We start from the raw sequence: 142,611 nt of genomic DNA, 5'->3' as shown, positions 1-142,611 counted from the left end.
GACCCCAAATTTAATCGTTTGGTGCCTAAAAAACCAAGGCATTTCTACAGAAGGAAGCATGAGAAGAAACAATGGCTAAAGTCGGCACTGCAGATTGCACTAAGTGGACAGAAGGCTCCACACATCTGTTCTTTTTCTCTCTCTTCCCTTGGAATAAAATCAATAGGTTTTGTTTTTCCCTTGAAGCTGGCTGGATTTCATTACAATATTCCTGTGAGGTAGCATATATCTGAGATCTATAGTTTCCTTCTATCAAGCCTAAGCTGAGTTATACCAGTTGGTAGTAACGGAGCTCTTCTCCTGGCCTTAAGGTTTCACATTTGTTTACAAAGGAAGCTGCAGAAGTATTATTTTATTTTAATTTTTACATTTGATTTTGATTTCTCTAAAGACAGAACCAGACTCAAAAATTAAACCATAGCTCCAGCATGATCTTTGAAGTCATTGTGACACTGATGCTCTCAAGATTTTGAGAAGGATACTTGAATTTTCATATTTTGACTCATTTAATGCTGATGGAGATATCTGAGAAATTTCTAATCTTTTAGAAAACTTCAACAGGATTTCCCAACAGTACTGCATGAGAAGCTGCCCCTCATCTTTCTTCCCTAATTTTATCACAACCATAAACATCCCATGCTATTAAAGCAGAGGCTTGAGAAACCAGACTTCTGCTTGTTGCTCAGGACCCTACACATCCTCAGGGTAACTTCCTCGCAGGACACGGAGTTAAGGAATGCTAAGGGAAGTAAACACAATCCAGGTGACTGCTCAGACCAAAGCACAGCTCACACGAGTGCCAGTAAGGCACCGGTTAACTGCACTCAAGACAGATCCTCATGCCCTTGGGCAAACCACCTGGCTTCTGCATTCCTGCATGTTCCCATCTGGAGAAAGGCAACAGCAACGCCGCACAAACAGAGCGAAGGATGCTGTGAAATAAACATTTTGAGATCTCACATGAAACTCAACCTACCAGAACTGTGATTACTAAATACGGCATTTATGAAAGGTTAAGGCTAGAGAAACTGGGTTCTGTTAACTCCTGATTTCTCAGGACAGATTTTAGGGAAACTCATGTTATGAAACTCAAGTGGCTCTCCTGAAAACAAACATTTCTATGGGTTTCAATCTGGTGCAAGCAGGAGTGTTCTGGCTTTACTGTGTCTACCCTATATTTTGGCTGTTTGCAGAACTCATCACAAATACACCTTGACAGTGTTTTTCTCAGCCTATTTGCTCCTCCCTCCTTGGAGATCTAGCAATGAAGCATCATGATTTGTGGGGCAATTGGTTCCTTGATTGTAGAATTATCATTTCTCTAACCAAGTTTGCAAAGTACCCAGATGCTTTTTTGAAAACAGTAGAATAATGCTGCATTTTAATTACCTGATTCATTAGAGAAAAGAACAAACCTGGTAAGGTATACTGAATCAGTATATAGAAAATAATAATTATCAAATCAGATTATTGATGTTTTTCAAGTTTTTATGTCTCTTCATAAGCATGCCATACAAATTAACGCAGTGCTGTACAAAGAACTTAAGTAATGAACACTTCACATGAACAGCAGTAAAGCTGAAAAGCTTCAGTCACCAAAAATGCACAGACTGGAGCCTTTCAGCATAAGTAGGAGAAAGTTTTTTCAGTTTTACTTTATTTTTCCTTTTTTTGTCCCTCTATTCTTTATTTTAGGATGTTCCATCTAATCATCCACTTCTAGAATAACTCCGAGTTCAGATTCCTAACTCCACCTCACACACCAATATATTTCAGTTTTAGTTTCCAGTGAGAGAACCAGTGTCATCCCTAAAGACAGATACAGAGATACTGGGCCAAAACTCTCAAAGCAACTTGACCACAGAAAATTACAGACTCTGTTCCACTGTGAAAATCTGTGCCTTGGTCTGAATAGTCACAGCACCAAGAGTTGCCTAAGGCATTGAAAAGACAGTCCCAGGTGAAAAGGTGATAGCAAGAAAGCTGAATGAATCTTTGTACTGATGTTCAATACAGATACCTACAGCTAGTCTGCAAGCAGAATGAATTTGGGGCAGCAGCACAGATGAAAACAGCACAATGATATGAGGATTAACTGATGATCCCCACAGGTATCACATGGGAAATTGCCAGGCCATTAACTTTGGTATGAAATCCAGGTCATGAACAAGCCTTACTGCAAGAACGAGAGAATAAGTGACATAACTGGTGATCCTGACCAAGAGAAATAAATGTTTGACGTCAGGAATGTTGGAGCTCCCTACAGACTCAGAATAGGGTCTGTGATGTGTCTCCTGCTGCTTCATAATCCATAAATGATCTGGAAATGCTGTGGGTAGGTGGCTGATGATACAAAGACAGTGGGTGTTAAAATAGTAAATTTAACTCAAAGTCCATGGATAAAAAATAATGGATGAGGAAAAAGCCATTCTTGCCATACTTTAAATCCTCTATTACCAGTAATGAAAGAAATCTTGGAGAAGTAGATCATTCTCCAAAAAGACCAGCACAGTGTCAGCTGTCAGCATTTGGGGGAAACTATCCTGTTAAGAATTTTTAGAAGAATGAGAACAAAGCCAAAAATGGTATTATTCCTCTGAATAAACCCACAGTATGCCCATCTCTTCAACACTGAGCACAGTTCTAGTAATTGTGAAATACAGAGCCGTAGAAAGGGCAAGAAGCACCGTGTACCAAAGCTGCACATGAGGTGTTAGAAAGCCTTAGCACAAGGAAAACTTAAGCAAGCCAGAGTCTTTCAACCTGGAAAACAAGGATAATAACAATTAAGTTCTAGACAAACTGTTACAGCACAGAAAAGGTAAACAGCAATGATTATTTTAAAGTGTTCTTAACAGAAAGAATAGGGCACCAACTCAAACTGGCAGGCAGCAAGCGGGTTCAAAAGCAAACAAAAGGAAGTTCATTTTCACACAATGCCTAATGATGTTGTGGAACTCATTGCCACGGGATGTTATGGCAGCCAAATATACAAGTGGGTTTGAAAAAAAACCCGATTAGACAATTTTATGGAAAAAGGTCCATCAAGGAATATCAAAAACAATGATACAGCTGCAGCCTCCAGCTCAGGAAGGTGTCTAAACCAGAAACCACTGGAAGCTGGGAGGGTTTACCAAAGGAAGTATCACTCTATACTCGTCCTGTTTTCCATACACAAGTTATTAGCCATTATCAAGAGGCAGGATATGGAGCTAGACAGACCTTTGCTGTGACTCTAAGCATTTTGTATTTGACTAATACTGATGCAAATATAAACACACACCTCGCCATCGTCAGGGATAATTCCATAAGAAGCTGCTGCAGTTAAAAGGTGCACGCTCAGGAGAGTAACATCATAAAGGATAGCTTTTTGCTTGTTTGTTTTTGAGGAGGATTAGAACCAGATTTTGTATTTAATTTGATATGTTCTGTGTTTTCCAGAGAGGAGTTGCAGTGTTAACCCCCTTTTTATTCTCTAATTACAGCAAAAGAGGCAAGCTCCAATGGAGAAGCAGCTCCAAAATGTCAGCTGTTAGGCCTAATTTCTCAGTGGCCCAAATCCCCCCCAAAAAAGTTTCAAGTGGAGACAATAATATTATGTATTATGCCCCACTTTGCCCCAATAAAGGAGTCTTCCCCATTCCTCACTCAGCATCCAGCACTTTGAGATGAATAACATTAATAATTTGGGTCTCAAACCTGTCCTTAGCCATGCCAAGGAACCTGCAATTTTCAAATGGGACAGAACCATGGCTAAACAACACACCTGAGGGTCAGCAAAACTCCCATGTTCATTTGCACATATTTGTCCCTGACTTGTTCCCCTAAAGACTGCAGAACTCAGTTACAACAATCCTCTCCAAATGGGAGTTTTCATGAGTCAGAGACAAGCCAGAACAGTTCTGCTTTTCACTGTTAATCCATACTGGGATAATTAAAACCAGCATATCCAGGTTTGACACCAAACTGTCAATAACTGGAAGAGCTGGGTAATTCCTCATTTGAAAGTCACATCATTTATTTAGGTATCTCATTCCAAGACCCAAGTAGGCAAGTTCAGAGCTTTATCCTTTAGACCCTTACCTTCATTCTGCCACCAATTCTAAATGTGTCAAAAAAACCTACTTTTATACCTAGTTCTGTATCTTGATGGAGATTCTGTTGCCTTCCCGTAGAAATCCTTCCACAGGCCAAAGGCATGAGACTCCTTAGGTCAAGCACTCAGTTTGTTACTCACTTGTTAATGCAGCACAAACAGGGTCTATGGCCTGGAAGTAGCACTACAAAAGATGATAATAATAACAATAGTAGCTTAAGTAAAACCAATAAACGATCTTTTGCTCCCCTTAAGAAAATTTGTTTATTCACCCCCTCACAAAGGAGGTTGCCTTGTTTATCTGCCCGGAGAGCTCAGACATTCCTTGCATGTGCAGCACAGATGGTCACCACTCCACAAAAGGCAGAAAGGCTCACAGTGGATGTGTCTGGTTTCTGGATATACAGAAACCTGGTCAGAGCTTCTGCTCCAGCAGGGCTGCTATGCATCCAAAATCCCAAACAAATACAGCAAGCCATCAATATCCTTTGAACAACATCCCTTAGTGGAAAAGGAGACCATCCAGAGAAAATGAGCTGCGCAGTGACCTTGGTTGTGAGTCCTAATTAATTAGTGTACACAGATTGTTGTAAGATTCCAAGGTGGGAAGTACTAAGGAAGCAGAAGTATTATTTATTAAAGCTCGAGGCAGTGTTGTTTCTTTATCCTCAGATATTCTTCACGTCTGTTTTTGCATTCATGGTCATTGCTACTTCAAATTATTTCAGCTGTCTTGGTCTTTTCTTTACCAAATGGAATAGCTCCAGGCAGAGGATATGCAGTATCTAGTAGCTCAGATACTGGGTTGCCTCATTGCAGTTATTTATCTTATTCTTTTCTAATTTATTTACTGTTCTGATCCCAGTCCTGCTCTTCCTTTAATTTTATAGCCAGATACCAAACGTGACTGCTCTTCATGGATAGAAATTACTCTGACAGTGAATGCCATTAATATTTTTACCACCTCACTAAATACACTTCTACAGCATGTGGAAGGGGTCTGCAAGGTCTGTTTTAACAAACTGGGTATAAAAATCATTGCTAATTCTCCTGAAAACTGAAAGACAGAGCAGTTTGGCGGTAACCATTTTAGTTCCCAAGGTGGGCAATACAAACTGTAATCAAAGAATAAATTTGAGGGAACTAAAAATCAACTGAAAGAAGCAGAGCAGAAAGTTAATTTTGTAACACTCTATGTTATAATGTGACACAAACTGTACATAAGCTTTTGTCCTCCTTTAGGAAATTACTGAGTGCAGAACTGTGTTCTATGTCATACATGAAAAAAAAAAATTGCTAAACTTGTTTCTGCTTTTGGAGGAGCCATTCTAGCTGTCAGTACTTAAAATATATCCCTCTTTTTCTTCAAAAACATAGGGTACAAATCTCTGCTTTTTTTCCTCAGCTTAGTAAAAACATAAATAAACCAGGAAATTAAAGAGAAAAAAAAAAAAAAGAGAAAGCTACCTTTTCCACATCTTGTTGTGCCTAAATAGAACATGTTGTACCAGCATGTCCAATTTCTCAATAAAATGTATCGGGACACTTCAAAAGCTGACCATAATCAGGAGAGTTAAGTGAGGAATGTCAGCTTGGATGGGGGATTGTGCTGCTTTTGTTATACATTAGTTAAGCATGCAGGTTTGTGGGTTTTTACTTTATCTTGGATTTTTCTGTAGTGTAATTGAACTCTGTTACCTTTTTTTCAGTTTCCTAAGTCTTCCACTAAGTGCTGGTGTGGATTTGAGTTTAAGGATATTGTAGACAGATCCAGAGGAGATTGAAGTCCACAGCAAAGGCCTCTGCAGAGTCTGGCTAGTCCTCCACTGCGGAAACTTAAGTCTTCCTCTAGCTTTTTAATCCCCCTGGGATCAGGCCTCAGACATGTGCAGAAATAAGGATTCAAAACCATGAATTAGCTATGGATCCACAGGCAAACCTCACACTTACATCAGCAAAACCAGGTTTCACAGAAGAGTGTCTTTGATTGTAGAGGGATCATTCACTTTATATTAATTTTATGCATTAAATTCACAGCTTTTACAGGATTACATCCTTAACAGTAATTCCAGGTTTGGGGTGTCCTGTCAGCTGTGTCTGGCCCCTCCCCATCTTGGACTGCTGTCATATTCACCAAAGCACAATTTATTTTCTTCAGTTACCTCATCACACTTGAGTCTTCATATAGATACTACAGCAATAAAACCATCATTTTTGCAGTGGGATGCTTGAACTCCTCAGACAGTGGTATCTCCATGTAACCAAACATGATAAACAAATAGTCAACAAATGCACTTCAGTAGATTTTAATACCCTGAAACAGCCCATGTTTCTATAAAAAACATGAGTTTAGGCTTCATGTGTCAAATTCTGCATCAACACCCCTTTTATAATCACAGCTCCGACAGGAAAAACCACCCCAAACCCCATTTACAAACCAGACTCCTCACCCACTGCAGACACACGGGTGGGTGTTTCACATCACAGTATCACAATTTCCATCACATCTTCACAAGAGAACGCTGCCTGGATCTGGAGGAAGAGATCTGCAAGCAAGGACCATTTTAACCCTCCCTCTGGGGTTTTTAACCCTCCCTCTGGGGTGATGTGGGGAGCAGCAGCACCTCACTGAGGGGAAGAGACCTGCTGAGGGGAGACCCACCATGGTGGGAACCGAGCTGAGGGAGAGAGACTTTCTTCACATGGCGGGAACCCACTTAGGAGGAATCCACTGCTGAGGGAGACACTGTCCAAGTTGAGAGACCTGCTGAGGGGGAATCTACTGTGGGAGAGACATGAGGAGACTCACCATGGGATAGACTTGATGAGGAGGAGACCTGCTAAGGGCAGAGACACTCTAAGGGGAGATCCACAATGGCAGGAACCCAGTGAGAGCGTATCCACGGTGTGGGAGACACTCTCTGAGGAGGAATCTACTGTGGGAAAGACACAATACGGGGAGATTCACCATGGGATAAACTTGATGAGGAGGAGACCTGCTTAGACTCACTCTTCCCTTACAGTTCCACAATGGCAGAAACCCACTGAGAGCATATCCACGGTGTGGGAGACACTCTCTGAGGGGAGAGACCCGCCATGGCGGGAACCCCCTGAGCAGGAATCCACTGTGAGGGAGACACAGTCAGTATTGAGAGACCCACTGAGGGCAGACCCACCATGAGATAGACTCGCTGAGGGAAGAGATGCACTGAGGGAAACTCACAATGGGGGGAACACACTGAGGTGGAGACACTTTCTGAGGGGAGAGACCTGCTGAGGGAAAACCCGCCATGGCTGGAACCCTCTGAGGGACAACCCACAGTAGGGAAGATACTCTTTGAGGGGAGAGACCCACTATGGTGGGAAACCCACTGGGAGTATATCTACAGTAGGACAGACACTCTCTGAGAGGAAAGACCTGCTGAGGGGTGAGATCTGCCATGTGGCTCTTTCTGAGGAAAGAAGCCTAATGAGGGGATAGACCCACTGAGGGGTTACCCACCAAGGCAGGAACTCACTAAAGGAAAATCCACTGGGAGGGAGAAATCACTTTCTTGGATGACAGACACGCTAAGTTCTCTTCCACCATGTGGTGAACTTGCTGAGGAGAGACCTACTGAGAGAACTTCTGAGAGAAGCCTTGCTGGGGGAAGACACCCTCTAAGAGGAGAGACACCCTGCAGAGAGATCTGTTGAAGTAAGAGACCAGGTAACGGGACAAACCCGCTGAGGGAATACCCACTATGGGGGGACCACCCGTTCAGGGCAGAGACCCTCTGAGAGGATGGCAGAGACCCTCTGAGAGGATACCAGCTTGCCCACGGTGGGGCAGACCCGCTGAGGTGGAGCTGGACATCACCGATGCCTCAGCTCTGCACTCCGATGCCACCCGGAGGAGCCACTGCAGCAGGGCGGGCTGGCGGCTTGGGGGCAGTTTGGGGTGTTTGTGGTTGTTTGTTTGAGGGGGTCTCTGTTCCCTCGCGGGGCACGGCAGAGGGCAGGGGCGACACCCCGCTCCAGGGACACGATAACCCATTCCCAGCCCAGGGCCCACTTGGGCCCACTAAACACCCGCCATGGGCCCAGCGCCCCGGGGAGGCGCGGCGCGAGCAGCAGCGCCGCCTGCCGGGCAGGGCGGGCCCGTCACTGCCCCGGGTCCCTCCTGGCCCGTCTGTGCCCGCTCAGCCCCGGTTCTTCCCCCGGTTCTTCCCCCGCTCCGCCCGCCCGGCTCCGTCTGTCTGCAGCGCGGCCGCAGCTGCCGCCACAGATACGGTGTCGGCGGGCTGGGAGAGAGCGCGGAAACACCTGTTTCCAACATGGGGAAGGTGGGGAGGGAGAGCGAGCGGCGCTGCCTGGCCCCGCCGCGGGCTCCCTCCCCTCAAACCCGGCCCGTACAACCCGCGGGATCGCCTTTCAGAAAGATCGCGTTCCGTTTTTGAACACGTTCGGCTGAACAACGCGTCTCGACCCTCTCTCCTCGCGTGTTGTTTTTTTTATTCCACTGTGTCCGGGGTGGGGGGCACGCTGGGGCTGGGGCGGTGGCGGCACCGACGGATCTGGGGCTTCCGACAGCCCCGGGGCCACCGACCCACCCCGGGGCTCCGAGCCACCGGCCCGTGCGGGGTCTGGGGTCGCGGCTGCGGGCCCGGGAGCGGGGCCGGGAGCGGGTGCGTGCGGGGGCTCCATGATTTCATCGTCGGCTGGCGGGGACCTGCCAAGAGCTGTTATGCCTCACTGCGATGTGTAGCTTTTTCCTGCCATTTTTTTTTTTTTTTTTTTTTTTTTTCATAATAAAAGAGGGAGTGAAGCGGGACCTTTTTTTTTTTAAGGAAAAAAAAAAAAAAAAGCCAAATGGATCAGAGAAGGGGGAGTGTAGCGGGGGGAGGGAAGCAATAGCCAAAGGGGATGCCAGTGAGGTGTGGCTTGCATTTAAATATCCAATATGTCAATGTAAGGGGAGTGTGTACGTATATAAAGTGCAGTTCGCATCCGACGGCGGGACACTGGATCCAGCGATGGGAGGCGCGGGCGGCGCGGGGCCGGGCCGGGGCCGGCAGCGCGGGGCCGGGCGGCCGCAGCCCGCGCTCTGAGCGGCCGCTCTGCCCGCGCCCCCGGGGCCGCTCCGCTCCGCGCCCATGGCCGAGGTGGGCGGCTTCCTGGGCGCGCTGGACCCCGACCTGCACGGCTTCCCCCCCGCGCTGGGCGCCGGGCTGCCCCTCGCCGACTCCCCCGGCTTCCTCAACGAGCGCCTGGGGCAGATCGAGGGGCGGCTGCAGCGGGGCTCCCCCACCGACTTCGCTCACCTCAAGGGCATCCTGCGGCGGCGGCAGCTCTACTGCCGCACCGGCTTCCACCTGGAGATCTTCCCCAACGGCACGGTGCAGGGCACCCGGCAGGACCACAGCCGCTTCGGTAAGGGGCCGGGGGGGTGCCCGGCCGGGCCGGGAGCAGGTGCCCCGCGCGCACAACTAATTACCCCGCTAATATAAATCATCCCGGGATGGATATAATTGGCCTCCTAAACAAATGCGCTCACTCCGCAGCAATGCGGGAGTTTTTATTTCCAATTTCCTACTCTCCCGGCGCTCAGCCTTTCTGCAGGTGCACTAAAACGTGCCTTCGCAAGGGGGGAAAAAAGAAAAAGTGAAAAAAAAATTAAATAAAGAAATAAAAGAGGACGGTGACCAGCTTTAGCTGTGCCTCTGAAGTTAGTGGTGAGGGAGGCAAAACAGAGACGTTCCTCGTTGGAATTTCTTGGAAATTCCTAGGTTGGAAAAAAGAAATTCCTCACTTTTTTTTAGTAGTTTCTTTTCTTTTCTTTTCTTTTTTCTTTTTCTTTTTCTTTTTTTTTTTTTTTTTTTTTTTTTAACTCCTCCTTCTTTCTGGCGTCTGCAGATATTTGTGAGCTGCTTTCTTTTAATTGCGTGACTTTGATTAGAAGAGCGTCTCCCCAACGCGGGCAGGGATCTGTTGGCTGGAGGGGTGTCAGGAGCTGGGTTTGGGAAGGTTCTTGGAAAGGAAAGGGGAAAACTGAAGAGGGAAAAACACTTAGGGGACCCAGAAAAGAAAGAAGATGGAACAATAGGCAGAGCACCGTGGATTTACCTTGCTGCCCGGGATACAGCTGGAAGACTTGCAGTGCCTGTATCAGTGGCACACGAGAGGCAGTGACCTCTAATGAGACTGTATGTAATCTTCAAAAAATGCATCCCAAGCCACAGGCGAAAGAGTACAGTCAGTTTGAGCACAGTCAGAGAAATTGCCGCTACTCCAGCATCATCTAGTGCAGGTGTCTGTATAAGCTATCAACAAGTCCCCTGCCAGTGATCTCAGCTATGGTGTCAACAGGTTGCAAGATGTGCTCTCGAGACTTTTTATAGTTTTCAAGTGATTTAACTCCTCGGTGAAAGGAATTCTTTTTTTTGCCTTTACTTGTTCGCAGCCAGTCGGTTCTGATACTCTGGGAAGTGCTGCCGCTGCTATTGTTGGAGGTGTAAGGCAGGTTTTTTGGAACAATTGGGGAAGCTTATCTTTCCATAAACACCAGGTGTGTGCATGGCATGTCCCTGCCTAAATCAACAAGAAAGTCATAACCCGCGGGTCAGAGTCAGGTACTAATATGCTCATGGGGCAAGTGTTCTTTAATTACCTCCTGAAAACACCCATCTTTTAACCTTTCATGCTGCAATACGCAGTGGGTTTCCACGTTCAAAGAGTTGAAAGCAAACCCATTGCATCTGGTTGGTTTTAGTTCAAGCTGCCACGTAGTGTTTCTGGTCTATCTGTTCTTTTTCCTTACCTTTGTAGAACTAATCAGCCAGTTTCAAATGGCAGCATTTGTCTCAAGTCCATTTTTTTATAAAGATTGAGTCAAACAAGTATATTTTTAAACTTGGAAAAAACATGTTAGACATGCTAAAACTTTTCATGGGTTTTGCACACTGAAGCTTAAGTCACACAGTGCTTTCAATAAATCGAAACATTGGCATTCCCTAAGTGTTTTAGCAGTCCTCATCCAGCTCCGTAAACTAGACCAGACTTCAGATATTATAGTTTTCTGCTTCAGGGTTTTCCCAGAGGCGGCGTAAAATAAATAGTTATTTGTTGTAATTGCAAGACAAAGCCCCAAAGGATTAGACTGGAATCCTTGCATTCAGATCAAGTTGGACTAAGCCTTGCTTCAGCAGAGACTCAAAGCAATAATGTATTGGCACACAGTATTCACCATCTGCGTTCAGTAGCCATGAATATTTAAATTCCAATGTTACTGGTATGGTTTGTATTAGGATGTCATGTATCAATGCATTCCTAAATTTTGCATGCAACAGTCAGAAAGGAGTAACTTATAACAGGAATAGGCAGCTTGAGCGATTCTGGGGACTCCAAAGATGTGGTGAGGGATGCAGAGGTAGATGATGGGCTCAGGGAAGCACTTTAAAGCTGCCTTAAATCTTGAGGCCTCTGGAGAAATACTTAGAAGTCCAGGATCAAGCCCATGTGGCTGGAAGGTGCTCACTGGTACCATGAGCAGATAATTAAGGTGCTCCGTGGATGGCTGCAGTGCCACAGCCCAGGCACGTGTCCAGCTGCAGGTGGGGTGTAGGGTAGAACCAGATTTGGCATCTCTGTCTCTTGATTTGGAAGGGATTCAGGAATAGACGGGCAGTATCTGCACCCTCCCATGCACAGCCATCCCAAAAGCTACCAGATGTGCAAGACATCCACATCTACCAGAGAGGAAAACAGCCAAAGCCCTGCTGATGCAGAACAGAGTCCCAAGGTCCCAACAGTGAGGGTTAAAAGAAGAGATTCTTTTGTACCACAGCAATTGGGGGTGTGACTGTAGGACACAGGGGAGGTATTGGCATCATCTACCCACACTGCCTGAGCAATCACAGGAACTACTGCTACTCATCTGTCAAGGACTGGAGCCTTCCTAAATCACACCTGTCTTCTGGAATGTGATATTTTATACTTGTAAAAACACAGATTCTTGAAAGAACAATGGAGTGCAGCTATTTTTCCTACAAGAGCTTTAATGCAAAATGTGGAAAAGCCCTCTAAGTTTGCTGGAAGAAATCTCATTCTCATATTACAAAAGTGCCCAAATTCACTCTCTGAACTGGTAGCTTTGGCAAGGTCACCCCCAAAAGAATAAAGTGTTTTCCAAAATGTATCTCTCTCTCTGCATCTGCTCAGAACCTTCCTCTACAAAGAAATTAAGGACAATCAAAATCTGGAGGGGGTCTGGACTGACATTAGCACCCCTAAGACAATCCTTCTCAGAATGAAACTGGGAGAAATTTGCCAGGAAAATCCCTGCCAGGAGGAACTGCGCCTTTTCTGCCTCACATCTCTTTTACAGCAGCATTAAACAAATGAACCCAATGGTGCTACTCACTGCAGTGGAGGAGAAAAAGAGGCCTTGAGGTTGCACTGCAGACAAAGGCAGAAAACAAAGCTCTTCTGGGGTACAAACCTGCTCATGGATCTGTTACAGACTCTTAGAGGAGCTGCTGAGACCTCCAGAGAAAGTTTGGCTGTAATTGTGACATTCAGCCCATAGTGCACCTGTTGCTGAACAGTTGTCGAGGTTTTTAGCCGAAGCTTTAAGTTTGTAGCCATTAATACAACATCTGATGTTTCTGTACCTCGGCTCCTGAATACAGTCATGTAAGAGGAGACAGGTGCAGGGGGCTGAATTGTTCTTTGAGGGATGGTTTAGAGTAAGGCGAGAGTGTGTGGGTCCGGCCATGGCAAAGCTCAGGAGATTATCCAGTGCTTTGGTGGTAAATGAATCCAGTCAGAGTCTTAGTCAAATCTCTCCAAGTCTTATCTGGAAAGACTCAAGGAACAAAGAGAATGAATAATCAAAGTGAGGAAAAAAAAAAAAGGCGAGTCCTAGGGGAGAGAAAAAAAGAAAGGAAAAGAAAAAACAAAAGCATGTTCTACCACAAAAACACACCGCTACAATTGGAAAGAGAATTCTTGAGCTGGCCCCAGTGGCCACTCCCTGTGCTGCTGGAGATCAGATGTACGAAGCTGCAATTTTGTCTAGAATTGGAGTGAGTTAAGGACAGGATGGATATCCGCCCACATATTTTCAGCCTTCACTCTGTCTCCTGACTTTTGTGAGCTCAAGTTACATTCTTAATGCTCTTTCAACGTAGTCATCCTCCATGCATGTCTCCAAGTGCCACTCAGAGATCAGAAAAGGGGAATACTACAAGGGATGTTGTCAGAAGAGATTGTCATGGGCACACCTTGGAAGAAATTTCATTTGCAGAACCCGTATCTACCCAACCTGCAGCAGCTGAGGGATGTCTCAGTCCTGCTCAGAGAGGGAAGACACTGATGCTGCTCCTGGCTTGGTCCTTCCTAGGTCTTTGGAGACCTGGATTCATGTGCTTCATACAGAGCATGCGTGTGGGCATATTCAAGAAAAGATCTGAGTTCCCCAGCCTTAGACATCCTTCAGAGTCTCAACAGAACCAGCAATATTTTCCTGCTTCCCAGAAGTGACAGGAGACAAAAATAGTGCTGATGCTGTGGGCTGTGTCTATACCTCCATGAAGGTCCATCTACCATTCTCCAGTTACCTGATATGTTTCACTTGAATATTCCCTTGTCTCCACGCTGGGAAAGACTCCCCCATTCCTGGATGTATCTCTGTACTCCTGCTTTAGTTTTTACACTCCCTGTAGTTGTCCATCTTCCCTCACTCCCTCCTTTTCAGAGTGGCTCTGGTAATTTCTGGTCTGTGGAGGGGAAAAAGCATTCAGCAGTTCAGTAACTCCCTTGTGTCAGAACTGGTGGGTAGTGAAGGGAGGAAACCACCCCTCATCCTGCACCTCTCTCCTCCCTGTTCGGGATTCTTTTCAGCTAAAAACCCACAACAATTACCGAGAAGAGTAGAGCCAGAGTCTGTGTCTGTCTGGCTTGAAAAGTCTGCCTTCTCTGCCTGTTTCTGATATTTCTGCAGGCAGGATGTGTCCCTGGGCCAGGATGTGTAGCTGGGCATATTTCAGCCTGTAAAATGTCTGCTCTGTAGCCTGTCACACTATAAAATGTGTTTTGTGGTCTTTGCTTCCCTGTTTGTCTCCAGGCCTTGCTGCTCCTAAATCCGTATTTCATGTCCCCTAGCACCCACTGGTTTCAGGAAGGGCTGGATTAGATGCCCAGGCCCCAGAGTAGGCAAGGGAAAAGGAGGACAGAAGGTCTGATGGAAGGCAGGAATTCCTGCAGCCTGCTTAGCTGCCAGCACCTGATCATGAATGTGCACTGCACGAAGTGGGTCAGGGGTATCCATCCCTGTCTGGGCTGTCCTATATTTAGGGAGTGCTGTGGTGTCATCTGAGAGTTGTCACATCCATGCCTCGGGCTGTGGGGTGACCCAGAGCTGTGGCTGCCACTGAAGTCAGCTGGCTCAGGTGGCAGCTTGTCACGCAGTGGCTCTAAACCAAGGCAATGCTTTAGGAGGAGCTCTGGGAGGTAACCTGATCAGAGCATCAATTGCCCAGGGCTGGAGGGATATTAGGGAGCTATATCAGGAGAGCTGGAGCCACGCTAAAGGTTAGAGCAGCTTTCCCCTCCAGTCAATGGAGGCATGAGGAAAACCCTCTTCCTTCTGCCTCCCAGCTAATTAATCCTTCACTGGACACTGGCAAAACTGCCTGTGACCTCTATATAGGTAGTGTGTGAAATCCATAAGGGCACAGTCCCACTGCTGCCTTCGGGAAGTGTTCCTGGGAAGTTCGAATGTCCCCACCACTTGTGGTGTTGGGTAGGGGCCGTTTGTTTTTAAGTGCTTCACCAAAGATTCTCCTGTTACAAGTCTTTTCCCCCACTGAAACAGCTGTGGCTGTGGGGGTGCAGCAGCCAGACCCTGCTGTTTCTTTCCAGAGGAAATGAGGCTGCCCCTCATTTTTAAAGTATCTGACACCATCATAGCAGGCTGCAGCCCGTGGGTAAAACATTTGCTCTTTTAGAGCTGGGGATGGCTGGGACATGCTGCTGGACTGGGAAGAGGCTGGCAAGGGGCTGGGACAGACAGCAGGACACAGGGGCAGGAGGGGGTTCTGGCAGTAGCAGTTACAGGGGGTGATGGAGAGAGGACTGGCAGTGCCATGGCTCCAAAGGCTGCAGAGGAAGATGCATTTTTACCTGTGTGCTCTGAAGCTGGAATTTTTCTCTATGGCTTGTATATACATTTTGGGTTGGCAAGTGTGCTACTGGAGTGCCAGGATGAAGATGGTCCTCACAGACATCTCTTCTAGTGCTTTTCAGTTCTTTTTACTGACTTTAAAACCTGTGGGACAATCATCTTATTCCAGAAGACAAAATCACACTCCTTTTGGTGAAGAATAAAACCCAGCATGGTAACAGCCTTCTGACATTGCTAGTGGCCAGGCACAAGTTTCTACATCTGTGTTCTTGGTGATAATTATGAAAAAAGTCCAAACTCAAACCAACAAAACCTTGCAAAGCTTTTCTCATTAGCAAAGATAATCCCTCTTGGGCAACTCAAATTCACAATGCTGGGGAGAAGCCCAGGCTGGAAATTAGAAGATTGCACGCAGATGGGACTATAGAGTTAAAAACCCTATTGTTACTGGGAATGGCTGGTTTGTTTTCATTGCTGGAGCCTGATGGGTTGTTTTTTTCCTCTGTATGATTTGCAGTTCTTTTCTTTTTTAGGGATTTTGGAGTTTATTAGCCTGGCAGTGGGGCTGGTGAGCATCCGTGGGGTGGACTCCGGACTCTACCTCGGCATGAATGAGAGAGGCGAGCTCTATGGGTCGGTAAGTTCAGGCTGGGCTGATTCCACCCTGTCCCACAGCCAGCACTGCAGCCTGTGCCCTCAGCTGTGTCACTTGCTGCTCTGTCACAGGCTCCCCATGTCCTTGGGGTGACACTGAGCTCCATCCTACCCTTGATGCCACTGCTGTTTGAACATAAATTGTATATAGGAAATTGAGGGAGGATTCACTCCCAGTCCCCAGACATCACACTGAGGTTGTGCCTTTCAGAAATGGCCAGGTAAAGGTAGGGGAACAATCAGCATAAAGCCAGGGACTGTTTATGTGTTTTCACAGCCTGAGTGACACATCAGTTTTATTCTCCTTGTGGTCAGGTCTGCACCTATCTGCAGGTCCTGTCTTTGTATTATGGCTCTTTAACCAGCAGAAGCTGAAATTATGGCCTGACTGTTATTGTAAAATTCCCTGTAACTCCTTTTAGGAGTTTAGGGCTGCTGCTTGTGATTTCCTAGAAGTGCCCTTTTCAGGCTAAAATTCTCCATGTTTTGACTAAAAACCCCAAGTGTAAACTCGTTAAGTGTTACGACTTACAGTCAAAATGCCAGGTCTTAACAGCTGGGCAGAGGTGCTTCCTACAGGTTAATTTAACTCAATTCCTATTTAATTAGCTCAATTAAGGGCGGATCACAGTAAAAATAAAATGAAATAAAATAAACCGGTTTTAAGCCAAAGCAGAAGGCAGCACTTCCTCTTACCATCAGATAAGCCTCAGTGTACAAGTTAAAACTCATGTACTCTGCATACACAGAAACTGTTAGAAAACCTTTGATTGGCAAACGGTTTAGCTCATTTTAGCTCATTTTTCCTTGTCCCATTTCCACCTGAGACTGCCACAAACCCTTCCACTATCTAAAACACAGTTACTGATGTTTATATGAGATAGTTGCCCAGAGAAGCTGTGGCTGTCCCATTGCTGCAAGTGTCCAAAGCCAGGTTGGATGAGGCTTGGAGTAATGTGGGATAAGGGAGGGTTTCTCTGCCAGGGCAGGGATGAGCTTTAAGGTCCCTTCCAACCCAAACCACTCCGTGATTCTCTGATGATCAAATACTGCATGCACCAATAACTTCTTTTCCCACCTCATTTCTGCAACAGCTTCTACCCTGCACAGCAGTTAAATGCAGAGACGGTGCTTAAATTAAAAATATGCAAAACATAAAAAAGAAAAATCAGCAGGATTCCATAAAACACAAAATCTCCTGAAGCACATGTCAGAAAGCAGGGCTGGAGCAGCGCCTCTCCTGTCAAACTCTAAGGCTTCTCAGCAGCTCCTGGAGTTGCAGCTTTCACTTGTGCCTGCTGGAGAACATGAGCCCATGTATCCCTCCCTCTTTGCCTTCAAACCCTGCAGCTCTGATTGTGAGTCAAGTTTCATGATGGGTTAATTAAATTCTAGAGCCCCTGTTCATGTTACAACACAGAAACAAAAACAGGGTAACATTTTACAGCACTGAATCTGGAAACAGAATTGACCTGAAGACAGTTGTGGGAGCTGTCCCTGCCCATGGCAGGGGGTTGTAATGAGGTGATCTTTAAGGTTGTTTCCAACCCAAACCATTCTGGGATCCTGTGCACCAGGCAGGAGGCTGCAGGGACACACTCAAGAGGCTGCTCCAAACTGTGCCGGCGTCACGAGCCAGGTCCCCAAATAACCCTGGAGTTTTAAAATCTGGGACACGTGGGTTGTACAATGATGGCTTTTGGAACTCAAAAGCCACTACAGTATTCTTAATTAAAGGTCCATAAAACAGCGCCCGACAACAGCATTAGCATTACAATGGTATTTTGGGAGATCACAGTGCAGCGGTATTTTTAAATTTTCAGCAAGTTTATTATTTCCCTCTGTGCCAATTTTGCCTGATGCCTGTGTTGATGCAGCCAGAGCCAGCCATCCCCACAGCGACACGTGGAGTCCCCTCGGGACAGAGAGCTGTTCCTCCTGTCCCTGTTGACCTCGTGCCAACATCTCTGTGAAGCTTCCCAAGGATCTCAGAAATGCCACTAATACTTAGGGCAGCAATAGTTGTGGGCAGCACCTTGCCTGCTGCCTGTGTGGTGTCAGGTTCAGTGGGGACATCCCAGGGCTTGGAAGGGAATAAATCAGACCCTGCAGAGTCACCCCAGACTCGCCAAACATTTTCCACAAACACTGTACTCCAAACTGCCCAGTGCAGCACGGGGGAATGGGGGCAAGGCAACAGCCAGAGTTCAGCCAGTCATCAGGTTCCAACCTATTCCAAGTAGGTGGCATCCGAGAGGAGGGAAAAAACCCAGCCTGTATTTATTGACAGACCTGGGAAGAGAAGCCTGCGGTTCCCTGGGTCTCAGGTGGCCAAGGCTGTGGCCTAGGACTTCTGGAGGGCTCACAACTCACCTCAGGCTTTACTTAATTAGCAGCAAAACATTGAAAACAGGTTCTGAGCACAGGTGAGCTCCTGGATTGTGTTACAAAACACATCTACTGCAGGCAGTAACATTTACTGAGCACTCCGTGTGCCTCAGAGGGGACACATTCCCTGCCCGGATAGTTTACAGTGGAGGGACAGTGGCTGTAATATTAGAGCACTCTACATTTGCAGACTGCCCTTCAGCCTAAAGGGCTCCCAGTCACCCTGGCAGTACCTTTGTGGGATGGAATGGGCTTGCTGGACCCTCTGTGACAGCACAGCAGGGCTGGCAAAGCCACTTGTGTCCTCCTGGGGCAGAGGGACAGCTTTGCTCCCCACTGCAGCCAGGCACATCCCTGTAGCTGGCACGTGGGGATGGGAGGGAGAGGGAAGGAGCACTGGACACTAATGAAAAGTCCATCATCAAACAGCCACTGCCAAGAGCCCCCAGCTGTCAGGGCTGGGTGGGAAGGTTGGCTGTGGCTGTGGTGACACCAGTGCCATCTGTCCCCCCATGCCAGCATGGGATGCACCAGCTGCACACCCTCATCACATCACCTATCACCACCCTAAATCTTTCCTGGGGTGTGACATCCCACGTCCCTCTGGGTCTCATTACATCCTCCCATCAGAGCTCACTGGCACTCCAGGAGGTGAAACCCAGAGCAATGCTTTCATTCCCATCTCAGTGCATCCAACTGAACTTCCAAAGCAGTGCTTGCTCCTGTTTTCCTCTTTACACCCTTCAGATGTGCTGCCTCTTCTCTCACCCAAAAGAGGGGATTTGGGATGTGTGGTACCTTGGAGGGGGCTGCTGCAGGGGGACTGTCCCTGCCTGGTGGCACCAACACCCCAGCAGGCTCAAACTCACACCTGGACAGGTTTGGAGCTTTGCTGTGTGCCTGTCTGATTTATTCATGGAGCAGCGTTGCAACATCCACACTCACCTTCTCCTGCTTTGGTCTCCTTCCTCCTCCAACTCCAGAGATCCTTGAGTCTTGAGCTGTGCCCTTTATCCACCTCTCATCCAGGGAAAGCATCCCCACAATCCTCATCCTCAGGGGGGAGCCAGGAGAAGGAGGCTGGGAAAACACTAGAAAATCAAAGTAAGGAAAGGCTGACAGTGTTTATTCTGTTCTAAATGTTTGACACGAGCCTCTCTCTGTTCCCCTGGCAGAAGAAGCTGACCCGGGAGTGCGTTTTCCGCGAGCAGTTTGAGGAGAACTGGTACAACACGTACGCCTCGACGCTGTACAAGCACCCCGACTCCGAGCGCCAGTACTACGTGGCCCTCAACAAGGACGGCTCCCCCCGAGAGGGGTACAGGACTAAGAGACACCAGAAATTCACCCACTTCTTACCCCGGCCTGTGGACCCTGCCAAAATCCCTGCCATGTACAGAGACCTCTTCCACTACAGGTGATGGTTCCTGCAGTGTCGGTGTACATACTCGGGCTCCCAAGCTTTTTCCCCAGAGCACTCTATTAATAGTCATTCCATCATTCCTGTAAGAGTAGATGACCTAGGGAAGCACTTACATTGAATTCAGACACTGCTGTTCCTCCTTGTTTCCAGTGTATATCAAACCTGGGTTATTTATGGGGTGGGGGTAGGGGAAGGGAGGGAACCCTACATTTAATCTTCCATTTTCGTTCACTTTCGTTACCCGGTTGCTACAAGAGAGGCTGAATATTCAATGTTATGGTTGCTTAAAGGAACGAGCAGGTGAGCAAACCTGATCACTGGGGAAAAGAAAGCCCCCAGAAAAACGAAAAATGAAGAGAAGAAAAGAAAACAAAGACCACAGAACTGCTGCAGATGCTGCTGCTGAGCTGGGATAGAGCTCCCTGCTAAGGAAAAGCCTTTGAGTGGTGCCCTGCTTAAGCAGCCCGGGAGTTTGCTACATGGATGATGCTCCATGGACTGGTCCTGATTTGTGGGGTTCTTCCTGCTGTTGGGGTGGGAATGGGTTGAGGAACATTATTCAGATGTAAGCATGGATACTGTGCATAAGGACAAAACTATTTATAAAATGTATATGATATTTATTTTATATATTTATTTATTTCAAAATAATTTTATTTTTAATGAGAGATGCTATGACCGGATTTTCATCAGGAAGAATAAGGTCCTACTGAAACAGGAAAAAAAAAATGAGTTTTAAGAGCTTATCGGCAATAAAATTGTCTTTATATTGTAGATTTCTTGCTAGCCCTTTTTTTTTGGCACTCTTCAACAACTAACCCAGTATTTCCCCAGCAAATATGAACAATAAATCCATCTCTAAAAGGGCTTTGTGCAGTAAAGATCAATTACCTCAGCCCCAAACTCCTGCAGGAAGATGACATCAAATCACAGGTCTGGGAAGCACCAGCTCGGTCTCCCTGGGGCGTGAGGCATCCCTGTGGATTTACTGTTCTTCCCAAAACCAAGAGGACAAACATTTGGAGCATCTGCTGTGTTTTGGATAGACCCATCAGTCCTGCAATGAAACCAGCACATCTTGCACGAGATTTACCTGCAGCACCATGAAAAAATCTGTGGAGAAATAAAAAGCAACAACAGCAATTCTAAACCCCCCTCACTTACAGGCAATTACTGTGGGTGAGGATCATCCCTGCAGGCAATGCTTGGATGTTCATGGCTGTGTGGCATTTTCCTCTGCAGAAGCTGCCTGGTCCCACAGTCCTCTCACCTTTCTTCTGCTTTCAGCTGAGCTCAGCAAACCTGATGACGTTTGGCAGCCTTGAGCCAGCCCCATATTCCCAGCTGGTGCCCAACAGTGCCAGGGAGCCACAGCCCGCCTCCAGTCAGGGCAGGGACACTCCTAGGAGAGCCCTGGCTGTGCCAGCACAGGCCCATAAGTGACACTTGTCCCACATATCTGCCATTGCTGCCTGCTTGGGATGTCACAGACCTGCAGGGGAAGCTTCCAGCAATGATGCCAGTCCATGTTTTATCCCCTGTGATCAGCAGAGAGGGATTTCAGCACACAGTGGGAGCAGGAGTGTGTGGTTGCAGAGGCACTGGCACTTTGCAGCACGAGGAGAGGCTGACAGCAAACAGGAGTGTGCAAAAACCTGAACAACGACAGCTGTGATGGCTCTGGGCTTTCCTTATCACAACTGCTTCGTCCACAGCGGTGTTTCTTGACCTCCTCCTTGCAAAACAGTCGTGGTAAAACCTCAGCTCCTTCATCTTCAGCCTGTGAATTCCCAGGACATTTTCACTGATCTAGAGATGATCCACACCAGCTTCTTCATGAGCTTCATCCCTAATGGAGCAGCAACCCCAGAGCCCAGTTCTGCTCCTGACTGTTTCTCGCCTTCTCTGCCGCCTCCTGTGTCCCTGCCACGTCCCTCCGCTGTCCCAGCAGGTCCAGCAGCCACCAGACGACAGGCTGGGCTTGGCAGTGAGGAGATTACAGGAGCTTTACCTTCAATGATCCAGACATGAAGGAATTTAACCCTATGTTTGAAATAAAAAGAATTTATTTAGCTTCTTCCTCTGAGTCACTGCCGAAACATCTCATCCCCGGCCGCTGTCGGGAGCTCCATCCCTCACAGGACACGTCCTCAGGTGCACTTTTGACCTTCCCCTGCATGAAGGGGAAATCCCTCAGCCCTGGAGCCTCACTCTGCCCCTGGGATGATCCTGCTCCTTCCAGCCAGGGCTTTCCATTGTGCTTGAAGATAAATCTGGTGGTTAAGATCCTGCTCCTCTTCAAAATAAAGGTCAAAACCTGATCTCAGCAATGCCAAGTACATTTTTTACCAACTCCAAAGGGAGATGATTTGGCCCATGGGGGCAACACTGGACTTGTTCTTCTGATACCCAACTCAAAGAGCTGCTGCAGCAGAGCCTCCTGCCACAAAGGGACACACAGGTACCAGGGATGCTGTAAAACACATTTTCAGGATCTTGGTTTAAAAAACTCATACTTGCAAAAAGCAAAATCAACAAAGAATTTACTGGAAACCACTTGGTCAAGGCAGGTGTCCTGTGCTGTGTGGGGCATTCATCAAATGGGGAATTCAGCTCTGCTAAATCCCACCCAAATGGTTCTTTCACAGGAATTTACTTTGTTTGGTTCTGCTTCAACAAAGCAGCTGAAGATGTGAGTGACCTGAGTGAGCTGGGAGCTGAACAGCAGCAGAGGGAAGCACCACAGACATGGGGTGCATTGGCACAGGAGTGGGCTGTGGGTTTGTGTGGACACTCACCTCTCCACCCCATCCCATCCCCATGGTCCAGCTGTTACCCCACCTGAAGATGCCAACTGCTCCTTCAGCTTGGAGGTGTTACAGGAAAGTTTGAGAGGAAAATACGTTTGGGTTGTTTCAAGCTAACAGACTCTTCCAAGTGAGCAAAAGGACTGACCTGTGGTCTCAGCTCATGTAGATTCCATGGGATTCAAAGTCAAAACAGCCAACTGGAAAACTTCTCTCAAAGGGGAGGCAAAGGCTGGTGCAGGGGGTGGCTGTGATCCCCAGAAACCCCCTGTGCCCCTGACCCCAGAGCTGTTCTACACACAGAACTGGCTCTGGAAACACCACAGCAAACGGGACAAAAGGCTTCAACCCTTCTCCTGCCCGAGAGGGGAGGGCTTGTCCTGTGGGAAACATTATCCTGGGACAGCTGTGCAGAGCAGGAGGGAGGAGGCTCCAGCAAAGAGGTGGGAAAGTGCTGGAGTCTCACTGTGGAGGGTGCAGAAACAGGGGGGAGCTGCCTGGGAGAGGCCAACCTGGAGCCAAGCACAGCAGTGCCTTTCCCCTGGGCTTTGGCTCATCACCCAGGGCACAGGGATGGATTGGATGGGTTGTCTGGAGATTGACATACAGGTGGCAACATCCACACACCCTCAGGGACATCCTCATGGAGACCCTGCTGCCTGCAGGGAGCTCTCCTGGGTGGAATGTGTGGCTTGTGGTTCCTTTCCCCAAGGGGGAGGAGGAGAGGAGGCCCCAACGACTCACCTCCTGTGGAGAGAGCGATGGAGAGCCCAAAACTGCAGAGGGAATCCAGAAACTCTGAAGAAATCCAGAAACTGGTGGAAGGCAATGAAGGTGTCCTGGTGTTGTCCCACCTGGCTGGACATCCAGAGAGTTGTGCTGCCACTGCCAGACTGAGATGTTCCCAGAGGGGCACCCAGGGATGGAGCATTCTTGAAGGAGAAGGGCTGAAGCTCATGTCCATGTGGAGACAAAGACATCTGCATCCCTTGGGACAGCACTGATTACTGCTTTTTCCAAAACAATTGCCCCAGAGCTGTTGAATCGTCATCATAGAGAACACCAAGGGTGTCACCTCCTACCTGTGCTGGGCTTGAGCAGGAGCCCTGGGAAAGTGAATTCCAAGGATTCTCTGGCTCTTCCCTCACTGTGCCAGGAGGTGTCTGGCACTGAGATGCCCCTGAGCAGGGCAGGTGACCACACCAGACATGGCCAGGGACTGTGTCCCCCTCTGCTGCTGCTCATGGGCACAGGCAGGAACCCAGGGAAATGAACAACACTCTGTGCAACTGAATCCCCAAAGCAGCTGTTGTGGCTGGACCAGGCTTTGAGCAGTGCCTCAGGTATCAGTTACTGTCTCATTCTCAGTTTTTGTGCACGCCAGAGGCCGGGTGGTTTGAGATCAGACCTTGGAAGTGTCTGAGCACAGACCCAAGGGGTGACCCCACCTTCCCTGAGCCCCTGCCCTTCTCCAGGGCAGTGTCCCCACTCAGGCCACAGCCCCTTCCCAACACTCTCTCTGCTCCAGTGACCCCCAGGCCATCTCCTCCCTGGGGAAAGCAGGAACAGGAGCTGTGGCTGCATGAAAGAGTCACAGGATAAACTCACCCCACCCATCCCAGCCACACACTGCGGGGCAGGAGCTTCTCCAGACCCTCCTCAGCAGCTTTCCCAGAGCCACATGTGGAATTCTGCTGGTGCTCTACCCCAGGCCTCATCCCCAGGGTGGGTTCCACAGCACGGAGGGTGCAAAGGGGGTTATTTGACACCTGAGCAGGTCTGGGAAGTTCAGACACCACGTGAGTTCTGGTGCTCGTGCTGCAGCACCAGCATTTTTCCAGACTCCTCCAGCTGGGAACGTTTAGGACATTTGGCTTTCCATAAACATTGAAAATCTATCCAACTTCAAAACTCTTTTTTTGCTTGAACTGATGAATTTAGCTTTATTTACTGTGTGCAGAGTGGTTCTGCTTTTAAGATAAAGGCAAAAGCTGCTCAGGCTGGGCACAGCTGACACAGCAACAGGGCTGGTCAGTGTTTGGACACCCCAGCACAACATTCTGGACATGGGACTTATCCCAGGACACTCCCCAGCCCATCACAGCCACATCCAGTCTGAGTTCCCAGTGCCCTCCATCAGTGCTTAGCAAAGTTAAAAGTCACAGGGATATTTAAAACCATGCTGCCCACAGGGCCCTTTAGAGTACAACTCCAATTTTTTCACCTCAGACTCCATTTCCACCTTCCTGAGCTCTACCAAGAGGGGCTGTGCCCCCGAGCACTGCCAGGGAACGAGCAGAGGGCACCTTTAAACACAACTGTTACACTTTTCTTTGCATAGGAAAGAGGGTGTTTGCCCAACAGGTGGGATTTAATGACTAAGGAAAGGGAGAAGTACAACTACGAGGTTAAAATATGGCAGCACCTTGTTCTGATTTGACTGAGTAGAACTTCACCTCACTTTTAACCATCTCACTACTGGACAACTCATTTCATTTTTAACAGACAGACTGGCAGAAGCTGCTGTGAATAAAGTAATTTGACAATCTGCACCGCAGCTGTTTTCCTGAAATGAAACCAATGGCTACATCCACTAAAGTCACTGTAGAAAGCAGTAAGAGCTTCAACTCACAGCACAGTTCCCAAAGACATTCCCAGGCTGAGTCCCTGGGGACTGAACGCAGGACTGTGAATGTAGCACAAGGCACGTTGATGTATTTTGGTCACTTTATTAAATGAGATATTAAATAGTTTAAGTTTCAACTACTAAAACAGCACTTTGAATGGTGAAAACACAGATAGTATATCGTCATACTTGAATGCTTCTTCTCTTTTAAAAACACATTTCCAGTCCTTATATATATTACAAAACAGCCTTATAGGAAGAGGGGACACCTTTTCTATAGTACTTAAGATATTTAATACAGAACTGAAAAGCCATCTAATAGAAACAAAGGCAAGTCTTCACAGCTGTATGATTTCAGCAGCCAAAGCTGGTTGATGGACTGAAACATTACTATACAACTGGGACAAAACATATACAATATCACGATACTAAGCAAAAACGCTTTACATCCAAAGGAATAAACAGGTTACAAAATGTGGATAATTTAGCAGGCAAAACTGTATTACAAGCAACATTTTTATTTGTCGTCTTAAGCCATTTTTATCTAGTTAAAACATCTAAAACAAATATAAAAAATGAGCCTTTTATTATCTTACCGATGTATGTTCTGTCTTTAAGTACTGGTTAAAGCCTGATGTTATACTCAAAGCACATTGTTATGCAGCTAAAATGTCGAGTGAGAAACGTAAGCAAAGTGGTCCAAGGTTTTACTTCAATGCTTATCTCGGATTCCTTCTTGTGCATTAGTCTTCTGTTATCCATAGGTTTGTCCAGGATGAAATAAAATGTGCCTTTCAATGTTGCCTAAAACTTCCACATTTAAGTCTTTGAGTTACTGTAAAACTCCACTTAACATTTCCAGGTTTGGTAGAACGTACTTCTCTTATTCACAACACGTAGGAATATCGGTGAGAGTTGCCCAGAGTACATTTGCCTTCAAATGTTTATCTCAACATCTCACTTTTTGTCTCTTCTAGTGCCAACACGTCTGTCTTTGCTCCCTCCCCCAGATCAGAGTTAATTGCAGAGCTGGCAGAGCACTAGAACACACTGAGGGTCTTTTGTGGTATCTTGTCATCAAAGAATCCAAGACAGCAACTTGTCAGCTGGGTTTGCAGCAGCCCAACCAACCTCTGTCCTCGTCACAAACCGAGTGTCAGCCACACACTGAAACACCATGGAACAGCTGCATGTTTAGATGCAAAACTTGTCCATTCGGGGCAAGAACTCAAACTCCTGCAAGAAACTTCCCACAAACCAAAATGATTTTAGTTCATGCCAGCATCAGAAGAGTCCAGCACAATCTGGAGTGATCACCTCCTTCCATCTCCAGAGCCCTGTGTTGTCCACACACCACTGCCTCCATCTTCCTGCCACTTACTTGTGCCCCCATATTATCAGTGAGGTTTTTTTTGGGGGGGGTAAGAATCAACCAAACTCTATGCAAAGAAAAGCCCTATTTGTATTTAATTAGAACTTCACAAGCACAACAAGTGTGGGCAAAGAGTGATAATGGTGTAGAATAAATCTGAAATTTATCTCTGACCTACATTAAAAAAAACCCCAAAACAGAACAAAAACAAAACAAAATCAAGCTCTTTGTGTCCTAACCCATGTTTTCACACAACTCAAGGGAGGAGTGCACAACCACATCTCTATCAGTAAAGTCATTTCACGCTTCTGGCAGCTCTAGAAGTTGCTACAGCACTTTCTCTGTATCAGTTTTCAATCAGCAGTGGTTGTGCCACGTTAAAAGGAGTCAGTTCTCTGACAGGTGCTCTCACCCTGGCCACCATCACCACTTTCCCCCCAGAGACAGGAATTGAATTGTGTTGGCCCGTCCCCCATCGCCGGCAATGGGAGGAGACAGTAACAGTAGCACCAGCATGAGGGAGTTACCAGAAATGTGCTTTGTGCTGGACTCCACAGCGAGAGAAAAGCATCTCCCACATCATCAGCTGTTATTCCATCACACACGACTGAAAATAACAAATGGCAGCAGACTGGGGAAGGCCCAGTCGTGTTTAAGGCTGGATGCACAGTTCCCTGTGCCTCAGAAGGTTCAGAGCAGTAGTAGTTACCAATATTGCACTCAGTTCTGTTTCAGAGAGTATTTTCAACTCCTGTTCCATTCAGCACGGATGACCCACGAAGGAAACTAGACTATTTCTGTTACAATGTTCCCACTAATAGAAAGAAATGGGTAAGCAGAAAAGTATTCCATAATTTGAGGAATCAACTCTAATCAAGAACTCAGCTGTTTACAATTCACATATGTCAGACTGAACATACAGACCTGCAGTCCTTCCTGAGCTTCCCGAGGCTTTGCAGCCAGGAAAAGCAAACGTAGGAGTTTAGACAGGAAACCTGCGGAGATGCTACTGTAACGGGAGGACTTGTTTTCACTGAAAACAACTTGTTATCTCCTGTACTCAACATATGTAAGAAGATTCTAGGCAACATCACTGACAACAGGGAAAACATCGTGTCCTATTTAAACAAAGCTGAAACACTAATATGGAACATGGTATTTAAGGGGAGCAACCAAACTATTCTTTTTCATTTTATTTTTTTTTTTACAGTTGAGTTCTGTTAGGCCATTGATTCCTAAAAAAATAAAAGTTCTTTCTCTGATTTTAACAATCCTTTAGGCTTTTAGTGCAAAATCACATTGATTTCCCTTGGGAAGGCCCTGGATTTTTGCCTCTCATTGGGGGTGGTGCTCGTTGTAAAGGTGGTGGCTGCATCCCACCAGACACTGACTGATACATTCCTCTCACATCTATGGCTGGGTAGTTGGAAGGATTCATGATTAAATTTGGAGGCTTTGGCATCATGAGGTGGCTCATGGCTGCTTGCTGGTAGGACATCTGCTGCTGCTGCTGCTGGTTGTACTGGTGCTGGAGCCGCCTGTTCATCAGGATCCTCTGGACACAACCGATTAACTGTGGAGGGAAAGCAGAGCTGAGCCTGAGTGCACCACCCGTCCCCCTGCCCCCAGGATCAGGTTCAGAGCTCAAATCAATTTGTTAGGGACAGCGTGGCTGGGGGAAAAAGCCCCATTGTTATCACCATCCCTAATGTGATGGCATTCGGCAGCCCCATTACTGCAGAAACCATTTAGTAACAGCCTTTAGGGCTCAGCTCTCAGGAAGACTTGGCTATTGTGTTGCAGGCAGCGTTTAGGTGAGTTGCCATGGCAACATGTACTCTACTGTGAAATTACTGCCAGGTATAAGTTACATCATCATTTGTCAGGTACCATTCATCTTCCCTTTGAAAGTCCCGCCTGTGGCCTGTCAGTGTTTGTTTGCCTGAGAGAAAAACTCTTCCCTCTGACATCATCTGGGCAACTTTCAGATTCTGCAAAGTAATTTTAAGCTAAAACAACATTACCAACACTTTCTAAGATGTGTTTCTAAGTGGCTGGCTGAGCTCTGGGAATCAGATTTCTCTTTATGCCTCGTGACCTTGCAGCAAAGCACTTCAGCTCAAAAACCTGGCGAGTGGCTTTTCATGAACTTCTCCCATCACTGAGGCCAAGCAATGAACTCCAGCACACTGCTGACCATTCTGTGAAGGATATTCATGTGCCTGAAGATACACCTGTAGTTCAGAAGTGAACACACACAGGATCCTCACTCAAACACTGACAGTAGATAAATAAATGTAAGATATTTTACCATCTGCTGCTTCCCGAGGACGTCGTTGTAAATGGCTTCTCGGCGCTTCACGTCCAGCTCCTGGCTCGCCTGTCTGTTCAGGGCCAGGGCCTGCACCTGGCTCTCCGTCAGGGTTAAGTTTTCTTTCCACTGAAAAGCAAAAAAACCCAAAACCTTCTTGGCCCTGGTCGTCTGAACAAAAGCCTGACAGTGACTGAGGTCCCGTGTCATGTTTGCACTTACGCCAAGGGTTAAACCAGCCCAACTTCCAGTCAGTGCAAAACTGCCTCACCAGAGCCAGAACCTGGAGTTATTACTTCTTCTAACTGGCAATTAACACTCCACAAAATACAAGAACTACTTGCCTGTAACTGCTATTCTGATTTCTAGAAAATCCAGCATTTTCAGAGCACGGCAAATACAGATCTAAACTGCCACTCCTGTAAGGCTCTGTGCCAGCTCAACACCACCAAGGGTTACTGCAGGGATAAAGGTCACTCCCAACTGGAAATGATGCTCATTAACAATGCAATTCATTAGCTGGATGACCATTTGCAGTAGCAATATCTTTGTTTGATAATGATTAATGTTTTCCACCCCTGATGCAAGCCCAGGGTTATCCATGGCACTCACTATGGCTGAAATGATGTCTTCAAGGGGCTGGATTCTTGCTGCAGCCACACTGTTGGTTGCTTCCACCACCTTCTCTCTTCCTTGATTAATGAGGTCCTGAGAAAACACCACAACCATCAGGTATAAAGCACAGAAACAACAAACACATTTCTTCCCCAACCTTCTTAATCTTTCTCTTGTACATACCTAGACTTCCATTACCTTTCTGCTCTCAATTTGCACAAGTCAATGAGTCTAAGCTGCCACCCATCTGAATTTCAGCACAGAGCAGTGGAACAACATGTATAAACCTGGCAATTTGTAGACAGCATTTGTAAAAACCTAGTTTTGTATCCACAGGTTTTCAGACCTTTAGCATGAGAATGCTAAAAACCCAGGTAAATTTTCTACCATACAGACTTGAAGATGTTACACTTTCAAAAGTGGTAATTAAAGTCTGCAAAGAATGCAGTTGATGCTCCAGAATCCTGACAAATCTGCCCAGGTATAGGTTTATATACATGCAATTAAACTCCAACAAAGCTACATGCAAAAATTCCCCCCAAACCTCCAAATTATTAAAATTATAAAGATATTTCAGACTGACATTATCCACAATTTGTGTCAGAAAACCCCTGCAGCAACACAGGCTTGTTGTGCTCCTTACCTCCAGCTGTTGGTTACTCATTGCTGACAGAGCACCCAAATTGTAAGGAATATATGTCTGAGAGCTGAAATTTGTGGGCATGGTGGTGGCCCCTGTTGGCATGTTGAAACGCATGGTGATGCCCTGGAAAACACAAAGTCACTAATTCTGAAAATTCTGTAATAAACACAGAGCCAAAGCAGCCCCTAGAGAGAGGCACAGGCTCTGAATATTGATCATGGAGGTTTCCAAAGCTCAGCTCAGAACCCCATTTCAGTCACACAGGAAGCCAAGTTCCAGTCTTGAATGATCTCTGAGTTTAGCTTGTCAATATTTGATATATAAATGACCACGGCTTATCAGTACAGCTTAGGTTGGTAAAGATACATTTTTAATACTGAAAACCCACTACTTAATGTTGAGTTTGACCAGCCTGTAATGAAATTCTGAAGGAGTCAAATGCACAATTTATTAGCAGGAATGTAAAGCTCATTGACCATTTGGATTTCTCATAGAGCAACTTCAGATTTTACTCTTTATCTCCGTATTTCTTTTCCCTCCAAACCTTTTCATCAGTTCATTCAAGGTGATAATTTATACACCCACTTTTTGTACTTTTAGTGAAAGGCTTTTGAGGGTGCCTGAACCACTGAAAGTCAAAAGGTAATTTTGGGTAACACCAACAAATCTGAAAGAGAATTTCAACCTTGGTGGCACCTCATTAACTTCCCTTATGACCCTCCAAGGGTAAAGGCACAGCTTTTGTTTCAGCAACACAAAGAGCTTTGGTGCCCCCACACACCCAGTTAGGGGGATAAAAGGGGAGTGTTTTCTACAATAAAGTAATTTCCTTTGCATGCACAAGGAGCTCTGTGTCTCTTTGTTCCCTCACTGCTACCCACTATTTTTCCTATGTCAAAATTCACTTTATATGTTCATTTCTTGGTCTCTGACAAAATTTAATTACCCCAAGACAAACTGAAAAGGTAATTGGGACTCTACACCTGGAAAGGCTATTTTCATGTGCATAATTAAACAGCTTTACCTTCTTTTCTGCTTCATATTCTGCCCAGGCTGCCTTCCTCTCTTCTTCAGTGAGTTCCTCTTCCTCCTTGTGGTCCAGGAGAGAATCATGCTCGTGGTACCCAACGATGTATTCCTTGTTGATCTGGAGCAGCTCTGCCAGGATCGTGTCCTGCTCAAAGGAGGAGACAAAGGAGGAGATAAAGGAGGAGTCACTCAGCAGCTCCCAGCACTCAACAGCACAATGAAACTTAGAAATCATAAAAAAAGCACAATTTTCCTCAGAAGGAGAGGAATGGTTTAACAATCTGTTGCAGAGATGACAGTCCAGTCACTTAACAAACCACAGGAATGCACTCAGATTCCACAACAATAAATGCACCTAAAAAGAATGGAATGTGCTCAGTGGCTTTTCCTTGGCTTAGGCTGGACAAAAGACAGGACCCATCAATCAATCTGCATTTATTATACATAAACAGCATCTCTACAGCTTTCAAACACTCAGCAGTACTTTGGGTCCAACATCTCCAATTTTTTTAAGTCAAACCTTTTTGTCTGAAAGTCAAGGTGATGCTGCAAAAGATGAGGGGGAAGATCCCTACAGGACTATGAAAAGCTGCTCCTGCTGCACCTTTTCTAAGGTCATTATAGAAGAGGGTTTTTACATGACTTGTGTGGCTGATGAGCTTCATGAATTAAGGAAGTTCCAACACACCTCAGCATTCAGGCTAAAATTCCTAATATAAAAACCTCATTGAGCCACTCCTGAGAGGAATTACAGTCCAGGAGTTCTCTGAGCCCCTCCAGCCCCTCCAAGTCCTGCCCTCATTGTGCCAGGGTTTGCACAAGCAGGAATTCAGCCTGTCCTACCCTGGTATTTTATAATCTCAGCAGAACAATGACTGAAAAAAAGTAGCCACAAACAAACAAAAAGATTTTTGCAGCCACTCTGGGAACTGCAGGTGGAACTCCTGACCAGGAGTTCTGTCACAGCAGGTACACAAAGCTGTTTGTTTCTGTGTGTTTGAAAAGTAAATCACATTAACCAATTATCAGTGAGCTGCTCTTTGTCCCACCCTTCTCCTGTCTGGTGTGAATCATTGTTTCCATCACCAGCTCCTCCCAGGATATCCCAGGGGGGCTCTGCAGCACTGCTGGGCACAGGGAACAGAGGAGGGGTTTGGGAGGGAAGCAGAGACACCCCAGAGATGAGGGTGACACAAAGCCAGAGGAGGTGGCTGGATGTGGAGCCACCCAGGATGTGTCACTGGCTGTGGGGGCCCCTGGAGGTGCAGGAACTGCCCTGGGAGCACAGAACCACAGAATCACCACCAGGGTGGAAGAGACCTTCAGGAACATCCAACCCCAGCCCCAACATCTCAACTAAACCATGACACTGAGTGCCACATCCAGTCTTTGTTTAAACACATCCAGGGATGGTGACTCCACCACCTCCCCGGGCAGACCATTCCAGTACTTTATCACCCTTTCTGTAAAAAACTTTTTCCTGATATCCAACCTGTATTTCCCTTGGAACAGCTTGATGCTGTGTCCTCTCATTCTGTCAGTGCTGCCTGGAGAAAGAGACCAACCCCAGCTGAGCACAGCCACCTTTCAGGGGGTTGTGGAGAGTGATAAGGTCACCTCTGAGTCTCCTTTTCTCCAGGATAAACAACCCCACCTCCCTCAGCCATTCCTCACAGGGTTTGTGTTCCCAGCCCCTCACCAGCCTCGTTCCCTCTTCTGGATGTGCTCAAGTGTCTCAATGTCCATCCTAAACTGAGGGCCCAGAACTGCAAACACCAGTCAAACTGAAATCATCCAGCCTCCCTCAGCCAGCACAGCCCTCCAAATGTGCTTTAATTTATCTCCAACTGGGGGTTTGCTTTCCTTTGTCTGAATTTTGTTTTGTGTTGACTTTAATGATAGGAGTTGGAAAAATGGGGATGTAGAATAAACTCACATTTAGTTCAATCTTAAAATAAAAAAATAATAATAAATCCACCTTACGCATAAAAAAATCAGAATACTTATTTCTTTATATTTGTTTCACTTGTTGATAGAGTAATGATTATCAGTTGGTTTGTAAGCTTTAGGACAAAATCCTGGTGATGAATGAGACTGAAAAAGGGGTTTGAATTCTAAAATAGACATTTGTCTTTTTAAATCCTGATGAAAATTAAATGCTATGGAGAGATCAGTGTATTAGAAAGGAAATCTTCCATGAAGGAATGCAAGTTATGTTGTAATTCACAGGTTTTTCTCAACCAGCTGAACATTTAATACTCAAGTTAAAAATAAAAATATTAAATAAGAAGCAAATTCTTCTAATCCTAAGATCAAAATTCACAAAGTTGTCCCTGAGTGTGGAACCAGAGTAAACCACATGTCTCTGTCCTGAGGTGGTATAAAATACTGATATATCATATCCAGCTGAATCTGAACTATGATTTTCATCTGTTTTTCCAATCTGCACTACATGACCTCAGCTGAGCGAAGTTTTCATCTCACATAAATAAAAAAGTGACTTCAAGTGTAATTCCCTGAATGAGGAACGGGGAATGAGCCCAGGGCCAATTCTGAGGGACATCCAGTGCCCCAACACTGCCTTTGTCCAGCTCATGGACTGTACTTAACTCTTCTGTAAATTAAAATGTCCTTATTTCTATTAGGACAATATTTCTATTATTTCTCACTTAAACACAACAAAGGTGACCAAGTGATCATTCAGACTTCACACACCTTTTCTGGACTGAAATTCCAAAGCAGCCCTTTGCAGCTGGGCAGGGATAGGGGATGAATGAAATCAAACAGTGGAAGTTAAGAGCAAATAATTCATGTGAACTACATGGATATTACAAATATTCTGTTAACCCCAAGTATCTGCAGAGCTGAAGACCAGAAGCTGTTTTTGAGGGGTGAGGGCAGAGCCTGGAGCTCTGGACTTGGGGCACTTTTCTCCTGAGAATCTCCACACCTCGAGGTCTTGTTAGACCACAGAGGGCAGAAAATTGCTGCTCCAATTAAAACTGGACATGAAACTTGGAGAAACTTCCAGGAAAACAACAGACTGCACATCTGCACTGTGATTTTTATAGAAAATAAAAGCATTCAACAGCTTCTCCCCCCCCTCAACAGCACTTTCGAAGAAAACTGGTCCTGGACTCAAAGTTGGATTGTTGTAAAGCCAAAATTCTCAAGGATCTAATTTAAGACCAAGCAGGGTTTGTTTCTTCACTTACTGACTTTTAAAACAATACAGAATGAATTCTTTTATCCCATATAAAGCACAAGATTAAAATATTTGTTTTTTTCTTAGGAAGTTAAAAAGGAATTAATTCCAGGAAGTTAAAAAGGAGTTAGAAGAAGCCCAACACTCAGCTCTGAATTATTCCTCCTCAACCCACATGAATCCTGCCTGAAGGATTCCTGAAGACTCTGGGATGTCACTGGAGCCAGGCAGGTTTCTGAGCAGAAAACCAATTTTCCCCACAGGTTTTTCCACATCCATGCTCAAATGGTTGGAGAAAAGAAGAAACACATTTCCCCTAATTCCTGTTCTCAATTCCCTCCAGTTCTAAAAGGTGCATTTTCAAACCTCCTTGGCCCCAGGTTCTGAGGACTCTGCTCTCCCAAAGCCAGGCTGGATCTCCCCTTGCCCTCTAAAATAATGTTAAAAGCAGAAAAAGTGGTATTTTTACCCTGCCCTCATGTAACAGGATCTTAAAAAGAATTCTGTCCTCTAAATGCTGTGTAATTCCTTGGTGTTACAATAAAATGTGTTTTTACCAACAGATTTTTTAAACAACTTTTAAAAAATGCTGTGTGCTGTTAAATTAATAGTTAAGGAGATTTATAACCAAGCTGAATCATGCAGCTTTGCTAAAATTGCACTGAAATAAGGAATAGTTAAGTGAGTTCATGGCTGAGGAACCTTGCACAGATGAATTTACTCCATGATTTACAGCCTTTTCACAGCCAACACACAAAAAGGAATTAGGAATTTGCACACAACGTGTACCGAGATGCACATCTTCAAAAGGACAAAATACCATCTGCTAAAACCACAAAAAAATCCCAAAATAATTTCAGTCCCCAGATTTGCTCTAATTACAGGCAGGAAATGGTTAAAAGATCATATTCAACTCGACTTACACAAACCTTACACTGATGATGGGATTAATATGGAACTTAATATGTAAAACTGAGTGAGGGAGCAAGTTTTGAGTTTATAAACACATTCATCAACTGATTTATTTTTGTAATAGAAAACCAGAAACCTTCAAAATACAATTATTGCCTTGGATTGATCAATGTTACAAGTAAACAGATCTGGTTGCTTCACAAGTTTCTGAGCTATTTTTATACTTTTTTAAATAAGTAGCAGCCATCAGCAAATGGTCATGCATTGGCTCTGTGTCTGTGGAGGCACAAATGCACAAAGATTGAAATAAGAATGTAAAAAAGGATAAAATACTATTAATTATATATTACCCAGACACTGCAGAGTGACCAAACCACAGAAATTTAACCATTTAATGAACTACTGGCCAGTCCTCGATGTGTTCCTGCCAAATGCCAACAAGCAGAGAATTGCACAACAGCTAAAGGATGAATTAAATCTTTAGCAGCCCACAAACACAGAGACTATAAATGAAATATAAACCCACAGCCTGATCTGAAATATAAACTGACTTGGGAAAAAAGAATAAAATCATGGAAGCAGTTATTCTTTCCCCTAAAGCTTACTCTTACCTAAGTGCAAGTTTACTCTAAGTGCAACTCTTGCCTCATCTCTACCATATCTCTACTAATGGTTCCCACAGGAAGTTAAACAGGGAACTAAAACCCAAAAAGTCCTGGCAAAGGAAAGCATGAATTGACTCTTACCTCCAGTGCCACCTCACAGATGTGTTCCCACAAACTCAGGTTGTGCTGGGTATCACCAACACCCACTCAGATGCAAATTTGCATTTTTTTATGGTTTAATGCAGTAAAACTTCTGTTCATTCAAAATGCCTGCAAAAGTGTCTTTTAAAAGTTGGGTCTTTTAATGAGTATCTTTCTCTCATAGTGGCAGTTACACTGAGAGGAAAGTCCTCACCCAGCTGATTATAGGATTTGTTGTATTAATTATGGATTTTATTGTGTTTCCTCTGCTCCAAGTGGCCAGCACTGCTCTCCACTAAAAACCTGCAACATGTTTGACCAGATCAGGGTTGTTTCTACAGCACAAAGCTCCCCACTCACTTTTGGCAGCATGGGGGTGTCCCTCTTCTTCTTCTTCTCAGAGTTGGGGTCGTCCAGCAGGTCTGGCTCGAAGGTGTAGAGCTCGGTGAGCTCGTTCATGGTGAAATGTCGCTCCACCTGCTGCTGGTCCACCACCCTGAAGGACAGCGACTGCTTCGTCACCTGCCGGTCATAGATCTTGTCCTCCATGGTTCCCTGGGCACAGACACAGGCACTGCTCACTCACAGGGGTACTGACAAGTGTGAAAAAGCCAAAATAACAACCCAAAACAACCCAGCGATTCTGTCTGCCTTGTTTGCATTGATGCCTTAAGTTTCAGCTTTCGTATTTTCCAGATTCTGCACTGCATTAGTCTGTAACTCTGAACATCATATAAAGTGTCAGCCAGTTCTCCTCACAGCTCAGTCGCACAAAACAATCCTTTTCCACCCCAGAACCAAGGACACCACTGCAGCTTCAGGCCCAAAAGTGCAAACAACAGTGAATTGACGGAGGATGGGACCTCATTACCTGAAGCTGTAATTGGACAATTAACCCCAATATGGAAATGGACCAAAAACTTATAAAAGTGTGAAAACTCATCATCCATCTTGGGTGTAGCCACAGCCAGGCTCTTGTACTGCCCAAGGTGGATCCTTTGAAGGCCTTTTTATTAAATCCCTGCTTTATTCCTTTAACACTGGCTGGCCTCTGTTCCAGGTCAGCCTCTCCAGGCTTCACCATGACCAAGTTTCTACCACTTTCAAGCCCTTTGTTTGCTGAGCAATAAAAGAAAAAACCTGCTGGAAGCAGCACAGCAGGAATTGTGCATGGGACAGATGTCATGTAGCTGTTGACTAGAGGAAGAAAACTGGTCTTTTAGTGGTGTTTTTAAGAGATCCAGTTTTGCTTCAATTCCCCAAAGTAGGATTATGACCAAAAAAATGGCAATTTTCACAGCATGTACCTTATTTTGCTGCTTTGAGCAGCCTGTAAAAAGGAAAACAGATACCATATCACTGTGGTGGAGGGGAGAGGGAAAGAGAGGCAGTCAAGTCTAATTCACCACAGCTGTGTACAAAAAAATTAGATCTTTGATGAAAAAAAAGGAAAATTACTTATTTTTTTGGAAAAAAAAAAAAAAAAAAGAGATGACTGAGAAGGACAGAACAGCACAGCCTGTTCTGAACAGCATAATTTAAAAAGGATATCAACAGTTCAAAAGTGCACTACAAAAATAAACTGAAGCCTGAAGAAAACCCCATTTCTGACAGTAACGTGTCCCAGACAAGGATCTGCTTCAGGATGGAAAGAGTGACTGGATCAAGGGTTAAGGGCTACTGGGAAAGGTCTGCAGGCTCCTCTGTCACACCTGAGGAAGCAGAAGCTGAAGCAAAGCACTTCCTACCAGAAATATTGGCCTTACATAAAGCACAGATCAGTGCCCACCCCAGTTATTACCCATCTTTAACATCTGTAGGGTGTGATAGGAGTTTTCAGGCCAGGACTGGATACCTTTTTATAAAAATAAACTTGTCTCCTGTGGTTTCATTGCAGTTGGACCATCAGGGTCTGCAGGAGGAGCTGCTCTGGGCAGGGCTATTCCCTAAAAACACCACCAGGGACTGCTCCAGTCAGAGCTTTTACAGGTGTGCAAATTAAAAAGGCTGAGACTCTGTTCTGAATCACTGCTGGAATTCCAGAATTTGGGTTACACCAAGTGTCACACAAAGGGGACTTTACAGGAGATAATGTGTCATTGATTTTACCACTCTTTCCTTCATGAGCTGCTTTTCCATGGCCAAATTCTGCTCCAGATCTGAGCTGGAATATGCCTGGATCAACTTGACTCACTACAGACTCCAACACCAGCCCAAACTGGTCCAGTCCCCACAGCCCCAGCTCCCAAATTTGATTGCAGGAGAAATGAGCACAGAAACTGAAGCCAGAAATGTACCTGAGCCAAAAACCTGTAGACAAACACAGGCTTGTTCTGCCCGAAGCGATAAACCCTGAAGATGCTCTGGATGTCATAGGAGGGATTCCAAGAGGCATCAAAGATGATGACTCTGTTAGCAGCCACCAGGTTTATTCCCAGGGAACCTGCTTTAGTGGAGATGATAAACAAGCGGCCTCTGGAACAGAGAAAAGTTGCAAAATTTGAGTATTTTGGAAAATTGCTGTTGTTCCCGTGTTGCTGGGTTACTGTGGAGTTCTTCACACACTGAAATAACTCTAAAACGTCATTAAAATAATGTATTAAGCATAAAACAGATGTAGATTTTACAAGAACAACACTTTTAGCAAAACATACACTCCCAAAAATACACATCAAGGCCTTTTGAAAATTAGCTGTTAACAAAAACTGGCAGGGAAGAAAAAACTTTGGGGTTGGCATTTTCAAGCTCTAATGAAATTTGTTATATCAAATTAAACCATAATTTTAAACAGGCAGATTCCATGCCATTGAAACTCTTTCCTGGCCTGCAAACTTTCAGGGTAACTCTCCAATGACACTGTCTCTTTGATATATCTGGGCTTTTTGAGATTCAAAAAAATCTCACTCAGGTTTACCTTGGAACCAGTTCTTGACAGACACCTGACAGAATAAAGTATTTTAAAATATTAACACTGGATTAGTTCACAACTTAAATTCTTTTCCCCTTCACATTATAAATGACTGAACCATGATTACATACTTCAGTTTTTAAACAAATCTAGGAAGGTGAAGCTCCTTAACTTCATCCAAATATAAGTTTGTCCCTCTCTATCTAAATGAGACTTGAAAGTCCCATTTTGGAGGAGCAGTGGAAGGCTGGGAGCCAATTCTGGAGGGAGATAAAAGAGTTAATTTGCTCCTGAGTGGCCCAGAGACTGCAACCCCCTGGCCACACACACATTTCCTAGGTGTCTCTGTATCCTTTAAGTAACTGCAATAAAGACACAGTCTCTGATTTAAAGGACAATGAAAAGAGCAAGGAAACACTGCTGAGTATAATGGGATTAATCTGAAGTCAGTAACACATTGCTGAACATTTTCTCTGTGAGTTCTGATCACCATTTGCCTGGTCCTGATAAAAGCAACAATAAATAGGGAACAAAAGAAAGAAAAAGGAGAAAATAAAGCATATATATATATATATCTCAGAGAGATCTCACCTCACATTAGTTTCATCATTAAACTCCTCAGCCCATTTCTTTCTGGACTGAGCTGTGGTTGAGCCATCCAAGCGATAATAATCAATATTTCTGAACCATTTGCCTTCACCTGTAAATGCAACAGCCAAGTTAGGAAAATGCTGATGGTGTAAATAACCAGACTGGTAACCAACTGGAATTTAAAGACAGAAATTTATTATCAAAAAAACAGTTCTGAGTTTAAATTTAAATTTAATTATTTGAAAATAACTTCAGCTTTTTTGGGGGAAATCCTCTTATTTTTCACTCTTTCTAGCTGTATTTATAAATTTGCAGAGCCAAAGTTAATTTTAGAAGCCCCAAAGATGTTACATCTCATCTTTAGGTGCTGAAGCACTAATTGCACTTTTCCAATTGATCCAGGTAGGTTCAGGTTACAGCACCAGTGTCAGTCAGTCTCCCACACAACCAGCACTGACAAGTCAATGCTCCAAAGGAGATTTCAAAGGTCAAACTCATTTTGGAACTGAAATCCAGCAAAATCTCTGGGTTTAATTACTCTTTGAGTTACAGCAACTTCTTGTCAGATTGGGGGAAAAAATAACTACAGGTGATGGAGGATTTTCTTCTCTCCCCAGTTCACAGTCACTTTCCATCTTCTCTGGCCATCAGGGTGTATGTACACAAAATTAATATCCCTGAGCCATCAATCATAAAGAAAACAATGTTTTGGGGAGCAGCACTGCCCAGTCCAATCCATTGTGAGAGGCAGATTGGTGAGTTCTGTTGGGAAAGGTGAATCTTGCCATGATCTAATTTTGCTGGCCAGAATTATCACACATGAAAAATCTCTTTAAAAATCTCAAAATAAAGGCACAACTCCTCAAAAAGAGACTTTGTAATGTCTGAGGTGACAAAATTCAGAATGAGAAGTAACAGGCAAGGAGCAATAAATCTGTGAGACACAGATACTGGAGATCTCCAGCCACCATCACTGAGCCACTTTTCTCTTATCTCTAAGTGCAAACACATGGAAGAGTTGGATGAGATTGGAAAGGAAAGGCAGACTTGGAGGAGTTCTTCAATCCTCATGTCCTGGGAAAGAAACTCTGAGTAAGGAGGAACAGCATCCTCAGGAGCTCTGGGAACATCCCAGTGAGGAATTCCAAGCCATTTGAGCATCACTAGGATAACACTTAACTCAATACTTGCTCCCTTATAAAGTCCATAAGCCGATTTGCTGCTGTGGATATAAGACCTAAATTCACATTTTCCATGTTTTAATGCTGGTTTAAAGCAGCCTCATTTTCTTTCACTCTCTCTCACCCAGGAGGAAGGATCAGGATTTGCCACACTCCAGAATTTAACATCATTTTTGTGCAGAATTTACCAAAATGCCTTCTCTGAGATATGAACATTTAATCTGCTTAGGCTACAAGTGTGGATGGTAGAGAGTGAAATCAGAGAGTCCATAAAGGGACAGCAGAGACCTCCTGCAGGGGAGCCCAATAACCCTGCCAGCCTCAGAACAGTCCAGAGCATGCAATATCCTAATGAAAACCCTGATTCCAAACCTGGGCACTGAACAGAGACTTGTGAGAGAGTTCTGAGCACTGCAGTTGTTGGAGGAGATGCTCACCTTTGTAGATAGAAGGCTTATCTCTCTCAGATTTCTCCCTGTTAGCCAGCTCCAGGAAATCTTCTATCAAATCCAGAGATATTAGGGACTGGCTGAACACTAGGCTGAAAAAAGAAACAGGGAAACACAGAATTCATCTCTGGAGTTATTTTGATTATTGCACTGCTTCAGTTTTGTTCCCTCTGAGACAACCTCTGAGACAAAGGGAGCAAGACTTCAGTGCAGCACATGCAGTTGTGGGAAGATCCCTGACAAAAATGAGTGTACCACACTTGTCTGCTTCAGAAAATAGCCCCAGCAGAATGAAGGATGGATAGGGAATACAGTCCGACTAAAATATTCCTAAAGCCTTTAACAACATGTGCAGAACTTACACTTTGTCTCCCAGCTCCTCTGCCATTCGCAGAATTTCGAAGAGCAGCACCATTTTCCCAGAATGTTCCAACACCTCAGCATCTGCATCAGTGACAAAATCTTTGTACCAGTCTGGAGCTGGGCTGCCAGGATTGGAAGAGGATGTAGCTTTGCCTAATAAAAAATAAAAAAATAAAATCAAAGATGAGAACATGGTCTTCATTTAAATGCTTTGAATGTCTGAATTACAGAATTGTTGCCTCATTATTAGACTTAACTGGTATGGGAAGAGTTAAAGAGGCAAAGAAAAACCAGCTTTTGCACTATCAGCAGTTACAAGAGTTAAATATTTAAGGGATGCAGAGAAAGAAACTCACCCTGCCTTTAATGTAGTTCCTTTAACACATTTAATCTCTGGGTGTAAATGTTTTACACACACACCCTCCACCCCTCGCACATTTACAAGATGTTGCCATTGGGATGGAGGCAAAAAAAAAAAAGATTTCTCACCTGAACTGTCCCAAAAAATTTAAATTACTTAGGGAAAGAGATTAGACACACATGAAATAGCAGAATCAGAAAATTGTCTCTGTGATACCAAATACAAGACAAAAATTTGATTTTTACAGGGAAAAAAACCCCAAAATTAAGTGTGCAGCTGTAAGAAGTTTGAATAACAGTTTTAAAAAGGTCTTGTATTCCTACTGCACTGGATCTGCTTGCTCAGCATCCAATTCAAATTCCAGATGCAACAAATTATGACAGATATATTTCCTAATCTTTCCATTAATCTTCCAAGTTATATAATTTTATACTTCTGAATTAAAAAATTTCACTGTGCAGCTTCCCTGGCTCAAAATCCCTGGGTTCTAAGTTGATGCCTCTTGTTTTTCCAGGATAAATATATAATTAGAAGTAGCAGGAGCTGTAACTTAAGGAATTTGCCATTGTGCCATAGAGCAGAATTTGTGAATTCCAGCCCTCTCAAATTGCCTTTTGCAAAGTGGAGTTGCCTCCTGTTTTCATCACTCTGTGTTATCCTCACCTTCATCTGACTTTGTTGATGCAGGGTTGTTTGTAAGATCTTCTACAGTTCCTTCCCCACCTCCACGAGATCTTGAATTCCAGACTTTAATGACTTCAACATCATTATCACTGCCACTTCCACTTGAGCTGCACTCTTTCTTCACCTTTTTCCCCTTGGATTTTTTTTTCCTAAAAAGCAACATTATACACACCATTATTTTTTTCTTTTAAATCCTACTGAAAGAAAACACATTCTAACAGACACATAAAACACAAAATAAACATTCATTTTCTAGAAATCATTTCAGTTCTACAAAGGAAACAACAGCAACAAATTAAATAAAAAATCAATTACTTTGTATACTCATCAGAACTTAAGCTCATGGAAGTTTCATCAGTATCTGAAGCTATGAAGTCATCCATGCTGTCTTCATCAAAATAGCCCTCAAAAGAGAAAAAACAGAAATTATTAACTGTGTTCACCCAGAAGCTTTTATTAAACCTTTAGCCATCTGCTTACTCTTCATTTTAACAATGGTAAGTTCTACAAAGGCCTGGCCTTACAAAATGTTTTAAGAATGACAACATACCCAGCAAGAAAAATATGACAAAACCAGCAGCAAAATGACCCCACAGCAACAAAGATTTCCATTAATTTGACGAAACTTTACCTAGAGTTTGGCAGAGCTTATTTGGAAAGTTCTCAAGTGAGAGTATTTTGATATATCTAATTTACCTTATTTTCTTTGCTAATATAGTCCAGCTGCAAACACCAAGGGTGAGTCCAGATTCTGCTCAACATCTGGAAATCCTGGAATAGTTTAGCTCCAGCTTTGCCTCTTCCACCTTCATTGCCACCACCTACACCTGACAATAAAGTTCACGTTTTAGAGTGAGCCCTGAAGTGAGTTTTGCCACACTCTGCTCCCCTTTGAAGAGCCCAGCAGTGCAGATCTGAGTGTTCTCTCCAGCTGCACATCATACTGCAACATCTCTTGTAAAAGGGCTCAAATTACTCACTCACAGCCATTCTTTCTCCTAGTTAAAGTTGTCAAAATTAGATTTTCTCCTTTTTCTTGATAATGAGAAACATGATTATATTTTTGACATAAAAGCACACTGCTCCCCAGTACAGGAATGTACACAAAATCCTCTTAAAAAGACAGACGTGTCTATTTAGGTTTTGTAAAAGCAGCCCAAGGTGGCAAACACAAAATAACATTTGCATTTAGGTCTCAATGAATCTAACTAATCTGAGCTACCTGTAATGCTGCAATATTCGACTACAAAAAAAATCTAAAAAAACCCAACATAGGACAATGCTTAGAAAATTGATTTTCACCTACCAACTGTGGCAAAATGCCCCTTTATTAAATGCCATCAGAGCTGCAGGCACATACCTGTCAAATGATCCAGGTAATACTGGTACAGCTTGCACTGGATCGGGGTCATACGCACCTCGAGCACGTACTCGTATTTGGGGGGCAGGAACTTGGTTAAGGCTGTGTAATCCTTCCTCTGCAATTTTACAAACAGTGCTTCAGTCACAGAAACATGGCAACGGCTCCCTGAGAGCTCCAGGACTTGTGGCATCTCAAAGGACAAAGCACCGTGGGATCAGTGCTGGTGATTCTGGTGTTTTCCAGCCCCAAAGGAGGAAAATCAGCCCAGGAAATACAATTCACTGCAGGCCCTGCAGCAGGAACCCACCTGCCCCACTTCTCAGGCCAAAGACTATGACCTGCTAAGCCCATGCCCAGTTCCAAGTCCTGGCAAAGTTCACTGCAACTCCAGGACCTGCTCCAGGAACTACTTTTGGGGTTTTTCTTAGAATACTAAAACCAGATTTTACTTCTGGTTTGGATTTTTTTTTTTGACTCTGACACTACTCTGTTTCTCCACTCACCAACGACCACAAGAGAGAGTTGCTTTCTATGGACAGGATCTGCTCTGTACAGGGTGGGAGAAAATCCATGTGGGCTCCATCCAAAGATTTTTTTTCATTTAAGGTCTATAAAGTAACAAGTTCTTCATCCTTTTGAACCTGAATAATTTTCCTTCTCTCTTGTCTTCTGTTGTTCTGATTCTCACAGATCAGAAAAAAACTGACAAACTGTGGACCAGCAACTTTCTGTGCAGACTTTAAGGCAGTTCTTAAATGTGCATATGGAATTAAAATGGAATATTTCAGACCAACTAATGTCCTATTCTACCACAAAATGTTCTTGTCTCCCAACAGGAAATAGCTGTATCATTTAATACTTGTATTTTAGAGTACACTGACAATTTGGTGAAAAACTATGAGGTTTTTCTAGTCACAAATAATGCAGAGATCCAACAACCAGTGAAAAATACTTAAGTGAAAAGATTTATGGAGCTCTCAAATCAGACCTTTAAAGGTCTTTGGGTGATTTCATCAGAATGAGACAAAATAATTGCAAGTTAAATGAAGTGCTGAGTTAGGGACAAAGTGTTCTCACCTGAACACAGCCAGCCAACATCTCATAGAGGATGTGAGCACGTTTCTTCATCACCCTGACATCCACCAGAGTGGAGTCTGCACACTGCCCGTTCTGGATGGGATTGATGAACCGATTCCGGAATTCCTTAATTGAGCCGAGCAAATTCTCCTTAATGAAGTTAACCATGCAGTGATCTAGGAGAGACACATCAGGCTTCAGTGGTTCAGAATGGAAAGCACAGGATTAATGCAAATAGAAAATAAATCTGTCACATCTAAATACAGAGAAACCCAGCAGGCAGCTGTGCTGTCTCAAATCCTTCTCTTCTAATCAAACTAAATATATCTTCTGTGGCTGACAGGCAAAATTGTGCTGAAGGAAATAAAAGACAACTACTCACATTCTATAAGATTATTCTGCAGTGGTGTTCCTGTCAGAATTATTCTTCTCCTGGATTTAATAGAATTCATTGCCTTAGAGACAGCAGATGCTTCATTTTTCAATATGTGTCCTTCATCACACACCACAAAGTCAGGACCTGGAAAGAAACAACATTCAATCTCTCCAAAATATTTCATTGCCAAAAAGAACTTGACAGCCTGAAGTATCCAAATTTTGTTCTACCAAAGTTACTTAGGGTTTTTTTTTCAAATTTTTTTTGTGTTTTATGGTGGGATATTTTTAGCACTGATTGGGTTCTCACTCAGCCTTTGCACCAGAATTCAGAGTAGCCACTCTGGTAAAATCAAGGCTGTTGCTTGTAAAGTCTTCAAGGAAAGGATTAAACTCAGCTTTGCAGCATATTCCTGTTAAGATGGTGTATTCCTGCTGCTGCCTGTGAATGGCTGCACCTCCATCTCCCCTGTCAAAACTCAGTGAAACTTCCTTCTCTCCAGCTTTAGGCTGCCATCTACTGACACTTGGGCAATCCCAAAACACCCAAAAACCAGGTAACCTGAATTTTTTCATGAAGGTAAGAATATCCCTAAGGGGACAGAACACAATCAGAAGTCTTAGATTGTTTAAAACACAACCAGATTTGATGTGAATTACAGACAAGTGATTTGCCACCTTGCAGCTGAAAGTCACCCCAGGAATGTCCTCAGCTTTCTTCCAGGAGATAAAATATCAGCCTGGTTTAAGTGAGCTGCATGAGGAATGTCAAAACCACACCACAACACATTCCCACAGCATGCAAAGCAACTCTAATAATAAGATAAATAATACCCAACTTGGCAGAACAGGCTCACTCTTAATTGTTTTCAGACTTAGTGCAATTTCTGGAATTTCTTTCCTTGAAAATGTAGTAAAAGATATTCCAGGATCCAAGTAGTAACTCAGAATAAGTGTTTTACCAGCTCTGGACCTGACCTCAGTTCCAGCACTCTCAACTCTGAAAGCAGCTCATGACAAGTTGCTGCACCTTGGAGAAAAGCCACCAGTTGGGTTCAGCAATTCAGCACTAAAAAGGCCAAATTTGAGGAGCAAAGGAGGATTTGTCAGCGAGGACAGTTTAATCTTCTTTCATTTACTGAGAATATTTTGTCTCAGACTAAACTCAAACTGCCCTGTAAAGAATAAAATCAATTCTAGGGCACTGATCAACAACAGAGCATCAGTTACACCTCTGACTACACACACACACACACCAGTGCCACTCACCTTAATCATGTCATTTTAAGGTGATTTAAAAGTGATTTTAATCTTATACACATGATAGGAATCAAGAAGATATTTGTTTCCAAGCAAAAAACCCAAACAAAACAAACCCCAAACTTTTGAAACAAGTCTAGAGGACAATTATGAAAATCCACAGATGAATTCCAAATGCACTTTGGTTTGTTCAAGCCAATGTATTTCTGAATTCTCCCACCTGCCACAGAAACATTTCCCCAGATTATTTCATGACTTTTGTACCTTCCCAGTTTTGACAGAATGCAAAACACTGAGTGACTACACACAAAGACTTCCTTTAATTTTAATTAACCATCTCTAGCAGTGACAAATCCTTTCTCTAGTCCTCATTTTATTAAAGACTGTGATTCATTCACATGAAGCTAAAAGAAATTAAATTTAAAAAAACACCTCAAAAGCTGCTATTTAGAGTACATGAATGACACTAAAAATATGGAAAAAAAAAAGCCAATCTCAGTACAATTATTCATGGTTAGTTTGGCAGAAATGCAGCACTGATATCCTGAACTAACATCTTGGCCACAGTTCAGCAGAAGGGATTTTCATCAGCTTGTGGGGTTTTTCCCTTGTTCTTCCAAAACACAAATGCAAATCATTACGGAAAGAACATTCCTGAAAATGTGATAAAGGAATGTAAAGCTTAAAGGGACCTCAGGGGATCATTTAGATCATTTTCTCCATCTGAGATAAGGGTTATGAGAAAGGAGGAGACCTGACACAAGTGGGGAACTCCACAGCCTCTCTCTTGCTAAAACACTGTGCAATAATACCCAATTTGCTACAAATATGAATAAATTCTGCCCTTTCCTTTCTCTTAATCATGTCAAAACCAACTGACAACACTCCCTTCATTAATCAGCTCTTAAATGGTGGAAAATTTGTCAGTTTAGTTGGATTTTTCCCAGGCTAAAAAGCCCTACTCATGCAATCCTTCTTCAAAGTCTTTATCTTCTCACCCTTCTTACTGTACTGCACATGTTAATATATTGAAATACATAACATATAGATATATATAGATATGTACACACAGTTCTGTCTCTGAAGTCTTTCTACAATTGCCAATTAAAGAGAAATCTCAAAGTTAAACAGTACCAGAGATTTTGTTAGTAGCAACATGTAAAAAATATAAATAATAAAGTTATTGAAGTGCTTCAAGCAGAGCAGAGCAGTGATCAATAACCAACAGCCCTCCAGCAGTGGCACAAGGCAGCCTGGAAACCCTCCATGTGTATAAAATCCTGCCATTCTTCCACATAACTGAGCTGGTTAATTAATGAAATCACTTCTCCACCCATAAACTTTGGCTAAACTTTCTCTCTCTGCTCCCCTTGACAGTGCAACACAAGCTTCTCCTATATAAAACCTTACCCCAGCAGTATTCACCAGACACATCTCATTAAATTATCCCACAAATCCCAAATTTGGAGATTTTTTGAATGGGAATTGCTCCCAGAAGCCAAAGTTTCCCAATTTCCAGTTCAGTAGAAGCCAGAACTGGTGTTTTCCTGCACTGGAATCTGCAACTGTCCATTCTGACCCAACCAAGAGAGCAAGAAACAAATGAGAATATTGCAATGCACATTGAGCCAATCCAAATTAAAAAATTAATGGGTGACAACACACAGGCACTTCTGTCTTTCTGCAAATAGTTAAAATAGACAAAGGGATGGGGCAACATGAAATGCCCTCAAATTGTGCCAGGAGAGGTTCAGGCTGAACCTCTTTATTCACTGAATAAAGTGAATAAAGTGGTTAAGCATAGAAATAACTGCCCAGGGAGGTGGTGGAGTCATCACTCCTGAAGTGTTCAAACAATGAGTAGACATGGAAGATCCTGGCACAGTTTAATGCCCATGGTCAATCTGCACTCATGGTGAGGTCTTTTCCAACCTTAAAGTTTCCATGGTTGTACAGAAATAATTAAGGAGTTATTTCAAGGTTGATTTTCCCAATGTTGACATAAGTTTGTTAAGTTCAGCTCAGCTCAAACCAGGCATCTGTTCCTCAAGACTGAAAAAATAATTAAGTGCTTTATCTGCATTCCCTTAATTAGCACTTCATTAACACTTGTTTTTTCGCACTTCTAAGGTACATTGTCTACTATTTTCATGTGTAGTTGCCCCCTTAGTGGTAGATTTCCATTAAGGACAAAGCAGTTTGTGGTTGTAACAAATTAACAGATTAAAACAGTCTTGGGTCCCCAACAGACACTTCCAATTACTTTGCAAAGGAAGCAAAGCCAGCAAATAAAAATACTTAATAGGAAAAGTTTCTAGAATATATTCCTTGTATTTGATTTAATAGAAAAGACTGTTAGAAAAATCTATTTAAAAAGTAGATGGGGAAGATTCTGAACAAATTTCTGTAACTCAGCAAAAGCCAACAAAGAAAATCTGATGAATCTTACCAACACAATTTATTTTCTTTGCTCATATACATAAACCTGGAAGCCCAAACTATACAAGCTGTACAAATTTTCACTCACCTGGGTCGACTAAAGCTTTATTAAATATTTCTTTAAGTTTCCTGCTCTTCACATTCCTGCCTTGTGCCAGGTTTCGATACATCTCGTAGCCAATGATCATCACACCTCCCCCATCCTGCCACTGCTGCAGCATGTAGCTCCTCTCCTGAGGCCTTTTCACTGTTGCCAGCTCATAGACCTTCCAAAGGGGAAAAAAACCTCTTTAATTCCTCTTAAAATATTCAATAATGCTCTAATTTTTAATACTTCTGAGGTATTAATGCAAGTAGGTTTTTCATGCAGTTAAAGCACTTTTTTTAGCCTTTAAGTAGTGGAGTTTCCCAATTATGTAAATGATCCAGTTATTTAATGAACAACTCTTTTTAAGGCTCTCACCTCTAGTTTTTCCTCATCTTCTAAACCTTCTTGCCATTTTTCAAACTCATTCAGCCAGTTCAAGGCAGTGTTGAGTGGACACACGACCAGAGCTGTCCGAAAATCCAGTTTGTCACACAGCAAGACTGTGTGGAGGAAACTTACTACCTGCAAGAGAAAAAACCAGGCAGAACATCAAATAAATACCAGGAAAGAAAGATAAATGTTATCTATTCAATTATGCAGTTGTATTACCGAGAACAGTCTTATTTAAATATATTTTTTGGTTGAACAAATAGAATTTTTGGTTAGGTTTTCATACAGATGTAGCTGGAGTTCATACACTCCTTACTTTGTGTTTCATGGCTGCACATCCTTCACATACTGAGATACTTTTAAACTGCTAAAGGATTTCATAGAGAACCCTCCCATTACATTTCACCAATCATTTTCATAAACCAAACATTTCTATCAGGTAGTTTTTAAGCTTTCTCTCAACATTCATCCCAAACATAAAATAAATTCCCAGTCAAGCTTCTTAAAAGTGACCTTCAGCCTCAAAGCACTTTGTCACACTTTTTTCAAGATATTTCAAGGCAAATCCTCTCAGCAGGGCTCTGCAGCAGGTTGTGGCAGTGTTTTCCAAGGATTCACCCTGCAGCCAGCCTGGCTGTGTGCTGAGGATGAAAACACCTTCTCCAGGCTGGGAAAAACCCAAAACCTTTTGGTGTCACTCAGGTTTCTCCTGCCTGTTTTGAGCAGCAGCAAACAGAGGCAGGAGTAGAGGAGAATCAGTGATCCCATGGCTGCTCCAGCTCTCCCTATGGATGTACAACACAAGATTTTTCTGCATCAAATCTTGGTGTCTGGCAATTCTGATTTAATGGAGGAGTTTTAAACTGCATGACTGTGCTTGAACACTGGGCAGCAAAGTGCTTTTAAAAGAAAAAGATTCACTGGTGGTTCTGTGTAAGACAAAACTACCCAGGGAGTCTCAGGACCTCTGTCCTGGCCAGCAAGTCCCCAATTCCCTGATTTCCCTGATCTCTACTGACATCCTGCCCTGCAGTTGGAAAAGTCTGCCAGAAATTATGGCTGGTTTAGCTCTTTTGAGAGCTAAACTACAAATGGTATCACAGAGCACAGCAGTGACTGGCAAATGGACACAGATGGAAAAAACAACCACCTCAGCTTCAAACACCAGCCTTCAAAATAGTTTATATTGATACACGTTTCTAACTACAAATAACTTTCTTTGATTATCAATTACAGCTAAAATTAGTGTCATTGACACATCTGGATCACTATAAAAACACCTTCTGCTGGAAGTATTTCATCAAACTACATGGTGTGTGAAGTGTAGGTGGAAGAAACCCCCTCCACAAGAGTTCTGCAAAGCAATTGCAAATCTCCACTGAAAGGTGTGATTAACTCCCCAAGAAGCACATCACCTCAGCCAGGATGAAGTCTGTAAAAATACACCTTTCAAAGGTGATTTTTGGAGTGTTCTGTAGAATTGCAGACTGTCATAATACTGTGTCTGTCACCCTCATTTCCTTAAATAAAGAAAAATTTTAGATATGCTGGAGCTGGGGTTAAAATCCTGCTGGGCACCAGCACCAACCACAGCTGCAGTTTGGTTTGCCTGAACTGCTCATACTGTGAGTGACCTCAGTTCCTTTGATCATCCTCAGCTCTTTGTCACTCAAAAAATCCCCACAAACCCACCAGCATCTGACTTTACACACAAGGTCTGGCATTAAAAAATAAACCCCACCAAATCTGATAAACTTGTACTTTATCAGCAATAAATTAATTTATAAACACTCAAAAAAATAAACCATTTGAGAGAAAAAAATGAATGAGGACAGAAAAAACCACAACCTGCTTAAGATTATTCCACAGTCTTAGAAACAAGTTCCTGGAGCTTCCCTCCTCCCTGCTGTATTTATTTTCTTGTTCTGAGTTGCAAGAGACTATTTATTGGAAATAAACTTTGTTTCTTACCTGTAATGTTTTCCCCAGGCCCATACAGTGAGCAAGAATGCAGCCAGAGCCAGGAGATGTCTTGGTTTTTTTTACAGATTCACAACAGCAATCCCACATGAACTGAACACCTGAAGAAAATTATTGAAAGTTTTCTGATTAAACATTCATTTTATTAAAGTTCACCCGATAAGAGCACGCTGTGATCACTGAGATCATGTTAACTCTTAGGAAAGCAGTTGTCAGGATAATTATTGATTCATTTCTGCCCCGTGGGCTGTATGTGGGATGGTATTTGTCTTGAACTTGATTAGATTCACAGCTTCATTGAGGATGTGGCAACTGGGTTAGAAAATATTCCTGTGAGGATGCAGATTGCCTGATCTTGGGGACAGGGAGAAGAAAAGACACATTCTGGTTTTGCCAGTCAGGGAGTTTTTATTATTCTAATTCAGTCTGCATAAGGTGCTGTGCCCCTGGAAAGAAAAAAATTCTTTTTTTCTTTAAACTCTTTCCTTACCATCTACTTGGTGTGGCTTCAGTCTGGTCACTATACTCCTGTGAACCTGCACTAATGGTTCTTTGGTTTCTTCATCTTCATCTAAAACCAGCTTGGTTGTAATGGGACATTTCAGAGGTGAAGCATCTTCAATCTCTATCACCTGCAAACAGAAACATGGAATCAGAGGAATATTCTCATGAGGAAAACCCAGTGCTTGAGACACTTCAGATTTACCAGAACTGGAAGTCATAATTTATTTAGCAAAGAGAAACTTTCAATTTTTTATTGCATCACAGCTTATTCTGGCACTGAAGCAGGAGGGAACTGAAACAACTTTCTAAGGCCACAGCAGTCAAATAAAACTTACCAAGGTCAACCTGCAGGAAACTGCAGACAAAACTTGTGGCTTATGTAAATAGTTTTCAAAATATACTCATCAAATTACATTGAGGTTGAAATTTATCATCTTAAACATGACCAGGAATTGAAGTTCACAGAATTTTACAGAGAAATCAGACCATACCTCTCTCAATTTGTCTCTCTCCCGTTCTCTCTCTGCGATACGTTTTCTTCTTTCTTCTTCCTCTTTAAGTGCATTTTGTGTTTCTGTTCTAAGCTTATCATCTTTAATAATTTTCCTGATTTTCTTCCTGCCTTTTCCAGGAGATTTTGAGTCATCATTGTCCTCATTCTCAGAGTTACTCTATTAGAAATTAAATAAAGTACACGTTAGCAAGAAAATCATGGCACAAACCATCAAACCCTTCTTTCCAAGCTCCCAGAAATTCTTACACACACAGGTGGGAGTTCAGCAAATAAAAAAAAAATGCCTTTTTAAAAGTCTGACAAAAGAAGTGCCACCTTAATTGTAATGTATTCTGAGATATCAAAGATAAGCCCAGCTGTGCAAAGGCAGTACTGAAGGAAGGCACTGCTGTAATTTGATAGTAACTAATGATTATTAATAGAACACTTTTTCCTGTCACACTGCTGCTAAATCAGATCAGTCTTTACCTACACCACACAGGAAAAGAAACCCCAACACTACCAAAAGCCTTAATCTACAATTTGTCTCATCTACATTTAGATTAAAAATTCCATTTACTTCAATATCATGCATTTTTATCAAGATCTAGACAGGAAAAGTTTTACTTCAACATAATGTTTTACCTCCACAATGGTGGCATTTTACAAATTGTAGCCTGAACTGACATTGAGAAAAGTAAAAATTTTAATTTTTTACTGTCTTTTGTGCAGAGATACCCTGAGCAGAAGAGACAGGAACTCCCTATTTATCACTTCAAAACATGATACAGCACCTTGTTCTCATTTTCACTCGATGAATCCTCTTGAACCTTTATCCTCCTTCGTTTCTTTTTCTGTTTGTAGCTGCGCTGGTTTTCTTCAGCCTCGGCTTTTTTGGCAGATCTATTCAAAAAGCAAAAAGGCAATATTACTGATTACTCATAATAATCCTCTGCCTCCCTGAAAAACAGTGGTAAAGGGGTACAACATCTTTCATTAATAACAGCAATAGGCACTGCTTTTGTGCAGTTAGAGCTGGCTTCCAAATTTCCTTCTGCTCAGCCCAGTGGACACACAGAGCAATGAGAAAACCCAACAGAATCTCAGACCTATAAAAATATAATTTTATACTGCAATCCACCACTTAACAGTGATGTATTTGGCATTAAAATGCTCACTTTTTTGCTGATTTTTTTTTTGTACTGGCTTATCAAACTGTTGTGTATCCCCTACTGTGGTACAAATTCAAAATTCCCACATTTGCTGCAAAATAAATTAATGTTCTATAACTCCTACAGAAATATCATCAAGGGTTTTAAGAACTGCTCCAAACTGCTTTAACTTTTACCATCTCCCTGCATAAACTGCACTATTAAAACCCCAAATAAAGACAGGGTGAGCACAGTTCAGCTCTCTCCATACCTTGTTCTTGGCCGTTGGTCATCCTCAGACTCACTGACCTCCTCACTCACTGCAGACTCTTGGAACTCGGAGTCATTCGAGTCATCGCTGCTCACTTGGGAAAAAAAAAGCAGCATTTATTTATCACTGCAGGGCCAGCAGCTCCTCACTGCACAACAAACTGCTGAAGAGCAACGAGCACTGCCAAGGTTCATTTCAGACCCAGATTTATAAGAAGCAAGAGAAGAAAAGGTTAAGATTTGAGCACTGGCTGAGTCCTGGATGGTGGATGGCTTATTGTGCCACAAGCCTTGAGGTCCATTTATTTTACAAGGAAATGGAAGAGAGCATTAAATGATGGAAGGGAACAGAATGGAGTTTCAGAAAACAAAAAGATGATTTTTACTTAAACAGAAGCTTTAGTTTCAAATGCTTTACATTTCATTTTATAACCATAAAGAGCCCTTATTTATACACAAAATATAAAATTGCATTGCTACATTTATGGCTTACCATTTCCTCAGGTCATACAGGCTCAAAACTGCCTCAAAAAGCAATTAAAAATACACCTAGAAGAGCAGCATCATCAATACTCTCCTAACCAGTTTGAGGAGCTCTCGCTGGCATTTTTAGGTAATGAAGACACCAAGGTGGCATTTAACACCTTTAATTTCAGCTTGACCTTGAACACAGTTGAAAGTTTAATTGTTTTATGAATGACAAGGCTTAAAACATGAATACATGGGGAAAGGTAACATTAATAACACAGGGCTAAAAAGGGCAAAGTGAAATCAAATATATTGTCCTGTTTGAGGGCAATCAACTTCAAAGGCTTGCACTAAAGAACCCTGAGCTGCCTCTTATTTGCACATTAATTTAAAGGTGATTTACAGTTATTCCTCCTGCATGGAAAACTGTAGGTAGTTTTAATCCTTTAAGGGAGGAAAAACATGAATATGTAAAAAGACAAAAATTAAGAGTTTTCACAGAAGAAAATGCTACATAAATCACATTCTTTTATTCTGTGGAAGACCACAAAAGCTGGCTGGCATTAGTGCAACACAGGGATCAGAGAAGCCCAGAGCACCTTTCCTGGCCAGGAAACACCCAGAGGTTCTTTGTTCCTGCCGGCAACAATGAAGGCCCAGGCCAGGCTCATTTCACAGTGCCCTCTGGTGCTCAGCTCCAGCCTGCTCCACTGCAATTCCAGCATGGACACCTTCCTCAGGCACCACTGCCAGGCCAAGAGAGAAATTACAGAGAGGCCAAGACTGATTTCTCCACATTTAGACATCCTGGCCTTGCCTCTGCTCTTTAGGATGGATTTTCTAAGACTCCGGAGAGAGCTGCACTTCAATCTGACATTTTAATTTTAAATAAAACTATTTATCAAACAAAGATATGGGAATGCCAGATTTCCTACACCATGAAGTTTATACAGGGATTTTAAAATCACAAAGGTTGAGATCTCCATTCTGACAAACTTTGGATTTATTTTACAGAAGCAAGTACTTTTTATGACCAAAAAAAAAAAGAGATGTGGATTATGTACCTTTCCTTCTATTTCTGCGTTTTCCCCCTTCTTTTTTGTCTTTTGGTTTCACCACCTTTTTTTCTTCTCCAGACTCCCCATCACTCACGGTGAGCTTCTGCCTCAGCAGTCTGTGTCTGTATCTGGGCTTCTTGGATGTTTCTTCTTCTTCTGAATCTGACTCAGAATTATCTTCTTCCTTTTCAGACTTCTTGTCTTCCTTTTCCTTCTCTCCTGTCACACAGAAGAGTCAGTACTACATTCATACCAATCACTTTCTTATCTTACACAAACTGGGCAAGAATTAAAATCTGAATTAATTTAGGCTAAATCCTGTGCTTTACCAGGGAATTACAAACAACAACATACCAGTTTCCTCAAATGTTTAGTATTTCCCACTGCCTGAATGCTTGGAATGCCTGTTCCAGTGAGTGTGTTAGCCAAATCTCCCCTCAGCACTTGCAAAACTTACAGTTGTGTAGAGATTAACCCTCATAAACCCCTAGGGCTTCTTAATTGCTTACAAAAACCAGACTGTAACAACAAAATAAACATAGAGAAGACTAAAAAGATGATAATCCTCATGACCACGTACATTGGTCTCTGTGTGGCAACCACACAGCAAAATCAGTAATATTTTTTTTCTGAAGACTTTAACAATCATCATTTTCCCAAGTAACCCTTGAAATCATGACAGGTGCCACAGCACCACTTTTTCCCCAGATGCTTTTTTGGTGCTTACCATTATCTCCTGTGTTTTCAGTTTGCTTTGCAGGTTTCTTTTTCCCTTCCTCTGGCTGCTCGTCTGAAGACGTATCCTCATCAGAGGAAAGATTGGCTTTGATTTCTTCTAAAAGCATTTTCTTGGCAATTCTTTGAAGTAAAACAGAAAACACTATTTATTCCATTGTTCAAGCAAATCTATGAACGACAAGTGTAATCCTACACCATTCAGAACTTCAAAAAAAGGGCTGAAAGCTGAACAAAAAAAAAAAATACACGTGATGAAAAGTCATTGTGGCAAGACAGGATCTATCAGCAAGAATCTCACATTAAATGTGATGTGTTGACTTGCTTTTAGAAAGCAGGTTTGTGTAAAGCTTCTTTAAAAGAGAAGTTTCCTGCTTTACAGCAAATTTGAAATGGTTATAAAATGTACAGATTAAAAGATTTTATTTTATCCATAGTCTAGCTGGATAATCAACCACAAGCACTTGCCTTACCAAAACCTTTATGTGTTTATAACCAAAAAAGTCTGACCAACAACACTACAAGACCTGAATTTCAGATAAAAATCATCATTTTATTTCCTGCTCCACAAACTGTCCACTCAGCTCCCCATGGTTTCACTGCAGAACAAGTTTCCAGCTAATGCACAAGTGACTGTGGAAAAATTATTTCTTTACATGCACTTGCAACATAAAAATCTTGTCTATCTAAAGGCAGGTATGTCAAAAGCACAGGAAAATAGTGGACTTAAAGTATTTGTACTTCCAGGGGAAAAAAATAAATCAAGTCTTCCTCATATAAATATCAGGAATATTAGTGTTTTCATTCTGAGGTCATCCATTTTAAATGAAATATGTATTTTCTAGGTGAAAGCTCATCTGTCTTGCCTTTTGGGAGAATTAATGCATGCTGTGTGTACATAGTTCAGGATGAGGAAGTTCTCACAGCAGGCAAAACAACAGCTCAAAAGAACTGAACCACAACCCAGACCTGGGAATGGCAAAGGAAAAGGGATCTCTCAAGCAAAGCTTCCTATACAACAGAAAACTGAGTTGTTGTTCTATGGAAACAATAAAATAGGCTTTTAACAATCAGTATTTCTTTTTCCAGCCTGCAATGTGTCCCCAAAACAAAATAATTGTTCAAAGGGAATCTTCCCAAGCTATCTTTCCTGACACTCCACACAGTATTTTCTAATTTTTGAGCAGTAATGTAATTTTTAAAAACACTCTCACACTAATTTATATTCTGTTATTATTAAAAGATGGAAGCAAAATAGTTTAATAAACATTTCAGATTGTTCAGTGAGTCAGACCATCCAGCAGCATCCAAAACACACCCTCCCCCTCTGTCTTGAGAAGAAAAAGCTGATTAAAACTTTACCAAGCAGTACCCTTGGAGAACTTCAATTCCACATTTATCAAGAAATCACAGCATGAACCCAAAGAAAACTTACTAAAGTCCACAGATAAGTAACATCCTCTTCCAAATTCTTTTTGCATTAGGTCCTCCCAGAGGATATTTGGAAAAGGGATTTAGGGTTTGGTTGGTTGTTGATTTTTTTTTTAAAACCCAGCATATCATGTGTAACAGCAACAGAAATAAAGAAATATAAGAAATTCAGACTATATTTCTTCCATCTCTTAATGGTTAGAAGTTTTTCTTCAAAATGAAACTGCTTGGAATGTCACAAGTTGGCTTCACTTTAACAGATTTTAACATAAATTATTAACCTTGACTCCTACACCAGAAAATGCAGGGAGCAGTGGTCTGGCTACTCTTCTCGTCTAATAGAAACCCAAAGTTTTAGAAGAGAAAAAAAACCTTAACAACCTGAAAAAAAATTGAAATTGAATCCTGAAAGTCCTGCCTTTGACTTATTTAGGCACGTGCATTAGCAAAGGTAACACAGCTTGTGGATGGCAATACTTACCTCTACACAAGTCACCTTTAAAAGGCTGACTTTGGTTCTTAGCAAAACAAGACCTTCATTTTAATTTGTTCTTTAGTGAAGTATTTATTTTTTTAAGAGGAATAGGAAACAGCAAATGTATCTAACACCTAAAAAGATCAAGCACAAAATCTGCCATCCATAAAGAGAAGATGCTCTCATTTTCCTATTAATCACCTGCATAACCAACAATTGGGTATATTGATACCCAGACTGGGTAAACTGATTAGCTTTTAATTATTTATAATAATATTGATTAAGAAAAGTTATTGCCATGATAGAACATTAGTCCTGTTTTTTATCTAGGATAAAAACTTAACCACTTGCAAACAAATTGAGATGGGACTATTTTTTAGTGAGAAAAGCTGTATTTTCTTCAGTGATTTACTGGTATGAATTTAGGCAAAAAAAAGTGAGACATTAAGATGTTTGAGATTTAAAAGATGCCCATTTTTAATTAACCACACATCTGATAGGAATGATAAGTGTAAGCAACATTACACCCAAAGAGATTAGGCCTTGTAAATTCATGTGACAAATGACTGATGTAACAAATTATATGAATTATTATAAATTGAGTACAGGGCTCTGGAACTTGGGTTTAAATTAAACCACAATAGATGTTGACCAGGATAACATATTTCTATTCTATGATAAAACCCATTTAGAGTCACCAGATTTCTAAGCTAAGAGACTTCACATGGCAGCTTTAATATTTTTAGTATTTGCATTAATAGCAGCAAGAAAAACAAGCTATGATAGTGTGAAAATTCCCTCACTCATATTGTTCCAGAGAAAACCATGGAAATCCAAAGGGATTGTAATATTTATCAGGTCAAGGACATAAAAGATTCTTGGCCATTCAGATGTAACAGTTGAGCACCAGCAATGGATTTAATTAAGAGGCACAGAGAGCCAGGACAGGGTTTCAGGCAGTAAAAAATAGAGTAAAAAATAAAATAATATTTTAAAATCCCTGCACTTTACTCATATTCCTGCACTGATCTGCTGTGACCTTGAGCATGTCATGTTGCCCCCACTCCATCTTATCTAAACTTATGGTGACATTTATATGAAGGGCACACGCATTTATCCAGTGCCCCACAGAATGGGGCTGCAACCTCAAACCAGGACACACAAAACCAACTCCAGAATAAAATAACAGCACATAAGCACATCTTTGTATCAACTGGGATTTAAAGATATTTCCCCTTTGTAAGAACAACACCAGCAGAATACATTTCTAAATAATAAACTGATTAGTATGGATTTTTAAGTCATGGTAAAAGAAAAAGAGTTTTCACAAGAGACAGACTAGAAATTCCCCAGGGGTTGCTTGGTTACACTGCAGGACTACTTTAAAAGCTCCTTCAGACTTTGCAGCAGAGCTGGAGCAGGAGGTGCAGCCTCTCATGATGTGGAGTTAAGCCCCCATGGTAATTTGCACCATTCTTGTTCAAGATTTTTACAGTGCCAATACAATGAGATTGGTCAAAATCTTGGTGAGACTAATTTTTTTTTTTTCTTAAAAAGCCATGATTTTAAATTTTAGTTCATGATTGTGATGTTTTATTACCAATTAGATTACATCAACTCACACTCAGTGTTCATAAATCTCTACTAATTATATGTAGAAATAAACAAAGCCCTTGGGTGGGGGAGGATGTTGGAATGGGGCTAATAAAAGCCACCAGAATTCCAGCTACAGCACTACTGGCTTAAATGGGCCTTCAGGGTACTACTAGAAAATTCAGAACTCTTTAAAATATATTTTAAGAAATTAATATTTGGATGAAATGTCATACATGTCCAAAAAAAGAGTGAAAACTGCCAAACATCTTGTTCTAAATACTGTGCTGTCTTTGGTGGAAGAGGCTGATTTTCAAGCTGTCAGAGTTGGGTTTAAATTAAATGCTTGGACAAGAAAAACGTTTTACAAAAATTTATTGTAACCATCAAATACTTAAAGGCATTCTGCATTAAATACACTATTGACTTCTTAATAAACAGAACTACTGCAAACATATCAAACAGTACCATTTAAAAGATCAGAAGGACCAATAATAGTTACACAACAGAAGATGAAAGCATACAGCACTGTATGTATGGCATAGTATGACCCACTTGGATATTGCATTCTGGCAAAAAAGATGATTTCAAGACTATTAATATTCATATCATGCACATCCCCAGGTATGCAAATAACAGAACATCTAAACTAGAGACTTGCAAACAGGAGTTCCCACACTACAAACACCCAGCAGGTACCAGGTACCCTCTTTGGCCTGGAAGAAAATAGGCAACTTCTCTGAATCAGTAGGTAAACTACTTAAAACACTTTGTGTTGAGGAAACAGAAGAACAGGTTTTTAACTTCTTGAAATTTGTTCCATCTTTTTTACAGTTTTATAGCTCTGATTTTGGTGCCAAGTACAACACATGAGTAAGGTAAAGTCAGACTGCATTACCAGTTAACACGTCTGAAGGTTGACAACACTGTTTATTGACAAAATACCTCCCCATCTCATAAATAGATGTTCAAAAGATCCCCTAAATAAAAAATTAACAAAGAGGCAGCTTCAAAACAAAGTACAGAAACTGATTTTTAAAGCCTGAATTTATATTACTGTTTGTAATCAATTAGCTTAATTAATTTCCCAATACAGCTCAAACTAAATCATGATTGAGTTCTGTCAGAAACGTTTGTGTGATAAATACTGAACTTCTGACAAAAGTGTATTGGTTTAGTTATCAACCAGAAACTCACAAAAACAAAAAAAAAAAAAGAAAAGGGGAGGGGGATTAATTAAAACAGGACTGAAATTAAAGCAGAATTTTAAAAAATCTTGATATACCAAAGTTTACCATGTTCTGCTTATGACCCTGTGCTGTCAAGTCCCTAAAAAAACCATGATTCTTTCAGGAGCTGAATTACTGGGTTAAATTTGATGACTGAAAACACACAAGAGCTAATTCAGCAGCAGCATTTGGATGCCAAACTGAGGTCCGTAAAGGATATAAAACAATGGTTTTAAATTTTTACTTCAGCCACATATCAAAACATACAACTCTGTGAAATGAGGATTCCATATTCTAAACTAGTAAGGCTCAGAAGCAGAAAAAGACTCCACCAGCAACTGGTCCCACACATGCTATATGGCCAAAACAACAACAAAAAAAATCAGTTTCTGAAACACTGTATGAAAATTTGTTGAGCAGCTCTTCAGTCTAACTACAGTAACTTCCAAAAAGAACCTGTGGCTTCATAATTCATGTTGTGCATTTAGGAAATGAAGTTTTTTACATTTCTAGCCAGGCTAATTTTGATAGCTACAATGGTACTGGTAAAATATGACATGTCTTAGCTAACTGTATCTTACAGAGATTCTTTTTTTATTGAATTCCAAACTGAAGCAATACATATAAGCCACAATTCTGAAAATACCTATGCAAAGACTTAAAATATATAATTAGTCTCTTTGATACCAGTTGAGCCTATGCACAGTGCTTGTAGAATCATGGCCTAACTCAGATTAGTCACTTCAGATACTTTTTAGTGGATTAAAAGTCAGTTGAATTAACAGCTGAAAATACCTAATACGGTTTTCCCCACATTTGTGCTTTCTCTTTATTGAGAAAAGGCGTTTCAATTTTAAAAAAAAGAGCATATTAAGTAACAGTAATAACCATATTAATTCTGAAAATATTGCAGCACTGCACATTGCACAGATGCAAACTGTCCCCTTCTATTCCCCACAACTAACTGAAATTCACATTTAGCAGCAGCAGCTTTTGACCTGCCTGCAAGATCCTTGTCACAACCTCCCCAAGAGCACCGGGAGCGCTTCAGTGGGACAGCGCTGCAGTGCTTTTAGAACACCCCCCTAGCCAGCTGTGTCAGCTACCACTTTTAAACATTTGCTTTGCATTCCTGGCTCTGGGGGGCCTCTGTTTTCTGGCCCCGAGTTCACACTTGCGGGAGGCCCGTGAGCGAGTCTTTACCGGGCAGGCAGCCGTGCTTTTTACCACCTGCTTGCTCCTCCGTTGCGCCGGTTTGCGCCCACGCCTAGGGTGTGTTATAATCGTTTTTAAGTCCTTATGGAGGGTATCATACCTATTCTCAGGGTCGTCATCATCATCATCTTCCTCCTCCTCCATTGGGATAGTCCTTGATAGAGCCTCTCCCTCATCTCCTGAAAAAAAAAAGTCCAAGAGAAAAACGATTAATATGTGTAAATTCGACAATAAACAGCACAACACACGAACTGCATTTCCATCAGCAATGCCCATTTAAAAACAGCTTGGTAATACTGCTTTTCTATCAGTTACCTGTCTTGACAAATAAAAATAAATCTAGTTTCATCAGTTTTGCTTGCTACTACACAAAACTTGCAACTCATTCTCAATAACATACTGTGAATTTGGGATTTTACACCAAAACCTAAGAGACTAAACACCCTATTCAGGAATCAGAAATGAGTTTCCCATGAAGTTATTTACTCTGTCAGAAGCTCCACTACTGAGTTTGTGCAAAGTGAAAAGAAGGCACAAACAAATACAGGAACTGCTTCCCAAGCCCATGGGAGGGAAGAGAACACCAATCCTTCCTATTTTTGCTTTCACACTAAGGGTGTGTGTAAAGAGTTGTATTTTGTGAATTCCACATGCAAATATCCAAACTCAGCTGCACTACATGGCACTGTCTCATGTACAAAAGACATCAACAACATGGGACACAGGACTGAGAAGGAACAGCACATCGTGAATCCTGCCCTCGAGCTCCTCTGCACTCTCCTGGCTGGGCTGAGGAATTTGGATTGCTTCCAGCACATTCCCAGGCCTCTCCCCTTCCTCTTCTCTCTTTTTTGTTTTATATGCAAGCCAGACAAATCTGCTAGGTAGTGAAATTAGAGGGAAAGAAACCTCATGATCCTAATGAGCTGACATCCCCTTATTCATAATTTCTGTTTATTTTCTGTGAGGACTGGACTAAAACTAGGCTGAAAGGGGCACACTCCAAGGTGATCACAGAAAGCCTCTCATGTATATAAATAAAAGTATCCAGTTGATTAAACCAGATCCTAAGTCTCATCCAGTGATCAATCTACAAACCTTATTCAGACACAGAACAGACTCCTTTATTTTATTAATTCACCTATTAAACCAAAAGCAAACTGCAGACAAAGGCCACATTCTTCTCCTCTGAAAATACTCTAACACAGGCAGAATTTCAGAGAATCAAACAACAACTAAAGCTGGAAGAGACATCTGGACCTGCTCTACTCCAACTCCATCCTCAGAGCAAAGCTACCTCCAAAGTCAGGTCAGTTACTACAGGGCCTTGGCCAGTCAAGTTTGGAACATTTCAAAGGACAAAGATTCTGAAGTTCAGGAGGGCAACCAGTTCCAAGTTTGTCCATGCTCAGTGTAAGAATACTCCTAGTATGTCTCAGTTTTCCTTGATAAATGCTGTATCCACTGCCTCTCATCCTTGGGGCACACTCCAGCTCAGCCTCCCCTAACACTGCCCATGAGGTGACTTGCAGACAGAAATTCAGACACATTTTTGGCATTCTGTCTCCAGTCTAAACCAAGCCCCTTCTCTCTCAGTCTAACTCTGCTGTCAATCATCCCATATCAGAATCTTGTTCAGTTTGTACCCTGCTATCCATCTCTCCATTGTGACCTGCCAATGAACCAACAGCTCCCAGTGCCTCAAAAACCTTCTGATATATTAAACCCAACTTTCTTCTTTTGGCCATTTCAATACCAACTCCATGAACTGTACATGGGCAATTCCATTTTTAAGGCATTTTTCACAGATGGTCCAGTGGTGCTGAGAACTGTCACTGAGTGCCATCAATAGTCTGTCTATAGGAGTTTCAATGGCTGTGGCAGCAACCACATGCAAAAAACCAACTCATTACTATGCAAACCATGAATTATCTGCCATCTCCCCCAGCAGTGACATCACTGGGGAAAACATAGATAAGGTACCACTCAAGGAAAAGCCCTACAAGTCCCAGTATTATCTGCACAGAGATAAATGTATGAAAACAATAAGCAATGGCAGATTTCTAAGTGGGCTATTCTAAGCCTACATGGCTCTTGTGAGGCATAAAAATAATTTACTTGATTTTTAAATGTGTATTACAGTGCCACAGGTCTCCAATGCACAGAGAGGGGGTGATAAATTTGAGTTCACCACATTATCTACTCATTCCAACCAGCTTCTGCTAAATAGAAGGTGGGCAGGTGAGGCAAGGTCCAGGCTTTGGAAAGCTGGACTGCAAGGCAGTACCTGTTCTAAATACTGCCTGGAGTTTTCCAAACATCATTTTTTCCTCCAGGGAGAAGCTGCACAAACTGAAATCACAGAATCTTACAGTCACAGGATAGTTTGGCTGGAAAGGAACTTTACAACATGTGCTTCCAAATCCGTGTCAGAAAACCCAACAGGCTGCAAACATTGAAATGTGTAATTACCAACTGATGAGTGCTTTTTGCTTCTAGATTATTAAAAGTCACCCAAAATTCCTGTTAGTATTTTAATTTGTGTACATGAGCATCTTTTGCACACCTGATGACTGACAAAATCCTCCATCAGCAGAGAGCATCAAGCTTTCGGTCACCGGCCTGATCTTCTGCTCGTCGCTGCTCCCATCACCCGTGGAGTTCTGATCATCTTCTTCATTTTCTTCCTTATCAGATGAGGAAGAGGAAGTCACAACCACCTTCTTTTTTGCCACTTTCTTTTTTAAGTTGCTCTTTTTATTTTCTTTTACTGATCCTCTTTTAATCTTTTTCTTGGTGTCTTCGTAAGACTCCTCATCAGAAGAGGATGAGTCATTCTGTTCTTTCTTGGAAATTTTCTTTTTGTGGCTAACTTTTTTCTTTTCTTTTGTTTCTGTTTGTTTTTTACGCCTCACGGCATCATCATCAGAACTCTCCTCTTTTTGGGGAGATTTCTCAGTGTCAGAGGATAAATCAATGTGTACTCTTTTAGACACTCTCGCTCTCAATTTTCTCTTCTCAGTAAACACGGGTTCCTTTTTAACTCTGTCGTTTTCAGAAGAATTGCTACTTCCTTTCTCTGCAGATGACTTATCAAGATCAGAAGAGGAATCGTCTTGCTCTTTCTTGAAACCTTTCTTTTTCAATTTCTCAGATTTCTTTGCTTTGCTTTCTGATCCTTTTTTGTTCTTGAGTCTGTCTTTTGAAGACTCCGACTTGTGCTCTTTCTTTGCAGATTTCTCAGTACTCTCAGAAGAAGAATCATCCTGTGCCTTTTTCTTTTTCAAATCCCTCTTTTTCTTAACTTCAGGAGTCTCCTCTTTCTCCAGTGAAGACTTCTCAGCATCAGAAGACTCATCACATTTTCCCTTCGCAGATTTTTCTTTTGAGTCTCTTGTCTTGTCCTTTGCAGCTGACTTCTTACCCGTTTTTTTATCTTTAGAAGAATGATTCATTTCCTTCTCTGGAGAAGACTTCTCAGCATCATCATCTTCAGAAGATTTACCTCTCTTCTTCTTCAGACTTACCTTTCTCTTACTGTTTACTTTTTTCCTCTGCTCTTCTTCAGAGGAATCATAACTATCATCTTTTTGTGAGTATTTTTTCTTCGATTTTTTTGCAGCCTCAATTTTACTCAACATTTTAATCTCCTTTTCCAACTCAGAATCATAGTTTGAAGAATCAGAGTAATTCTGTCGTTTCTTTTTGGCAGCAGCAGCATTTTTACCTGATTTGCCTCTTTTAGCATCTAAATCTGAACCGGAACTGGAACTTTTCCTCTTTCGTTTTCCATTTTCATCCTTTATTGGTTGATTCTTTGGAAAATCCGAAGTCTTCTGATCCTTTGCTGGTGTTTCACTGTTGCTCTCACTGTCTGAGGAGCTGCGACTCATCATCCTTGCTTCTTTAAGGACAGCTGGCAACTCATCAGAGTCTGAGCTGTGATCTAAGTCATATGGCTTTTTGGATTTGGAAACTTTGTTAGGACTGGGACCATCAGCAGCGCTGTCAGAAGAATTCCTTTTATCGTTTTTCCTCCTCGGTTGCTTGGTTGCTTTCTTCTTCTGTTTCTCATTGCTTGTGTCATTGCTGTCCTCTTCTGAGTTGGATGTCAGGGGGCTGATGTCCGTGGGGCGCCTCAGGGGGGTGGTTTTGACTCGTGGTGACCTCCGGAGATCCGAGTCCTCCACGGGCATGGCGTCGTTCTCTGTGGAGGGCTCGCTGCCAGCGCTGTGGTTTTGTTTTACAGAATCACAGCTGGCTGCCCCAGGTTGAGATTCATCAGTGTCTTTAGATGCATCAATGTCTTTAGATGTATCAACGTCTTTATTGTCCTTTTCTAGGCCGTTGTCTTGATCTTCAGGTTTAACTGGGGACTCTGAAAGGGAAACCGGAGTCAATTTTACAATCAGTTCTTTTGTTCCTTTAGCCGACGATTTTAACTTGGTACCACCTTTGGTATCTTTCACAGGAGTGTTCACTTTTGTGTTTGAATTTAGAGTCTCATGATCTGCTGCTGTGTTGCCACTGTCCTGTTCATCTGATGGCATCTGAATCTCCATAGCAGATTCCAGAGTCTCAAAAATATCTTCAGGAACTGAGGAGGGGATGGACACGATATCCATGTCTAACGCCTCTGTACTGTTGGGCTCATACTGCGGTTCTTCATTTCCACCAGACTTTTTCTCTTCCCCAGGAGCTGCCTTGTTATCTGTCTGCTCCACTGAGGGAACACTTTGATCCATGGGCTCATTGTCAGGCTGCTCCGACACAACTTCTTTCTGTGTCTGTGTGGCGTCATCCTCTTTTAATGCCACATGTTCCTTTCCTTCATCTTTGTTCACCTCGTTTTTTTCTGATCTAACCTCAGTTTTTTTCTCTTTGGTATTTTTATCTTTGATTTTAACATTCAATGCTTGAATCTCTAGGTTCAGGCCTTCTTCTAGTGACAGATGAGCTTTTTTCATGTCACTCAGCACAGATTTAAAAGCTTTCAACTGGCACAGCTGCACAGTTGGGCTTATTTCTACATTTTCTGCAGCGTTTTTCAAAAAGCTTACAAAGCTAGAATTCAGATTTGTTGTAGTTTCAATCAGTTTTTTTGTTTTCTTAAGCAAGTCTTTTGGCACCATTAGTGCTTTATAAGAATACGTTAGCGAACCTGAATATGAATTATCTAATTTTTTTTCCTCCCCATTACAATTTGCATTATTTCTCTTTGGAGAAAACTTGACTGTGTGGTCATATATTTTACTTTTCTCATTTTCAACTTTCATCTTTTTTTTGTTTTGTTGAAGTAACTGTTCTAAATTTTCAAAGACACTGTCACACGCAGTGACCAAGTCCAACAAAGGCTCTGGATGGCAAACGTAGCAATGCCACTGGGTGTTTTCATCCAGGATAGTCGAGAGCTCCTTTCGGCCCAGGTTGCGCAAAATGCACTTTTTACAGAAGGCGTTATGGCAAAAGTCACAGCAAATCAAATTTCCACCTTCAGCACACCACCTGCAATGAGATTGAGAAAGGTACAAGTTTTGTCTCTGTGTCAACGAGGTGATATATTATTAAGTTCACATATTTAAAAATTCAGGTGATGAATCTGTTACTTGAAACTCTTACTGAAAGTGTGTCTGAAAAGCTCAATGGAGAGTTTGAAAGCCAGAAAATTCATGTATTAGATTAACACCTCCCCAAGCTGAAATGGTCAGTAATTTTCAAACACAATTTCAGCACTGATTTCTTTAAAGAAGAGCAAAAATTAATTAAATCGTATTTTCCCTGTTTCTTCTGAAAATTTGTGATTTATTTTACAGCAAAATTAATAAACTTCCGTCTTTCTAGCCTTAACTCATATATTACTACTGCAGTACATGAAGACTGAAAATGGTGCTCATAGAAACCACAGACTGCACAATTTTGACTGAATTACACATTTAGATATTTGACATAAGGACAGAGAAGTGCTTTGGTATTTCAAAAGTGGGAGGTGCATCTGGAGAACTTCTCTGGCTCATAAAGTTTAGAATGTCAGATTCTCTCCCCATCTTTAAGGTGTTAGGAAGATGGCACGTTATTTAGTTAAAAATGTGGTATCTTACAAGTGCTTGTTATTACATTTCTTTATAAAATGTTCTCCTGCTCATATACTAAAACAACAAACTTATAAAAACCCTGGGCTTGAGTATTTCTTGGCAACAAATAATTGTTGATCTACCTCTTACGTATTTGTCTTTATTTGTCAATAATGTCACAATTGCAAGGAAAAAGATCCCCAAGCCAGTAGAACTGGGGGTGTTACTTCAGTCTTTGTACCTTCCCATTTTGCACACTCTGCAGTTTTTGTCCACTCTCCCATTTTGCACACACTGTAGTCCTTGTACACTTTCCCATTTTGCACACACTGCAGTCCTTGTACACTTTCCCATTTTGCACACACTGCAGTCTCTGTACACTTTCCCATTTTGCACACACTGCAGTCTCTGTACACTTTCCCATGTTGCACACATGGCAGTCCTTGTACACTTTCCCATTTTGCACACACTGCAGTCTTTGTACACTTTCCCATTTTGCACACACTGCAGTCCTTGTACACTTTCCCATTTTGCACACACTGCAGTCCTTGTAAACTCCCCCATTTTGCACACACTGCAGTCCTTGTACACTTTCCCATTTTGCACACACTGCAGTCCTTGTAAACTCCCCCATTTTGCACACACTGCAGTCCTTGTACACTTTCCCATTTTGCACACACTGCAGTCCTTGTAAACTCCCCCATTTTGCACACACTGCAGTCCTTGTAAACTCCCCCATTTTGCACACACTGCAGTCTTTGTACACTTACCTACACTGTTCATCCATCCCATCTGAATCACGACTGATGTCATCACTCATGTAATACTTGTAGCAAGTCTGTAAAGAAAGAGAGAGGACAAGGAATTCTTTATTAAATCTCAACGGGGCTTCAGCAATTCATTAGATTTCAGCATGCATTAGAAGCAAGCCAGTAAAAGCAGCAGCTGCAAGGTCTTCAGCATTCTAAGCCTTTTACATTTGTTTTAATCTAAAAAAACATCTTCCATGGTCCCAAACCATGACTTATTTAGATGGCTCAAGGTTTGTTTGAAATTTAAACAGGCTTTTGTTTTATGGCTGCATATTTGTGTATTTTAGAACATCAGCTGAATACTTCTCTCCAGTGTGAATGTTTCTTCCATCTATTTCCTAGGTAAATCAACACCACATCCTCCCTGACACAATTAATCCTACATAAATTATGATTTTTCAGCTGGATGCTCCTTATGTTAGCATGTGATGCCATAAGGCTTTAGATAAAACATCTTCAGCATTTATCATGATGTTAACATCCAAGAATTCCATTTCCACGTGCAAACAAAGCATCTTCATTTGAAAATTTGGTAATGGTAAGAAAAAAATACAAATGACTCAGCTAGGAGTACTGATGGCTTCAGTTGCTGGATTGTTGACACCAAATTTTCAAAGTTTGGTGTCATTTTTTCCCCAGCTGTTACTGAAGAATGCTCTCCCAAACCTGCAGCTCTACTTTGAACAGGCATTTATACAATTCAGAATGCAGAAGAGGCTTCATCACCTGAACTGACAATGAAGACGCCTCATTAACAGAAACAGATTTGCACATCTGTTCAACTAAACTATCCAAACAACCAAAATCAATATAAAACCCCAATAAAATCTGATGTTTAGACATTTGATGGAACATTCACAGTCAAAGGAGAACAGCTTCTCAGGTCTGGGACTTTTACCCAAGTAGGAGAGAAAATAAGGGCAGAACTAGGCACAGAAATAAAGGAAGAGCTGGAGATGAGGGGCTTCCATTCCTCCCTCTCACATTCACATAAAGCCCTGTTCAATTAAGTAAAAAAAGAGAAAATCAAGGAAAACAACCCTTGATGTAATTCATGTAGCAGAGCTGCTGTTGATTCATGTCAAGAACTGCTGTTGCTGCTGTTGATCCCAACACCCTGACCAGGTTACAAAAATGACTCAGGTCACTGGTCCCACTGCAGGAACACGGGTGTGCAAGGACAGGAACAAGAGCTGGGACTCCAATGGAGGTGGGAAAAGGTCACCTTGGGAACTGACTCTTGTAAAACACATTTTGTAAAAGAAACAAGCCAGAATGCAGAGAAGAGCCAGCACACCAGCCTAGATGGGCACGGCTGACTCTGTCAGCTGAGTATCTCACAATAACGAGGAATTGGGAAGGAGGAGGATGAAGAGCAGGGAAATGCTCCATGAACATGATAACACAGAACTGTATCTCTATCTTTAGCAGTATCTTTATAAATACAGAACCTCCATCACTACAGAAATATGCAAGAGAGATCTCTACAGCTCTTTGAAAATTAACAGAGGTCTCCTCAGCAGGAGCAGAGACATTTCCTTCCTGCCCTGTCCCACCTCTTCCCTCTGCAGCCAACTCAGGGCCTGAGTGGAGCCACCAGGAAGCCACACAGCTGAAAACTCAGATTTATGGACTAGACCAGCATTGCAAACCTGCCATAAATTAAAACAGTCCAGGAGCTGGCAGAAACAGAGATGGCTTTGAAGCTGCTTTTCTGCTCCTTATTTCAGTGCTGTTTTACATGGAATGCTTTAGCAGGAGATGTAGACTTGAATCTGTTCTTAAAATACATTATGAGTAGGCAGAAATTTCAGACAGATCATTTAACATTAAAAATTCACTAAGATTATACCCTTAAAGCTGTAGAAGTAAATAACAAAGAAACCACCACCAGTTTAACTGGGATAGAAGAAAAAGGGAATATAAATTTTCAAGTATATTTGCCTTTTTTCCCCTTTTAGTTTCCTTAATTGTAACAGCTAATGACTGAAAACTATATTGACTAATGAACAAGAATTACTCCCACAAAAATCCCACCCAAACCAACTAATATGACATTTTGAAACAAAACCAAACAGAACTATTTACCACATACCTTACAAATAAGCACTTTCAGTGTAGGGTGTCTATAGATTGAATCCTTTTGGAAATGGTTCACCTGCTGCCCACAAGCTGTACAGCTCACAATTCCATGGAGTCCTTCTTCTATGGAGAGGATTACAAACCACACATTAATTGCTTTCATCCTTATTAAAGAAATCTGTGTGTACTATTGCATTTGTAACAATATTCTGGCCTGTCAGGTCTTTCATAGGCCTTTGTTTCTGCACCACCCAGCACCAGAAAAATCTTTCTGTAACCATTTGCCATTTTGAGACTGAGTTTTCTCCTGATTTCTATGCTTCACTTGGGGTCAAGATACGATTCTTTCCCTTCGAGAGGTTTAAGTTGGGTTAATTGGTCATCCCATGAAAATACACCTAAATTAGAGTCATCACTGAAATTCTTTCAGAGCAGCTCTGATATTCTGGACAATGTCCCCCATTTTACCTTTGTTCAGCAAATACCACTGCAATTCATGTTTGTATTATGGCATTTCTTTCACACACACAGTTTCAGTTTCTCAAAGAAAAACACAGAAAACTCTTACAGAAAATGCAAACAATCCTTGTAATAGTGACTGAACAACCTTTCCTCACATTTTGCTCCCTTTTCAATGGTGGTTTTTGGTTTTTTTTTTTTTCTGAAACTACAACTTTGCTGTAATCCACTTGTTCTCCCCATGTTGCTGATTGCTCCCATGGTGTGTGCACCACTCTGCTGCTGCACCTACATCTGGTCAAAAAAGCTTCTTTTTTTATGCCAACCCCCCCAATTCACTTCAGAAGGGGTGAACTTGGGCCTGGCAGGCTCACTCCATGTCAGCCTCTTAATTAATACCCTGAGACCTTTTTGTTTTCAACAACAGAAAAAGGAAAATCATTTGTGAAAGTTCTGCACTTCCAAAAGCCCAATTTGGGATCAAGCAGACACAGGTTTGATAAGAGATTACTGAACCTCTCTTTGCTGTCATGCTCAGTGATTAGACCAATAAGGAAATTAACTCAAATAGATGAATTTAATGATTACAATCTGAGTACAGACTCTGTATTTTTTCTACTTTTAATTAAATAATCACCCCAGAATCAGAACCAAGCTCCAACACCAGCATGTTAAGGAACTGAATGAACATTCTGAAGACACAGTACAAGCTCTCAGCAATCTGCTGCTGAGGCACAGCCTCAGATGGCTCAGGGGGCAGTGAAACAGCTGATCCACACTCCTAATTCAGTGAAATTCTGAATACAGGATGTGTTTGCACCCTCCAGCCATTCCTCACTGAATGTCCTGCAGAGCCTGTGGACCTGCAAGCCCCTCCCAGGAGCTCCAAACCAGTTCAAATCCTGAGTTCAAACGCTGCTGTGAGTGTGGATGAGCACACCCAGCCCATCACAGTCCTCAGGAAAGAATCCCACATGCTGCAGCACACAACCCAAGCCTGGCACAGTCCTCTCACTGCTGCAGCACACACTGAGGGGCCCAGCCAACCCAGGGAGAACAGGATCTTCCCTGCCAAGCCCTGAGCCACTTCCCTCTTTTCCACAACCAAGGGAAAGCACCACGGCCTCCTTCCTCAAACCTGCAAGCTGGGACAAGGAAAAGGGAGAACCATGCTATTACTACAAATGAATGATCCAAAAAAATTAAACCCCAACTAATTTGTTAATACTGAGAAACTACTTGGTTAAAAACATTCCTAACTGAATTTGTTAGCAAAAATACAACCACAACCATGCTGCAGACACAAAACTTGAAAACAATGACACAATGCCCTTTACAGTCTTAGATGAGAGCATTTGGTTGCTAGAAAGGCAGGAGTTCTGCTTCTACCACTATTTCTAATACACACAAGATGTGTAATTTCTACTAGAAATGCAAATATTTAATATATATATATATTTGTCAGGCATAGTACATGAATAACCAGTCCAGATACACAAAGGAAGGCCTGCACATTCCCTAGGAAGGGAGATTAAAAAAGCTGGAAGGGGAGGTGATAAAAACTGTTCTGGGGATGCAGACACAGACCACAAAGCTCAAGCACAAGTGTCTTATCTTCTTAACACTGTACCCCTGAAGAGTTCTGTTGGACCATTTATAGAATTTTTATAAGCACAAATGGAAAAAAGCATTCTTATATGAACAGGATTTTATTATTGCGTAAATAAAACAGAACCAACTCCTAAAGTTCATTAGAGAATTTAGAGAAAACTTCAATGCCCAAAATGTCACTGACACCACACGAGCCCAGGTTATGCACAAGCACATTTCCACACAGTCACATTTCACTCCCCTTCACCCACAGAAACAGCACTCAATAAAGTATTTTAGAAGAGGGCAAGGCTCTCAATGTGAAGGATGATGAGTGTGTGCAAGAGCTGTTTGTATGATTACCCTGGCTACTGCTGGAGGTGTGTGAGCTCAGATATTGCCAGTAGGGTTAATAAAAATATCTACCTCCTTATTAGCTATATTAGACATAATCCTCCCTCCTCTCCTTTGGTTTCAGGGGAAAAAAAGAAAGAAATTAATTTCTGCTGATATTATAATCTACCTAACTTCTCAGTTTTAGCAGCAGCTATGGAAAAGCAGCTGACACAATATCTTTTCAAAGGTAATCCTTACAAGGGCCCACTGGTAGGGAATTTCCCACAATTTCAAAGCCAAAACAAAAAAAGTCTTAGATATTGTTTGAGGTTTTAGGATTTTTTTCTTAGCTCACTGGTGGATAATCTGCCCATACATGTCCCTGCTCAAACATGGTTGCTTTCCTGCTGAGTCAGTGAATGTTCCTTTATTGATGGTGTTCCAATTCCTTTAAAAAAGGAATACCTGGAACACCTGATTGCAACCAAGCAACTGCGCCTAATGAAGCATCCTATACCTACTGAAAATAAGGAGTTTAATGGGAACTAATCTTAGCTTTCACTGCTGCATTGCAGGGGCAGCAATGGAGGCTAATTTCTATCAGCTAAAATCCTTAATGAATAAAAAAGCCAGAAGAGTGGAGGTATTTTTAGCATAATTTATCAGAAATATGAACAATTTTTAGATGTACCAAATGTGGTTGTAAGCAACAATTTAAACCCATTTCAATAGATGTTTTAAATTGTATTTACCTCCACGCTTTTTGGGAGCTTCAGGTTTCATTTTAACGGTATTTCTGCTTCTAAATTCAGGCCCTTTAAAATCATCTTTGTCTTCATTCAGCACTGGCTCAGGCTGTACAACCACTGTACCTAGAATAATTTCATTTAGAAATTGGAAACCATTACACATCCAAGTGAAGTGCAAAAGTTCTGATTAATAAAGCCAACAACAAAAAACGAAAAAAAAAAAGTGCAATCTGTTGACTAAAACTCAACAAAGTTTTGAATAAACAGATGTTCACAGGAAAAAAAAAAACCAAACCAAAACCAAAAAACCCAAAACCAACACCACACATTTCAAACTACATCTGTGTTGCAGCTGTAGGACAGAAGGCAAGGACTGAATGGGCTGAGGAGTAAAACTTGCTCTTCCTGCAGTGGGACTGTCACACTGCTGGGGGTGTAGGACAGGAACTTGCTACCAATAAAGGACATCACTTAAATCCCTCAAAATCCTAAGCTTTTCTCTCTTTGCTCCCTTCTATTCAGTTTCCCTCATCTTCATTTTATTTCAGTATGAAATAAAAAGAAAAGCAATAGAATAAAAACCTGCTTTGTCTTTAACAAGATTTAAAATCTGACATTTTCATTTAAACAAAGTTCTAATCACAATTACATGAAGGAAAAAAACCACATCTTTCCTCCTTAAGAGCCCAGTTTTGTTGTGAGGACACTGAAAATCATCTAATATTCTGAAAAAATAATTTTATAGTTACTGCTCTCAGTGCTGCTACTCACACAGTGACAGCAGCAATTTTGTAGTTTTCATAGGTAAGAAATGAAGGAGATTAATCCAACTCACTGCAGCTAAGAGCAGAGGGATGTAGGCCTACAGTATTAACTGCTTCTAAAAGGTGCTTAAAAATAGATCCATTAATGGCTTTTTTCTCCCCCAGAGTTAGTTTTGTGTTTGCTGATCTAATTGCTAATAACCTCAAAGACAGTAAACAGTAAAATAAGACCTCCAAGTGACAGAGCTTGAGACTCCTGCAAAACAACAGAATAAATGATTTCCCCTGTTTTGGGAGGGTTTTATACAGATGTCAGCAGGCATTTGAAATTAAGCCACCAGCACATCCTTGTGCACCCAGAGCTTAAAATCTGCTGGGTACCAAACTTAAAGTGCTCAGGATCCTCTTTTTTTGTGGGCAGAAAACCAACAGGACCTTCAAGAGGCATTTTATTGATACATGTGCATTCTAGTGAATCATTTATGCTGCATCATAATCCTGGCTAATTTGCTGAATTCAGAAACAAACAAACAAATAAAAAAAAAAGACATGACCTACCTTTAGGCAAGCTTTGCATATCTACATCGTTCTCTGAGTTCTCATTTGAAATATCTTCATTTACAGTTTCATCTACAATTTGTTCATCGTCTGACCCAACATATTTTGTTACAACTGTAGGTTTCCTGCACAGACAGAAAAAACTCATGCTCTGACAAACAGTACAAACTGCAATTCAGGTTAAGCTTGGCAGGAAAAACACCACATGAACTGTGAAAAACTATGTTCTTTTAAAATTAATTAAAGACATTACGAGCTGGGATGCTCCAAGTCGTTACCATACAATTGTAGGATAATTTTCTGGTTTGGAACAGGATTTCTCCCCTCCCAGATGGAATAGAAGTATTTATTAATAAATCTTTTTGTTGTAAAATGGAGGTTTGGTGTATTTTTAAGAAAGTCATAATTCCAGGAAAGAAATCTCAATGAAATGTCTGCTCATGAATTTTATCATAATTCCAGGTTTAACAGGCAGCACAAAGAGAACACACAGATATTAGCAAAATTACAAAAAGCATTTTGGCAGAAGAGATGCTTGCAGGAAAATGAAGGAAATGCAGAAAGAAATGAAAAAGCTGACTACTGAACAAAAGGATCAGCTGACAGAATTCCACACAAGCAATTTAAAAATGAATCCATGAAAATGAATGAATTTACTATGTCAGGATGGGGAGAAAACAATACAAAATATGGAGCAAATTTTTCAGCAGCCTGAAGGCAACGCATGAACTACTGCAAGATTGGTTTTGTCAATATAAGGTACAGTATGATAAATGGATGAGTGAAAATCCCTTTAGTGATAAGACAGGAAGCAAAAAACAGGACTAAAAAAAAGTATATAAACAAAAAGTGTTCAGCAGGACACTGAATATCCAAAGGATGAGGGAGAAACTAAAGCCAAATATAAAGCCACATTTTCAAATATGGCATCAGGACAAACACAAAAAGGAGACTGAAGAATATTAATTCCAGCAGGCATGATGAAATAAAGCAACCTGGATTAAAAGGGAAGGGAAAAGAGGTACAGACTTTTAAAGAGCAGTACTGAGGCAGCTGTTCAAAGCTCAACTCCCTGCACAGTTCACTAATATTTAATAAAAATCACAGGGGACAGAATTTGAGTGAGCATCAGCTGAGAGCAGATGAGGAGTTTGACTGGAGTTAAGTCTGCTCTTATTTGGGACACAAATAATTTGTCTCCTGTAGATTCAGGAAGTTGGTAAACAATTCACTCCACACTTTTTAGATCAAAGAGGGAAAAAGGATTAAGCAGAGATACAGCAAATGGCACTTTCAGCACAGGACAACTCAACAGCACAGTCTGATGCTGATTCCAACAATCAACCACATAAAACTTTTTTTCTATATGACCCAAATTACATTTTTGGAAGAATCCTACATGTACAAATAGAAGGACTGAAGGAACTTTTGTATAAACTCCTTTGTACCGAAGATATGGGATAATCCTGTCTTCATAAATAATAATCAAGGTTTAGCATCTTAACCTTTCATCCTGAGAAATGGTTTGAATTTTAAATGTACTATGAGGCATTTGTTTTACCAGCACTTCGTAACTTCATGGATTTATACTGGTGTGGACCAAAAATATTTGACACAGTGCACTCACTTTTCTATAGCCTCCTACCAAATTACCAGAAAGTAATTTATTTGTTTTTATTTTCCAAACCAACCTTTTGGAACGGGATGATCCTAAGGATTTGTTTTTTTCTGAAGAACTACTTCCCTAGAAACAAGAAAAAAAAAATCAAAGTCAACACATTTATATCCAAGGGAACTGTTAAAAACCAATTTCTTGCATTAACTAGAAACAACTCAGAAATCACCAGTGCCCTTATAAAAAATAATTTAAAAAGAGCAAGTAATTTAAATTGGCAATTTCAACAGTTCATTTAAACTGAATGTCTGGAATTTCAGGTCAGAAATCAGCAGCTCACACAGGCCTGGGAATGCTCCTTTTGCTCCATGAAGAAACCATCCCCTTTTCCAAGACACCCTTGCAGAGGGCTGTGGCACTCAGGAGCAGCAGCAGCCTGAACCACAAACTGCCAGCACAACAGTAAAGGCAAACTAAGGCAGGGCACTGGCACTTGTGTTTTCTCTACAATGTTATGATTTGTTTCCAATAGGAGAACAGACAGAAGTAAGAAATACCACACAAAACGTTTCTCAGTTTAACACAGATCCAGTACATCTATTTTTATTTATTTTTAAGAGGAAGCATTTTTGCTTCAAGAACAACTAAGTGCCTACAGCAATCTGAGTAACAGGGTGAAGGGGGATGACATTAATGGGTGTTCTGACAGTATTATTGAAGTATTTCTTGTGAAAGAGTGAACTCAGTCACTGTGCACTAGACAGAAAACTAGAATTCAAAAGCATTTTTATTCCTACCTCATCCCTGTTGTTCTCCATTGAAGCTGGGCTTCCTTTAGGTTCTCTGCTTTTACCTATGGAGAGAAATTAAAGGAGTCCATTGAAATGCAAGGAACATCAGAAGTTTTTTACATTGCACATCACAGCATTGTTTGTGTTTCACCAGCCTGGACAGAGATAACTGTGACTTCCAGAGACAACAGAAAATACATTCCACTGTATGGCATAAATTTTACAGAAATAATTCAGAAATCCCTTTCAGTTCAGCCCTGGGAGCCTTGCTGTTGGTGAAGAAATACTGAAGCACTGCAAGTGCAACTGCATGCAGAAATAATATCATTAATGCATTTGTGCTGATCTCTAAGAATTTATTAGAAGTATTTTCTCTCACACATCTTGACATAAGAAACAAAGTATTAAATCTGGGATCATGGCATCACAGACAAATATCCCATTTGATCCAAGTTCTGATGAGAATTCCTATTTCTCAAGCTTGGGAACTGTGGAATATAAAGACCTGCAACCTACTGGCACCTGCTCCAATCCACCAGTCCTGGAAAAGGAAGGGAAAGTTTGGAGTTCAGTGACTGAAGGATTCTTGTATCAAGTTGCTCCAAAAATTTAGTAACAGTAGGATTTTAACAGGTGCTATTGAGTAGAAAGTATAATTACAGGAGACTTATCAAGATTATTTGTGATTTTAATGGAAGACTACTAGCACTGCAACTTCTTTATCCTTGAACTTCAGTTTCGGGGAAAGCCAAACAATTTAATTCTATACTTTGAAAAAACTGAATCACTTAAGAGAATTCAATGCTGCATATTTGACCTCTGCAGAATTGAGTAAATTGCAGAGAAAATCATCCAGCCATTTCCACATCTGAAGGAGGAAATAACAAAATGGAAGCAGACAATGATTTTGGCCTTTTTAAGTACCTGAAACTTTTTCTCTAGAATATTTACAGGCATTCCCTGTTGTGAGGGAGGGACATGTGATGTGGAAGGAGGGTGACATTTCTGCTGGAGCTTGGATCCTGCCCACCTTCTACTCTTGACCAACTCTGCCCAAGTGATAAACCCATGGAAAATACCAGCTTGGAGAGCTTGGCAGAGCTTCCCCTGCTCTGGCAGCCCCAGGGTGTGCAGGCTCTGCTCTCACACTGGCAGCCTGGTGTGCTGCTCCAAAAGCAGCTGAACGTGCTGCAGTGCCAGTTTCTCCTGGTGCCCACCAAAGGACCAGGAGCTGCAGACATCCCCTCCCAGCTCAGATCTGACCTGGCTGATCCTGCCCAGCCACTCCAGGGCTGTCAGGGAGCAGAGCTTCCCCTGGGATTGCTGCTCCAATCTTGGAACAGGCAGGCTGGCTCTCCTGAGCTCTCTGTGACTCTCCTGCTGGCAGCCATGCGGTGGAAAGGAGGGAGACATTCCAGTTCCAGTGCAGAGGGGATAAAGAACATTATTAAGGCTCTAAAGCAAGTGTTTTAACTGACCTCTGTTTTAACTGACTTCCTGTTTTAACTGACCTCTGTGTGTGGCAGGGACAAAAGTTTAGGGTATGAAGTAATATCAGCTAACACCCAACTGATTTCTAACATCCAGCCTTCCTGGGCCACATTTAACCACCTTCATCATCATCTCCCTGCTCACAACACTCGACCCAGGAGCTCACACATCCTCCAAATGCTGGAACAAAACAAGATCCATTCCTAAATAAATCTGATTTGGCCCCAGTCGCATCCATGACTTCTGTTGGTGTAATGAGCACCCTCTCATTAAAAAAAAAAAAAAAAAAAAAAAAAGAAGCACAGTTGCTACAGACATTTTTGTTATGCACAGAACATTGGGAAGGGAAGGAAATTTGCACAGTAAATTCTGGAATTTCCTAATATTTAAGTGTTTAATCCTGACTCTTCAACTTTAATATGTTCTTTTAGATCTCAAAACCAACACTAAAATATGTCTGCTACAAATTTGCAAGTGTATCCATTTCAAAGACAATCTGTGTGTGCAAGGAACCAAATGTTAATTTTTAACTACAGAGGATACAGGGAGAAGGTTTCTTTTTTCCCCAGTGTGCTCCTCAGCAAAATTTCACTTTGAGATGCATCTACATTTCAGTTTATTTTACTGTTCTGCTGAAGCACCACATGAGTAGTTTCCTTTTCCTGGGCAAACAGTTCAGTTTGATGCTGACACGAGGAGGTGAGTGCCACACACAGCAGATTCTGTCTCTAAACAAAACATTAAAAGATAAAAACTACGCGCCAGAAAACCCATAGAAGGTGTTACTTAAGACAACAGGAGTTTGGAAATAAACTCTGTAATAAAACCAGCACACTCTTCTCCTGCACTCCACCACATCAACACAACTTTTAGCTCAATAAGCAGCAGAGATTGAAAGGTTTTGTCCAAGTTAAACTAAGAAACAAATTTAACCAGTTAAATTTGGAAACAGATTTTATTCAGTACTGACATGAAATAGTTTCACTTTTAATCACTGTCAAAGTGTTTAAACTTCATTACCTATTTCTAACTTAGAAGTAAACATTTCCAGTATTAATTCTGACCTAGTGTAGGACTCTAGCTTTTAAAAAAGTATTCTTCTCTTTTCAAATGTTTCCAGATTATATATAGAAATCTTTTTCAAATTACTATGAAAGCATAATCTCTAGAACTTCTTCCACACCTACAAGGACTGCAAAAGCAGAAAAAACCCCAAAACATTGCATTTATAAATTCAGGAACTCTGAACAAGGAACTCTTAGCACAGCAAATACCTGTGTGTTTGGTATCTCGCATTTCAGAGAAGGGAAATTACCAGAAGATTAAATTTTTTCACCTTTAGAAAGATCTAGAACTGAAATAAATATTGTATCAAAGGCCTATTGTGTATTTATCAAGCTATCACCATTTAAATCACATTAAGACTTGGTATAATTACCCCAGCAAAATGTGATATAATGAAATAACATCAAGTTATTTGACTTTAGAATCACAAATCCATTGAAAATGAATATAAAATGTCTTTTTACCTATACTTTTGTTCTTAGATAATGCTGGAGGAGAGTTTGCGTCCTCAGATTCTTCTGATGAGTGAGCCAAGAAGTCATGGAGTTTCTGTACCAAAGTATTCAACTTGCTTTCACTGTTAAAACACAAGTAAAACTCAGAGTTACTGACACATCTCACTCCAATTCATCAAAGCTTATGTTTAATCTCAATTAATACACAGTCACAAGAGATTTATTTAAACATTTGTCTCTGCATGAGTATATCAGAGGAAATAAAAACCAGGTATTTTTACTAAATACTGAGTGAAATAGTAGGTGCAGCCTTATTGACAAAAAAGCATAAAAAGTTTATTTTAAGTAATTTTCACTGTTTACAGTTATTGACAATATTCAAGGAAGTCAGAGCGGCAATGCTGCTATGACATGAAGACAGCAAAGAATTAATATTCTACTTGTCAGAAGCCAGATAGGTAAGAATGGTAAAATCTTATTTTATTACTAAAAATGTCACCTTTTTGAAACCACTAGAACTAACAGGAGAGTTTCACCTGCAAACTTAGAAACAAACAGGTGCACTGAATATGCCAGTGAAGAGTTCAGTGACTATGACAGGTCCACTGAATATCAAAGTTTGTTGATGCAAAACTTGTATTAAATCTACCATCTACATACATGTTGTGTGGTGGTAATTTTGTCAAGAAAGAACCATGCAGGACCAGATCATTCCTTGATCTGAGTGTTGATGATTAATTCATAAAAAAATAATCCCCTGGCAATTTTCACTAGACACTTTTAGACCCCAGGAAGAGCCCTGAGTCCATTCCCTGATTACAGTGAAAAGCAACATCTCGATTCCAGCCTTGCCTTAACAAGCTGCTCCATTTCATGTTACCCCCACCCCGGCATTTTACATTATTTATATCTCCTAAAACTCCCAAAATTTCCCAGGCCAAGGCTTCTCCAGCTGCCCTGAGCCAGGCCAAGGGTGTTCAGCCCCTGTTCAGAAGGTGCCATGGAGCTGTTTGCTCCCTGCCCTCCTTATCAGCCCTCTGGAATCTGCAGCTGATCTGTCCTGACTCATCACCCCTTATCTGCTGCTGCAGACGCTTTTCCCACTCCTGACCTGCCCCATGCCCAGCAGAAGCGAGCCCAGATGAAGGATAAAGGCTTTCCACCCTTCCCACTGTTTGTTTTCATATTAATTTCAAAATAGTCTTCTAATAGCAAGAAGAAATTATATTTTCTGTGCTTGTTTTATTGGTCGTAAGAACTTTTGAATATTCAACCTGAGCAGTCACCTTTACCATCACTACTGTTTCTCTGAACACATCAATTTATTAACTTCTGACTTTCAATTTGTTATTGCTAAAAAGAAATAAAATATCATTTTATCAGAAAGATGTGCAGGTAAATGTTCTTTTGAGCCATGTGTGAATATCCTCACACCAACACCAGTGACTATTCCAAACAGTGAAAATAACCACATAAAACAGCAATATACCATCCATTTAAAAAAAAAATCATCTGTAATTTCTTTAAATCTCCTGAGGTACTACAAAATTAAACAAAATAGCACTTTTCAATGAAAAGGTTTTCTGCATAAGTGAAGGGCACTTTCCTTTTGAGACTACATATGTACCATCAATCACTGGAGCAAGTCTGAAAGAGCAGAACAAAGCTCTTGAACTCTCAAGAGTACCTTAAAATTTTTCTCTCAATCTGTCCAAAAGTCTTTCCCTCTAATTACTGGACTCATGCTGCTGCACAACTGCCAGTTCCCTAATCTTGGGCTTCCCTTTTTCTCATAGATGGGAGGCACACTTGGAAAACATTACAGAAGATGATAATGGTACACTGCAGTCTTAACAGCTTGCGTGCTCTCCCTTAGAAAGGAGATTTAACGACAATTTACTTGCTTTAAGTGAAAAAAAAAATTAGAGTTGTTCAGAATTATTTGATAATAAAAGCATATAAAGAGATTTTATATCCATTCCAGATGGTCTGAAGAAATAAAGCACATTTAGTAAGGCCACAAGAAAGTACATTTTTGGTAGTAAAAACAACAACAACAAAAAAGCCACACATGTGGAATTCTGCTCATTTGGTTTATAAATAACTTGTTTTGGTAACAGCATTTTAGAAAGAAAATGGGAGCTATAGATAAGTTTAGTATTACTGTTGTCAATACAGAATGAATTCAGAATAGTATGTATGTGTCTTTGTGACTAATTGGAACATTATCTACTACTATGCATTAACTCTTATCCTAAATAACGTAAAATTATCATTTTCAGAGCAAAATGTTTTTGCTGACAACCAATGAAAAAAGATGATATACAAACTAATACTAAAAAGTCTTCTCAATTTGCTTTTTCTCTTGATTATTCGTCATTTTGTACCATAAGCCTTTGTTAAAGAATACTAGGTGTCAAATCTCAGTAAAGGAGTTACACTTACTATACTTCACTAGAGAGAAATGCTAATTCAGGGCAATGCTTTATCTGGTTTTGTACAAAACTGATTTTATGTCGTTCATTTATACTTGAGAATAATAATCTGCTATTTTTGTTTAAATCTTCTACTGCAAAATGCTTATTCTTTACAGTACAGACCCAGTCACTATTAAATTGATCACAACATATAAATGTGTGGTTTTTAACAAACATAGGAGCCTAAAAATGTAGAACCATCTCTGAAGCAAACAGGCTCTTCTACACTGACAGTCCCTATGCTGCTTATTAGTGTTTCCACACTTGAGTTTTCTGAGCAAATGGCTTCCCCACCACTGTGCAGCTATTTCAACCCTGTTCAGCCTAATTAAAACAGGACTAAAAGGGAAGGTGCCCTGCTATTATTGGTTTGGCCATGAACCTGATTTGTGACCTTGGAATGCACCATTCCTTACCTACATTCAGAGCAAGTGCTGTTAAAGCAAACAATAAAAGCCTGGCCCTTACAAGCCATAATAAACACGATAACAAACAAGAACCACGATAACAAACCATCCAGAGTAGGCAAATCACCTATAAATGAGTCCACTAACAATTAGAATAAATAAAGAGCCAGACAGGTTGTGTCCTAATCTAGACATAACACACTTCATCCCAACTGGCTGTTGAGAGCTGTTCCCTGGATATTCTCACCTGTACCAGGTTTGTGTGGCCAGGTTTTGGTAGTGGGGGTGACAAACTCCTGTGCAGAGATGCCAAAAGCTTCTTCCCCCATGTCCAGCTGAGCCAACAGCAGCCTGCTCCAAGAGGGCCACGCTGCCGGCCAAGGCTGAGCCCCTCAGCAGTGCCCGTAGTGCCTCTGGGATTTTGTATTTGGGAAAGGAAAAACCTGCTGCAAAACAGCAGCTGGGAGAGAGGAGCAAGTGTGTGACAGCAACAACCCTGCAGACACTGAGGGCAGAGGGGAATGAGGGGAGGAGGCACATCAGGGTCACAGGAGAGATTCCTTCAGTTTTAGCTTTCATATTCTCCACATTCTGCACTGCATTAGTGTGTAACTCTGATCTTTCATACCAAGTGTCAGCCAGTTCTCCTCACAGCTCAGTCAGACAAAACAATCCTTTTCCAACCCAGAACCAGACACTGCTGCAGCTTCAGGCCCAAAAGTGCAAACAACCGTGAATTGAGGGAGGATGGGACCTCATTACCTGCAGCTGTAATTGGACAATTAACCCCAAAATGGAAATGGACCAAAACTTATAAAAGTGTGAAAACTCATCATCCATCTTGGGTGTAGCCACAGCCAGGCTCTTGAACTGCCCAAGGTGGATCCTTTGAAGGCCTTTTTATTAAATCCCTGCTTTATTCCTTTAACACTGGCTGGCCTCTGTTCCAGGTCAGCCTCTCCAGGCATCAGGGGGACCCCACACCTGCTCAGGGTGATGCCCAAAGGAGGCTGAGAGCCCACGGGAACCCTCTCCTGGGGCAGTCCCCTCCCGAAGCCTGTGGGATGGAGCAGTTTGGGAGGAGCTGCAGCCCATGGGAAGGACCCACATGAGAGAAGTCCAAGGAGAAACATCTACCATGGGAGGGAGCCCACACTGGAGCAGAGGAGGAGAGTGATAAGCTGAACCACAGCCCCCATTCCCACCCCCCTGCACTGCTCACCAGGAGGAGGCAGAGAATCAAGTAAAGTTGAACCTGGGAGAAAGGAAGGGTTGGGGAAAAAGTATTTTAACACTGGGGATTTATTTCTCATTACCCTCCTCTGATTTGATTGGCAATAAATTAAGCTGATTTCCCCAAGCAGAGTCTGTTTTGCCCATGATGGCAATTGCTGGGTGATGTCCCTGTCCTCATCCCAACCTGAACTTTTCACTGTCCTGTCCCTCCCCTGCCCAGCTGAGGAGGGGCAGTGACACAGTGGGGACCTCACCCCCTGTGCCAGCTGATTGTGCTTCCCCAAAGCAAATCACATCACCCTGGACAAATTAAATCTTAACAAACAGTTTTCATTTGGATCCAACTTGCCACACATTCACAAGATTGTATTTCTTCTGAAGGCAGGTGAGGTGATGAAAATTCATAACCAGGGCAGTGGAAGGAGCAGCACTCCCAGGACACATTGGACTGTCCTCTGAAACTGCACTGAAAACCTTCTTTTTGCACTCAGTTTCTATTTGCTTTCTTCAGACATTTTAAAAGTACAAGTGGGGAATATCCCAGTTATTGCCAACATCTGGAACAACAACTTGAAAGCTGCATTTTCTTTAAACAAACACCTACCAACTATCACTCTAAACAAGTGTCCCTCATCTGCATTTCATGTGGCTCCTGAAAGTGGCACAGGAGGCCTTTCCAGCTTTTATCTATCCCAATGTTGACAAATATGCTTTTTTTAACCATATGCCTTCCTTAAGTTCAACACTTGTCTAAGATTTTTCTATGTTTAAACTTTTAAAATAGTTCAAGGCACAAGTTTTTTTAAATTCATGTTTACAGTTGCTTCGAATTAAATCTCAGTCTTTTTTTTTTTCACTTTTGAAACACTACAGAACAACTATTAAGCAGACAAAATTAAACAATCCTTAGGAAAAACAATTAGAGAAAAATAAAAGCAGATGTAGTTTGAAACTGTTGGTCTGTAGACAACTGTCCTGTGCTTCAGACTGTATCTGTGTACTAAGAATAAAAATTCAACACTCTCAATATTTATTTAGGATGGTGGGAGAAGAGGCTACTCCTAAGCCTTGATATAACCAGGCCAGTATTCTGTCACCTGCAAATCTCCATAAAAGTTTTTGCTGATGAGAAGGAAAAGGGTTACAATTAGCCCAATTCAAAGATTTCAGTTACAAGGGTAGAGCCTACATTGTTGTTTCACATAAAATATGTCAATATGTCAACACATGAATGAAATAGTTTAAAGCTGTGGGAAAGAGTGAAAGAGGATAAAACCTCCAGGAGTTGTTTTATTTTCTTATCCCAATTTTAAAAAATGGAGTGAACACACCACAGCTGCCATGTCCTAAGAAACTTACTTCTGTCAGAAAAAATACAAACCCAGAAAATAGAATCAGCCTATCATTATATTACTTGAACAAGTAAAATATGGTTTTAGAACGGCGGGGAAACAGAGCACTTCATCCCAGTGTTTGTTTTTTAACTCAACAATGGTTTTCTGCAGGGAAAAACAACACAACACTGTAAGTCTTAGATGAGATTCGTATTTTAGACCTTATTTATACTGCCCAGCAATACCTGAACACTAAAGCTCTGACTGAAAGGAGATGGAGGCATCCAGCACTTCATCAGAGGTTCTGTACCAAACACTTCCTTAACACACACACTCACTTTTTTACTTTGTTTAGAACTGACTTTTAATCCATGGGGGCTTAATCAAGTGATGCCTGGTACAGTTGAAGACACTCAGTGATGTGGGGGAAGTAATTTTGGAGCTTAAATACAGCATAACAGGTTCAGACAAGTAAACAGAATTATCTTCCTCCAGACACTCAAGGGGAATAAGAAAGCAACAGTTCAAAGTCACTAAGAGACCCTTTATTCTGTTCAAGGAAGATAACACAATTTCTATCTGGTGTGACTTATCACACTTCATTCACTAAAAAAAGTGAAAAAAAAACCAACCTAACTTTGTTTTTAACCTGTTTCTTTAATGGGATCTTGAAAGAACCCAAACAAGCAGCATCATCAGAAACTCACAAGGCAAAAGTAAGACAAACAATCTCATTGTTAGGTTGGTGTCAATGCCACACTGAACTTCAAGGGTCAAACATCCTGCAAGCTGAAAAACACTGAAGCCACCACCTGAAAATCTAAACACAACATTTCCACCTTTACGAGACAAAAACCATGTGAAGTGCACACCTTACCCTGTTGATTCTGGAAAGGAAGCTCAGTCTGGCACACACAACACACAAACCAAGCTGTGTTTAAAATGTTTAAACACACTCTGTGAGAAGGGAAGGACCACAACCAAGAGCATCAGGGACCCCTAACTCTAAAAATGCTTTTATTTCATTTGCCTTCTGCTCCTTGGAGCTGATCACAGGTTCTCCACAAAACCTCAGTACTAACTCTGCTGAGAGCCAAACCTGGCCCTTCAACTCTCCCACAGATTCCCAATCACAGCTGCCACAGCTTTGAGGGCTGTAGCTCATCCCAAGGACAGGTTTTCATTTTACAAGATAAAAGCCATCTCAGTCTCAAATTTATTGCCTATTTTTTAGTTTTGCTCTACGTGACAGAGGCATTTGCCCAACAAAGCCTCTAGGATGAACCTACTAAAACCTACAGTTGGACTGACCCACTCAGATAGAAATTTCTACAACTATGCAGCTTTTGGACTTGCAAATAAACTGCTTCAATGGCACTACAGCTGACATTGGTCAGCAACCTGTGTCATCCAGTTCCTGATTTTTTTCAAGGTTTCACTCCTTTTCTAACAAAAAAAAAAAACCCAAAACAAACCCAACACGAATCAATCCATCGCCCACCCTAAGTGACAACTGCATTTCATCACAGACTATGAAAGCTTTATGTTCCTCCTTTAGTAAATAAATCAGAAGGCTTCACCTCTTTTAAAGTCAACATAAAACCTTCCATTATATTTGCCATGGAATTTCTACAATTTCTTCTTTCTCCTGCTGTCACACCAAGAGAACAACCTGCCACTGACCCATCCATGAACTCATTCATGTTTCCAAATCAGCTGCAGGCAGGGGCTGAGCTCCAGTGACACAAAATGTGATTTCATGAGGGTCAGCACTATCCTTAGGCCTCCCCTTTATAAAAGGCACTTCTGCTAATCCAATTTAAAATGTACTTGGTCACAGGCTGCAGACATTTGTTTTTATGTTGAACACAGCACATCTTAGCATTATTTGGATATTTTCTTTTGGTGAGGCAGAGGCACATAAAAAACACTCTCATTTCTACTCTTCGAGCAGAGGGTACAAGGAGTTAGTCTATGACAGGACTGAGAATTTCAAATTCCCACAAGGTTAAGGTCACCCTGTTGCAGAATTTGTATTAAGTGCCCCTGTGACACACCAAATTGTTTCCTAGAAAAGATACTTTCGGTTAAGCCCTACAAAGACCTTGACATAAAGTTTGCAAAGCCCTAACAGAAAGTATTGTATAAAACCAGAAATGAAAAAGTCTCCGCAGCAAGTTCCTGTCCCAGAGAATTTCATTTAAGTGCTGCAGATGCTGGTTCTGGGCCACACCTGGCACTGAAGATGACACAGTTTTGCTTTTCTGCGGGAAGAGCTGAAGAATCTGCCTGTGCCCATTCCAGAACAGTGTGGAAGACAGAGAACTTTCACTGTCCCTTTAGAGAATACAGGAGATTGGTGTTGACTTACTTCCAATTATATCATTGTGGCATCAAGTAACACACCTCAAACAGCCCTGCAATATCACTCAGAACAAAGACATTCGTCTGGCTCAAAAATGCAGACAATTCCATAAAAACTTTAAAACCAAATGGTCAATATCACAATGCAAGGTGAAAAACCTGGATTAAAATAATAATAATAATTAAAAAAATGAAGACTACTTTGCCAACTTGAAAAAAAACCCAAAAAACAAAAATTGACATTTATTGACTAGCAGATAGTTCAAGTGAGGAAGATCCAAAATTTGTTTTCTTTTCCTATTGCTGTGCTTATTTTGTACAATGTGTAAACTGGTAGGAACAGGTTAGGTCACTATGATAAAGACTCCTCCCTTATATAGGAAAGGACAAGAAAAAAAAATAAAGTAGTTTTTGGGGCAAAAGCCAGTGAGGCATTTTTATAAATATTTACAGAGGCAGCACTTTTTAGAAGTTTCTTAGGAGGTTACTCCAGTTCTCATCATTCTGAATTTCTCATTTGGGACATGGGAGGCTCCCATGGAACTTAATATTAAATAAAAGTATTCTTTTATTTATTCTTTCAACAAAAGTTTAAAACTTCTTCAGGAGCAGACGAGTATTGATTGATGATTTTCCTCTGAAACACTGTAAGTCAATCTTCCAGAAGTGCTGGGAATAGATTTTCCATCCAAAATCAGGTTTTTTTTACACATCTTCCCAAGAATTCTAACAGCAATTCTAACAGCAATTCCTCAGTCCTTTATTCCTGCACACCCCTGCCATGGCCCAAACTGCAGAGAGCAGAAGGTGAAGTGACAGAAATGCAGACAGGCAGCAGCACTTGTGGGAAGTGGGAACGAGAGGACGTCAGGGTGTGTTTTTCTCTTTCATTTCCCTCTCTCCAGCTGCAGCGTTGAGAACTGGAGTGGAGAGAAACCAGGCCCAGCTCCTGCACAGATCCTGGAAGTACAAACTGTTCAGGATGAGCTCCACACGGGATGGGAATTGGAACAAACATTTACTCTGACTGAGAACTGAGCTCGTGGACAGAAGGAAAGTTTGGAGCATCAAAAAAATTGTTATGTCTGTTTAAAAGCAGTTTGTGACAGGGCTGCTTCCCCTGTGGGCAGATCCCACACAAAGGCTGTACATGATCTCAGACCTGCTCTGTCCAGGCTTTTTGATCTTCAGGACCACAAATGATCTGAAATAATTCCAGGTAATCTAAGAATTGCATGGAAAATGTATGAGCTTCTGCATCCTCTTCCTCCAAAGCAGCCCCTTGCTAGTAATGCTAATTTTGGCACTAATAACAACATAAAAATATAAGTACATAAGACTATGAGTACAAACCATGTTACTGACCATGAACAAGTGGTTCAAAAAAAAAAAAAAAAAGACACACAAGATTAGGGACAACAGGGAACAAAATATGACAATCACAATAAAAAGAAAAAGCCAAGTGGTCCAAATGGAAGAGCATTTTTCAGAATATAAAATACTAATGAAGACTGTGCAAATCAACCATAAGTATGAGTAACTTGGATCTTTCTGTTGTACAAAAATCAAGCTCTGTGCTTGATTTTCAAGGGCTGGAGAAGGAAAAGGAGAAAGTCCCTTAATTAGCACTTCAGTCTACACAGCAAAATAATCACTCCAACACAAGAAGTTGTTTAAACTGTCAAAGTACTTTAACAACACAGAGGGGAGAAGGAGGGAGGGAGGGAGAGGGAGAAAGGATGAGAGATGGAAAACACCTGTCTTACAAAACAAGTCAGAAAACACATTTAGCAGAAGGAACCGCTAAGTGCTGGGAACTCATGCACCAAATAATGTGTATTAGCGACGCTCATGACCTACATCAGCGTGTGATCAGCACCAACAATGATAACCATCAAAAACCTCTTCTTTCTACATTCCTAAGTGAAAACCTTAAGACTTTAAAAACAATCAACATAAAAGAGGAGCAAAACCACTTTAACTTCTGTGTAAAATGACACAGTAGTTATCAACTACTCAAAATTAAGGCGGGGAGGTGAAGATACACAAATATGACTGCAGGAAAAAAACTTTACCCGAGGCTCAGCACTAAAGCCAGAGCGATAAGTACTAAAGACATAGCGATAAGCACTAAAGACACAGCGATGAGCACTAAAGACGCAGCGATGCTTCTCCAACACCACCTGAAGATGTGCGCAGAGCATTTCTGGGGGTCAAACCCCACCACCTCAGGCGCGGCGGGTGATGTTCTGCGGGGGCTCAGCACAAAACCGAAAGCACACAAAGACAACTATTTATTAACAGTTTAACATGGCGCCTCTCTCCATAGCCCGACTTTGGCGGGCGTTTGTCAGTTAGCGCCGTTCTGCCCGCACGGCCGGCCGGGGCGGCCCGGGGGGTGGCGGTGGCCGTGCCCTGAGCCGGGCGCGGGTCTGGCGGAGCTTCCCCGCCGCTCTCGCCTCGCACGTGGGGCGGGGGCCGCCCGCGGGGCCTTCCCGCGGCACAGCACGGTATAGCACCGTCCCTCCCGCCCTCCGGCCCGGCCCGGCCCCGCCGCCCCCCGGGCCGAGCGCGGCGCTGCCCTCCCGCCGCCATCCCGCCTTCCTCCCGCCCTCCCTCCCGCCAGGGCTGCGCCGCGCCGGGCCCGGCCCCGCCCCAACCCCGCGCCCAGCCGCCCGGCCCCCGGCCGTACCTCACGGGCTCTGCGGTCATGACTCCGCCGCCGCTGCTCGGAGCGGAGCGGCCGCCCGGGGCCGGGGCCGCGCTCAGGCGCTGGGCGCAGACAAAGCCGCGGCCGCCGCCATCGCCAGCGCCGCCGCCATCTTATCGGAGGGAGCCTGAGGGGACCTGCCTCCTGCCGCCGTCCTCCTCCGCCGCCTCCCATTGGCTCACGGCCGCCCACAGCTATTTTCTGATTGGGCGGCGCCGCGCCGACTGTTGCTAGGGCAGTTTACGTCACGGTCCCAACATCCCCCGCGCTGATTGGCTGGGGCGGGGCTGACGTCACGCTGGCGTCATGGGCCGATGCCCGTGACATCATTTCGTAACAAAGTGCACTGACACCTGTGCCCGGCAGGGGGCCCCAGCGCGCGGCTGCGGCCATGGCGGCGGGAGCCAAGCGCTGACACATCCCGGGGATGGACGGCGGGGACAGGAGCCGGGGTCACACTGGGGACATGTGCCGTGTCACTGCAGGAGAACTGCAGCGTTGGGTGACTCCACAACTTCCATTCAACCACAGCAGGTTAATCACAGCCTCTAGACACGTCACCCCTGCGAGGAGTAACACAAAGGGGATGCACAAACTCATAGTAACAGCACCACAATGATCCCCCTGCTCCATGGGGATCCTCAGAACAACCGTCCTCCTCTGCAGGGATCACCAGAACAACTCTCCTGCTCCATGAGGATCAGCAGAACAACTATCTTCATCTGCAGAGATAATCAGAACAACTCTCCTACTCCATGAGGATCCTCAGAACAATTGTCCTCTGCAGGGATCACCAGAAGAACTCCCCTACTTCATGGAGATCCTCAGAACAACTCTCCTGCTCCACAAGGATCCCTAGAAGAACTCTCTTCCTCTGCAGGGATCCCCAGAACAACTCTCCTGCTCCATGAGTAGAGAAAACCTTCAGCAGAACAACCCTCCCCTCATCCTCTGCAAGGATCACCACAACCACCCTCCTGCCTCGACAGGATCACCAGAGAGATCCTCCTGTTTTGTGGGCATCATCAGAATGACCCTCAAGCCTCTCCAGGGATCACCACCTGTACCTTCCCCCTCCATGGGGGTCACCAGCAGGACCCTCACCCTCTGCAGGAACCAGCCCTGGAACTCCAAGCTCACAAGGAAGTTTTGGAGCAGAGTTTCCCAAGCACAGAGACAGCAGGACAGGGATAAGATAAGCCACACACAGGTTGAAGCTGAGCAGCCCCAAGTAACCCTGCCCGGGGCAGCTTCAGCCCAGCTTGGCTACAACTTTTCCTTTTTAATCAGACAATTCTCTAGATCAGGAAATGCATCATTGACAGCTACACCTAAGAATGCTAAGACAATTTTCCCTGCTGGTGCTAGCAGCTTCTACACTCCTGTCAGAAGTTAGAATGTTGTGAAAGGAGGAGGGTTGGAAGGCAGCCCTCTTCAAGGGAAAGTCGTTGCAGGCTTTTGGGAGAAGACGACTGAACTTGGTAGGGGTTGTGTGTGAGTTTCCATCACCACACAGGACCAAAACAGAAGACCAAAGCCAAGCCCAACATGACACAAAATCTGAATCAGGTGACAAGTATTATCCACTCACTGTGAAGAAAACCAGTTTAGAAAATTAACTTTTCTTATAGAAACTAAAGAAAGAATAAAATGTACCGACTCACCTGGTTTCATAAAGCAACATATGAAACATGAGAAAACACTCAGGCAAATCCCCCCAACACCCATTTCATTCTGTGACAATAGACTCAACAGCACTTTCACACTTCAGCACATCCAAACTTACACATAGTCCAGGGAAATTCTCCAAATTGGTCTAAATACAATTTGCTTTACAATGTAACATTTTTACCCAAGAGCTGCACCCTGTATCTGCTGAATTTAGTAATTTAGTAATAGCAGAGAGCAGATTTTGCAGCAGCTTTCAGAGTTTTACCAAACTCTGGCTCATGTTGGAGACACCTGCCTTCTCATTTGATTTTAGGAGAAAAGAAACCTGAGTGTGAGAGATTCCATTAAAAATTGCAAAAAGCCATTCTAGGTGTTCTGCCACCAGTGAGATGAAGGAAACAGGAAGCATTACCCAGTCTTAGCTCTGCATTAGGATCCCAACTGTGTGATTAAAATAAGAACACAAAACATTCTTTTTCCTCCTCAAGGGATTTAGTCAGCATTACCAACTAATATCCCACTGATTTACAATAACATAGATTTATTACTATTGCTCTGTAATATTTCATTCTTTCACTATTTCCTTGGGGAAGGCATTTGAAAGCAGTTTAAAAACCTAAATTTAATTGCCTCCAGTTCATAACTTCTATCTGAAGCCACACATGAAAAAGGAAACCTATTGTGAGAAAAGGCTGAGATAAAATAAAAATGGAAATGCTTTCCTCTCCCAGCAATTCCTCCAGAAGACAAAACCTGACATTATCATGAGGTTGTAAAAAAAAAAAAAACCAAAAACACAAACAAACAAACAAACAAACAAAAAAAACAAGATTAGAGGAGCACAGAATCTTTTTGCAGACTGAAATCTGTGTACAGGCAGATTCTGAGTGCATCTGCAGGGAGACACAGCTCACATCCACCAGACCTGCACCCAGTTAAGTTTCCCCAGCACACAGGACCCCCTTTTTCCCCTTCTCCAACAGCCTTGGCAGAGTCAGGATTCAGTGCTCAGCTTGCAGAGTCTCATCACACCCATTGTTTCTCTCCATAATGACAGCAATTAGTTTTCTTAAGTACATATTACCCTACTTTTAAGGAACATGGCTGAAAGACATGTATAGCTATCAATTGACAAGAGGATATTTTAATAACTTGATGTGCTCCTGACCTAGAAATACAAACTACATATACATCTCCCATATTATTATCTGATAAAAAGTAGCACAATTAATCCAGACCAACAAAAGGCTATGCTTAAATTAATTTTGTAGGGATGATCAAGATCTGAGCTGTTAATTGGAACAGGTTCTGTGCAATGAAACTCTCTGTTCCTCAGACAAAAAGCATGATGAAGCTGAAAACAGATGATGCTCACTCAAAGGCCTGGGTTTGTTCTTTATGTTGCTGTTGCTTTATTCCCCTTAGGAAAGTCCAAAGGAATGGTGTGGAGTCACTTGAGCAGTGGTTTGTAATTGAGAATTAAACTTGTTCAGCATGGGAAAACAGCAAACACCAAGGTCCAACACAGAATCCAAGCTCCAGTACTTGCTCAAATCCTTTGTGAGAATTATTTCTCACAGCAGATGAAAGCACTTGGAAATTCTAACTTCTTAAATAATCAGATTTCAGTTCAAGTATTTTTCTATTATAGAATGGGTATTTTTTAAATCGAACTACCACAAACCACTGCCAACAGCCCCTGGAGGAACACTACAGATGGTTCTTCTCTCCCAACCAAGTCTGGCTACAAGATGCCACAATTTGGCATCATCTGGTGTCATGGGCAGCACATTCAAACAAGCAGAAGCCATGCACACATCTGATTTTCTTTGGATGTTCCAAATGCTTTGAAGGTTAAGCTGATTTTCTTCAGTACTTCTAAAACTCCAACTTCGATTTGCTGGGAATCAAAAAGTCCCTGCTGTGCTTTCACACATTTTGAGCAGGGCTCAGAACAAACCTTGCTGTACATTTGCTTACCTTCCAGTGCTTGTGACCATAAAAGCATCCACATTTTCCTCCTTAGCCAGCCATCATCTCATCATATCCCCCCTGCCTGCCAGGAGGCTGGACTTGTTCTTACCCTCATGGCTGAATTTTACCCTCATGGCCATCACCAGCAGGGGTTTAATTATTTGCATGAGCACTAAGAACACAGCAGATGCAGAGCTGAGCACATCTTCTACTTCACTGAAAGACTGGGCAGGTTCTGGTCCTGAAGAGCGGGTGTTCACAGAGCAGCTGTAAAAGGCTGGGCTGCAGGAATGACCCACTAGAAACCACTGTCACAGAATCCCAGAATGGTTTGGGTTGGAAAGGATGTGAAAGCTCATCCCTGCCATGGGCAAAGACACCTTCTACTCTCCCAGGCTGCTCCAAGCCCTGTCCAACCTGGCCTTGGACACTTCCAGGGATCCAGGGGCAGCCACAGCTGCTCTGGGCACCCTGTGCCAGGGCCTCATGAAAATCACATTCTGTGCTGAACAGCAGATTGGTTTGAAGGCAGGAACATCCAGTAAATTGTACATAATGCAAACCATTACACAGATTAATCAATTTAAATTTACTATCTTGCCTTGTGCTCGGTGCAGAAAGCTCCCTAAATTATTTCTGTTATTCCAAAATATCTCCTAAATACACCACAGCTCCTTCTCAAAAGCAGAAAAAAGCAGCATTCACTGAGGCCACCCACATTAACAAAACCACCCAGTCCATTTTCAGCTGCAGAATACACCATTTCCTCCCTTTATGGCAAGTGTTCTCTCAAGGTGAGCTTTCAGGGCACTCCTGAGCTATTTAATGATTCACTTTCTAAAGGAGATGTCCTCAGCAATTCCCAGTTTCCCCACAGCAGGTCTGGAATGCTTTGCCTTATCCACCTTTGTTCTGCTGGCCCAGCTATGCTACATTAACCAGTCAGGGAGCTCCCAGTGCCTCTGGCCCAAAGAATCATCCTGGCTATCAATTAGAGCCACCCATTACCTCTCAACTGCTGCACAAGCCAAACCTTGGCAGAATTCATCCTCTCTAAACCTGCCACTGGTCCTTGCAAGCACTCCATCTTCTGCTCCACTACCACACCTGCTCCTCCTCCTTGCACTTCAGTTTCAGCCCAGACAGCAGAAAAACTGTTGGAAAAAAAGGAGCACTATTTTCATCCCAGCATGGAAAAAAAAAAAAAAAGAGCAAAATCCCAAATTCTCAACGTTGTGGCCACCTCAAGTGGAAGGCAAACATGATTCCAGCATCCACCTCCATGAGGTGTCACTGTTTAAACTCAGTCAATATGGAACTGGATGGTCTAAGAAGGACAGAATAAATTGTAACTGAAGAAGTTTATGGGAAGCATTTTACCAGCTGGGCAGGAAAACAAGCCACAAGTACAGCAGTGCTGAGTTGTTCCAGGCAGATCTACAGTGCTAACAAGATTCCACCTCCAGAAACACTGGGAGTTGATCTGTCTAGAGCTCCAGGAATCCAAGATTTTCACTGCACGACAGCTGTCAAAGACAAGCCAGAATCATGTAATCTTTATGCTACCAGTTGGCTACATGAGCAGCTCTCTGGTGCTGACATTCTGGGCTGTAATTCTCCACATAAACACATACAGGTTACTAATCCAGTCTATTCACCCATATTCAGGTTAATCTGTACAGACAAGCTATGATTAACATGTTAAAATAGTGGGAGACAAGAAGTTGGCTTGTTTTATGTCAAAGTTCAAAAGACACAAGAGCACAGATTAAACTAAAAAGGTTTTATTGAAACTTGTCCAAAATCCAGTCAGGCACACAATTTATCTGTTCCACTAAGGCTTATCGTTCTATATGGCATAGAAAAATGCATCTCAACAAGTGGAAACATCAAACAACAAAATTAGTGAAGTTAAGGCACTTGAGATGTGTATTAATTTAGCAAAACTGCATAAGTATAACATTCTCCTTGGAGTGATAGAATCCTTTCAGAGATTCAATTTCAACCATCCAGATTCTGTAACCCTTTGAGAGAGGGGAGAGGCAGAAGCAGGAGACAAAAGTCTCTGACTACAAACCTCTAAGGCCACCAGAGCCCACGGAAGGAAGTGTTACTGGATCAGGCTGCAAAGATTTCCTGTAGTACAAGTGAACTGCACAGCAGTTTTTGCTGAGGCACAATGTCTTCCACTCACAAATTCTTAAGGCAAAGTGTCTTTTTGAGGTGAGAGAACAAAAGGAGAGAGCAAGCAGCACATGCATTCAATTGTAAGGCTATCAAATGTGTCTTGGGTTAATAATGTTTATCTTGGGAGCAGAAATCTCTGCCCAGAGGATAAAAATGTGGAGAAAACAAGTGGAGAATGCAAGAACTTACATAGTGACCACATATCTGGTATCTGTTGGTTTGCCAGGGCTCTAGGCAGTAACCTCAAAGCCAATTAGCAACTTTGAATTCATGTAACACATAGATAGTTACCTTTGTACTTTTGGTTTGTGTTCTTGAGAGTGTGAGCGTTGGACAGTCTAAAAATTACTTTTTTCCAGCTCTGAGTTAAAGTTCACAACTTAAACATTGCAGTTTCAGCATTTGGCAAAGAAAGGTTTAATTAATTAATAACTCCATTCTACATGTTGAAAACTCCCCCTTCACCTGTGAAACAACCTCTTGCATCATACAGCAGTTAAAAACTCTTCTCAAAAATGAGACCCAGCTCTAGGATATGCACATTCCACACTGGAACCAGGAACATGCTCCAGGGGCTGACACAGGCTGAAGGAAAAGATTTCCAGGTACATGGAGCTGTTTCCTCAACCATGAAAAGGCAAGACAGAGAAGCTGCTGTCATCTGCTATGCACAAAGAAGAAATAAGGTGGTAATTCAAGGGGAACAGAAACATGGTAAACAGATTATCCAAGTGAATAGGAAGTACCGTTTCTAGTTAGTCCATGGAAATGCAGTTTCAAGCATTACATTCTGAATTTTGCTAGCAGTAGAGTTGCTTAAGAAGATGTAAAGCTTATGAAAGAGAGATTGCATCTTAACACTCTGTGTCCTTCAGAGCAAATTGCTTGCTGTCTTTAAGGCACTGCATTGTCTTTGGTTCAGTGTTTAACTGTCTCAGTGTAAGCAGAGGTAGCACAAACCACACACGTTGAGCTCCTCATTCCATCACATCCAACTTCAGAGCCACCACCTTCCTGATGTTACAGACCCTGGAATTCTTTAGCTCATTAGGAAACTGCAAAGAGCAAAATAACAAACATTCTTATTAATTCTATAAGAAACAAAAGTATGCAACATTCCACTTAACTTTTATAAATGCCAAGAAAATCAGAGTGAGAAACTGGGCCTGATGCTGCTACAACAAAAGCAGCTGTGAAATCACTTAAAAATGAGTTTCTAAAAACTCAACACCAAAGACAACCACATCTTCCCTACAATAAAGTCAGCAGGAGTGTCTAAGATCATTGCAGAGATCAGAATAAAAGCTGACCAGTTATCAAAAGGAAATAATTTCAGCTGTCTTTTGCCCTTGATAAAAGTCTTCATAAAATAACAAGTTTCATTATTTAGATATTTTTAAATACGAACACATTTCTTATAGAGAGGGCACAGTATCTGTCTATGGGTTTAGCTTTACAAACTGGTCCTTCAACATGCACTTATTGCTTCAAAATGCAATAAAAGCTAGCAAACACACCAAAGGTATCTGTATCAGTCAGACATTTACAGAAGTGGTCAATTAACAGTGTTAGACTCCTTACACAAGCAATCCCCAAATGTAGGCAGCTTTAAAACATCAGGCATCCTCCCTGATTAGGTGATTAATAATGAAGGGATAACAAATAGGGATTAACAATGAAGATGTATGAATATGGGAGAAAAATAGGGGGGAAAATACATTTGTTGGCAGTATAAACTGGCTGAGATATAATTCTGAACACTGAAGTATTTTAGAACGTGCAATGGCATGAAAAGTAGAGTTCCAGATTGAAAAAAATCACGATACCCATGAAACACTCTTATTTCTGCTGACTTTATCACCCAGTATTGCTACTCTGAGCAGCCAGTGGAGCATTCCTAAAGGAGCATTTCCCAAATGAGCCAGCAGAGCTGCAGTGGGGTGGCTGCACCCACAGCCCAGGGGAGCAGGGGCTGCAGCCTGACCTACCTGTAGGGGTAGCCGTGGTATTTGGATCTGAAGACAGACAGCAGCCAGCTGAAGAACAGCACCACCAGGCCAATGCCAGCAATGCACATAACTGCAACAGAGGCACAGGGAGAGGCTGTTGTCACAACAGGACACAAAATAAAGATGCTTGACTCCAGTCAGGAGGCAGCAGAAATCAATTCATTCAGCCCTTTTATAACACGCTGTGCTAAAGGCACGTTATTGGTCCACAGCACTGACACCTCTCCCATTGCTGAGGAACAGAAATAGCAAACAACACCTGTTGTTGTGGGAAAGGAATATTGTTTGCACAAGGTTGTTTTGGGAAAAACTGTTGAAAAGTTTCCCTTGAGAAGAGTCAGCTCTTCTCAAGCTCAGAAAATATGGAGTCCACAGTCTGTGATGGGACAGCTGCCCCTGCAAACACCTCAGTGACTCAGGATTTCAAAGCCTTCTGAAATATCTACAGATTTGTTAATTTAGTATTTCTCAATGACGCAAATAGATCATCAATTTTACACAAATGCTTTGAGAAAAAGGCCTTTCTCCCTCTCACTAGCAAAACACTGCAAAGCCTCTTTATCTGCCAAAAGGGTTTGTCTTGCAGTTTGCTAAGCAGCTCCAAAAACTGTCAAAAATCCAAAATGATTCTCTCAGCTTAGAGGTGGGAGGGAAGTGAATAAAACCCCCCCAGTGCAAAAGCATTTCTGTTAAATGGTGTATCAAACACCTTCACTGAACATGCCTTTGTTCAGGGAGTAAAGTATCAATACTTACTTTTTCTTTTCCCCACGTCCATGTCAGAAGTAGCAGCTTCGTGGAGAAGGACCATTCCTAAAGTAACTCCACCATCTACAAATGCTGTTTAAGGCTAAACCAACAAAGTAGACTCAAAACAACACTCCTAGTCCCCTAAATTCAGCTCCCACACCATACCTGGGGCATTAAAACTCACTGGAAAAATCAAAGACTTCCCAGCCAAACCAGCAACTATGGAGGGAAAAAAAAAGAACAACTGAAAGACTTCATAATGTCAGCTTTTAAGAGTAAATAATTGCAAAGCTTAAAATATAAACTGGAAAATCTTCAGGCAAAATTAAAAACATGCATTTATTATCTCAGCTTGTAAAGTAGCAGCATTCCTTCCCAGGGAGCTTGGTCCACTCCTACTGCTGTTCTCCACTGGAAAATCCCCAAAAGAATTCAGCTTCTGCATTCACTCAGCCAACAGAACAAATAAAACACATGCAGTATTTAAGTATTTAATCCAACAGGCTGTTTTTCAACTGGCAATGTTTCTTTTCTAATTCTTCAAATTAAAAAAAAAATGTAAAATTAAAGACACACAGACAACACAAAAGGCCTGATGTTTGCCAAGAATGAATCCCAGCAAAGCAAAGTAGTGAATCCAGTGGGACAAAAGACAGAATTCCCAAAGATTTCATTGCATTTCACTACAAGTGTCCAGTCTCAAGTCTCCTTTTGAATGGAAAAGTATTTACCATTGTATGCATCAGGACCATCAGGAATCTTTCCATTTCAGACATAGCCCACCTTCAGCACAGAACCCACAGAAACCTCACTAAATTCAGTAATTTGAAATGTCTCCAGCAATGGGTGGGCTGGGTCCATAATGTGATGGATAGCAACAACAACAACAACAAAAAAACCCACAACAATAAAAAGTTTCTACTTTGAATTTGACCAAGTGAATCAAAAGTACAGTAACAGAAAAAGATCAGAAGTTCTATTCCAAGTGCCTGTTTAAAGTTTAAAAAATTAGATACAAAAAAAGGTCCTGAATAAAAAATAAAGGAATGCTGATACAGGTGACAAGACACAGAAGAGAAGCTCCAGCCAGAAGTTACTAAAGTTACAAATGATGGATCAAAATTATTCATTATACAGAACATTGAATTTTAAGGTATTCTTATGGCCCCAAAGAAGCCTTTTTTGTACAAATTAGAAAGATAAAAGCTCTCAATCTGAAAGTTTCCACTTGCCTTTCCTGACAGCAAGGCAAAATTCTGCATCATCAGTACAAACAAATGGTAAGATTATAAGAAGGTAAGCCATGAAATAAAAGATCAGTGATAGAGGAATGAATTCAACAACAAAGCAAGAAATGAGTGACATTGAAAAGAGACGTGCACAGAGGAACAGGGAGCATCCGGAAGAATCTTCTGATTGCACAAAGTTCCACAATTTCAGTGATGTATTTAGTTTGGTGCTTAGACAAGAAGGTGAGAAAGCAGTAAATATTTTTCTATTCAATTTTAAGATCAGAGGCCCAGGTAAAGCACAGTTGTCAGTGCAGAAAGGTTTTACAAGCCTCTGCATCAGGGTTAGGTGGCAATTACAGCCATGACAAAGCACCACAGAAAAGGCAGCAGCATTTGCTGACCAAGAAACTGGCACCAACCACACGCTTCTCCCAGGAAGGATACTGAACAGCAGAACTATGTGTGTTTCTGCCACAAACTGGGCTTGGCTGCTTCCATGGATGTAATTCTGTAAGACACAAAGAGTAATTAAATTTAGAAAAGACTGTAGACAACTTTGACATGATTAACAACAGCTACAGAGCCTGAGACTGGGGGTTACATTGTTTTTTTTTTCAGGAGAGAGCAGAAGTTGGATTATGAATGATTTCAGCTGTTGGGTCACTGATTTTTCACTTCTGGGTGAACAGAAAAATTGGAATTTGTGGAAAAATACCATTTTTAATCCCTATGGGACGCCCTATTATGGTTATGATGTCATATCTAAGTAGAAAAAAAAATTATCCACTTCGTAAAGAAGAATACAGAGGACCTGACCCATCTAACTAGGCACAAAAGGACATTTCACCAAATTAATTCCCTGAGTAAAACTGCAATGATCTCAGAACACTGTAACTACTTCCACCTCATGCAGTTCACCTCACTCTATGTTATGAACTGAGCAGTATATTTCAAATTATGTTAAAGAAATTCTTCCCAAGAAAGAGACTTCATAAATCTGAGGTCACTGGATATTAATTTATCTCAAGAATCTTGAGGAAAGATGGTTTTATATGGAAATCATTAGATGAGTGTATGAGTTAAGAAGACCAGGTTGAAACATAATCGCCAGGCTCAGCAATAGGAATTTTAGCATGTAAGACTCAACCCATAAATACCTTTATTGTGCTGTAAGCAATTTACAACTGTCCAATCCCTTCACCATTGGAGATACAAGATGTGTGCAAGACACACTGATTTGCCTTGCTCACTGCAGGAGAGGTTGGTTCCACTTACAAAGAGAAGCCAGAAGCAGAATTTGCACTCTGATTTGTCTTAGTGTCAGCCTTACTCTCCAGAAATACAATAGAAATGCAGAAAAGGAAGTGAGGGCAACACTCACCACTTGTCCTGTATGGGGATTTTTGTGAGCGTAGGGGGGGCCTCTGATGTGGTTCCACATCTGTCCTGATGTCATTGCTAACACAAAACACTGAAAAGGAAAGAAAAAAAGGCTATTTAATAAGGATTCTCGTTTATTTTTAATTTAACTTGGTATCTTTTCACTCCAGATCAAAATGTACTGGCTTGGAACATAGGCTAAGAATTGTCCCACTTTATCTTTGTACAATGGGCATCCAATCAAGAATTCAATGAACTGAAGGGACTAAGATCACATTATGTTATTAATCTATGAAAAAGCAAAATTAATTTTGCCTCATTTTCCACTACCAGCTTTAAGAATGTTGGAATAGTGAAGCTTTTGAAAACTTGAACTGCTACTAAACTCAGTGTAACAGGGAGAAAAAAGCCATGATTACTCACCAGAGCAGCAAAGGCCCAGCCAGTTTTGTTATAGAGAAAATCCAGGTTGCTGCCCCGCAGGTAGACGAGGCCTCCGATGACAGCCAGCAGCAGCCCCAGCATCAGGGGCCCAGCATAGTTTGGGGGCCTTATCACACGGATCTGAGCACAGGACAGGGAAATTATTTTCTCTCAGTAGCATTATGCATTATACCTGCACTCCTGCTAAAAAAGCCCACAACACATTGAGTGGAAAAAATACGGTACACACATATTTTCTAGGTATTAAATCTGACTTGAGAAGTAAGCAATGCTTCTTCCACCAATATTATAACTTCAGTTTTACACTACTTTACCCTGTTCAATAATTTAGAGATTGTTTTTCTTCCACAGGAACAGAGAGCAAGAAGGAAGGAAATGAGCACAGGGGTGCTCAGGGAAGCTGAGCTGGCCCTGCAGAGCACTGGGGATGCTCAGAGAAGCTGCCCTGACCCTGCACAGCACAGGGGATGCCCAGGGAGGCTACCCTGGGCAGGGGTTGGTGACAGAAGCTGTCCTGGCCCTACATAGCCCAGGGGATGCCCAGGGAAGCTGTCCTGGCCCTGCACAGCCCAGGGGAGGCCCAGGGAAGCTGTCAGCACTCACGTGGACGTCTGTCCTGTCGGCCACCCACCGCGCCAGCTGCTCTGCCGCGAAGCCGCGCACCTGCAGCTCGTAGGTGTCCCCCCGCTTGGGCTTCCCCTTGGCTGGGAAGTTGATGAAGGTGGGGGCAGAATTCATGTTCAGCTGCAGGGAGAGAGTGCACAGAGGATACAGCCTATGAAAGGACTATTTACTAACACAATCCTACACTATTTCTGGCTTGCAATATTGTTGCTAAATCGGAAAAGTCAGCTCTTTAATGGCCATGACTTTTTTTAAAAACAGTAGGCAGCACACAGCTTGCATTTCTGTATGTCATAAACATCTTTTTTTAATCTGTTTCCTCTCCAAATACTACAAATCTGCACAACAGCAATATATGATTCTAAAATCTAGGAAGGCCATAGCTTGATGAATGCATTTTTAATGTAACACGAAGGAAAAAATTAACAAGAGTAATAAAAAGAAATCTCACTTCATCTCTCCAGTTCAAAAGCTTCCCTTTAATAAAGCATCACTGCCTAAACTGTGCAGCTGTTAAATAGAGATTAGTATCTCTTAAAAAATATTAACATCTGCAAGACTGTAATGAATTATTAATGTGACCTACAATTCCAAGTGCACATGGAATGTTCTCACAGCTGGAGAAAAAGAAATGTGGTCATACAACGTTAATAGAAGAGAAAAATGGCTGGGTACTTGAAAAGAAATTAGTTAACCCATACCAAAAGCCTAATCTATCATTCTCTAGTAATCTAAAAATTGTAATAGCTGTTCCTAATGACATCAGTGCTTTCTATCTTGTCTCTTCACATACCACAGAAGAATTCCATTAAGAATTACACCATAAGTTATTAAAGGAGACAATCTCAGGGAAAAAAAGTCAAAGAAACCAATTCACTCCTTGTACCTATTCCGTATCTGTCAGTTCTGTTAATATTCCTACCAACATACTCAGGACATTTTTCTTCCAAGAATGAGAGCATTTAACTTTTCATTCAGTTGTTCACTGTAACACTAAATTATGTAACATCTTTACCTTCTTTCCCAAACCCAAAACTAAAGACAATTTTAGAAGAACAAAAGACCTTACCATCTGAAACACATCTGAGCCTTCATCAAAATCCACCATAGCAAAAAAAATCTTGTTGGTAAATGCACTGGAATACCTCCAGGAGTTTGCCAGAATCTGGTATTCCTCATCAGCTTGCCTGGAAAACACACCAAGAGAGATGGAGTATTATGGGTTTGTCCACAGAAGGAGTTGTAAAGCAGCTGAGGGAGCTGTGCCCACCCACCCCATCCACGGGTGCATCCCACACCCACCCCATTCATTTTCTAGGGCTCAAAAGAAAGTTTAATTGTTAATGAAATAATTTAAGCACAGACACTCATCTACCATCAGATGAAGCTCTTGGCACCTGCTTTTTTAAAATAGAAGTGCAAGATTTGAGTCCATGAACACAAGAAGAGGGAATTTCTAGCTGAAAGGTGAAATGGAACCCAGCTGCTCATGATTTGCCAGTCCAAGAGCACCAAAATGTGGCCAAATGTGCCCCTTCTTCCAGGTCAGAGGGTGAGAAACCAATAACTTCAACGGACTAGGTATGAAAATCCCCCTTACAGACCTCTGCCACCTCCAGATTAATACAGGAAAGCCAGAATATTTAAGGACTCAGGATACTGGAATTGTAAATAACTCCCAAGCAACATACTAATTAAGAACAACATTTAAGCTCCATGGCCACCAATAATTCTACAAGCATTTCTTCATGCCAGGAAAGCTAAGCTTTCACTGTGTCTTTCTCCAGAGTAAACACTGTTTCTGCAAAGCAGGGATTATTTTAGGAGGGAGATAAAACTTAGGCTTATGCTGTTTCCTCACAAACCCATTACACACATATTCCCACACACGAAATTGCAAAGACAATCCTACTGTAACTTGCCCATATATGTCAAAGTTCAACCCTGGTCTTAAATTTAGTTCCCTACAAAGCACCAAATAATTTTCAGGTTCTAATTTAGGACTAAAGGAGCTCATACTTGCACACAACACACTGTCTGTGAGGCTGAAGGGCAGTGAACATGACAATCACAGAGTAGTTTCTGGGAGGAGCTTTGACGAGGCGCCGGAATTTGTCTCCGTTCATTCGGATCACGGATCTTTTACTGGCCCACTCCATCAGCTGGTTCACCTTCTCTGATAACACCATCTGGAAATCAAGACAGAGCAACATTGTTGGGGTTTTCTTTTCTTTTTTTTCCCCAGTCTCATTGTACAGTCTTAGAAGTTTTAAAATCTGATGTAACAAATATCTGCCCTGGTTTTCATGACACCACTCAGGTGATGGGATACTTCAGTAAGATTCTGCCAGGCGTTCACAAAAGCTTTTGACAGTCATGTTAATATAATTTAATATAATTTATTAACTTCAACCACCCAGTAACACACACAGCTTGAAGCATTCAGCATGGCCAGGCTGGTGAAGACCCTCAGCTCACCAGCCTTTCCCCACAGTAGCTGCAGGATTTCTTTCAGCTGTACCAACCACCTCCACCCCCTCCACAGCCTTTATTCTACACTAAGCACCAAACTGTTTCAGCTTTCAAAAATTGTGGCAGTGGAATCAACACACAGAGATGGAACCAACCTCAACATTTCATTTTCAGCACTGCTGGGAAAAAAGAACCTTAATTCTTTCAGAATATATCTGAAAAATTCATGAGTGCTCAACACTAAAATACTCCTTAAAAACGAGACAATCAATTCTATAAGATCATAAGAAGAGGCATTAGTTTGACGAACTCGTAAATGTTGCATTTATCATAAAGCACTTCACTGCTCATTAACACCCTTCTTCAGATAAATATGTTAGAGGAAATTAATTATCATAATACATAGTGAATTGGAAGGGAGCCGGAAGGAGCATCAAAGTCCAACTCCTGACCCTGCACGGGGAAGCCCCAAGAATCTCGCCATGACAGCAATAATAATAATAAATTATTCTTCCCTGACTTAAAACTGACACAGGTATACACTTACATACAATGTATATACTTATATATATACACGTATATATTTATGTAGAAGGATTTTTCCAAAGCCTGCAAGTCAAGTGTGCGGAAAGAAGCTGCACCTTAGTGACTACAACCAAAGACCACCCATCCTTCCCCCCGCAAATAGGAAGACAACACTCCTACAGCGCTCCTAAGCAGAACCGAAGAACCTGGAAACAAGGACCTTCCCTCCCTGCGGGCTCCCCTCAGGGCGGGCACCAGGGGTGAGGCCAAGCCACCCCGCCAGGCCCTGGCCGGCCCTGCCCTCATCCCTCTCGGCGAGAACCCGTCCGAACGCGGCGCGGGGGGAGCTCCGGGCGAGTCTCACCTCCTTCCGCCTCTGCCCCGCGGCGCCGGGCCCGCCACATCCCGCCAGCAGCAGCAGCACCAGCGCCAGCAGCGGCACCGGCAGCGCCGCCATGGCCTCTCCTCTTCACCCGCCCCGCCGGCTCTGAGGCCCCGCCCACGAGGCGCCCATTGGTGGAGGCGCCGGCACGAGCGTGCTTGCCGGCCTCTGATTGGTTGAGCCTGAGGGAGCGCGGCGAGCTGGAGCAGCGCCATTGGTGGAGCCCCGAGGGGTGGGCGGGGCAGGCCCTGAGGGGAGAGCGGGCCCTCAGGGGGAAAGTGTGGCGGGACCCCCGGACGTGGTGGCAGCTCTTGGGGTCTCTCAGAAGCATCACAGAACCCTTTAATAAGGGTTTAATTTAATTTAATAAGGATTATTAAGGTCTGGAGATCATCCGAGACAGGGTCTCCTGGAGCAAGTGACACACTAAGGTCGGATTTGTTACCCGATGTGCAATATGGCAATAATTACACACTCAGAGAGAAATGGATTTATATTACAGTTGTACTAGCCTTGGGTGCTCAGTGATGTTCCGTAAATCAAGCATGCCAACTCTCAAAACTTTTTACTGTTTTACGTTTTAACCAACAAAAGAATTTGTGTTCACTGTATACGAGTAGTTCTCTTATCAATTAGTATTCTATATTCTATTGGTCAATGCTTCTCTCTGCTTCTCATACTAATTAATGCATATGCTCTGACTTTATCCTTTTTTTGGCCGGTGGATTGGTGGTCGTGATCTGCCCCTGCTGGAATTATCTTTCACCAGCTGGAACTGATTTCAGCCCAGTTGCTGAGTTGGCTTTGTGTGTCTTCCTTATCTCAGGAGTTCTGCAAAATGGGCCCTAAATTCTGCACTCTGTCAGTGGCACATCCTCCTTACCAAGCTTTGTTAACCTCCCCCTAAGCCTGAGATAATTGAAACATGCAAGCCCGAAACCTTAACAAGGCAGTTCTACCAAATTTTTTTTTTTCCAGCATGTTGTGGTCATTATTTAGAGCTTGATACCTGCTGTTTCATGGAATGAATCTCCTTCCTTGTTGATTAGGCTAGAAAATATATAAAGATCAAAAATCAAAGAACATCCTTTCTTAAAAAACTTTACATAATCTACATTTTGAAACAACACACGTAGGTTTTGAGTCTCTCCAAAGAGGGGGATTCCACACCTTGCCCAGGCAGCTGTTCCAGTGCTCCGCCACCTTCAGTGTAACAAAGTTTTCTCTCTTGCTTCAGATACGCGCTTCATGTTATATAAATTGCTGGGTCTTGTGTTACAAATATTGTTAAAACCCAAATGCACAGGGGAATGCTTCAGCAGGTGTGTGGTGCGTTAAGGCTCTGATGCGGAATCGCCAGGGAGAGATGAGGTTTTACTCACGCTTCAGGTTTTATTTTAAAATTTTTTCTGATTTCTATTTGCACTAGAATCCCAGACTTTTTCAACTTCAAGTTGGAGGGGGAAAAAAAAGTGGTGTCAGAAGTGGGATTCGAACCCACGCCTCCATACGGAGACCAGAACACCCAAACCCGCCGCGGGAAGGCGCGGAACGCCTTGAGTCTGGCGCCTTAGACCACTCGGCCATCCTGACACTGCGAGTGGAGCCGCGGCCGGGACAGACTTAACACTGACGACACGGCCTCACCTGCTTCCCTATATCCTTCAACTCCTACAGAGAGTCCGCCTGTACCCAGGAAGTGCCGGAGAGCAGCCAGGGAACGACCGGCTCGGCTCGGCTCGGCTCGGCCCGGCCCGGGCGCGGAGCTCCGCCGCAGCGAGGAGGAGCCCGGCGTTACCCACAGGCCCCCGCCGCGCCGCCACTTCCGCCGCGACCATTTTGTTCTTCAGCGGCGTCAAGGGTACGGCTTGGCGGCTCTCAGCATGTTCCCGGTGGCTAGGGCCGCGCAGAGCCTCGTCGGTAAGGACAGGGGCGGCTCTGGGGGTGCGGGGGGTTCCTCAGGGGGTCTCTCCCGGTTTGTGCCTCCCCTGTGCGGATTGTCCCTCAGACACGACTCGCTGTGCACTCGGGGAGGGTCGTGTGGGCACCTCAGGGGCTGCAGAGCTCTGGCGTCCTTCGCCTCGCTTTTTAAAAATTTCTTTCACCCTTTTTTGCCTCCTAGTTGCTTTTTGACATCGGACTCCTTTCTTTGGTGCTTTCTTTCCCACATTCTGGCCTGTTAACCTGCGGTGGCAAGGGGTAGTCAGTACCCAGCGCTTAAACTCAAGGTTAAAGTCACCCTTTCAGTGATCCAGACCCTGCAGTGTCTGTTCCTCTGGTGCTGGGTCACAATGTGCTTATCCCGAGGTGCGGGCAACTAAAATAAACATATCTCGGGAGATATTCAGGCTTTTTTATGTTTATAAGAACGCCTTGTGCAGCCTTACAGAGCATACGATGGATGTAGTAACATTTGTGGGTATCACCATCATCCTCTCTAATCACGGCTGTAAAAATGCAAACCATCGACCTGAAACGAAACGGTTTTATTTTGTAATATCTTTATGCACCCATCAGCCTCTCATCAAATGCTTTGTGCACAACTAATGGGCAGTCTGTCTTTTGTAGCTGTTGCTTTGATTTTTTTCACTGTTCCCTTCTCTTTAATAAGTGTACCTTTTATAGTGTACACTTATAATATACATAATCTGGAGATATCACTGTTTATTTTTTCTCCATTATTATTTATCTCATGCCCACGGGTTATTTCACTTTCCTTCCTTCCCTCCCTTCAAAAATCCCGAGGGAATGAGGCAGGTGTTGCCCACACACACTATTTTCAACCACAGAATTTGATGGTGAGCTTCATCCTGACATTGCTTGGGGTACACATACTGCCGGGATAGATATTTACATATAGAAATTTAAAAATGCTAAGCACTAAAAATATTTTTAGAGAAATAATAATTAATGAAATAATAATTATTATTAATAAATTATAATAAATAAATAAATTATTTATAATAATATGTATTATATATTAAATATATATTAAATAAATAAATAGATAATGAAAAAGGCAACTTAGAGGATGTTTTTTAGTGGAATTAGAATTACGGAATAACTTTCTAGAGAGAAATTGAGAGAGCAGAATAAAATTAAAGCATTTGTGTATAATATTATATATTATATTGTATATAATATGTATTATATAAAAAAGTATATATTATATAATAGTTTATATATTATATAATACTTTGTGTATAATATTATAATATTATACATATATTATATCTTATACAAATATTATATATTTGTGTTTTGGAGTCATTCCAAAAAAAACAAAAAAACCATTTTTATTCTTTTAACACTAACACTTGCCTCTCTGTTGGTGGGAGATGAGAATTGTGAATATTTTGAGCACATATTTGAGTTGATTCCTGTTCTTGTTCTCACTCCCCAGCTCGTAGCATCCAGCAGACTGCAGTCAGACAGGCCCATCGCAAGCACGAGCCGACCTTCCACGACAAATATGGAACCACGGTCCTCCTCGCTGGAGCTGCTGTGTTCTCTGCTGTCTGGGGCTACGTAAGTTGGGTTTTGTTGGTTTGGCACGAGCTGCAAACTTTAAAAGCGTCAATTTGACCTGTTTGAAAGAAATTCAGTGGTCAGAATTGGGGAGTTTCTTATATAAGCAAATAGTGATGTGGTGGAGGTGAAAGGTCTTTTGATTCTCAGCTTGATTTTGAGTTATTAACCATCAGTCTATTGCCTGATTTGAAAATGTATCAGAAACACAAGTGTTCTCTAGTCTACTTGGCATTTCAAACCTCTACAGGTACAGCTTTCAGCAGCAAAATTTCTAGGTGAAAATACTAATATACTGGTGAAGTTTTACATTCCACATTCTTTCTTCTGCAGTGGGATATTTTGAAACATAAAATGGAAACATTTCAATACTATTTGATAGAAATATATTCCACTTGTTTAATTAGAAAATTTATGAGATGTTGTGTTCTAGTAACAAGAAATCTGAGCTAAAACCAATAAAAATTAACCTTATGTGAGAAGGTTTCTTTGATTTCAGAGTTAATAATCTTGGGTTTTATCCCTTTACAGGTGCTCACACAGCTTAAAGTTGAGTGGGGCTTTTCACCTACTGGCAGAATCACTCCAACAGAATGGAGGGAGTGACAGCCTCTGCTTCTAATGAGCTGGTCTAAACTTTCACTGAGAAAATGGTTGTGTAATGGCATTTGTTCCCTGATTACCACTTGGACAGTGGCATTCCTGGTCTAATAAATATACTTAGAAACCTGTCTGGCTCTTTGAGGTTTCCTCTGTGCTCTTCTTCTGCTGAAGTATAAGGAGTAGTGTAAAAACTCCCATGTAATTCTACACAGTCCCAGTTGTTGCTGTAAAGATCACTGGTGGATAAAGGACAAGTCCAGAACTTTGCTGAGTTTTTATTTAGTCAGATGTGTGTGTGAATCACCCTCACTGCATTCCCACTGCTGAATGCACATCCCTTTACATCTGACTTGCAGTGACAAAGTCGAGATCCCTATTTTTTTTTCCACAAAAGTATTTTTATGGCTTGAATCCCTCTGAATCAGTAAGCTGCTTCTCCTGTGGCCTCTGAGAGTTGTGAAGAAATTAAATTCAGTTTTGAGTTGGAGATGCTCCAGGATCAGTGGGACTTTCCTAATGAATTTTTACGGAACCCCAGAACGATTTGGGGTGGAAGGGACACGGATTTGGGGTGGTTATCCCAGGATCAGTGAGACTTTCCTAATGAATTTTTAGGGTATCCCAGAACGATTTGGGGCGGAAGGGACACAGATTTGGGGTGCTTCCAACCCTGCCTGCATTTAACCTCTCTTTACAGTAGAAGTAACCAGAGAAATGAGGTGGGAAGAGGACGGTTACTGGGTCACAGTGGTGTTGGATTGTTACCTCTTTCTTTAGAGGGGCAACACATTGCGACATGGTGTGGACTCTCCCAGAGGACAGCAGGCAGCAGCAGGGTCAAACACGGAAGGCTCTTTATTATCTGACTCCAATTTTACTTATATACATTTTGTACAGTGGGCCCAGATTGGCCCACGGAGGTGACAACCTCCTGACTCCATTGGTCACTATGACCATTAGTTAAATTCTCTTCTTAGAGAACAATTATGCAAAACATACTGATCAATTCTAATATTGTTTACATAAAGCAGCGTGCGAAGGCTGCTGCAAAGACTCAGACACTTGAAAGCAAGAAAGTCAGGGGTGATACCGGATGATCAGATAATCTTGGGCTGCTCTGGTGTCCTGGATTGCAGTGTGGGATGTACACAAAGTATTTATTCTATCACCATCTTCATGAACTGTTGAAACCAAGTGGGGCAGTGCTCTAGTGTAGGGCTGTCTTCTGCTCATGGCCCATCAATGCCTTGCCCAGGACTCACAGGGAACTCCCTCCAGGAGCTCTCTCTGTTTAATGGGCCATCAAGGAGCCACTGCACGACTCCTCATCCCATTGGGAGATGCTCCCAATGCCCAGGGGGAGGAGCCAAGCATTCCCACCTGGAGAGAATCTGGGATTTGGGACAGGACAAGCAGCCCTGAGCCACTGGATTCCCAGAGGAGCAGAGCTCCCAGACCTTTCTGTGGGATCACTGCTTCAGGAAGAGCCCCTCACCTGGACTGCTCCCACCATCCTGCTCAGGGTGTGTTCTGACTCTGTCAGTGCTCCTTTGTGTTATTGCATTTATTTTATTTGATTTTACCTTTTTACTTTTCTTCTTATTAAATTGTATTTCTGACTTGGAGCCTCTCACTCGTTTTGCTTTCAAACCACAACATCTGGCTCGGAAGGGAGCTGGCAGCCGGCCCGGCTCCTGTCGCAGCGGGCCGGGCGGGCTCATGTCGCGATACGGCGACAGCGACACCGCCCGTGGCCCCGCCCCGTCACGTGACGTACCCGCCGCGTCAGCGCCGCCGGTCACGTGGCACGGCGGGGGACGGGCCGGGAGCGGCGATCGGAGCCCGCGGGCGGCCCCGGTGAGTGCGGACCCCGCTCGGGGCTCCCTTCCCTCAGCGCTGCGGGCCCGCCCCGGGGCTGCCGCTCCCCCCACCCCGTCCTGCGGGGCTGTCCCGCCAGCGCGGACCCTCCGCGGCTGCCGCTTCCCTCCTCCTCCTCCTCCTCCTCCCGCGGCCTCAGGGCGTGCGGAGCCGCCTTGAGGGGCTCCCGCTTTCCCCCGCGCTCCGGGGGCTCCCCCGGCCTGTTGTCACCGTGTTCCCGGCGGGGAGGGGCTGTGCGGGCGGCTGAGGGGAGGGCAGGACCCGCTGCCGCGCCCCAGAACACGCCCGGCTCGGCCGGGGGGTCTGTGTGGTGCCTTGGAGGGGCCGGCCGGGCTGTGAGGGGGCCCGGGGCTTCCCCTCAGCGGCATCTCCGTGTCCCGGAGGCAGAGCGGCGTTTCCTGCTCGTTTCCCCTCAGCCCGCGGGGTTCAGTGGGGCTGGGGCCGGAGCCGGGGCTGCTGCGGGACTGGCGGGCTCTGCTTGTCCCGAGCAGCGTCCCCGTCCCGGCTCCCGGCCCGCGGTCAGGCTGCGTTCACTGGGAAAGGTCCCTCCTGCGCTCCTGTCAGCGGCCAGGGAAAGTCTCTGAGCGCTGGAGTCACTGAGCTGCTGCTCCCATTCTGAGCTGCTCCGCTTCTCCCTCTGAAACACCTCCTTATTCTTGTATCACCTTATGCTCTGTGCACAAACTGCACCTTTTTCTAATTAAAACCACAGTGTGGATACTCTAGAAAAAGGCTGATAGTTGTTGATGATGCTTTGGGGTGAAATCTCGCAATAATCAGCAAGAGGAACACAACACAACTGTTGACTCCTCGTGTTCATGTTTTGGAGATTGTACATGAGTAGTGTAAATTTAAAATTTTAAGTCTTTAAATCTTTCTCGCAGTCAGCAAAGGTCGAGTTTCTGTGTTTAAATACTCGTTGAATTGTGTGGATGTAAATAGGCAAAGATGTGGTAGTGTGGGACTTTGTGTGAATGGGAATGCCTTGTGTGAGCACAAACACAGTTTGATTAGAAATTAATAATTACAATCTATTTTCTTAGTAGAGAAAAGACCTGAAGTTTTTTTTCCTTCCAGGTGGCAAAGCAGGGAAGCAAAAGCTAACATTATATGTAGTTTGCTGTCTTACTCTTCTTAACTGTCTAATGCATTCCACGTTGTTCTGCTGAGTACTTTGAGACTGAGCTTTAGGCTGAGGAGTTATGTGAGTTATGCTCACATAACAAGGGGTTATAAATTATATTCTACTCACAATATTTCCTATGATTCTTCCAAGGAAACATTAACATTCTCCAAAAACCTGACTTCAGGAGGTTGTGGAAAGCCAAGAATGAGTTAAAGGATTTGCTAAGAATTTGTCTCAAGCACTGTAAAACTCATTAGAAGTGAAGCAGTATATTTTCAATGTGTGCTTTTTTTTTTTTTTTTTTCCATGCAGTTGGTAGAGAAATAAATTTCCTTGCTGACCAAGCAAGGCTTGTTAAAGTCTTGAGCAACATGAATTATACAAGCTCTTCAAAGCGTCACGTAGCTGTGACATTTATTGCAGATGCACAGTTTCTCTCTCAGTGATTAAGCCTCATCTATCCCCGGGCCTATCAGACATATCTCCTATCTGGTCACACTTTCAGTGGCTCTGTTTGCACATGAACACTATAAAACCTCCTCCTTCCCTGTTGGACCCATCTCCTGTAGCACTTTCCAAGCCTGAGGAGGGGATGATGCAGCTTTTTCCCTTTCCTGCCCTTTGCTCTTTGCCGTAGACACTGACAGACACCTTTTTTTTTTACCATTTAATGTAATAAGTAATTCAGCTTTCTGCTGCCATAAATAAAGTGAGCTTTAGTAGCACTTGGCCACTTAGAAATTTAATAAAATCCAAAAGCTGTAATTAAACCTGGGAGATTCTGCTGCTGGCATTTGTGTGGTATTTGCCAAGCTGTGACCTCTTTTAACTTCAGCAGCTATAAATTCAAATTAATTATAAACTGGTGGAAAGTGGAGCTGTAGAGGTAACCAGAAGCATCTGTCTTTTCCTAGATATATCCCTACTAATCCCAAAATTGGCACAAAGTGTGTCTGTGGGGCACAGACCTTTGCTGCTCTGTGGTGCTTGGGTGTGCTCAGATATTTGAAGCACCAAAGTGCCTTTTTTAGGGTTAAATGGGGCTCTTGAGTTTTTGCTGGTGGTGTAACTTCCTCTTTGCTTTGCTCATTTTTTAATTTTTTTTTTTCTTAATAGTGTGGGTTTATGAATTACTTAACTTTCACCTCACTGAGCCTTATTTCTTCAGATATTTTACCTACAGTGACATATGTTAGCTCATCAAAAAACCCTTTAGAGAGATGAATGAGTGTCTCAGTCACCTTCTGCTTGATCACTTTTGAATTTTCCCTTCCATGGGGAGAAATTTCTGTTGGAAGTAGAAATCACCTCTGTCTATTGCTTCATTTGCTTCATAGAAACACCAACTGACTTCCTGCAAGAAAATAGAACAGAGCTGGTAACTTGTAAAAGGAGCTGCCATTTCTTTGTTTTGTCAAATCCTGAAATTCTTTACTAATTGAAGGTATTTTATAGATGGAGCAATGCACTGGTTAAGAATAAAAGCATTTTTTTTTTCTCTAAAACTTGTGCAATCCATAATTTAGCATCTCAGGTCTTTTCAGGACATCAGCTTCCAGTCTTTTCTCCATAAGAAAATACATTATAATTAAAAGGATGTGTCCATGCTAACTTGCACAAGCCATTGATGTGGAATATTTGGATTGCTGCAGATATTTTGACTTCTAAGCCTCTTTTCATGTTCACTTGGGAAGGTGCTAACCCAAATGAGGAGAACTAGAATTAAATTGTTAATATTTGTGTGCCTCTAGTCCTAATTAATTAGTGTAACAGGTGCTTTCAGTCTGCTTAGTCATGGACTTCCTTAATTTAAAGTTGTCAGGAGGAGGAAATGTAACAAATATTTCATTCAAGTTTCAGCCAAATTCTTTCTACCTTGAATCACTTGTAAGGAAAGCAGAGCATCAGAAATTAAATAAATATGACCAGGTAGAATACATCCTCAGATTAAATTTAAATTTAACTGGTTGTCCTGGGAATTTTGCAAGGGGAAGAAAAAAGGATTTGTCTGTTTAGTCATTGTGTATAACCCTATATTTCCTTCTGAGACCAAGATCTCTTTGAAGCTTCAGGAGCACTGGAAATCCAGACAGTTTGGCTTTTGGAAGCAAAATTTAGGCAAAAACCAGAGATTGAGAAACAGAGATTGGGAAACAGTTATTAACAATTAGTAATTAATATTAATAATACCATGTAACTGATTGAAAAAAACCCAGTATTGCTCATTAGATTTGGACATGTCTCGTATTTTAGAGAGCAACCTGCTTTTGAAATTAATATAAAATTGAAATTAGTATAAAAATTTTGAATTTAGTATAAAAACTGTTAGCGACCTGCCACAAAGCAAATAAAAATCCAGGTTGTCTTCCCCACCAACAGGGAGCTGTGAGTGATGCTCATGTCAGAGAGATCTGGGTCATCCTTAACTGAAGGTCAGACAACAAAAAGAAGAGTCAGTTTGGTCCAACAAATAAATTCTAGTGATGGAAGTTCTGGTTTCAATCCTAGTGCTTCAGGGCCTTGAGGGGTAAAAAAGGAAAAATAAATTTTAAATTTATGTTTCTTATGCCTTTATGGGTTTTGTTTGAATTACAGCCTCTTCCAGGAAAGGGTTTTCTCTGCTGTATTTGTGAATGAACAGCAGAAGAGCAAGGAAACAGACTGAGAAAATGGAGGGAACACTTTGTCCATACAAGCTGTAATAATAATAGATGTAAAAAGAAGTTTAATGTTATTTTTACATATTTAAACAGTGGGTGTTTTTGATGCATTGGTGGGCATTTGGTAGCTAGTTACTGTGATCAGTGCTAACTCAGTGTACTGCCAGTGTGGCTGCTGTTTGTTTGACAGAGAACCTTTAACATTGTATCCTGGCTTTGTAAAAAAAAAAAAAATGGACATTATTGTATTTACAGCTCCAATCTCTTAAACCAAGGCACAGCCTGGAGCTCAGCAGGTTTTCACATCTGTACCCCAGCTCTCCTCCATGGCAGCATCAACTCACAGCCAAAGCGTCCCCTTACTTTATTTTCATTTTCAAAGTACAGTAACAAGGCAGTTCAAGTTGGTCATGTACCTGCAATGCTTTTAAATCCACATCTCTCCAAACCTGACCAGGGGGCAGACTGATTCTGCCTGTGATGTCTGATTTCAGCCCAGTGTCCCTGGCTGTGCTCACACAGTTCCCTGTATGTCAAGTGCTCTTTGCAACTCGATTTGTGTCTCAGGCTTGTGGGAATGTTGGTGTGTCCCTGATTGTGGAGTCACAATGCTGTCCTTGTTTACTGGGTGTGGACTGAGCACTCCTTAGGGAAGAGCTGGGGGAAGTACAGAGGATCCCATTTCAACACCATGACAGGAAAACAAGTGTTGTCTTAGGGGGTTAGTGGCTTTTATAGTGTTTTGGGAGTGTGCAGATCAGCCTGAGAAGGGAGCTGCTGTATGAAATTTGCTTAAAATTTACTTTCCTGTTGGTTGATAATTCTTGTTCTACATTTCTTGTTCTACATTTCTTGTTCTTGTTCTACATTTCCGCAGTTCTACATTTCTGTAGTGTAACATTTCTGTAATGTGTGGGATATTCACACACAAATATTGAGTGTTTCCAATAACTCAGCTCTTGTAAGAGTAGGAGAGAAGTGAGGTCTGTAATAACTCCCCAGGCAGAATTTGTCTTATTTCTGTCCCTAGCAGGGGTGAGATGTGTGTCATCTATTGGAAAAGTCAATATTCCCAGTTTTTATACTTCTTTCACTGCTTGTTAATTAAATTCAGCATTTAGTTTTTGTGCATCAGGGAGGTAAACCTGATTCTGTGATGAAACTTCCTTGTATTCTTACATGGTTTGTGGCACGTCTCAAAAGTGAAAGCAGAACCCTCAGGCCTTCTGTAACAGGGAACAGTCTGCAAATGTCACCATGGAGCAGGAAAAAATTATTTTACTAAACATCAGTGTAATTGGGTTTTCCAAGATAAGTCCTCAGGGTAAGAAAACAAGTTAAGCTTGTGCTCCTCAGTTACTCATCAGATTTTACTGCTGCTTCCATTGCTGCCAAACATTAACTGTGATCATTTCCCTGGTCACTAACCTCTCTGTCAATGAAACCTTGCAATACTAATACTAATTAAACTCTTCAGAGGAGCAGAAATGAAACCTTTCTGAATGAGGTGTGGCAAAAAGCTTGCTTTGCTTCCTGGGCTAATTTCAGTATCACTTGTTTATGCAAACATAGGGCAATATATGAGAGAGAAATGTGGAAAAACAGAGTTATCAGCTGTGCCACTGTGCCATCCTCTTGTTTCAGCATTCCAGGAGCTGCTGTCTCTTTCTCTCTCTCTCCTGCTTCTCCCTATAATTTAATAGCTCACACCAGTGAATCACAAGCTTTCTGCGTGTAATTAAATGATCTCCAGTGTAGCCCAAATCAAATAACAGGTGTCTGAACACTTTCTCTTTTTGAAAATTCATGGGGATGAGTAGGTGAAGTTTTCCATTCTCTTGATACCTGCTCAGATTTTGACATCTACCAGAGTTAAATGTGGTGAAGGAGGTCCTCTGTTAAATCCTAGAACCCCAGAATGGTTTGGATTGGAAGCTCCTGTCCTTCCAGTACATCCTTATTTTCATGTCAATCTCTGTGCAATTCTCTAGGAACTAATGCCCTGCTTGTTTTTAGCCACCAGCAATGAGAAGACCTGAGTAGAAGAAACCCACAATGGAGGCAAAAACCGTGTCCATCGGCGTGGAGGGGATGACCTGCAGCTCCTGTGTCCAGAGCATTGAGCAGCACCTTGGGAAGATGGATGGGATCCATAACATCAAAGTAAGAGATTCTAGCACTGCTTCTGGCAAAGGTTTGGATGAGAAACCACTGTAAGTTGTGCTCTGAGAGAGGAAAATAGTGTAGGAGGAGTTTGTTCTCTAGGTTTCTTGGCAGGCTGATGTTTTCTGGTAAATAAGAGGAAACAGGTGCTTGTTTCACTGCAGTGCGAGTTAAGTCATTGTTGCTCTTAATTCATTTTCTGCTTTACAATTAATTCAGTATTGTGAAGTAATGAGGGGGGAAAAAAAGGCAAGAATAGGGTTTATCCTAATTCAGGCTTTCTTTGCCTGACTTAGTTTTAATATTTTTCTTAACTCAAAGGATTGTTAGTCTTTCTTCTGTCATGGGAAAAATATGGGACTGTGGAATATTCCAGGGTGAGCTCATAATCCTTGCAGAATACATAATTTTACAGTAGTTTTAATAATGGAGTAATTTAAAAGCTGGGAGACTCCTATAAATTTTGTGACCCAGCCTGTGGTAGAAAGAACAGTTCTAACAACAGAAAATTGCAAAGTTTATTTATTTAATATCTGTGTTCTGAAAGCATTGTGTTACATTCTGTAGTTGTTGATTTTACTCCAAAGAAAATAATTTCTTCCTGGTTTTATCAACACTTAACTCCTGTTTTAGTGGGGATATCTTAGTTGAACACTTCCTTTCCCAGAACTGGCCACAGTTTTAATTTGGGATGTGTGTGATCACTGTCTGGAGCTGGTTTTGCAAGACCCATTGTGGTGCACCTCCCCTGCAGAGCAGGTGCTGCACAGCTCAGAGCAGTTCCCTGTGGCCTGAAGTAGGTGTTTGTGTACAGAAATTTTGGTGAAAAGCAGCAAAATTTACAAGACAGATCAATATTCATCTTCCTTCAGCTGTAAAGGAGCTTTAATGTGAGTCTGTGCTGTGACAGCAGAGCCCTGGAGCTCTGAACAGCCCCCTGTGCATGGCCAGATAAATCACTGGGTGTCTGCAAGCATGAACCCAGGTAAAGGCCAAGAGCAGCCTGTAAAATAATACCCCCAAACAATCTGATTGCAGAATCTTCTTTTTTTTTCTCATTCTAGCAAAACATGGCATTTTGTCAGCCTTGTGTTTTCGCTGGTGATTTCTGAGAATACACAGGTGACTTTGGGCAGGATAGGGAGATTTCTGCAATGTGCATTCCCAGTGTCTTTCACATAAGGAATGAAGTAGGTTTTTAACAGGACAGTATTAAGACTTTTGTATTTAGGTTTTTAGGTAAATACCTTATCCCAGTGCTGTTTCAAAAGATACATTGCAAAATCTGAATCTGAGTAGAGCAGGACTCTTAAGAAACTTTAGGAAGTCATATTTGGTAATTATCCTTTTTACAGCATCAGAGCTTAAGTCTAGGCAGATCACTTGATACAGAAAATTCTCTGGGAATAGTCAAACAGGGGTTTGTGTACTGATTATGAATTAGGTCAGCAAGGGACATGAATGCTGGATGACTAAGAGACAAACAGCTGCTTTAGGTTATTCTGCAATGAAACCAATAAATGTCCATGCGGCTAATTCTGCTAAGGCCCATAATTGAGACAGAAATGAGGAAAGGTGGTTCTTAAAATGATTTGACTGATATAATTTAATCATGTTTGTGGTCTTTAGGTTGTACCTTTGCCCAGAGGAAAGATAGAATTGAATTGATAATGTGGCAGGCATGGCTTTTTCCCTTTGGAAACTGCAGTTATTGTGTTTGATATATCCTCTGTTGGGAGCAAATTAAATTGAGGCTATGTGTACCATCAGATGGGAAAAGTTATCACCAAATGAGGATGTCTCTGGATCAGCCAAATGTACAGAGAGAGGAAAGACAGGTTCTTTAATATTTGTCACATATCAGGTGTGTAAAGTGAGTTTTGGTGAGGTCTGGTGCAGGTTTTTGCTCACAGCAAGTTACCAGCCTGTGCCTCCATTGCCTGGAAATGCTGGACTCCTTTCACTGCTGCTTAAAGCTGTGGCTTTTTTCAAAGAGTCTTTTTCTTCCATCTTTGTGGCCTGAGGGCAGTTACTCCTAACTGCATTAGAATTACTGCTAACTGATTGGAATTTCTTCTGTGGGCCTTTCTGCTCCAGGGATTGAATTGGGTTAGTCATCCTAATTTGAGTGACTTTGGCTCTGGAAGTTTCATTTAATGCGTTGGTGCTGTCTGGATGTTGCAAGTAGAAGTGGCCAGACAGAGTCCTGAAGGATTCTGGAGCTGGGAATGGGCTGGGATCTGTTCTCTCCAGCTCTGTCATTGCACAGGAGAGCAGGAGTTACTCAGTGGTAGCTTTGCTCTTTGAGGTGAGTAGTGAAAGTTACACTGGACAAGCATTGCTTATTTTGGCAAGTAAAAGCAGTTTCTAGTCTGTTGCAGCATCAGTTCCCAGCTCTTGGTGTTGCAGTTTGCTCACTTGCTTTGTTTATCCCCTCGAGGTCTCCCTGGAGGACAAGAACGCCATCGTCATCTACGACTCCAAGCTGCAAACTCCAGTGACTCTGCAGGAAGCCATCACTGACATGGGATTTGATGCTTCCCTGGCTGATTCAAACCCACAACCTGTCCAACCTGACACAGTTTTCCTCACCCTCCCTGCGCAGTCAGCTCTGACACCCCGGCAGATTTGTGCCACTCTGCTGAAGAACAAAGGGATCATGGACGTGAAAGTGTCCTCTGATCAAAGAACTGCAGTGGTGACTTTCATCCCTTCCATCACCAATGGCAAACTCATTACCCAGATGGTCCCAGGAGTAGATTTGAACATCTCTGTGCCAGAGGTAACACCTGGAACTTGGGGGGATTGCAGCTGGTCCCAGGTGAGCAGCGCCGTGCTGCGCCTCAAAGTGGATGGGATGACCTGCCACTCCTGTGCCAGCACCATCGAGGGGAAGCTTAGCAAACTGCAAGGAATGCAGAGGATTAAAGGTAAAACCTTAGTGTGTTTTTATGTAAATTGAAGCTGGCAAATTGCAAGGAGTTCAACAGATTAGAGGTACAACCTCAGTGAGTTGTGTAAATCGAGGTTGGCCGTGCTGTTTGTCCTCTGATGGCATTGCAGGTTTAAGATGACATAACTGAGTATGATAGTGACTCTTGGTGGGATTGGGTGTTTAATTATGGTTTTAATGTGGACTAGAAATGAAGAAAGGAGCCCACATTGTGGAAAGGATGTGGCTGTTACATGTATGATGGTGTTCAGTGGTGGTTTTGTATTTAGTAGGGAGCCTGGAGTAGTTGTATTCCAAAATTTTAGTACCAGTTACAGAAATCTGTAATAACAGATCTATTTTTAAATTGTAATTAATAACAGTTCATCTTTTCTGTCAAATTAAAAGTCTAAAAGGCAAGACCAGCTTACTGATATAGTTAGTTTTGGGATAAGTGTATTGCCATAGACCCCAAAACAAGGATAACTTCTGTAAGAGGTATTGATGCCATTTGTGAAAATCCTGGGGGAATATCAAAAATTTGAGAAAGAGTTGAAAATTGTTGTAGTACTAGACAAAAACTGGTTGAAGAACTAAGTTGTTTGATCTTTACCAAACCAATGGAATCTCCTTTTTATTGCAGTTACATTTCTGACCATTTAAAGGTGTTTCTGGAAAGCTTTGACAAGATCCTGTGATGTGCTTATTATGCTTAGGGCAGTGACACACACTTATTTTATTGATTAATTTCCAGTGTCCCTGGACAATAAGGAAGCTGTTGTTGTCTACCAGCCTCCTCTAATCACAGCAGAAGAAATAAAACAGCAAATTGAAGAGGCAGGTTTCACAGTAGCCTTCAAAAAGCAGCCTAAACCCCTGAAGCTCAGTGGGATTGACCTGGAAAAGCTGAAGAATGCTCAGCCGAGGAGCTCTGAGGCACTACAGAGAGAAAACTCCAGCGAGACTGGCACAAAGACAGTTGTGTTCAGAGTTGAGGGGATGCACTGCAATTCCTGTGTGCTCAACATCCAGAACAGCATATCAGCCCTCCCGGCAGTGACGAGCGTCGTGGTTTCTTTAGAGAACAAATCTGCTGCTATAAACTACAACCCAAGCTTAATCAGCACGGAAATGCTGAGGAGAGCTGTGGAGAATGTTTCTCCAGAGAGGTTCAGAGTCAGCCTTCCTGAGGAGCATGAAAACCTGGCACTTCTCCCCACGCTGGAGTCTCCACTGAAACCTCGCCCTGCTCCCAAGGATCTCAGCCAGCCCCTCACTCAAGTTGTTGTGATCAATATTGAGGGCATGACCTGCAGCTCCTGTGTGCAGTCCATTGAGGGAGTGCTGTCCCAAAAGGCAGGTGTGACATCTGTCCATGTCTCTCTCCCAAATGGAAATGGGACTATAGAATATGACCCACTGCAAACAAGCCCAGAAGACTTGAGGTCCTCAATAGAAGAGATGGGATTTGATGCATCTTTTCCAGGTAATAACATCTGAAACAGTTCTAAATTTACAAGGCTTGTGCAGTTTTAGGATTTGGTACCACCCAAGATGAAATTTAGCAGCTGACATACACTTTGTGCTTGCCAAGAGAAGCTTTATATGTTCACTGCTGATGAGATCATGAAAGATAATGTGCACATCCTTGAATACATCAGATTGATTCAAATGATTGAGGTGTCTGGCAATATAAATATGTCAGATAAATGCTGGTTTATGTTAATAGCTGCAGGAGTGGTTGGGTGCTCACATTTAATCTTTTTCACCCTGCTCCTGCACAAACAGAACTGAACTGCTGTAAGGAGCCTGCAGTTCCAGACCCCTTCTCTAAAACACTGATTTTGCTTATGAAACATGCACTTGCTTACAAGTTCAGCTTTGTGCTCCAGGTAAAGTCAATAAAACTGTGTAAAACTAAGGTTGCAATGCAGAGGTTTTGCTTACAGCTGCAGGAGAGGACAAGGGATGTGCAACAGAACAAGGACAATGAGGAAAGGCAAAAGAAAAAATACTAACAAACCAGTTAGGTTAATCAGTGGCCCAATTTTGTCTTGGTTTTTTTTTTGCTGACTCTTAACTGACAGAGGGATGGATTAGACTGACAAGGTGTGCACAATCACCATTTCATTTTCGGTCTCAGTGAACAGCCGTGTTGTCACAGCAGCTCATCCCTCCCTGCCCTGGCTGTTCACAGGGTCACAACCTGCAATCTCCTTTCCAGCAAAGACAGAGCTCCCTGTGGCCAAACCTCAGCCTCACCATGAAGCACAGCTGGACTCTCACAAACCTGAGCCACCCTCCAAAGTGCCCCCAGCCCACCTGGACAGGCAGGAGAGCAAGACCATCTCCAAGTGCTACGTGCAGGTCACAGGGATGACGTGTGCCTCGTGCGTGGCCAACATCGAGAGGAACCTGCGGAGGGAGGACGGTGAGATGGGTGTCAGTGAGGGCTGTTACATTTCCAGGGATTTGTTTGGAGTGTTTTTAAGGGGTGGGTCGTCAGGACAGGTGTTCCTCCTCACCTCTGGTCCATAGGGTGGGAACAGGGACATCCTTGCTGCTTTATGGACACTGCTGTTGCAAAAGAAGCAGCTGTGCGCTCCAAAGAATATTGGGATCAAATGGGGGATTATTTTGAAGGCAAACAGCTCTTTCCTACTGGAGGGAGGTTCCCAGGTGTGCAGCTGAAGAGCAGAAGCAGATCTGTGCTTTAGGGAGCTGTGAGAAGGGACAGTGTGAGTGGATTAAAGGGACACAGGTTAATTTTAGCTCTGCGAGTCAGGGCAGTGGTGTCTGTGATTATATCTGCATGACTGTGATGTAACAGAGTCATTAATGCAGACTGTGTTTAATTATTGTAATGAAGATGGATGGGTTTCAAGTCAGCCTGGATTTTAATTTTTTTTCATCCTAGAAAATGGATGAATCTAAATCCTCTCAGTGCTCAGTAGGATTGCCCTGTTAGATCTGCCCTTTCTCATACAGGTTCTCCTGAAAAAAGCCTTCCAGAAATGGTCAGTGCAGATCATAGAAATATGCAGCACTGTGTTTTAGAAGAACTTCTTTAAGGAGAAATAGATAATTTTTCATATAGCATGGAGAGAATGTTTGCAATTAGACTGTTAAAGGCATGCTGCTCATGTGGAGTGATGCTTTCATCTGTCACACCTGCACTGAGGTGCTGCTGCAGCTTCCAAACACGAGGATGTTTTTCTTTATCTACACCACAGAAGCTTTCCCAACTTCAATAAACTGTGCCCTCATGTTATAATAAATACAGGATGTTTCCTAAGCCTGATGTGCCACTCACACATTCTGTTTTTTCAGGAATCCACTCGATCCTGGTTGCCCTGATGGCAGGGAAGGCAGAAGTGAGGTACAACCCTGCTGTCATTCACCCTGCAGCCATCGCAGAGCTGATCCAGGAGCTGGGCTTCGGAGCCACCGTCATGGAGAACTGCGGGGAAGGAGATGGGATTCTGGAACTTGTTGTAAGCTGATCATTAAACCCAGCCACCCTCAGCTTTTTATTCCTTTTATCTGTTGGATGTGCCTCTGTTAGTGTCCACTTCCAACAGTTTAGTTGTGTAATAGAGGTTAATTTGTAAAAATTAAGTATAGGGGTACATCAGGTATGTATCACATACATAAATTTATCTTGTCCTGCAGACTGTGCTGGCTCACTACTACTACACTAAAAATGCAGATAAATATTCCTGTATTTTTCTGTCTGGTCTTCCTGTTGCCAGAATTTACTTTTTTTTTCTTTTTGAAGCTGAGCGTAGCTCAGTGTTCCCCCAGCTCTGAGACTGAACATCCAACAAAGCTTTAGCAGGGCTTAATAACCTTGTCCCTGTGCTGTGCTTCCTCTGGAGGGGTTGGAGAGGGCCCTGAACAACATGATTTTGTGGGAGGCATCTCTGCCCATGGCAGGGCTTGGAACTGGATGGTCTTTAAGGTCGTTCCAGCCCAAACTGTTGTCTGATTCTACAGTGCTCACACCCCAGATCAAAGCAATAAATAATATGACTTTTCCTACTTGTTAAAATGCATTTACCAGGTAACCTGTGCTTTGCTAACTGGAAAAATAACTTTATTTTGCAGGTGAGAGGAATGACCTGTGCCTCCTGTGTGCACAAGATAGAATCCACCCTCATGAAGACCAATGGTGTTTTGTACTGCTCCGTAGCCCTTGCCACCAACAAAGCCCACATCAAATATGACCCTGAGGCCATTGGTCCTCGAGATGTCATACAAGTGATAAAGGTGAGTTTCATGTAGGCACCAAGTCTCCTAAAATATCCAGTGCCCCTGGAAGAGCTACACACCCCAGAAAGAGAAGGAAAGGCTGTTAAAGCAAAAAAAAAAAAAAAAGTCTCTCTCCTTCCATCTTCTTTCTTCTTAGTGCAGCTTTCTGCAGCTAATTTGTGTGTTCTGGCTTAAAAATGCTCTGTTACAACTTTGCCTAAGTTTTTAAAAATAAATACTGTGAAAGCCAGGTCATGGTAGACTTGGAGATACCAGCTATAGCTTTGTAGAAAAATGAAGCAAATTTATTTAAAAATAAATTACTATAGCAGGTGAGAGGTGAAATAAGTTTCTCAGGCTTCTCCTTCAGTTTCTCAGTTTCTGTGCTTTAGGAACAACCATTTTGGAAAGCCACATTTTAGAGTAGTATTTTATTCCAGAAAGGTTAATTTCTACATCAGATTGCTTTTCTCTTTTTGAAAAGTAAGTAAACAGTAGTAACAGACAAGTGTGACTAAATAATAATACCATTTTATATCAGAAATGTTAATAAAGTTAATCAAAGGTAAGACTGGCGCCATCGGTAATTTGTCAATAACTGAGCACAAAATGCATTTTAGAACTGACTGTTCTTTTTTCTTATTGTGCTTTTTTTCCCCTTAGGATTTAGGTTTTACTACTTCCTTAGTCAAAAAGGATAGATCTGCCAGTCATCTGGATCACAAACAAGAAATCAGGCAGTAAGTATTCCTGAACATACTAAAATTCCATCAAAATATTTGATTCTTCCTTGTTACTCAACCACCAATTTACGATTTATTTTTCTGTGACTCTGCAGACTTACTACTTAAAATATTCTCCAGCACTTGACTGCAATACAAATCTTTTTCCTTTCTTTTTTTCTCTTTTTAAATCTTGAGGTGGAAAAGGTCTTTTGTGGTGAGCCTGGTTTTCTGTATCCCCGTGATGGGGCTGATGATTTACATGATGGTGATGGACAGCCAGCTCTCAAATGCTCACACACATCACAACATGAGCAAGGAGGAAATGGAGGCTCGCCACTCCTCCATGGTCCTGGAGTATCAGCTCCTGCCAGGATTGTCTGTCATGAATCTCCTGTCATTTTTACTCTGTGTCCCTGTACAGGTGAGTGGGGTTATGTCAACTCCTGCTTTATGGGGCTTAAATGCTCAAATTGGAAGGTGATGAAGAAATTAAAGTTTGAAAAGTGAATGGAATTATGCTGATGCAAAATGCTTTTGAGAGCATAATGGGTGCTGGGGACTCTCAGAGGTAGGGCAGGCTGTGGAGAGCCTAAGCAGCACAGACTCTGAAAAACATGAGAGCTAAAACTTAAGGCATCAAGGCAGCTCCTGGTGTAGCCCTGGTTTGTGCCTGAGATGTTTTGGTTTTTTGCAATTCCTTTCCCAGGGAATTTTCTGTAAACAAGAGACATGTTTTTGGAATGGCAGATTTGTTTATGTATTTTTCCTAGGAGGGACTTCTTCTTTATGTCCCTCAGGTCTGACCAATGTGATTGAAGAGGTTTGTCTTTGTGTCACCAATCAAATTGGTCTGTGTAGAATAGTATAAAAGGGGAGACATTGCCAAGAATAGAGGAGTCATTTTCAGCCTTCTGAAGTTGGAGTCTTTGTGTCATTGTGGTGTACAGCAGAGTCCCCTGAGTCCCACTGGGAGGGCACTGGGAATACCTGAGAGTGCTGTGGGAAGAGCACAGCCCTGTCTAGAGCTGGGATTTTGTTCAGGGAGAGGGGCACACAGCACAAATGAACTGGAAAATCTGCTGCTGCGTGTTAGAGACGTGTGAAATGCCATTGCAGGTGTTCGGGGGCTGGCACTTCTACATCCAGGCCTCCCGAGCACTGAGACACAACACAGCCAACATGGACGTGCTGGTGGTGCTGGCAACATCCATTGCCTTCCTCTACTCCCTCATCATCCTCCTGGTGGCAATGGCTGAGAGGGCCAAGGTGAATCCTGTCACCTTCTTCGACACTCCCCCGATGCTGTTCGTGTTCATCTCGCTGGGCCGGTGGCTGGAGCACGTGGCCAAGGTGAGCAAAGCAAGAGCCAAGGCACTGACAGTCACTGCCAAACCTTGTGAGAACACCCCATGCACAAAGCTTTGCTGGGTTCTTTTAACCTTCTGTGTTGTAAAAATCATCTTTAATAACTGAACTAATAAAAGTTTGACTTAATATCAGACTGTTTGCAGAAGGTGTTGTCTCAAAAGGGTAAATTGCAACACACACGGTTGTTATTTACCCAGCTTTTTTCTTTTTTTGTTTTTCAATAGTATAGTCAGAAAAATATGAAAATTATTATTCTAGGGTAAAACCTCAGAAGCACTGGCAAGACTAATTTCATTACAAGCTACTGAAGCTACTATTGTTACCTTGGGCCCTGATAACGTTCTTTTAAGGTATCTTGCTTTATCATTTGCTTTTTCTGTTGTTCCTTTTTTTGTTGTTAATATGCTTAATTTACAGACAAATTTTAGTGTTCTATAGAATTATGAAGCAAATAACTTCAGATTCGCTGGCAGATAAAAATATTAAAATGCAGAATTAACACTGCTCTGCTTTGGTTTATTGGTTTATTGCTGATTTTTTTTTTTCTGTGGTAAGATAATTAGTGGATTTTCTTAACTGGAAATAAATAAAATTATGATAAAATAGGCCATTTCAAAGAGCACTATGACTTTCATGTGATCATTTTTGTATGCACTAATGCCAGCCACAGTGTGGTTGTGCTTTGTGTGTAGTGCCAGCTCCTTTTCTTGGGTCACTCCAGTTCCCAAGTCTCATATCAAACATTTGCACCATTCCAGTGAGGAACAAGTGGATGTGGAGCTGGTTCAGCGAGGTGACATTGTCAAAGTGGTCCCAGGAGGCAAATTCCCAGTGGATGGCCGTGTTATTGAAGGACACTCCATGGTGGATGAGTCTCTCATCACAGGTCAGCATTTGCTTTCTCCAAATGTAAAAATCTTTTCCTTTAAACAAATCTGCAGAGGGGAAGTCAGAGCTGATGCTCTCCCCCTTGTTAGGAGTTGTCAGGTGTCCCAAAGGTGCCTGTTTCAGCAGTGTTGTGTCTGTTGTTGCCCTTTTCCCAGGTGAGGCCATGCCTGTGACCAAGAAGCCTGGCAATACAGTCATTGCAGGCTCCATCAATCAGAACGGCTCCCTGCTCATCTCTGCCACCCACGTGGGAGCTGACACCACCCTGTCCCAGATTGTCAAACTCGTGGAGGAGGCCCAGACCTCTAAGGTACAGTATCATCCAATTTACCACTTGAGGTTTGCTGTCTCATGCAGGCACCAGCACACCAAATCCCTGCAGGGGTGCCTGAAACTGCTTGGATTTGAATTGCAGCTGCATAATGAAGTATCTTGGTGAATAAGGACTTTGATGCTGTCTACTGAGCCCAGTCTCATCCTGTTATTAAGTAAATCTGTAATTATGAAGTGTGGCAAGCCAAGTGTGCTGCAAGCAGCAGCAGCTGTGATTCTTCTCTTCTGTGCCTTCAGACACAAACATGATGGTGCTGAGTGATGTTTCTCCTTCCCAGGCTCCCATCCAGCAATTTGCAGACAAACTTAGTGGCTACTTCGTTCCTTTTATTGTGGCTGTCTCTGTGGTTACCCTTTTTGCCTGGATTGTAATTGGATTTGTGGATTTTGAAATAGTGGAAAAATACTTTCTGGTAAGTAAATCTCCTTAAACACCATCTGAAATGTTTAATAAACAGCCTTAAAATTCTGTTAGATTGCAGTGGTTCCCTTTCTGGATTACCTTTGCAGGCAGTTGCTGACTATTAGTGCTCTTGTTATTACATTTTTTACATTATGTATTTTTTTTATATTGTATCATTCCTGCATTTATACTTAAAGAGAATCCACAGTAATTAATCAGCTCTGGTAAGTTAGGATTTTTTAAAAAAAAAAAGTTAATTAAAAGAAGTAAATATTAACCATCAAAAATTTCCCACCATAGATCACTCCTCTGTGGGAAAAAGAAATCCCTCCTGTTACAAGCTCCAATTATGTATGTAGCTCTGTAAATTCATCTTGGCAATCAGTGGAATTCATCTTTATTATGAATTCCAGAGGAGGGTCAGGATCCCAACTTGGGCTTAAGGGATGCTTAGATCATGGGTTTTCTTGTATTAAAACTATTACTGATAAGAATTTCTCAGTTTCCAGGAAAGCCATTTTTTTTTCTCCCTACTGTATATAGCTTTGATAAAGCATCTTTTATTACAGTGCATCATTAAAGAGTTGTAACGTGTCATGTCTTTTTAGGAAAACATCCTATAAATAAAACAGTTGAGGGTAGATGCAGTATAGAACACAAATTGGTTAATTAATCATGAATTTAATCATTCAGCTTATGTTGGAACCCTGGAGGCTGAAAATTTCAGGCTTTCTGTGCTGAAAGGCACTGACCTCAAGCAAACACTGCATTTGACCTGAGGCCCTGGAACAGGCTTCTGAAATTGAGTGACAACAGTGGGATTGTGGGTGTGGAGTTTGAATAGGAGTGTGTGATATCACAGGGTGGAAAACTTAGAATTTAAGGTTTTAGTAAATAGTAATATATATGGGGCAATATGGAGGATTTAAGGTGTTGTCTGAGTCCTTCTTCACCTTCTTCTTCCTTCTTCTTCCTTCTTCTTCATGGGTTTAGGTGGTTTTTCTGTAATTGGGTGAAAAAGGTCTGCATTGTGGACCTTGAGTGGTCAATTATTGGGTTAAAAGTATAAATAATATAGATGTCATCTCTTTATTAGATGGTTTATGCTTAAATAACCTTGGAAAGAGTTAGAGACAGAGACATTTTCTCCCCTGCTAGTCAGAGCTCATGACTTGTGAGATTGTAATGTAGATAAGAATTAATAAACACTCAGTCCGAACACAAAAAGTGTGATTCCCATGTATTAATCCCAGCTCTAACACAAAGAAAAAAAGATAAAAAAAACCCTCACATCTTAGGTTTTGCATTGTGGTTTACTTTAGCATCAATACCCAGCAAATACCTCAGCAGACATTTCCAACCTCCAAACCACTGCGCAGTCAAACACGTTTGTCCCTATTGAACGATTCCTTCCCCTGACCAATTCCTCTCCAATCCCCAGGGCTACAACAAGAGCATTTCAGCAGCAGAGGTGATCATCCGCTTCGCCTTCCAGGCCTCCATCACGGTGCTGTGCATCGCCTGTCCCTGCTCCCTGGGGCTGGCCACCCCCACCGCCGTCATGGTGGGCACCGGCGTGGGCGCCCAGAACGGCATCCTCATCAAGGGCGGGGAGCCCCTGGAGATGGCACACAAGGTGAGGGTGCCCAGCCTCAGGGAGGGGCTGTTTGGCTTCTGCCAGCTGTCTGGAGAAGGTGGTGGAATGTTCTGGTGGGTCCTGTCCAGCTCGGGATGTTCCATGTGGGGTCAGCGCTCTGTGTTTGAGAGTTTGGTTAAAGTGGGTGTAGAAATGTGCTCCACACTCAAGCAAGTGTTTCCAAATAAGGAAAAGGGGGTTCTGGATTATTATGGAAAAGCACCAGAACTTTCAGCTCTTTGCTCATTGGCATTGGCCCAGTGCCAGCACAGGGGCACTGGTTGGGCTTTGGAAATGTTTCTCAAAACCTGTGGCTGTTTCTATTGGCAGTTATTTTCTTTTTTGTTAAAGCCTTTGCTTTACAAAACACACTTGAAGAGCCCTCTCACAAGTATTATTAAGCCACTCTGAGAAGCTGCAGGTCAGCCCTCAGACTTGATCCATCCTCAGGGAGCTTTTTTTACACCCTGGCCACGTGTAAGACAATATCAAGGAATCTGCACCTCCGCACTGGGTTCATCCATTGAAATCTCCCTGCTTCCCTGCAGGTGAAGGTGGTTGTGTTTGACAAGACAGGGACCATCACCCACGGCACTCCAGAGGTGATGCAGGTGAAGTTCCTGGTGGAAGGGAACGTCCTCCCCCGTCACAAAGTGCTGGCCATCGTGGGGACAGCAGAGAGCAGCAGTGAGCACCCCCTGGGAGCAGCAATCACCAAGTACTGCAAAAAGGTGAGGGGCTCCCACACACAGCCTGCTCTCCCCTGGGGGATAACCCCTCTTGCAGGGCTTCATCAACACCACAGTCTCGGGTTTTTGGTTTCTCTCACCAGAGATTCCAGGCTGGTGGTTCTGGTGGGTCTTTTTCTGTCTCTGTGCTCTCTGACCTCTGAAGGTTTTAAATATGAGTCTGTGCTTGGCGTGAGAATGATGTGGAGTCTCAAGGTCTTGGTTTCTTGTGTTGTTTATTATTTCTTATCTTACAATTCTCGGTGTGTCCGTCCAAGGTGTTCACAGCAGCTTGGACGTGATGTGACTCCCCCTGTGTTGGGAGGTCACTCTGCTTTTATTCAAATAATTATGTGGCTATTATTTACAATTCTGTGCCAATGCCCAGTACCTGCACTAGAAGGATCATCTCTACTTTGACCCAATCCACTCAAACTACCTTGTGCCCACGTCACTGCAGACAATGGATGCCAAGGGAGAAGATGGTCTCAGGGTTCCACCCTAATTCCACCATCTCGTCTCCTTGCAACTACATTCTAAAAACCCAAAACTACAAAATCTTCCACACTGTGATAAACTACACTACTGTCTGTTACACATTTGTGACTTGCAATTCTTCTCTGCTTGGAAGTTTTTCTCATGGACCAAAATCAAAGCCTGTGTCCTCCTGGGCTCTGTGCCAGGGTCTCAAACCCCCTGGACAGACCCCAGACCCTCTTTTTCGGGTCCCAGGCCTGTCTACTGAGGTCTGTGACCATCCAGGGCGCCCAGAAGGATGTTCTGTACTCTCACACCACAAGACTCTTCATGCAGATTTAGTTGCTGTGTTTGATGGGGAAAGCTGAAACTTGTGGAGCCACATTAATCACTCTGTATTAGAGACACCATTCAAACCTAGATTTGGATGATTATTTCCCTCTTCCTCTTTGTTCAACTGCACTTTATTTTGTGGGCTTTATAACTGCATCATGCTTTTCTACATTTTAAATTTTCATCCTCTTTTTCTAGGAGCTGAAGTCAGAAACCCTTGGGACGTGCACAGATTTTCAGGTGGTTCCAGGCTGTGGCATTAGCTGCAAAGTCACCAATATTGAAGCATTACTCTACAGAAAAAACAGAATGGTTGAAGAAAACAATGTTAAAAATGTGACACTTGTGAAAATTGAGGAGAATGCAGATGAATCAGTGCAGCCTCCTTTGATCATTGATGCTGAACCACCAAGTAAGTTAATTCTGGGTTAGAGAATAAAATTGACAATTTTTGCTTCTGTGTCTTTAGGATCCTGAAGAATGAGATCACTATTTTCTGCCTTGGAGAACTGATTAAATAGTTGCTCATCAGTTTATTCTGTGCTCACACATCACTTAGAACATTTAGGTTAAATACAATTTCAAGTTGTCTGTTGAATATGGGACTGGGAAATCAGACTGGAGTTGTCTGTCAGCCTCCTCTGGCTTTACTTTGCTTCATCTCAAGTTACCATTTGCTTGCCAAAATTTTATGTTTGCATAACTGATTAGTTTCCCTCAAGAACTGCTCATTGTTAGGTGTTTCAGCTCCATTGGGCTGTTCATAGAAATCAGAAGCACTGAGAAGGTCACTTGGTCCTTTACTGTCCTTTGACCTGTGGTTTTTGGCCCTCTGACATGGGATGACTCCCCAGGACTGAGGGAATGTTGGTGTCTCTCTTGTGAAGGTCATATGAAGAGATGGTAGAGCAGAAAGTATTGAGGAATTCTTTATTTATGTTTGGATTCCCTGCTTTATTTGTGTTTGGATTCCCTGCAGTGCTGTTCCACTGCACGCTGGGGGAGCCTGGCTGGGGTGAGCTGCAGGGAAGCTCCCTGCTTATCCACATGATGGTAGCATTGTGTTTCCTTCCTTCAGCTGCTGTGACCTCTCAGAAATACTCAGTTCTCATCGGGAACAGGGAGTGGATGACCAGGAATGGCCTCATGGTGAGGCCTGAGGTGGACAAAGCCATGATGGAGCACGAGCGGAGAGGCCGCACGGCTGTGCTGGCAGCTGTGGATGGTGAGTTCAGGGCTGCTGCTCTGTTCACTTTGGTTGCCACTAAATAGCACATAAAACATCACAGAAACAGAGATTAATAAGTAGTGATGTCATAGCAGCTACACCTGAGGCAGGGTGATGGGGTGAAAAGGGATAAATAATCAGTTTTACAGCACTTTCTTATGGGAAAGACTCTTCCTGCCTTTCTTGGCTGACAGGACAGTTGGGTGTAATAATACAATGCAAAGACTTCAAAGAAAGCAAAAGGGGGAAAAGGAGAAAAAAGGAATTTCTTTTTCATTATGGTTGTACAGTCCATGCTCTGTGCTGCTTTAAATCTTGCTGCACCAATACCTGTTCTCATCCCACTTCTTACTGTCAGTAGGAACTGGTTCTAGAACTGGCCTTACTGGGGGAAAAAGTTACTTTTTTTTCTGAAATTAACAAAGGTCTTTCTTACAAACACTTTTTTTCTGTTTTCAGGAGTGCTCTGTGGCTTGATAGCTATTGCAGATACTGTGAAGCCAGAGGCTGAGCTGGCAGTGTACACTTTGAAGAGCATGGGGTTAGAAGTTGTCCTCATGACTGGTGACAACAGCAAAACAGCTCGGTCCATTGCCTCCCAGGTGGGCTGCTGGCCTGGGGCTGGATTCAGCAGGAAGGGTGGTGTGGCATGTTCATACTGCTGCTGGCTGCTCTGCTGTGAAAGATGGTAGTTTGAAAAAATCTGGAATAAAGAATGTAAGAAGTTTTTGAATGGGAGTAACATCAGCTGTAAATTCAGAGCTGTTTTCATATCATCAGCTGGGTTTGCTCTTTAGTGATAAAATGGGCAGGAGGTTTGACAGCTGCTGGAAAAGCTGTGTCCTCTCTCTCTCTGTTCAGGTTGGCATCACCAAAGTGTTTGCAGAGGTTCTCCCCTCACACAAAGTGGCCAAAGTGAAGCAGCTGCAGGATGAAGGGAAGAGGGTGGCCATGGTTGGAGATGGGATCAATGACTCCCCAGCCCTGGCCATGGCCAACGTGGGCATCGCCATCGGCACCGGCACCGACGTGGCCATCGAGGCAGCTGATGTGGTTCTCATCAAGGTAAGAAATCAGAGTTAAAGGGAGCTGCAGGAGGGGTCAGAAAGCCCAGGATGTTTTGGGTGATGCAGGGGTGCACAGTCTCCATCAGCTACAGAAGTGGAGCAGAGATTGTCTTCACTGTGTTCAGTGCAGTGATCATCCCATGAAGGAAACTCCTGTATTTTCTGCTTACTGCACATTTTGGGGTGATTAAAGTTTGAGAGTGGCAAAGGAAGACAAAGCGACCTTTGGCAATAATAAATTACATTTGGGTAACTCACCATGGCACCTCCAGGGTTACAGGCACTTCTTCCTACACATCAGCAGCTCCCTGGCAGACTGTGGTCAGTGTTTGGAGCTGTCCTGGGAGAGGCTGTGGACATCACTTGGATTATGAGGGGTTGGCACTGAGCAGAGCAGCCTCCAGAGGGCTTCCTGTGATTAGCCTGTTACATCCAGTGCACTGTAGTGAGCTGTAAAACAGGACTGTGGGAACACCACCTGTGTGTTTTCTGTCTGACTGCTCCAATGAACTGATTTTATCTTGCAGGATGACCTGATGGATGTGGTAGCAAGCATAGATTTATCCAGGAAAACCGTGAAGAGGATCCGGATCAACTTTGTCTTTGCTCTGATTTATAATCTCATTGGAGTTCCCATAGCTGCAGGTGTGTGAGTGCTGCCTGCACTAATGGGATTGGGCTCAGTGAGTAGAAGATGGCAGTGATTTGCTCTTGTTGGGAGAATTTTCATTGTCTTTATTTCTGGCTGTCAGTAAGGGCAGAGTTCTCTGCCTGGGAATGTTGCAGTTGGAATATTTGTGAGCTGTCCTCCTCCCACACTGTGGCTACTATGGATGTGCTCAGCACATCAAAATAGCTTCAAGATAAAAGGTTTATTGAAAGAGCCTGATCCTGTGAACAAGCAGTTTTATTGCAGGGTGGGCGGGACATGCCACCTCTGAGTTTCTGACTTGAGGTTCTAGTTGAGATAACCCACAAATCCTTATATATTAAAGTCCCATTTACTAACAAATTAAACAACAACTAAAACTGGACAGTCCATGTGAAATAGTGTCTATTAATATATAAATAATGGAGTGTTCCTGCTCTGAACTTACTCTGGTGTAATTTTCTAGGTGTCTTCCTGCCCATTGGTTTGGTTCTGCAGCCCTGGATGGGATCTGCAGCCATGGCTGCCTCCTCAGTCTCTGTTGTGCTTTCTTCTTTGCTCTTAAAGATGTGAGTAGGAACAGTCTTGTGGTTCTTAACTTGGATTTGAAGCTCGGGTCTTTTACTTTGAGTGACAGAAAATAAATGTGGGACAGTAAGAAATTTTAAAGGCTTTTGAAGAACAGTTCTGTGTTAAGCAGATAGTAGTGTTGAAAAATACAATTTCTGATGTGAGGAGATGTACAGATTAGAAGCATTCAGAATGGGAAATGTCATGATAGGACATGAAATAAAGATGCTTGACTCCAGTCAGGAGGCAGTAGAAATCAGAAGACTTATTTACAATTCATTCAGCCCTTTTATAACACGCTGTGCTAAAGGCACATTATTGGTCCATAGAACTGAGATCTCTCCCATTGCTGAGTAACAGAAACTGCAAACAACACCTGTTGTTGTGGGAAAGGAATATTGTTTACATAAGATCATTTTGAGAAAAAGAAAACTGTTGAAAAGTTTCCCTTGAGAAGAGATAGCTCTTCTCAAGCTCAAAAAATACCCAGTCTACGGGGAAATCCTTAGTGGCCTTTGTGTGCTTGTGAGAAATCTTGTTGGTCAAATTATAAACGACTTGTGCACCATCAGTTTCTATCGATATTTCAGTATTTCATATATCAATACTTTAGAGGTGTTGATACATCCCGGTTTTCCCTTCCTTAGGTACCAGAAGCCAAGATCAGAGAAGCTGGAGTTCCGTGCCCGTGGGCAGCTGAGGCACAAGAGCCCCTCAGAGATCAGTGTGCACGTGGGGATCGAGGAGAGGGGGGCTGGCTCCCCCAAGCTGAGCCTGATGGATCGAATCATCACCTACAGCAGAGCCTCCATCAACTCCCTGCTCTCGGACAAGCGCTCCGTCAACAGCGTCGTCCTCAGCGAGCCAGACAAACACTCCTTGCTGGTGGGGGATTTTGGAGAAGAGGATGACACAGCTTTATGAAAGACACACTCCTCCCATCCCTCCACTAAGGCAAAACAAAAAAAAACTCGAAGAAAAAAAAAAAACACACAACCAAAACAAGCTGTGGTGAGGTCTGTGCATGTCCTGATCCTTGCAGAGATCTGCTGGGTGCATTTCTTCTTCAGTGTAGAGGTCGTTCTTGCAGTGACTTTCCAGGGTCTTTTGTGTTTTGGTTTTTTTTTTTTTTTTTTTTTTTTTTTTTTTTATCTAGACTTACCAAAAATATCTGGTGTGGAGCTGTTGATGCTCACAAACAGGGCTCCCATTCCATGGAGCTTGCAGTATAGCATTTATTTTGGCAAATTGTCAAAAAACAATTAAGGAAACTAAGGAAGGAGAAACTGGTTTCCCAGCCTTAAATACCAGGCTATTTTATGCATAGTGGAGTTCAGTACTGTGTTAAAAAAAAATTGTGAATTTGCTTCTGCAAAACCCTGAAGGTTCTGTTTGCAGAGAGATGTGCCTTACTTCAGAACCCTCTCCCTCCCACAGCCTGCCTTCTACCAGAATTGAGTCCTCTCAAATGCCTTTTCTTGTTGTCAACATCTGGTTCCAGCTTTTCACACTCCAGGCTTCAAATCATCTCCGTGGGATCCAGATTCCTCTGTGGCAGAAAACTGGGAGGTTTGGGGCTGTAGCCACACTGACCTCTGCACATCCTGCCCCAGGACTCTGCCCTGAGACTGCCTGAAGGTCCTCTGGGTTGGGAGGTTTGCTCATTCCCAACCCCTCCTAAGCCAAAAACTCCTGCAACACCTGAATGCAATATCAGTGTGAGGTGGTTTTAGCCAAAGTGTTCAGCTTTAGGAAGGAGCAGTGCTCACCACCAGGATCTACTGGCACTCCTTCACTGAACCTGGGGGGTTTGTCACAGACTGCCTTTAAAATCTTTACAGTTCAGGCTTTCCCTGTGAAGTGTCTGTGTTGTAGGGATGGCTCAGCGTCACTGCACTGGTTGATCCAAACTCCCTCTGCTTGGTCTGTGCAGATCCAGGTATCTTGAATTCAGACAGTTGTCATTTGTTGCTGAACTGCAATATCAAAATGCAGCTTTTGATCATGAAATCATTAATATCAGAAACATCCTCAGTGAGAAAGAGATGCTCATCAGCAGTAGCTGTCACTCACTGAACCTTGCTCACCCCATCCACTGCTGAGGCAGTTGTTGGCAGCAATTGCTGGGTTCAATAATGTTGAATTTTATTATGAACTGCAATCCATGATGTAAATGATGTGCCAGTTGTGCTTGTAGAGGAGAAATATTCAGTTTGGTGAAGACAAAGAAATTCTCTTTAATGTTCTGCTTTTTCACTCAAAGCCTGATGTCAGGCCATAGATTGTGTATGTAAAAAGTCCTGAGTAAACAGCTCTTGCATTTTATCTGAGAACCACCAGAAAAAACCCATTGTGTGAGAGCAGAAGAGCTGTGCTGTGTTGTTGGGAAATCAGGGTACCTGTATGGCAGTGAGGAGAGCAGTGTATGTGCTGCTGGTTCAAGAAAAAAAATATTTCTGTAGCAGGATTTGGGTTCTTAATATCTCTAGATGAATACAGAGTATTTTTATAAATTAGATTTCACCTGTATGTGATATGTGGTGGTGTTACATGCTGAGATCCATCACTGCACAGCCATTCCATGAGCTTTGGTTCTCAGTTTGCAGCAGCAGAGCTGTTCTTACAAAGCAGATCATTGCCCAGTGCTGTTTGATGGTGTTAGGATGGGTTTTAGTGCTTCACAATCATGCAGAGATTTCAGTTGTCTTGTTTATCCTCCCTCCTCAGTGTTCTTGGCAGGGCTGTGCAGGGGAAAGGGAGGTATTGACATATTCCTGTCTGTGCTGTGGGTGGTCTCAGTCACTCCTTCAGGTGGGAGTGGATGGCATGGAAATGACACATCACCCTCCCACTGCAGGACACAGGGAGGTAATTCAGCTTTGAATTCCTGGTCAGTAAACAAAGCAGCATTAAGAGCTTGTTAAACAATTTCCAAATATATTTTTAGAGCACTTTCATTGTCCAAATGCTGTGTAGGTTGAATGTTTACCTCCAAATTTTTCCCAACACAGGTGTTTTTTTCTAAGCTTTATCATTTTCTGTGAAACTCAATGTTTGATCCAGGTACAGCAAAAATGAGGCTTTTTCCAAACCAGGACACTTCCAGAGTTTCAGGATGATTATCAGGGAATAAGGAACAGCAGCTGCTGGTTGGGAGGGCTGTGAGAGCAGCTTGTAGGGACAGCCAGAGGATCTCTGGGGAGAGGAAATAACTGAGCCCAAGCTGGTTGTGATAAACTCAGATTTTTGAAAGCAGGTTCTCTGTCCAGCACTCCCCAAGGGTGAGGTAATGACTTTTAGGATGTTTATCTTGTGATTAAAATATTACAAAAGGTGCTTTACATTGAAGAACCAAAATCTCTTTTCAGTTTGAATGTACAGTGCAAGTGGAATCATGTGTGGGAGCTCAATGTTTTCCCAAATGTAAATGTTTTAATATGTAAATAGATTGCTTCTGTTGGAGACAGTTTGGATTCAGAAATTTAAAGTATCACTTGGAAACAGTCAGCTACAAACAATATTGTATTACTCCTTTGTCTGTTTTATTGTTTTCTGTGTCTAGCTATTTATAAACCTGTCCTCTATTTAATAAAAAAGTACCTATGCTCCAGGCTTTAAAAGTTACTTGTTGAATCTTACCAAACTTACTTTTAAAAGAGTTTAAAACACTTGAAATTTTATACAAAAAAAAAAAAAAAAAAAAGAAGAATGTGAAGTTGCCAGAACACAATGGAAGCAAGAAAACACTTTTATTTATTAAAAACTATGCTGCCTTTTTTTTTCTTCTTTTATTTTTTTTTTCTTAGAACTTTCAACATTTTTTCGCTTAGAATTTTTCATTTAAAATGTTCTAAACTGGAGAATTTTTTGTTATTCAGTTTTAGAGCTGAAGAATGGAGAAATGAATGCTGGTTGCAATGTTCATGTAGGGCTGTTACAGTTCTTTGCATCTCAAAACATGTTGTCTCACGTTTCCGATTCTTTCAAGACTGTGCCTCCATCATTCTAATGGCAATTATAAGCTCTGTAATAAAAATGTAGCATCCCAAGGCTGTTTTAAATCATGTTTTTTCATGTCCTTTAAACATTTGTAGCTGTCTCAGCAACAGGCCCAAGGATTGGGGTTTAGGTGTAGTTCCAGCTCTGCTAAACACAAACACTGAGCTTGTAGAGCTGGGGGTAAGTGGGGCTGGTAAAAGTTGGGGAATTGTGGAATAATTTCACGTAGGAGCACCCCTGTGTTAGCAAACGGGGGAAGAGCAGAGGCTGCTGGAGGTCACACAGACAAAACCTGTCCCAGCACAGGCAGAGCTGCTCCCCCAGGACTGAGGTTTGTAACATCTCCACTCCCTTTGGGCAGGTGTTTCCAGGGGTAAAAAAGGATTTTCTTGTGTTAGGCTGAAATTTCCCATATTTCAGTTTAGTTGCCTGTTGACCCTTGTTCTGTCACTGGGTGTTGCTGAGCACAGTCAGGTTCAAGTTGCATCCAAGTGTTTCCAAGATGAAGAATTTTGCTTTTCCTTAAGATACAACCCTGTAATTTCATCCTCTTAGACTGTCTCAGTGCCCCATCAGGTGTGGAAACCTACAGTTTTAGCCCTTGTGGTTTGGAAAATGCAGGTTTGTTGCACAAAAACAGTAACCAAAATATTTGGGACTGTTTCATTTTAGGCCTTGAGTTATTTTGGGTTTAGGCAGTGCATGAAGCTTCTCCTTTCAAATAGAACTGTTTTGTTTTACCTCTGACTGAATTAAATAAATAAAAAACCAAACCAAAACCTCATTAAGTAGCCAGGATGCCCCAAATCCCATGGACCAAACTATAATGGAAAAATCTCTGCATCCCTTCATTGTACTTCCAAGAAACACCAACTTCAATATAGAATTAAAAGTTGGTAAGACTCCTGGAATTTTATAATGTCTCTCCTTTCCTGAAACCTGACAAGTCAATGATGTTTCCTAAGTGAAAATATGAGCTGGCCCAGAGTAAATTCTGTTTCCAGCCCTTGATTTCTGTGGGGTTTTTTGCTGGTTTTTTTTGAGCTCAGTTTAGCAGAGCAGCCTCACCTCCCTTGGTGGCAGTGAGCTCGTGTGAAGGGTGAGCAGAGCTCTCAATTTCCACAGCTCTGTTTTGTTAGGGAAAAATGGGTAAATTATGTGATCAAATTGAGGGTCATTCTACATTGTAAAAATCTGTGGAACAAATACCACCTTTAAGGGCTCTGATAAAAAATGATACTGTAGATAATGGGAGGATTTGTGTTAATTTAAAACTTGCTCTGTGTGGCCCTAGAGAGACAGAGCAATGCTGTGTTCCTGCAGCTGCCACAGGCAGGGTTAACCCTGGAGCCTCTGCAGCTGCTGCCTCCAGCATCACCTTCTCAGCCCTGATGGGATCCATTTTACCAGTGTGCAATTCCTGCATGGATTTTTTGAACCACTCCCTCGATGCTTTCAGTTCAGCGTGGCTACATCATCTTTTAAGATTCTCTTTCTCTATTTTTGCCTTTTTAAAGTAACATTTTTAGACTACATCTCTGCAGAGCAATATGACAAACCCTTAAGGTCAGACTCTCATTGCAAATACAGCATCTGCCTTGACAGCAGAGCTGTGCCATGGGCAATGTGAGGTTTGGGTTTTTTTTCTTTTTTCCTTCCAGTTGACTGGACACTTTAAGTAGTAGCTTAAATTGCACCATGTCTGCTTGGTCATGAAGGGAAACTGCTGACCGATAAGATTGGGTTGTTTATATCCCATTAAACACATCTCTAAAATAAATTTTTAAAAGGAGAACTGGAGAGCTGTACACACACACTCAAGTGCAGGAAAAAGAGGCACAGAGGATTCTTCAGCATTTTTTATTAACCCCTCATTCAATTTTCATGCATGGACAGCCTGATGCCCTTTGTCCCTGCAGGTGCTGGGA

General features: G+C 42.5%; 5 protein-coding genes across 8 annotated transcripts; 3 read left to right on the top strand and 2 right to left on the bottom strand.

Annotated features, from left to right (window-relative positions):
- The first annotated feature begins 9,105 nt into the window (after window positions 1-9,105).
- On the top strand, window positions 9,106-20,061 carry FGF16 (fibroblast growth factor 16). The gene is made up of 3 exons (XM_083876537.1): window positions 9,106-9,508; window positions 15,794-15,897; window positions 19,478-20,061. Exons 1-3 carry the CDS (start codon window positions 9,232-9,234, stop codon window positions 19,721-19,723), a joined length of 627 nt encoding a protein of 208 aa, XP_083732663.1. The 5' UTR covers window positions 9,106-9,231; the 3' UTR covers window positions 19,724-20,061.
- Window positions 20,062-25,241: 5,180 nt separating this feature from the next.
- ATRX (ATRX chromatin remodeler) lies at window positions 25,242-91,595 on the bottom strand. Of its 2 annotated transcripts, XM_083876575.1 has the most exons (35): window positions 91,471-91,595; window positions 80,970-81,082; window positions 77,956-78,011; window positions 77,235-77,287; window positions 75,544-75,668; window positions 74,225-74,344; window positions 71,101-71,210; window positions 68,964-69,031; window positions 64,689-67,627; window positions 62,223-62,301; window positions 56,172-56,302; window positions 55,451-55,663; window positions 53,920-54,013; window positions 53,292-53,400; window positions 52,496-52,675; window positions 51,991-52,132; window positions 51,492-51,601; window positions 49,506-49,652; window positions 49,131-49,308; window positions 45,351-45,488; window positions 44,969-45,144; window positions 43,889-44,006; window positions 43,225-43,355; window positions 42,844-42,932; window positions 42,508-42,677; window positions 41,483-41,636; window positions 41,109-41,212; window positions 39,491-39,599; window positions 38,289-38,466; window positions 36,352-36,546; window positions 31,124-31,273; window positions 30,100-30,222; window positions 29,454-29,549; window positions 28,842-28,970; window positions 25,242-28,103 (listed from the first exon to the last, which is right to left on the bottom strand). In XM_083876575.1, the coding sequence occupies exons 1-35, from the start codon at window positions 91,488-91,490 to the stop codon at window positions 27,825-27,827; spliced, it is 7,326 nt and encodes a 2,441-aa protein (XP_083732701.1). In that variant the 5' UTR covers window positions 91,491-91,595; the 3' UTR covers window positions 25,242-27,824. The 2 variants fall into 2 exon arrangements, with proteins under 2 accessions (XP_083732701.1, XP_083732702.1); XM_083876576.1 differs by lacking the exon at window positions 74,225-74,344.
- A 5,306-nt stretch (window positions 91,596-96,901) lies between these two features.
- MAGT1 (magnesium transporter 1) lies at window positions 96,902-107,237 on the bottom strand. Of its 2 annotated transcripts, XM_083876573.1 has the most exons (10): window positions 107,121-107,237; window positions 105,779-105,948; window positions 104,829-104,946; window positions 103,739-103,879; window positions 103,115-103,255; window positions 102,693-102,782; window positions 101,756-101,819; window positions 100,086-100,160; window positions 99,309-99,399; window positions 96,902-98,375 (listed from the first exon to the last, which is right to left on the bottom strand). In XM_083876573.1, exons 1-10 carry the CDS (start codon window positions 107,211-107,213, stop codon window positions 98,360-98,362), a joined length of 999 nt encoding a protein of 332 aa, XP_083732699.1. In that variant the 5' UTR covers window positions 107,214-107,237; the 3' UTR covers window positions 96,902-98,359. The 2 variants fall into 2 exon arrangements, with proteins under 2 accessions (XP_083732699.1, XP_083732700.1); XM_083876574.1 differs by lacking the exons at window positions 96,902-98,375; window positions 99,309-99,399; window positions 100,086-100,160 and adding an exon at window positions 100,238-100,298 and having other exon boundaries at window positions 101,731-101,819.
- Window positions 107,238-108,918: 1,681 nt separating this feature from the next.
- On the top strand, window positions 108,919-111,397 carry COX7B (cytochrome c oxidase subunit 7B). The gene is made up of 3 exons (XM_083876367.1): window positions 108,919-109,058; window positions 110,542-110,666; window positions 111,198-111,397. The coding sequence occupies exons 1-3, from the start codon at window positions 109,022-109,024 to the stop codon at window positions 111,270-111,272; spliced, it is 237 nt and encodes a 78-aa protein (XP_083732493.1). The 5' UTR covers window positions 108,919-109,021; the 3' UTR covers window positions 111,273-111,397.
- Window positions 111,398-113,060: 1,663 nt separating this feature from the next.
- On the top strand, window positions 113,061-140,393 carry ATP7A (ATPase copper transporting alpha). Of its 2 annotated transcripts, none has more exons than XM_083876359.1 (23): window positions 113,061-113,126; window positions 118,950-119,096; window positions 121,537-122,026; window positions 122,783-123,514; window positions 124,253-124,459; window positions 125,359-125,522; window positions 126,136-126,297; window positions 126,943-127,019; window positions 127,200-127,425; window positions 128,121-128,354; window positions 128,631-128,722; window positions 129,131-129,258; window positions 129,416-129,570; window positions 129,872-130,006; window positions 131,438-131,632; window positions 132,181-132,363; window positions 133,369-133,582; window positions 134,249-134,395; window positions 134,858-135,000; window positions 135,260-135,463; window positions 135,993-136,110; window positions 136,581-136,683; window positions 137,332-140,393. In XM_083876359.1, exons 2-23 carry the CDS (start codon window positions 118,989-118,991, stop codon window positions 137,606-137,608), a joined length of 4,494 nt encoding a protein of 1,497 aa, XP_083732485.1. In that variant the 5' UTR covers window positions 113,061-113,126; window positions 118,950-118,988; the 3' UTR covers window positions 137,609-140,393. The 2 variants fall into 2 exon arrangements, with proteins under 2 accessions (XP_083732485.1, XP_083732484.1); XM_083876358.1 differs by having other exon boundaries at window positions 124,226-124,459.
- The last annotated feature ends 2,218 nt before the right edge of the window (window positions 140,394-142,611 follow it).

Source organism: Zosterops lateralis, assembly GCF_965231275.1.
Source record: "Zosterops lateralis genome assembly, chromosome: 21".
In the NCBI taxonomy this organism is placed as follows: Eukaryota; Metazoa; Chordata; class Aves; order Passeriformes; family Zosteropidae; genus Zosterops; species Zosterops lateralis.
The sequence above is the reverse complement of the archived record's forward strand: the minus strand, read 5'-3'. Positions and strand labels throughout refer to the sequence as shown.

What these genes read in the sequence shown, in the direction of transcription:
- COX7B (XM_083876367.1), top strand. Translation starts at nt 109,022, where the DNA reads ATGTTCCCGGTGGCTAGGGCCGCGCAGAGCCTCGTCG. An exon ending in GGCCGCGCAGAGCCTCGTCG is followed by an intron (nt 109,059 to 110,541) that starts GTAAGGACAGGG and finishes CTCACTCCCCAG; the next exon opens with CTCGTAGCATCCAGCAGACT. An exon ending in TCTCTGCTGTCTGGGGCTAC is followed by an intron (nt 110,667 to 111,197) that starts GTAAGTTGGGTT and finishes ATCCCTTTACAG; the next exon opens with GTGCTCACACAGCTTAAAGT.
- FGF16 (XM_083876537.1), top strand. Translation starts at nt 9,232, where the DNA reads ATGGCCGAGGTGGGCGGCTTCCTGGGCGCGCTGGACCCCGACCTGCAC. An exon ending in GCAGGACCACAGCCGCTTCG is followed by an intron (nt 9,509 to 15,793) that starts GTAAGGGGCCGG and finishes TTTCTTTTTTAG; the next exon opens with GGATTTTGGAGTTTATTAGC. An exon ending in GAGGCGAGCTCTATGGGTCG is followed by an intron (nt 15,898 to 19,477) that starts GTAAGTTCAGGC and finishes TTCCCCTGGCAG; the next exon opens with AAGAAGCTGACCCGGGAGTG.
- ATRX (XM_083876575.1), bottom strand. Translation starts at nt 91,490, where the DNA reads ATGACCGCAGAGCCCGTGAG. An exon ending in GATGACGACCCTGAGAATAG is followed by an intron (nt 56,303 to 62,222) that starts GTATGATACCCT and finishes TTTACTTCAAAG; the next exon opens with AATTGCCAAGAAAATGCTTT. An exon ending in TGTTGGCTGGCTGTGTTCAG is followed by an intron (nt 44,007 to 44,968) that starts GTGAGAACACTT and finishes GTAAAATTGCAG; the next exon opens with AGGAAGGATTACACAGCCTT.
- MAGT1 (XM_083876573.1), bottom strand. Translation starts at nt 107,213, where the DNA reads ATGGCGGCGCTGCCGGTGCCGCTGCTGGCGCTGGTGCTGCTGCTGCTG. An exon ending in CCGACAGGACAGACGTCCAC is followed by an intron (nt 103,256 to 103,738) that starts GTGAGTGCTGAC and finishes TCCTGTGCTCAG; the next exon opens with ATCCGTGTGATAAGGCCCCC. An exon ending in ATCCCCATACAGGACAAGTG is followed by an intron (nt 101,820 to 102,692) that starts GTGAGTGTTGCC and finishes TGTGTCTTACAG; the next exon opens with AATTACATCCATGGAAGCAG.
- ATP7A (XM_083876358.1), top strand. Translation starts at nt 118,989, where the DNA reads ATGGAGGCAAAAACCGTGTCCATCGGCGTGGAGGGGATGACCTGCAGC. An exon ending in GAACCTGCGGAGGGAGGACG is followed by an intron (nt 124,460 to 125,358) that starts GTGAGATGGGTG and finishes CTGTTTTTTCAG; the next exon opens with GAATCCACTCGATCCTGGTT. An exon ending in GGCTGGAGCACGTGGCCAAG is followed by an intron (nt 128,355 to 128,630) that starts GTGAGCAAAGCA and finishes TTATTATTCTAG; the next exon opens with GGTAAAACCTCAGAAGCACT.